The sequence below is a fragment of the Dryas octopetala genome, chromosome 2 (genome assembly GCF_963921425.1).
Source record: "Dryas octopetala chromosome 2, drDryOcto1.1, whole genome shotgun sequence".
NCBI classification, from domain to species: domain Eukaryota; kingdom Viridiplantae; phylum Streptophyta; class Magnoliopsida; order Rosales; family Rosaceae; genus Dryas; species Dryas octopetala.
The window spans coordinates 16,843,650-16,966,518 of NC_141367.1; the positions used below are offsets into that span (position 1 = coordinate 16,843,650).

At 35.6% G+C, this 122,869-nt stretch overlaps 13 protein-coding genes and 1 pseudogene across 16 annotated transcripts; 10 read left to right on the forward strand and 4 right to left on the reverse strand.

Moving 5' to 3' along the window:
* Window positions 1-2,119: 2,119 nt before the first annotated feature.
* LOC147293538 (uncharacterized) lies at window positions 2,120-8,163 on the forward strand (annotated as a pseudogene).
* On the reverse strand, window positions 4,613-7,259 carry LOC147293539 (small ribosomal subunit protein eS7-like). Of its 3 annotated transcripts, none has more exons than XM_086231319.1 (6): window positions 7,162-7,259; window positions 6,173-6,257; window positions 6,014-6,087; window positions 5,803-5,926; window positions 5,248-5,430; window positions 4,613-4,935 (listed from the first exon to the last, which is right to left on the reverse strand). In XM_086231319.1, the coding sequence occupies exons 2-6, from the start codon at window positions 6,245-6,247 to the stop codon at window positions 4,816-4,818; spliced, it is 576 nt and encodes a 191-aa protein (XP_086087445.1). In that variant the 5' UTR covers window positions 6,248-6,257; window positions 7,162-7,259; the 3' UTR covers window positions 4,613-4,815. The 3 variants fall into 3 exon arrangements, with proteins under 3 accessions (XP_086087445.1, XP_086087444.1, XP_086087446.1); XM_086231318.1 differs by having other exon boundaries at window positions 6,173-6,261; XM_086231320.1 differs by having other exon boundaries at window positions 6,173-6,297; window positions 7,162-7,246.
* A 1,449-nt stretch (window positions 8,164-9,612) lies between the features above and the next one.
* LOC147293540 (small ribosomal subunit protein eS7-like) lies at window positions 9,613-12,266 on the reverse strand. The gene is made up of 6 exons (XM_086231552.1): window positions 12,144-12,266; window positions 11,152-11,240; window positions 10,993-11,066; window positions 10,782-10,905; window positions 10,227-10,409; window positions 9,613-9,914 (listed from the first exon to the last, which is right to left on the reverse strand). Exons 2-6 carry the CDS (start codon window positions 11,224-11,226, stop codon window positions 9,795-9,797), a joined length of 576 nt encoding a protein of 191 aa, XP_086087678.1. The 5' UTR covers window positions 11,227-11,240; window positions 12,144-12,266; the 3' UTR covers window positions 9,613-9,794.
* A 2,439-nt stretch (window positions 12,267-14,705) lies between these two features.
* On the forward strand, window positions 14,706-20,457 carry VDAC4 (voltage dependent anion channel 4). Its single transcript, XM_086232141.1, has 7 exons — window positions 14,706-14,854; window positions 15,921-15,981; window positions 16,312-16,379; window positions 17,807-17,917; window positions 18,107-18,193; window positions 18,976-19,184; window positions 19,964-20,457. The coding sequence occupies exons 2-7, from the start codon at window positions 15,933-15,935 to the stop codon at window positions 20,268-20,270; spliced, it is 831 nt and encodes a 276-aa protein (XP_086088267.1). The 5' UTR covers window positions 14,706-14,854; window positions 15,921-15,932; the 3' UTR covers window positions 20,271-20,457.
* Window positions 20,458-22,393: 1,936 nt separating this feature from the next.
* Window positions 22,394-24,094, forward strand: LOC147293542 (protein YIP4b-like). The gene is made up of 3 exons (XM_086232861.1): window positions 22,394-23,015; window positions 23,119-23,193; window positions 23,681-24,094. The coding sequence occupies exons 1-3, from the start codon at window positions 22,500-22,502 to the stop codon at window positions 23,939-23,941; spliced, it is 852 nt and encodes a 283-aa protein (XP_086088987.1). The 5' UTR covers window positions 22,394-22,499; the 3' UTR covers window positions 23,942-24,094.
* Window positions 24,095-31,840: 7,746 nt separating this feature from the next.
* Window positions 31,841-33,910, forward strand: LOC147293543 (P-loop containing nucleoside triphosphate hydrolases superfamily protein). The gene has a single exon (XM_086232976.1). It carries the CDS (start codon window positions 32,174-32,176, stop codon window positions 33,743-33,745), a length of 1,572 nt encoding a protein of 523 aa, XP_086089102.1. The 5' UTR covers window positions 31,841-32,173; the 3' UTR covers window positions 33,746-33,910.
* Window positions 33,911-44,286: 10,376 nt separating this feature from the next.
* LOC147293544 (uncharacterized) lies at window positions 44,287-47,801 on the forward strand. Its single transcript, XM_086232825.1, has 6 exons — window positions 44,287-44,957; window positions 45,104-45,470; window positions 46,637-46,721; window positions 46,916-47,002; window positions 47,112-47,354; window positions 47,442-47,801. Exons 1-6 carry the CDS (start codon window positions 44,809-44,811, stop codon window positions 47,516-47,518), a joined length of 1,008 nt encoding a protein of 335 aa, XP_086088951.1. The 5' UTR covers window positions 44,287-44,808; the 3' UTR covers window positions 47,519-47,801.
* A 1,745-nt stretch (window positions 47,802-49,546) lies between these two features.
* Window positions 49,547-57,175, forward strand: LOC147293545 (SET domain-containing protein). Its single transcript, XM_086233470.1, has 12 exons — window positions 49,547-49,634; window positions 50,453-50,545; window positions 51,023-51,151; window positions 51,457-51,748; window positions 51,882-52,000; window positions 52,914-53,046; window positions 53,401-53,477; window positions 54,718-54,915; window positions 55,424-55,613; window positions 55,778-55,959; window positions 56,237-56,337; window positions 56,445-57,175. Exons 1-12 carry the CDS (start codon window positions 49,620-49,622, stop codon window positions 56,593-56,595), a joined length of 1,680 nt encoding a protein of 559 aa, XP_086089596.1. The 5' UTR covers window positions 49,547-49,619; the 3' UTR covers window positions 56,596-57,175.
* Window positions 57,176-60,087: 2,912 nt separating this feature from the next.
* On the forward strand, window positions 60,088-64,697 carry LOC147293546 (Syntaxin/t-SNARE family protein). Its single transcript, XM_086234333.1, has 6 exons — window positions 60,088-60,474; window positions 61,469-61,583; window positions 61,983-62,654; window positions 62,866-62,998; window positions 63,662-63,734; window positions 64,258-64,697. Exons 1-5 carry the CDS (start codon window positions 60,392-60,394, stop codon window positions 63,685-63,687), a joined length of 1,029 nt encoding a protein of 342 aa, XP_086090459.1. The 5' UTR covers window positions 60,088-60,391; the 3' UTR covers window positions 63,688-63,734; window positions 64,258-64,697.
* Window positions 64,698-68,268: 3,571 nt separating this feature from the next.
* On the forward strand, window positions 68,269-71,854 carry XRCC3 (homolog of X-ray repair cross complementing 3 (XRCC3)). 2 transcript variants are annotated; one of them, XM_086234061.1, is made up of 4 exons: window positions 68,269-69,471; window positions 70,717-70,921; window positions 71,136-71,364; window positions 71,761-71,854. In XM_086234061.1, the coding sequence occupies exon 1, from the start codon at window positions 68,378-68,380 to the stop codon at window positions 69,266-69,268; it is 891 nt and encodes a 296-aa protein (XP_086090187.1). In that variant the 5' UTR covers window positions 68,269-68,377; the 3' UTR covers window positions 69,269-69,471; window positions 70,717-70,921; window positions 71,136-71,364; window positions 71,761-71,854. The 2 variants fall into 2 exon arrangements, with proteins under 2 accessions (XP_086090187.1, XP_086090188.1); XM_086234062.1 differs by lacking the exons at window positions 70,717-70,921; window positions 71,136-71,364; window positions 71,761-71,854 and adding an exon at window positions 70,478-70,514.
* An 8,853-nt stretch (window positions 71,855-80,707) lies between these two features.
* Window positions 80,708-83,044, forward strand: LOC147293548 (muniscin carboxy-terminal mu-like domain protein). Its single transcript, XM_086232499.1, has one exon. It carries the CDS (start codon window positions 80,875-80,877, stop codon window positions 82,843-82,845), a length of 1,971 nt encoding a protein of 656 aa, XP_086088625.1. The 5' UTR covers window positions 80,708-80,874; the 3' UTR covers window positions 82,846-83,044.
* A 10,081-nt stretch (window positions 83,045-93,125) lies between these two features.
* Window positions 93,126-94,666, reverse strand: LOC147293549 (uncharacterized). Its single transcript, XM_086234055.1, has one exon. It carries the CDS (start codon window positions 94,585-94,587, stop codon window positions 93,676-93,678), a length of 912 nt encoding a protein of 303 aa, XP_086090181.1. The 5' UTR covers window positions 94,588-94,666; the 3' UTR covers window positions 93,126-93,675.
* Window positions 94,667-102,163: 7,497 nt separating this feature from the next.
* On the forward strand, window positions 102,164-107,168 carry GS1 (Haloacid dehalogenase-like hydrolase (HAD) superfamily protein). Its single transcript, XM_086232995.1, has 6 exons — window positions 102,164-102,576; window positions 103,108-103,332; window positions 103,713-103,773; window positions 103,983-104,130; window positions 105,487-105,566; window positions 106,733-107,168. Exons 1-6 carry the CDS (start codon window positions 102,372-102,374, stop codon window positions 106,863-106,865), a joined length of 852 nt encoding a protein of 283 aa, XP_086089121.1. The 5' UTR covers window positions 102,164-102,371; the 3' UTR covers window positions 106,866-107,168.
* Window positions 107,169-113,178: 6,010 nt separating this feature from the next.
* IAA33 (indole-3-acetic acid inducible 33) lies at window positions 113,179-114,513 on the reverse strand. Its single transcript, XM_086234117.1, has 2 exons — window positions 113,872-114,513; window positions 113,179-113,513 (listed from the first exon to the last, which is right to left on the reverse strand). The coding sequence occupies exons 1-2, from the start codon at window positions 114,327-114,329 to the stop codon at window positions 113,432-113,434; spliced, it is 540 nt and encodes a 179-aa protein (XP_086090243.1). The 5' UTR covers window positions 114,330-114,513; the 3' UTR covers window positions 113,179-113,431.
* Between the last annotated feature and the right edge of the window lie 8,356 nt (window positions 114,514-122,869).

Consider the following 122,869-nt stretch of genomic DNA (forward strand, 5'->3'; position numbering starts at 1 on the left):
AGCTTCCAACCCACCACTGTCCGCTCGGATCGGAAGCTGGGGGACTCCTGTTTGTGGGTAAACCCACACCGATCCAACAGCCAATCCTGGCTGGACACGTGGCTGGTCAGACTTTGACCTCCACATCATCACTGCCCAGCACTTCCTCCGCCAGCTCGGACCGGATCTCCATGTCGGGTCCACCATGTTCGGCCCGGTCCGAACCGATGATCTTCCAGGGGATTGAGTGCCCATCTTTCCACGGTCATTCCAGTTCGGCTCGGCTCGGCACCGAAGTGACCTCCTTTCGAGTTCTAACGTCGGCCAGTTAGGGCTCGGAAGGACCCTTATCTCTCGGATCGGCTCGACTTGGAATCCCATGACCGATCCGATCGCACATAGACTTCATGTATACGCATAAGGATATATGTTCGGCTCGGCTCGGCTCTCCACCGCCATTCCCAGGATGAGCACGTTGGGATGAACCGCCACACTTGAATGCACCTGACACAAATCTTCTGACATATAGAATATCCAGTCTGCATTCATGACTACTGGGGTAGTTTGCCTGAACCTTCCAACTTTGCATTTAATGGAGCATTCATTGCAGCATTGAATGCTGAGGAGGTGAGCAGCTGAACATGCAACTAGTTCTGACCAGGCGCGTGGGTCACTGGCAACCATTCATTCACATGCAGGTATCTTACCCATCAGGTTTTCCTTTGCTTATATATATCAACTCATATGTGCAAAAACAAAAAATTATTATCAACCTACCCACAAGCACTTACACAAAAATTTCCACTCACCAAAGAGTTTACCCAACTTGCTGAGAATAACCCAGAACATTTGCCTTGTTCTTCCTATTCTCCCAAGTTCATCCTCTGTTCTTCCTCATCCACCATCAAACACCATCACTGATTTCATCATCGGAGCGTGTTTGGCTGGTACCACACCGGTCCATCTCCTTTGATCTTGTTTCTTTTGCAGGAAGATCTCAATCAACATCCACTTCATCATCCAGCAAAGCATCTGATCAGCCAGATCAGCATTTCTAAGTTGTTGCATCTACCTCACGAGAATTTGCATCAACAGGCCTAATTCCAAATTTCGCCCGAGACCTCCCAAAACCAGGGCCGGCCTTGCTCATTCTACAACAAGAAAGTCAATTTCATTGATCATTTGGCCCCTTGGTTGTTAACCTGATAAGCTAATAGGATGAAAATACGGAAGAAAATCATACTACCATGCTTGAATAAGCGTGTTTATTTCAATTCTTCATTCTTGATATCAATAATAACTAAATAAATATGAAAATGATTATACTGTTTCACAAATAACATACATAATAATTAAGTGACGATTTTCACATTCCAATTTTATACATTTGCACTCCTTTTGTTTTTATGGGTTAATAATTGAACAAATAAATGAAGAAAGATAAGGGAAATGAGTACAAGTGTACAAAATAAGAGTGTGAAAATTGCTCCTTTATGATTTTGTTAATTTCTTCCAATATCTTAATTGAAGTTTTTTTCTACTTTTTTTTTTACCTTTTGTGAGAAAAGAGGATTAGAACTTAGTATATCTCTATTAAAATAAAGAGAATATCACTAGATTAATAATTAATTGTTACATATATGCATCTAGTATGTTACCATTGATTTTTCTATCCATTCTTCATCAGTTATCTATTTAATTAAGAAATATTCTCCTCACAAGTTAACTACATGTTTCAAGCAGTTAGCCGTCACAAGAATAATACTAAAAATGATCATGCTCTTAGCATGAAAAGTCTGATTAGTCATGCTACTCTTTCATTTTTGTAGTTAAAGTGGGGGCCTTAAGGCCTAAAAAACAAGAAAAGACAAGCAGGCCACAAAACAGTTTAGCATTACCGATGGATGAAACAAATGTAGCTAAAAGTGTCTTTTTACTACCTCATATGTCACTTTGACATAAAAATTTATTACTTTAAAAATTTGTCACTCCAATAATAAATAATAAGACAAATAGTTAAAACAAATATTATTTTATCAATTCAGTAAAAGCTACTTTATTGGAATTGATGAAATAATAAAATTGTTAAATTTTTTTATTAATTAAATAGTAAGTGAGTCCCAATTTACTCTAATTTGACATGAGAGGGACTTATATGTCCCAAGATACCAACTGTGGTATCCATCTCTCTCTATCTCTCTCTTTCTCTCTCTTCCCTCCTTCTTCTCTCTTTCTCTCTTTACCGTTATATAAGTCTGCCCCTATCACAGGCAAGTAAGTTATTATCATTTGACATTGGGTCAAATATACTATAATTTTTTCTTGAGTCAAATTTGATAATGAATTTGCCTCATTTATTGAAAGCCTAAAATTTGACATGACACTACAAATAAAGTTTGTCACATCATTTGCTCCATTCATTAGTGATGCTCTTGACTATTGGCTAAGTATAGTACTCATTGAGCTCTAAGGAATGGGTCAACCATTTAATCTAATAAATGATATTCAGTTTTTTTTTATTTTTTGGGAAAATGGGCGATTCCATCTGCCACACAATTCTCATTCCACTCCATAGCATAAAGCACGATCATTAATTGGGGTTCATTATGAAACACGAATTTAGGAACCAAGACACTCTGATAGTCTGATTTCCCCACTTCCTTATATACCAGTATCCAAAACCAAATATTTCTATGAAGCTATATAAAAATACCTTATGAACAATTGTTTTATTAATTTAAACAAATTAATTACACTAAAATCACTACACATCTCTGGTTTATTTCGTTTCTTTCAATAGCTCCAGTCGGTTGGCAGTGTTGTCTTTTACTTCAATAATTGTTTGGTACAATTAATCAAATTATAAGAGGAATAAGAATAATATTGTACTTCTTGGAATTAATTTGAAACTAATTATATGAGACTTGGACTCATACAATTATCAACAATATTTTTAGATTAGATTAAGCTCCAGTCCCTTTCACTCATCTACCAGATATTCATATGGATATAAAATCAAAACAAGGAAACAAACTTAAACACATAGCTAGCCCACCTTGAAATTTTTAGATTCTCTGCCAAGCTCTAGCTCAGATAATGAAACTAAAATTTATAGTTTCAGCTTCCTTCTTTATTTGCTTCCTTTGTGCCTTATTTGCCTCTATAAGGCCTTCTACTATGGTTGAGAGTTAAAATTTGTGAACCAAACCCATTTTAGGCCTTAAATATTGTCAAAATTTTAAGTTTCACATTTTTCAACACCAACGGTGCTAAGACTCAAATTTGGATATTAGACTTCTACACCCACTTAAAATATGTCTAAAATTGATTAAGTGATTGTTAATTTATAATTTATAAACTATAATGTTTATGCAAATTATATCATTGATTAAGTGACATATATTTCTAGATTGCAAAGAGAATATGAACAAGGGTAAGACCTACACCTACTTTTCAAGCTTGCCAGAGATATTCAATGACACAAATTATGGGGTTTATCCACCATACCATTATGTGATGAAAGCATCTGGTGGACTCTTTGAAGGGTTTGCCTAGAGAAGACTTGTAATATGGGTATGTGATTCAATGCTCAAGCATAGACCCTTTTGGGCACTACATGTCTGGCATGGGGTACTTGATTTCTTGGGACATAGTGAAGTGGATTAGAGAGTCGGATACACCCAAAAACCATTTGGAAGGGCCTGAAGATAAGACATTTGGTGAGTGGATTAAAATTGGGGGTCGATGTAAGAATAGGTTCAATGGTCTAATTACAACTTTCCTGAGCCACCTACAAGTTGTACGCATGAGCATTGCAGTTCATTTGTTTAAGAATCAAGAAAAGTGGATTCGGACATTCAAGTATTTCAATGTCACTGATAATCTCAAGCCATCCAAATTGTATCATATACCTAGATAAGGTTTTTTTTTTTTTTTTGGTTCTTTTCATTATTGCTGAATTTACATAATTCAATCTGATTTTGATGATTCATTCTTGCTATAGCTCTTTCCTCTATACTATGTAATTTTTTTTAATGTGCTTTCTACTAAATTTGTATAACTGATTTGAGGTTCAAATAGGCGATGGACCTCCCATTGGGATGAATGTCTATTGCGTTCAATTGTTGGTGTTCAATTTGAGTTATTCACTTAATCTTAGACTTCACAAATAAAACACATGCATGCTAAAAAAATCTAGACTTCATTTACTAATTCCTATACCAATTGTTAATGACTGTAGAAGCCAATGTATCTATGTCAAGCTTTGAAAACATTTGAGAAGTACGCTCGTGGCTTGGATGTGTCGGTTTATAATTCTAGTGGTAGAGCACTTACTCCACAAGTGCAAGTTGGGTGCTATTGGGTCAGTGATTCAAACTGAGGTTTACTAAAACCAAAACCAAAAATTTTGGTTTTTAATTTCGGTAATTTTCAGATTCAATAATCAAAATGCCTTTATTCAATTTATGACCGCCTATGACTTAAGAATACTCTAGTCGAGATATGCAACTACCTGTCCTCTTCAATATTGCACATTAGAATTATAAGGAGTAGGAACTAATTTTGGCCAAAAGTCATCCAACCTTCTTTAGCATAATGAAATACATAGGGCACACAAACATTCCCAACACAATTTTGAAAGAATGCGCAACTCTGGAAGATTAATAATCCCGCACTAAACCCTTTCAGCAGAACATAAATATGCTAATAATGAAGAGAACAAAATCCTTCGAAAGGCATACTCGATTATGTCCTTGACATCAAAACTTAAAATTGTTGAGAGAATAAAATGGAAGGAGCAAGGGTATTGAAACGTCCCATAAGCAGAAAATATTTCTATGCATCAGTGATTGGGTACTCGAACACAACATCCTTTCCTGAAAGCTTCCGATAAACTGCAGAAAAGCTCTCCAGCTTGTATTCAGTGTTGTTTCTTTCCTTGGGGTCCAGGAAAACCTGCCCAACATAACAATCAAGGATAAATAAATATGGTAGTTTATCAAACAAAAAACTTCATAGAGCAACCCACAACAACCCATACATGAACTTCTATTAGAAATCTCTTACAGTACATATCCCACTAAACGTACTATATTCTCAATTTGTGTATGCCTGTGTCTGTCTTTTGACATCTTCGCAAGGCAAACATCTCTTGGGTAAAAGGCAATGATCAACCGCAAATGTTTCCCATTTCCAAGTGTTTATGAGTGTGTACATTTATATCAGACTAAATATTTCTTTTTCCTTCAGAAAGTCATGACAGTTTACCTTCATTATCTTGGACCCATCGAGACGATATCTGGTGCGCTTCCCAACAATCTCACCAGGCAAAACAACATCCTCCAACATTGCCTCGTGCACTGCAGTTAGAGTACGAGTGCGAGGCCGTTGAGCAGCAGAACCTTTCTTTGGAGGCCTCACTATCCTACGTGTGGCAATCAGGATCACATCCTACCACATGACAAACAAACAAAAAGGACACTATAAGCATCATCAAACACAATCAAAATATTACAAATAAATATAAAAGTGTGTATGAGAGCTTTGAATCACTTTAATTAAAATAATCAATTCAGAGAAGAAAAAAATTTAAAAAGAAATGGACTCACAGAAAAGACAAGCAAATCAAAAAGAAAAGCTAGCTAAGCAGATCAAAACTAGTAACTAAGAGAATAAAGAGATGAAAATAAAATATCCCTAATTGTAAGGCGCAAAATGTAGTGCCTAGAAACAAGTACACTAATAAATTACAATGAAAAAAAAGTCTTAGTTTATACTAGATTTTATAAAAGAGAGAACCAAAGAACATAAACCGTTAATCACCTTTCCACTGAACTTCTTCTCAAGCTCCCTCACAAGCCGAACATGGATCTTGCGATAAGCCTTCCTCAGTCTATAGGGGATATGGATAACAACAGCCTTCCGGTTCCCAGAGACATCAATTTGACTGCAGCAGAAAGGAAAAATACTACTCATACAGAAATACAATTGAAAACGGTTTATAATACATATGTATCCAGTAAAGCATTCTTACACTGCTGAATTTATATATAAATCCTTCAGGTCACTTTTGAGCTCCTGGTTTGTATTTTCCAAATCAAATATTGCCTGCAGAGGTAACAACTCACATTAATAACTAAAAGTTACAAAAATTACATGACTAAAAAGCACAATAAAAAGCTACACCGCTTACTTGTGCAACCAACTCTTCAAATTCAGTGGGTTCAGCATCCTTATCCTTGGAAATCTTCTTCCTTGACGTATACATCTTGACAAATCTGGCTAAACAGTAGCATGAAACAAAATTCGCGTTTCTGACTGACAGAGATAAAATAATTGATAAAATTTATGTTTTTGGTGAACTTGGAATAAACTTACTCCCAACAAATCTAACTGTGGCACAAAACTCAAAATATATATCAATGCATAAAGCTTTACTTGATTATTGATAGATCACAAAAATTAAAAACAAAGAGGGTGAAAAGGTGGGGATCTTTTTCTTGAACAGAAACTCGAATGTACAGGCATCAAATAAAGCATGCATTGAAATGGGAAACAATCTCCCCGATTTCAAAGTCACCCAAAAAAAAAAAAGTAGAAAACAAAGATTTTCCTTTCAAATACATTCATTATACTAATTAATGGAAAATTAGAGCAAACTAAGAAATAGCTTTCACAATTCAAACGTTATTGGAGCAAATAGTTCTGTTAGCTTGGGCATAAATTGCCGTTTGAAAACTAAAGTAAAAAAAAAAAAAAAAAAAAAGTCATTTTTAAAACTTATCGTAGCAGGCTGGCAGCCAAAGTATAGCAAATGAATTAGCTTCTTCAAAATCTAAATCACCAAAAATAAAAGCAATCTATTTTACAGAAAGAAAATTGGCTCTTATTTTTCCAGAAAGAAAATAAAGCAATTAGTACAATTTACAGAGACAATACTAAAAACCCTAAACTAAAACATCATCTATATCGAATTTAAGAAAGAAAAAAAAAAAACCGACCCACATATATATTAAAATCATGGGTTTTGAGCATTATAGCATTCGGAACGATTGCAAAAGAAGTCATGCTTATTACGGAGGAAAAAAATTAACAAAAATTTTCCTACACTTTCTCGGGAAACAGTAATGATTTGAAGGTAATAAAATGTATAGAAGAAAACGAATTGGGAAATCGATTTACCTGAAGGAGAATCGAGAGTCAGGAAGAGAAAGCTGCTTGGAGAGGCTAAAAACCCTACACTTTTGGTTCGGCAGCTCAGACAAACCCTAACGTTTGGAATAAAAATGGTTAAATGGGATAGAAAGGACGACCGGGATGACCTATTTGAACACGTGAACGGTTGGGATTAACTGGGAGCACTGTATCGAATCTTGACCGTTCGTTTTAACACATCAGATGGTGAGTATTAGTCATAAAACAGTTTCACTTTAGACCCTATATTTTTTAAGAACAATATTTGGGTCATTCTTAGGACACCTTAAGGTCACCTCACTCTCTCAAATTTTAATTGTGGCAATGTTGGTGTATGATCAAAACCGTTTATTTTTTAGATAACATATTAAAGATCATTTCTGTAAAAAATCAAATCAATCGAAAATCGGTTTGATTATATAATTGTTGTTAATTAAATAGAAAAAATAGATGATTTTTAATTAAAGAGTGATTTTTTTACCAAATCGTTAATTTTTTTTTTTATTCAATCGACAACAGTTATATAACCAAATGATTTCTGATTGAGTTAATTTTTTGTAGAGAAGATCTATAATAAGGTGATCTAAAAAATAAACGGTTCCGATTATACACCAGTATTGCCGAAATCAGAATTTAAAAAGGAGATGGGGTGACCCAAGTATTGTTCATTTTTTAAATTAACACAAACGCCCTCACACTTCCAGACCAATACCAAGTTACCAACGCCGGCACTTCCAGACCAGAGTCGGATACACCCAAAAACCATTTGGAATAAGACATTTGGTGAGGGGATTAAAATTGGGGGTCGATGTAAGAATAGGTTCAATGCTAAGTGGTCTAATTACAACTTTCCTGAGCCACCTACAAGTTGTACGCATGAGCATTGCCGTTCATTTGTTGAAGAATCAAGAAAAGTGGATTCGGACATTCAAGTATTTCAATGTCACTGATAATCTCAAGCCATCCAAATTGAATCATATACCTAGATAAGATTTTTTTTTTTTTTTCCTTTTCATTATTCCTGAATTTAGATCATTCAATGTGATTTTGATGATTCATACTTGCTATAGCTCTTTCCTCTATACTAGGTAATTTTTAGAATTAATTACTATAGGGTGCATGTTATGCATCATATTTAATCTCTAGTGCACCAATTAATTTTATTTAACAACAAGGTAACTATTAGTTGTATTGCAAGAGATAATGTCAGCTGGCTTATTTTGAAATATAGTCAATTGCCATTTTATTTCTTATTTTTTGTCTTTCTCTTTTCTCTTCTCTCTCTCTACCCGCTATGTCTCTCTTCATCATCTTCTTGTTCTTCTTCTTCCCAGATCTGGAACTTTTTTTTTTTTTGTCAAAAGATCTGGAACTCAGATCTAGAAAAATATTGAAATTATGAACTGAAACTGTGAACTGAAATTGCAAAATGAAAATGCAAACTGCAACTTTAAACTGAAACTGAGATTTTTTGAGTTTGTTAACTGTATCAGACAACTAAAACTGCGACTTTATAAGAGTGTTATCCATAACTAAAACTGAGAGTAAAAACTGAAACTATGGTGAAAATTAAAACTACACGTAAAAATCGAAAGTTTTTACGATTAAATTTATTTGCATAGTGCTGAAGCTGTTTTGGGTTGTGGATGAGTTTATGTTACCTGTAAATTAAATTTGTGGTTCTAAGTGGGTTGATGTTACCTGAATTTATGGTTATTGGTGAGTTGATGTTACCTTAAAATTAAATTTGTGAGATTTGGTACTTTTGGTTAACTTTTTGGGTGGTACATTACCTTAAAGTTAATGCACTCTTTTTTTTATGTGCTTTCTACTAAATTTGTATAACTGATTTGAGGTTCAAATAGGCGATGGACCTCCCATTAGGATGAATGTCTATTGCGTTCAATTGTTGGTGTTCAATTTGAGTTATTCACTTAATCTTAGACTTAACAAATAAAACACATGCATGCTAAAAGAATCTAGACTTCATTTACTAATTCCTATACCAATTGTTAATGACTGTAGAAGCCAATGTATCTATGTCAAGCTTTGAAAACATTTGAGAAGTACACTCGTGGCTTGGATGTGTCGGTTTATAATTCTAGTGGTAGAGCACTTACTCCACAAGTGCAAGTTGGGTGCTATTGGGTCAGTGATTCAAACTGAGGTTTACTAAAATCAAAACCAAAAATTTTGGTTTTTAATTTCGGTAATTTTCAGATTCAATAATCAAAATGCCTTTATTCAATTTATGACCGCCTATGACTTAAGAATACTCTAGTCGAGATATGCAACTACCTGTCCTCTTCAATATTGCACATTAGAATTATAAGGAGTAGGAACTAATTTTGGCCAAAAGTCATCCAACCTTCTTTAGCATAATGAAATACATAGGGCACACAAACATTCCCAACACAATTTTGAAAGAATGCGCAACTCTGGAAGATTAATAATCCCGCACTAAACCCTTTCAGCAGAACATAAATATGCTAATAATGAAGAGAACAAAATCCTTCGAAAGGCATACTCGATTATGTCCTTGACATCAAAACTTAAAATTGTTGAGAGAATAAAATGGAAGGAGCAAGGGTATTGAAACGTCCCATAAGCAGAAAATATTTCTATGCATCAGTGATTGGGTACTCGAACACAACATCCTTTCCTGAAAGCTTCCGATAAACTGCAGAAAAGCTCTCCAGCTTGTATTCAGTGTTGTTTCTTTCCTTGGGGTCCAGGAAAACCTGCCCAACATAACAATCAAAGATAAATAAATATGGTAGTTTATCAAACAAAAAACTTCATAGAGCAACCCACAACAACCCATACATGAACTTCTATTAGAAATCTCTTACAATACATATCCCACTAAACGTACTATATTCTCAATTTGTGTATGCCTGTGTCTGTCTTTTGACATCTTCGCAAGGCAAACATCTCTTGGGTAAAAGGCAATGATCAACCGCAAATGTTTCCCATTTCCAAGTGTTTATGAGTGTGTACATTTATATCAGACTAAATATTTCTTTTTCCTTCAGAAAGTCATGACAGTTTACCTTCATTATCTTGGACCCATCGAGACGATATCTGGTGCGCTTCCCAACAATCTCACCAGGCAAAACAACATCCTCCAACATTGCCTCGTGCACTGCAGTTAGAGTACGAGTGCGAGGCCGTTGAGCAGCAGAACCTTTCTTTGGAGGCCTCACTATCCTACGTGTGGCAATCAGGATCACATCCTACCACATGACAAACAAACAAAAAGGACACTATAAGCATCATCAAACACAATCAAAATATTACAAATAAATATAAAAGTGTGTATGGGAGCTTTGAATCACTTTAATTAAAATAATCAATTCAGAGAAGAAAAAAATTTAAAAAGAAATGGACTCAAAGAAAAGACAAGCAAATCAAAAAGAAAAGCTAGCTAAGCAGATCAAAACTAGTAACTAAGAGAATAAAGAGATGAAAATAAAATATCCCTAATTGTAAGGCGCAAAATGTAGTGCCTAGAAACAAGTACACTAATAAATTACAATGAAAAAAAAGTCTTAGTTTATACTAGATTTTATAAAAGAGAGAACCAAAGAACATAAACCGTTAATCACCTTTCCACTGAACTTCTTCTCAAGCTCCCTCACAAGCCGAACATGGATCTTGCGATAAGCCTTCCTCAGTCTATAGGGGATATGGATAACAACAGCCTTCCGGTTCCCAGAGACATCAATTTGACTGCAGCAGAAAGGAAAAATACTACTCATGCAGAAATACAATTGAAAACGGTTTATAATACATATGTATCCAGTAAAGCATTCTTACACTGCTGAATTTATATATAAATCCTTCAGGTCACTTTTGAGCTCCTGGTTTGTATTTTCCAAATCAAATATTGCCTGCAGAGATAACAACTCACATTAATAACTAAAAGTTACAAAAATTACATGACTAAAAAGCACAATAAAAAGCTACACCGCTTACTTGTGCAACCGACTCTTCAAATTCAGTGGGTTCAGCATCCTTATCCTTGGAAATCTTCTTCCTTGACGTATACATCTTGACAAATATGGCTAAACAGTAGCATGAAACAGAATTAGCATTTCTGGCCGACAGAGATAAAATAATTGATAAAATTTATGTTTTTGGTGGACTTGGAATAAACTGACTCCCAACAAATCTAACTGTGGCACAAAACTCAAAATATTATATATCAATCCATAAAGCTTTATTTGATTGTTGGTAAATCACAAAAATGAAAAACAAAGGGAGTGAAAAGGTGGGGATCTTTTTCTTGGACAGAAACTCGAATGTACAGGCATCAAATAAGGCATGCATTGAAATGGGAAACAATCTCCCCGATTTCAAAGTCACCCAAAAAAAAAGTAGAAAACAAAGATTTTTCCTTTCAAATACAATCATTATACTAATGAATGGAAAATCAGAGCAAACTAAGAAAAAGCTTTGAAAACGTTAATGGAGCAAATAGTTCTGTTAGCTTGGGCATAACTTGCCGTTTGAAAACTAGAGTAAAAAAAAAAAAGGTCATTTTTAAAACTTATCGTAGCAGCCAAGGCCCAAAGTATAGCAAAGGAATTAGCTTCTTCAAAATCTAAATCACCAAAAATAAAAGCAATCTAAGATGCATATATCAACTCCAGTTAGTTTATCTTTTTTTTCCAGAAAGAAAATAAAACAATCAGTACAATTTACAGAGTCAATACTAAAAACCCTCAACTAAAACATCATCTATATCGAATTTAAAAATAAAATTTTAAAAAAAAAAAACGACCCACATATATATATTAAAATCATGGGTGTTTTAGCATTATAGCATTCGGAACGATTGCAAAAGAAGTCATGCTTATTACGGAGGAAAAAAATTAACAAAAATTTTCCTACATTTTCTCGGGAAACAGTAATGATTTGAAGGTAATAAAATGTGTAGAAGAAAACGAATTGGGAAATCGATTTACCTGAAGGAGAATCGAGAGTCAGGAAGAGACAGCTGCTTGGAGAGGCTAAAAACCCTACACTTTTGGTTTCGGCAGCTCAGAGAAACCCTAACGTTTGGAATAAAAATGGTTAAATGGGATAGAAAGGACGACCGGGATGACCTATTTGAACACGTGAACGGTTGGGATTAACTGGGAGCACTGTATTGTGAATGTAATCTTGACCGTTCGTTTTAACACATCAGATGGTGAGTATACTAATCAAACAGTTTCAGTTTAGACCCTATATTTTTAAAATTCAGACAAACGCCTCTGATGTCTTATTATATTATAAGGTTGGTTGGGGTGTGTTTGGATCTGGAATTGGAAGATGAAATTTGGGGTCAACTTGAGATTTCAAATTCCTTTTTCTAAAGTACCTTATTTGGGAACCAAATTTAGAGATTTGTCAAATTCTAGTGGAATTTGATAATGAAATTTGAGAGTCCAAAATCTCATATCAAAATTTCTTTGTTTCCTTTTACGAAGGTTATATTTACTAAAACAATTAGTTTTTTTATCAATAATTGTCGTCTATAAGTTTGAATTCATAACATACTCAAAACGAAAAAATTGTGTATCATCCATTAGGTCAAATGGTTATTGAAAAAAAAAAAATATTTCAAAGAGAGATATGGAGAAATTAAATTTATTTTTTCAAATATTTTATTTTACTTTTTCAAAATATTAATTTTCACACAAATTAAAGAATAAGGACCACAAAGTGTAGTTTCTTTTTCTAATTGTGCAATAAACAAAGAACAATATTTCCTCTAATCCCTTCTCATAAGAGCATGTATGTTTTTGTCTTTTTTATTTTAAATAAATAAAAAATTAATTTATAAATTAAATGAAAATACAAAAAAGCATGTGCTTTTGTGAGAGGGTATTAGAGGAAGTATTCTTCATAAGCAAAAGAGTGATACTATTTGCACACTTTTTTTTTTTTTTTCTTTTTGCTTACCATTTTCTCACATTTTCTCACTTCACACCCTCAAACTCCTCGTACAATTGAATTTTCTCATACACACCTCATCTCAATTACCATAATATCCATCAACTCCAAAAAGAAAAAAACACACTCAGCCCCTCCCCTCCCTCACCCCAATCACCTCCATCCCTCCCTCCCTCACCGAACCACCTCCCCCCTTTCACCCGACCCACCCAGCAGTCTCTCTGTCTCTTTCTCTCTCTTTTTCCCTTTCTATCTCTTTCTCCTCCATACCGACAACCAACTCGCAGCTCACGCCAATATTAATCCCAGTAGCTAGTTTGTCTTCTTTGCTTTATTGCATTTGATCCCATGCTTTTCTTCTTCTCTTCGCTAAATTCCATCCTGCTTTTTTGTCTTGTGTTCAGATCGATCGAACCAAACAAACTCAACTTTTTCTTTATCTTCTTGTTATAGATTGAGATAGGGAAATACAACTTTTTAGCCTTTTGGGTGTTGAACTGAAAGATGGGTACTGGTTGAAACAAGCCTTTTGCACTACAATCTCTCGAGATACAGAGCAATGCAGAGTATCAGAGAAGCAACAACAACAGAGAAGTGGAAGCTCAAGCCCAATGAGCTATACCCGACTGGGATTTTTCTCTAGTGGTGGTGACAGCAGAGCTAGTAACCCCTCCACTCCGCGGTTGCAATCTCAAGCGGTGTCAAGCCCAAGTTTACGGTGCCGAACAACTTTAGAACAAGCACTAGTACTAGTGTTAGTGAGAGTCCAAGAGTGGTTAAATGCAAAAGCACTAGTACTCCCAAGATAATAGTCCCCAAAAGCCCTAGAACGTCCTTACTGGGTGGCTCTAACCCAACTTCTCCTCGAACCCTCTTAAGCTCTCCCTCTTCAAGAATAGCTTCAAATTTCGAGTAAGTCTTAATTAATTAGTACCCAATGATGCGTGAGTTGCGAGCTTCAATGATGGGTGGGTCAGTTGAAAGGGGGGAGGGAGGAAGACAGAGAGCTTCAATGTTGGCCGAGATGAGAGTTTCTGATCGGGCCAGACATACTGAGAAAATAAGAGAGGAGAATCGGAATGAGAGAGAGGAAAATAGAGAGATTGGGTGTGTGAATTGGTCTTTTCACATTAGGGTGTAATTTTGTAAATTTATTAATTAAAAAATAGAAGTGTGTGAAAAGAAAATGAATGACATGCAAATAACAGCACTCTAAACAAAATCCACACCATTATTGGATAGCCTAATTAAAATGGCTGTAATCCAGCACCCAAGTACGATTCTCATTTCCCTACTAAAAAAACAAAATCTGCACCGATGCTAACAAGTCACGCAACGAAATGAAGCGGCAATCGAATCTCAGCCACCGAATCTCTCGCGAAAACGTCATTTCACGGTCTACTCCCGTCTTTCTGGTAAATCCAGTCCACGGCGTAGTCAAAATCCCTCTTTCACACCTACCCCTCCATCTCACCAACCAATAAAAACCCGCCACGCAATCCCACCCTCCAATCAAATTCCAAATTCGACCCCTCTACTCTGCGCTCTGCCGCAGGTAATCACATCAAACCCGGTACAGTGGCTGGCTCTTCGAGTCTTTTGACCCAAGGCCTCACTCTTTTCTTGCGCACCACACTCCCTAAAAACCCACAATTTATATTCACTCTCTATTCACTCTTTCTTCACCATTCAGCAGTGAACCGGCGATTTCAGGGTTTGTCGGCGATCCTCCGTCTCTGTAAGATTGACTCTCTCTCTCTGAATCTTGCTTTAGCTCTCAGCGTATATGTATTTGAGCTTCATTTCAAAGTCATAATAATCAAATCTAATTTATTTTCGCTTATGCGATTGATTTTTTTTATTTGTTAGAAAGACCAATGTGGGTGTTTCGGTTTTTGGATCGTTTCTGTTAATCTGTGAGTTGGGTAGTCTGTTTGTGAGCAAATATTGAAGGACCCTTGAAAGGCGCTCTCTGATTTGGTTGGGATGGTGTTAGAGGGTGATTTTACTTGTGTTTTTGACTTTGGTGTGAGTTTGAATGGACCCAGTTACCCTTTTCACACTTTGAAGCCTATGCTGGTTTGCTGCGTTAGTATGGGTCAGATTTGGTTTTGAATTTTATTTGGGTTACTGGGTTTATAAGAAGTTTAGGCTCCGTGGCATTGTGGGAGCTAATTTGAAGTGATCTTATAGGCACTGGAATGACCAAAGGTTAGTGGTGTTGTATGAAAGAACAATTGGGTGCTGAGATCTCAGAGTTTTGGTTAAAATTATGTAGACTAAGGTCTGTGGAAAACTAGTATCCATTATATCCTTTATGCGCTTCAGTGAGATATTAATCTTATCTTACTCCTGTAAAATAGGTTATCAACTAGGAATTTATTGGTTTCTTTATGCTGAGGCATCAAAAGTTTAATATATCGTCGATTTGAAAAAGTCCTTATGTTTCCATTAGAATCATTTTAAGTGCTCTGATATTGTAAAAATGTGTTTTTTTTCCTTCTTTGCTGATGACCAATATACCCTGCTAAAAACTGTTAACTTTTGCTCCAATGTCCCATGCACAAAGATAAGTTAGAACACAAATATTTGTACATCTAATATGTTGGTGCATTGCATTATTATTATTTTTTCTGGTGGGTAGTGCATTGCATTTATTATTGCGTTTTCATGCTTTTGCTTCTTTAATATAAATTTTCCCATCAGTACCAGTATCCTTCTTGCATAATTCAAACTTTATTTGTATTAGCTACTCATGTTTTCTCACTTTTGACCTTAGGGTTTAACACCTATTTTTTTTCCAGTTCTTAGTAACAATGGGCAGCAGTCCAGCACCATTTTCAGATATCGGCAAAAAAGCAAAAGGTACCAAGTTTCAGATTTTCTGCGTGAAAATTAACAAGCAAAAGTTTATGTAGATATTTTTTTTCGTTGGCTTAAATGCATGGACCATAGTTTGTGCCAAAACAGCTTTAAATATAATGTTGTAATAGCCAAAAGTGGAAGCCACATATTGGCAGAGACAAATTTTTAATGTAGCTTGTTGTTCTCTTTACTTGCTTTGTGTTCTCATAGAATTTTTTATTTCTCGTCTCATGTTTGATGATTAAATGTTGTTTTTTTCTTTTTGAGCTGCAGTATTTTTCTTTCAAGTAGTAATTTAAGATGTTCATAATGTTCCTTGCCTTTTTGCAGACCTCTTGACCAAAGATTACAACTTTGACCAAAAGTTTACCTTGTCAGTCGTGGGCTCTACTGGGCTGGTATTATCTAATTCCACTTTCTAAATTTTAGGTTCTTTCTTCCAGTTTTTAACTTCTTTTTTTCATTTTAGCTGTTTGATTTGTTTACTGGAGAGTTAAACATTTATGCTTATGTTGTTATATTCGACTCTTCCATGGCATGGCAGAGTTCTGTAGTTGATCTTTAGTTATTTAATTATAAAATACAAATAATTGTTACTAGCCTCAGCAAAAAGAAGAGTAATGGTTGTTTATTACATTCCTTTCCTTTTCCTCGAATATTTATTTGTCAAAATTCAACAAGAATGTTGGATATTATCAAAACAGTTAATCAGTGTAAGCCTTTCTGTAAACAAACTCTCAGAGATTCTACATTCAAGTTCTAATAACCAACAGTTTACTTCTGTTGATCTGTGTGGCAGTGGCAAAGGTACTTTGTACAGATAAGTACATCTGGCATTAAGACAAGTTTGAGTGCATGGCTAGAGCTGAGAATTTTATTAGTGTCAGATGCATGCCTCAATATGTAGTTCTTCAGTCAATTTTAATTTTTGTCGTTCCCAGAATCTGTTTGCCAAGATTCCTGTAATAATGTCTTAAATTGACACGAAAGTTTAGATATGTTATTGCCCACATTTTATTCCACCCACTTATTCTTACCGGCCTGCAAAAAGAGCTTCAGTTTTCACTATATTTGTAATGTTGTTTTCCACGGTTTGTTATTACTTTCTAGAGCTTGTATTTGTATTTACCTTTCCCAACATTTTTTTTTCTTGTGGTTGGGACTCCTTTTCATAAGCCATATAAATTGTATGGCAATGAATTTCAAATTTTATTCTATGCATCCCTCCTTCCGTAACTCTCTCATCATTGTCTTACTTCTAGGCTATGTATCTTGACTAAACTTTTCTACTTTTTTTCACAGCCCTTTAGTAACTTGTAACCTGTAATGCTCATCTAAGCGAATTAAAATGAGAGACAAGTGAGGGACATTTCATTTAATGGTTGGCTTTAACACAATTGTGAAATCAATACTTCATTGAAGAAAATCCAACCCTTGAATGTGTTGTCCCTCATTTTAAGTCACTTAGGTGAGCATCGCTCATTTTAAGTCGCTTAGCTAATTATTCTTCTCTTTGGGTGTTTATGTGCATGCAGTTCTTTGTTGTCATTCATCATATTCGTTTATGTTTTCTTTTTATTTTTCATTTTGATATGGTAATGATGCCGAGTATTTCTCTCTGCTATGTATTCTACAAGTACTTTTCCATCTTAAGTGGTTAGCAAAAGAATTTGTGTATTTGGGCGTTGAAGAAATGTGAGAAACTAATGGAGGCATAGACTAAGAAATATATCTGCTATATATTTTTGTTTGCTCTTAGAAATTGATTTATTTTTCTCCATTCAGTTATGATGACTAATCTGGCTTTTTATCTTCAATATGGCAGGGACTTACAGCTAATGGTTTGAAGAGGGATCAAATTTTTGTTGGTGATATAAATACCCTGTACAAGAGTGGTAGCACTACTGTGGATGTGAAAGTTGATACTTATTCTAATGTAATAATTTTATTTTTGAAAAACTCTTTTGAATTTTCCATGTATCTATTTAGAGTATAATGCATATTCTCACTGTAATTGTGAGTATATTTGGCTAATGGTCCACTTTTTGCGTTTATGGCATTTCTGGATGTATTTCATATATGACCTCAACTGTATCTTTAATTTTATGCTTTTAATTCTTTCCAGGTGTCTACAAAAGTGACTGTTAGTGATGTCTTGCCAAGCATGAAAGCCGCTTTTAGCTTCAGAATACCCGATCACAAATCTGGCAAGGTCAGTGAAATTCAGCTTATAGAACAGGGAAAAAAATTGAATAACGCAGAAAAAAAATCATGGTCGTAGAGCTGTAGGATATGTGGTTTCCTCTGTGTCCGTATTTTGGGTCCTTGCAAACAGTAACTGTGTTTCCAGAATTCTCTTTTCTTTTTTTTTACTATATATATTTTGTTTGGACTCCAAACAGTTGTTAATCTCATTACAGCTCCCTGTAGCCCAAACTTGCTTCTTTTATTGTCAACGCCTGCTTTAATTTATGTCAATTTCAGATTCATGGAATTGTCATTAGAATTCTTTTCTTTTTTCTGGGGGGTGGGCATCCCAATTGTGGTTGTGGGATCCACCCCAGTATGGCTGCTCAGCTCCCCCCCCCCCCCCCCCCCAAAAAAAAAAGAGGGTATAAAAAGTTTTTTTTTTAATTATCAAGTCATGTATTCTTATAGATTATGTACACCTAGCTCACGCATCTAGCTCATTTCTTGATGCTGGCTATAAATAATCTCATTTCTGTGTAAATTTATGTTTAGAGAGACATTTCATTTTTAGATGTGAAGTCGTATTTTATAACAGGATGATGTATCCTAGCTCACACATCGAGCTATCAATAAACTAGTTTCTCCCGCAAATTTAGCTTTTAGAGACATGTTTGTGTGTGCAATTATTAAATTCAGGATTATATTATTTTAAAGATGGTGGCTCCTAATGGTATAATGCGAAAATCAATGTCAAATTCAGGATTGCTGGCAAATTCTTGACTCTATTTCTTCATGTAATTGCAGCTGGGCGTGCAGTACCTTCATCCTCATGCAGCCATTGAGTCCAGCATTGGCCTGAACCCAACCCCTCTTCTAGAACTATCAGCAACAATTGGAAGTAAGGATTTTAGTGTGGGTGGTGAAATTGGATTTGACACAGCATCCTCTTTGTTGACCAAATACAATTATGGGATTAGCTTGAACAAGCCAGATTTCTCCGCAGCACTTTTGTTGTAAGTCTTGATCAAACCTCAGTTTCCTTGTTTGAAAAAGTAATTATGCCTGTTTCTTTCTTCCTGTTCTAAATTTTATGTTTCTGTGGATCCATGACCTCCCTGGAATTCCTGTCGCACCCCTCATTTACTTATAAAAAATTTACTTTACATGTGAATTTGTTTCTTCATGTCTGTATTTCTCGAATATGTCTGTTATAATAAATTCACAGCATGTTATCATAAGTTAACATGAGAGTTTTGATGTGTCTGATATGGGCGTGGTGAGTCATTTTTCCCAAGTCATTATTATGCTACTTATCTTGGTGCTAGTTAGGAATCCATTGGTTGGATCCCTCATTCTCTTGCAATTATAGAGTGCAAGGTCTTACAAAAATACTCTTGTTTCAAATTATGGCATAGATTGCAGTTCCTATAGGCCAAATGATTAAAGAATCCCAAGCCCCACAAACTCCCACCTATAGTTGACTGAACCTCAGATCCCACTTCCAATAAAGGATGCATGGTTTTTGGACCTTGGATTTTATGTCTTACAATTTAAAAAATCACGATTTTAGAAGATTCTATTGCTTAGTTCTCTTAACCAAGTTTTCAGGCAATTATCAATGTTTTCCTCTGCATGGATATCTATGATTGGACTAACTCCTTCCCTGTGCCATTGATAGTTTAAATGTCCCGGTGGCGAGGATACATATGTAGTAGTTACACTAAGTTTATTTAACTGTGTTAATTGCTTAATGCTTTGGCATTGAAACTGGAGCGCATGTTTGTTGATGCAGGACGGACAAAGGACAAGTGTTGAAGGCATCGTACATTCATGCCATTGACTCATGCAATGGAACTGCAGTTGCAGCCGAACTGACCCATAGATTTTCCACCTTGGAGAACAGTTTTACCCTGGGAAGCTCTCATGTACTTGATCCATTCAATGTGGTAAAAACACGATTCTCCGACAATGGGAAAGCTGCCATGCTATGGCAGCGTGAATGGAGACCAAAATCACTAATCACTTTCTCGGCTGAGTATGACTCAAAGGTGGTTAACGCTTCCCCAAAGTTAGGTCTTGCCCTTGCACTCAAGCATTGATGTGTGCACTTTGGTCTTTGCTCTGCAAATTGGAAAACCTTTGATCTTGTTAAATTTTTTTCCCCTGTAGTCAAGGAGTATATTGGAAAACTAAAAGATTCGGTGTACTGATAAATGTTTTACAGCATTGTTTGGGAGTTGGACCCAGTTTTGGAAAAATCTATATGGATAACAGTTGGTCTTTGAATTTCCTCAATTGCCGAAGCTGTGTGTATTTCTGTTTCCGGTTCAAAATTTTTTATGTTAATGATGAATGCCTAAGCCTACTGCGTATTTGCTTTGTCATGTCTAGTAGAGTTCTCTTTAATTTATTTGATTCCCTAGTGCTGAACTTGGAGAAACTCCATTTTGAGCTTCTTGCATTTTTAACTCTTAAGATTACTCTTTCATATGTACGGATGTACTTGATCCACTTTAGTACATGCCCTTAAAAAACCAATTTTAACATAAATGAAAATAGAATAGCCGGAATGGATTAAAGTGAGAAAATTAGAAAAGTTTAAAGACTTTTCGATTTAAAAAACCAGTTGGAGGACTAAAGTGATTATCAAAGAAAAGTTTAAAGACTACTGCTCCAATTAAGCCTACATATGGTATAAAGTATTTGTCATAAATATAGAAAAAATGTTATATGCTATATTAAATTAGATCAAATTATTATTATTTGGATCTATTAACATTTATATGGACAATGCTTAGGTTCTCATGTTTAAGGATGAACATTGTCTTCATGGCCAAATCAAATGAGCCTCATTATGAGAGAGAAAAGAGAGTTGAGATGATGGATCTCATGCTCATTTGATTGGCCATGAGGACTCAAGCATTGCTCCATCTATATTGATTTTGTTAACTTAACCGGTCATTTAATAAGTGGGGCTACCTAATTAACACCTAAGCAGTAAGAGTATCTCTAAGACTCTAACATACTTTTCAAATGATTTTGGATGCTTTATTTGGTTTGACACGTAGGAAAAATTTATTCTAACAAACCCTTCAAAGTAAAGACTCAAGATCAACTAATCAAATTTGAAAAGTGAATTAGGCTCTTCAAATTAATTTATTATTAATTTAAAAGTTGTTTAAACGTTTAAAATTTAATATAATCATAATAAAAATCAAATTTTGTTTAAATTTAAAAAGTCTATTATAGTGAATAATTTTATAAAAAATTAGGATTAAATACCAAATCTCAATAATTTTTTGGTATAGCATGAACACTATATAATATTTCAATTGAACTACCAAATTTAAATGTAGTTTTTTAGATTAGGTCACAAATATGTTGACCCCTTTGATTTGAGCCTTTTCCATTTGACATTTTTGTCTTTTGGCCCACATATGATGGGTGTTAGTTAAAATTTATAAGATTTTGACAAAATTATTATTGAGACTTTTATATTATCTTGAAAATTTGCTAATGTAGTCTCAACTTTATATTTAGTTGTGACTGTACGACACTCACAACTTCAAATTTAGTTGTGATTGAACGACAATCACATCTAAGTTGTGAGACAGTCACAGTTAAGTTGTAACTTAATTAAATTTTTTTTAGAGAAATTATACTACAATATAGTATAAATAGAGGTTAAAATAATATTTTTACTCAAAATAATACATAGTATAGTGGTGTGAGTTGTCTCTTTCAATTTACTAAGACAGTCACAGTTAAGTTGTGACTAGATTGATTTTTTTTTAATACAATATAGTATAAATTAATGTAATATTTGTAATGTAATATTTTTTTTATTTTTTTATTGTAGTGGCATGTGATGTAATATTTATAAATTCTAATACCTTTTACTTTATTATTTTGTTTGACTTTTCAACTAGTATCTAATCTAAAATACTATTTAATTTTGATACCTAAACTAAAAAATTATTAAAATTTAGTAGTTAACATCAATAAGCTTATAATTTTAACTCATTAAATTGTCATATAGGTCAGCAAAATGAGATTTAAAGAATTTTTAGAGAAGCTTTTAAGCCCGATGGTCGAGCCTAGTAACTAGTAAGGTCACATTTTTGGTAAAAAGTAAGGTGACATTTTCCCTCACGCACGTTTATTAATTTATTAAATATTTCGTCAATCCCCAAACGGCGACGTTTAATCGAAATTCCCATTTCCTTCACGAAAACCTCTTTGTTGCTCAGATCAGTAGATCTACTACCCCCTTGTTCTTCTTCTTCTTCTTCTTCAGCTCTGCACTTTCTTCACCACCAGATCCAAAAATGTCGCATTCCCACAGCGACACCGTTCCACTCCACCCGTCGTCCCAATCGGACATCGACGAGATCGAGAACCTGATCAACGCCAGCGTCCAATCTGTGGGTCCCTCTGCCGTCCTCCCCGCTAAACCCCCTAGTCCCCCACGCGCCTCCATCCCCGTCTCCTCCTCCCCCTTCATCCAATCCAACCTCCCCCTGCCCTCCGCCCCCGCCTCCTCCGCCAATAAGAAGCCGCCATCTGTCCCCGCCCCTCCCCCAATTCCCTCCGCCAACAACGGCCCCAACCCCAACATCTCCGCTTCCGGGTTCGGGTCCCCGCCCAACACCTTAACGGAGCCCGTTTGGGACACCGTCAAAAGAGACTTGTCAAGGATTGTTAGTAATTTGAAGCTGGTGGTGTTTCCCAACCCGTATCGTGAGGACCCCGGAAAGGCTCTCAGAGATTGGGATCTTTGGGGTCCCTTCTTCTTCATTGTGTTCCTGGGTCTCACGCTTTCATGGTCTGCTTCCGTCAAGAAGGTGATCATCTTTCATGGGCTTTTTTTTTTTTTTTTGTTTCATTTGATTTCAATATTAGCTTGTGTTTTACTTGATCGAATGACGAATTGGAAATTGTTTTCAGTCTGAGGTTTTTGCTGTTGCATTTGCTGTGCTTGCTGCTGGTGCTGTCATTTTGACATTGAATGTACTCCTACTGGTACTTACCCATCTCTGTCTCTATACTTATGTTGATTTGTTTCTGTTGGGTTTTAGAACTCAAAAATTTTCATGTGAATGGGAAATCCGTAAAACTAAGATGCCTCCATTAGAATGTATTATCTATAGTGAAAAAAATAGAGTATTTTTCTCATGCGGTGTTAGCATGGAATGTTGTCAGACTCTGAATCGTAGATTGGGTAGAGTTCCGGACGAATGTGTAAATCCATAAAACTAAGATGCCTTCATTAGAAATCTTCTTACTTGCATGTAGTATCTATAGAAGAAGAAGAAAAAATAAACTCGTGTGGTGTGAAGCAATATAGTATGTTAGCATGTTATGTTGTAGACTCTAAATCAAATCATGACCGTTGATTAGGTAGAATTTGTTGTCCTGATTTATAGTCTGAAAATGTAGAATGCTAGTTATTTTGGCATGAGATGATTCTACTAAAAAAGTAAGAAGCTTAAAAATGTTGTCTTTTCAGGGTGGACACATAATTTTCTTCCAGAGCCTAAGTCTGCTGGGTTATTGCTTATTCCCTCTGGACATTGGAGCCCTAATCTGTATGGTGAAGGACAATGTGATATTGAAGGTTGTTGTGGTGAGCGTAACATTGGCATGGAGTTCTTGGTCTGCCTATCCTTTCATGAGTTCAGCTGTCAACCCCAGGAGAAAAGCCCTCGCGCTTTACCCTGTTTTCCTACTGTATGTATCTGTTGGTTTTCTCATCATTGCCATTGATTAAAACATCAGAACTAAGCATTGCTGTTACATAGGAATTTTGTGGGGTGCTTCATTTTCTGACTTGTTGCTTGCGATTTGGGAGCTCCTTCTGTCTCTGCCTATATCATATTTGTTGTATGAAACTTCTTACATAATTTTTAATGCTATCACGTCTCATACTTGCAACTGCTGTGATAAGATGAGTACTTCATTCATGTTCAATGTGACGTGTGATGCAATTTATACCAAAACAAATGTGATTATGGTTAGAAACTTAGAAGCACTAAATCTTTTTTTGAATGAAATTTCTGAATTGCATTGTAAATGCGTGTGTTTAAAGCCGTGCATGCATGTGAACTTTTACTATGATTTTTTTAGGAAAACAGAGGTTGTAACCAGAACATTGAACCCTGTCATGCCTGTGGTATTGGGGGCATGTTATCACACCTAGGTCAGTTGCTGTCATTAGGGCTAGAAATTTTTGTACAACGTTGCATATAATTGGTCATGTGACGAGCACATGAAGGGTTGAATGTGAGAGACCCGCATACAAGATTTTTTCCTTGAGGACATGCTGGTGGGCTTTAGTTATTATATGATTCAGCCATAGATGTGCTCTTAAAGGTATCCTATTATATCATGTCAAGCATATCAAGTAATTTAGCTCACCACTGAGCCTCATAAAGGAAAAAAGAGGAGAAAAGAAAAAGACATGCCACATCCTGAAGACTTTGCCCCTGCTACTATAAACATTGAAGCTCTCCCAATCCCTAAGTGTTTGCATCACTAATTTTACATCATAGATCTTGATGTCCTGCACTGTAAGTAAAGTTATTTGCATGCAGAAGTGAGATTTTAAGCACTGTATTAGGGGTTGCCTGCAAATATTCCCAGTATTTTGTTAATTAGCACACGGGTATTCTTCAGGAAAATGTGAAAGATGAGAATAGTTTCCTCCTCTCATGTTCTTTAGAACTTGAGAGTCCTTTTTTTTTTTTTTTTTCCTCGAAATGATTTTTTATTTTTCTTTGATTTTCTGAACAATCTATATAAAGGTCTCCAATCTCAGAAATTCTCAATGGATGTGAAAGAGTTGTAACAGTTGCAACCATCTGTAGTTCAGGTTGTCAGTGCGTGGTCTGATTCCTCAACACTTGGAAAGAAGAAATGAAAAGAAATCAAGTTCTCGATTTAGTAAAGCTGTGTAATACCCAAAAAAAAAAGTACTAAACCCTTTACACATTGGTAATTGTTTTTGACAATCCAGTCGTATCATTTTGAGTTCGTATCTAGTATTGAGCAATCCTAGGGCTACTCCAAATGTAGGGTCGTTGACCTTTTAAGCATTGATCAACCTTAGATGTTCATAAAGAACTGTTGTTTGTCCAAAGAATCTCTCAAGAGTCAAGACTATAATATAACCTTAAACTAAACCCCACTATTAGGAGGTCACCCAGCCCAGCCCAGCCCACCAGATTGGGTCAAAGTTCAATGAACCACTAGATCGCTTAGTACTGACAAAAAGCCTACAAATTAAGCCCACAGGGGTTGAGACAAATATCGCAACTAGTTGAATCAACCAGTACCGCTGGCACAAGAAAGGCTTCTATGTAACGGATTTATACATTTATTTTGGGGTCAATTATAATTTATCCTTCTAAATTATTGGGGAATTCGCACTTTGCCCCTCAAATTAATTTTTTGACAGTTAATCCTCCATATTATATTCCGTCATACAAAAGACCTTCAATCCGTAAAAAAAAAATAGTATTCTTTGTTAGTTTTGCACACGTGGCGCTCAGAAAGGTAAAAAAAATGGCTCATTTGACTTTTTTTTATGGAAGAGGGTTAAATGTAAGGCTGGGTTTTTAACCGCAAATATCGAATAACTGACGACCGGTCGGCTTGGTATCGGCGTCGAAAACGGCATGCGATATCACGAACCATCGGAATACCGACACCGAAAAATACACCGCCCATATCTGCAATCTCTCTTCTTCTTCAGTATGTTATTCTTCTTCTCCTGGTTTTGCAGGTTACCCAATGTGTTCTTCTTCTTCTTCTTCTTTGGGTTAGAGGCTGGGCGCGGGCTTGGCAGTGCGTGGAGGCCTTAAAGAAGAAGAAGAGGTGTTGTAGGCGAGGGAGCCGGAGAAGAAGAAGAGAATTGGCAATGTGGCCGGAGAAGAAGAGAGAGGAGAGAGAAGGTGACCGACCACCATCGAGAAGCTGGCAAACCACCACCGATACCGAAGTTGTCAGAAACTGAACTTGTCGGTGGCGGTAACAGTTGCGTTCCTCCCCTTTTCACTGATGTCGAGACAGTTTTCAATTTAGGTGAATCGGTTCGGTAACCGAACTGATTCCACTCCTAGTTAAATGTTTGATAAAACATAGTTTTGAGGTGAAGTGTAAAAATATTTAATTTGGGAAACAAAGTGCAAATCCCCCGATAGTTAGGGAAGATAAATTGTAATTAACCCTTTATTGTGTTTATGTCTCTTATGAGAAAAATAGACATAGAGAATGTGTAAAATGTGATAGGTACGCTTTTTTCCTATGGGCACACATGCAATGAATTGGCTCTGTTGGTTTAGATTTTAAAATGTGTGGACTACTCTCATATGCTCCATTGGTTTAAACCGTCAATCATCCAATTATCCCAAGGTCAAGAAGCCAAAAGCCAGCAGCTTCCAAGTACAGGATCTATAGGGCTTCCATGTTAGTGAGATGACTAGACACTGCACACACAGTGATAAAATCCATGTTTATTGCTCTTTGGGACACTATAAAATATGATTCATTTCATCACTAATGGGCACTTTATAAAATGATTCATTTCAACAAGACGTTTATAATTTTGACCCGTGTTTTGAAAAGTTAATTCTTTTGAATAATGAATTTATTTAGAAATCAAATTACTCAAAAGATCAAGAAGGTCAAAATTGGAGTCGAATTGATCGAATATACATAAAAGCTTAAAAATGTTGATTTTAGAATCGAGTTAGTCTAGTGGATATATTTGTGTCGTAAATATGATTGAAAACAGGTCCAAAGAGAAAATAAAAACAAAACATAAATCAAGATTATAAATGTCTCATTAAAATGGATCATTTACGAGTTTTTCCTAAAATAATCAAATCAAGGAAGCCTCTCCAATATTTGGAAAAGGAATTTTCTATAATAAAATGGGTTTAATAAATTACCCAAACCTGACCCATCACGATTCATAATTACCCACAAAAACAGCTTTCCAGGAAAGAAGTAATGAATAGTGGCATTTATAGATAGGTAAGATTGTGGTGCAGTTTTGACCAGATTTTGAGTTAAAAAGTCAAAGCCCAAGATTTTGAGTGAACATAGAAGAGTAAAAAACATTTGCTTTCATCTTCAGAATTCTGAGGAAGATAGGAAAGCAAGAAAAGAGCATTTGCTGCATTTTCTCCTTTAGAATTCAGATTCTGATATGACTTGACAGTAGGCCCTTGTATTGTAACTTTTAAGATACTAGGTAATGGGTTCGATGAGTTATAATTAAATAAATATTTTATTAACAAATTGCCAGATTGTTGAATTTTCATTTTATATATAATACTAAACATGTGTTGTTTTTTTTTTTTTTTTTTTTTGGGTCATGATACTAAACATGTGTTCAAGCATGAACTCTCTTTTCACATTTGAGGCTTAATTGGTTAAAGATAAGAACGAAATTGTCAAAATATATGGCTGGACTTTTATAAACTAGCAATGGAAATCAGCTAATTGGCAGAACTACTGAGACAAACTCATATTGTATGCATATATGGAGATAAATTTCCTCTTCTCTTTCTTTTTTCTTTTTTCCTTTTGTGAATCTCTTATCTTTCTTTGTCAACTTTCTCTAGCTGCGCATAATATAATTACTGAGTGCATATAAGAGGCAATGATGTGTAGTTTTGGTTGATCACTAAAACCCCATATATAGTAACAAAGAGAATATGACTACAAATATATAGTCTGTCTCTAAAATTGTTCACTGCAATGTGAATATGGGCGATGGATTAATGAATACAAATTTTGTGTAGTTTCTCAAAAACTCAAGAGTTAATCTTAAAGCAAGTTTTAACTTTTAAGCATTGTAAGATATACTCTACATTGTAGTTTAATAATCCAAATAGTCTAGGACCATCCTGCAAATTAAAATTAGACAAATAAAAAATCATCTGTTTGTTTAAATTGTGATCATTTTAGTATTATTCCATTTATTCGATGACAATTATATATCTTAATGATTTCAAATTTATCTAATTTTTTTAAGGTTGATTTTTAAATAAAAAATTAAAAAATAAATAGTTCGGATCATTAAATTACAATGTAAAGTATGTCCTACAATATATTCATTTATTTGCCCAAAAAAACAATATATTCATTTAAAAACCTTATTTAATAATTTTAATGGATCCTTCATTAGAAAACGATTATGTATATATGAATGCAAGTTACACTTTTGTTTTGGTGGTCAAGTTACACTATATATTGTTTTTGCAGTTTGGATAATTTTCAATTTTTCTTACTCTAGTTCGTATGCTTCAAAAAGTTTTAGTCAAATTCTCTTAATTTATTTTAGTTTGCAATCGAATTCGACCTCAAATACAAATTAAAGTAAATCATATAGATTTAATTGAAACTTCTTTGAACAATATGGATTAAATTGAAAAATAAACTAAATTGCATGGAATAAAATGTAATTTGGCATTTCGAATTTCACTAAAAAGATTAGCACTATTACGTATGGGTGTGGTGTATAGTTGTATACACGCAGTCCATCCGTCTATAATTCTATATGTATGGAGCATCATCATCAACTGATGCTGCTACTGTGGAAAACAGTGAAGAAAACAGTGAAGATGGTACAGTTTTATCATAACTGCTGTTTGGTTTTGGTTTACGTGGGCATGAAATGAAAAACTCACAACTGTACGGTCCGACCTACTCGTCTTCTGAGTTCTGAGATGCTCACTGAGTCACTGTAATTGTGACAGTCCATTTGTAACTATCATTTTGATCCAGAGATTACGTGTTTGTGAATTGTGCTGTGTGTGACAGTCTGTGTTTGTGGTGAGCTCGTACGGCCATTAATACTGAGACCAAAAAACACAGGTTGCTTTACGTGGTGGCCGAGCTTTACTTGCAAGTCTGGTCATCTATGCTCTCTGTTTTGTGGGGTCGAGTTTTTTTTTTTGGTGACGAAATGATGGAAATGGGAGTCAGAGGAACGAAGCCCAAAACGATTCTCCAAGCGATTTTGCAAGCAATGAGGCTGCTTTGGACAAAGAGCCAACCCAACCTTTCAGAATATTTCTTTCTTTCTATCTCACACACATATCATCAAACAGTTGGTGATCACTTCTCATTTATCAAAAAATGGAAAAACAAAAAGCAACAAAACAAAAGTTATGATAGAATAGAGATTGATTCTTATCCCACCTGGTATCTTTTAACTGGGTTTTTGTATCTAAATTTATTCTGATTAATCTTTTCACATTTATGTGTATATGTTTATAGATGTAGGTTATGTAGCTGGCTCAAGCTGTTGTCATGGTTGAGAGACAACACCCACGCTCTGATTTCCCACGCACTTATCAATAAGCTGGCTCAAGCAGTCAAGCTGGTTCTCATTTATCAATAATAATACACACAAATATGACAATGATTATTTGCTACATTGATTTGTAATGTAATAGTAATACAAAGTTGTTTTTGTTATCCTCACACCCTTAATAATAGATAAGGTCCCACCCTCATTTGAGAGTAATTTGCATCAAATTCTAGATGTCCCTTTAATTATTATGTATCAATTATGTCAACTACATAGTCTACATGGCAAATTAGAAGTGTAGAGGCATTTATATTTGAAAAAAGAAAAAGAAAAGTGGTCCAACATAGATCAAATATAGTTTGAATTAGTCTTTCTAATAATTTTATGTTTCCCACATTTTTAAGGTTAGTTTGAAATTTGTCTACAAGCTTAACATAAGCATAACTCAAATAGAGATAATGAGTAGAGTAATGAATTAGAATTATAATGAGTATTAAGTTAAATATTATATAAATAAAAAACAAGAATTATTTTGAATTTCATGTTGATTTTGATTTTATTCATACCCATAAACTTTGGTGGAAACAAAATGTTTTGTTTGGGAAATTGATTTGCAATTACTCATATATTACTAGCTGATAATGACAACCATTTGAAATTGTTTTGCACACATAAACAATGTCACCAACTTTAAAACTTTTGTTCTTATCATATTACACGTAACAACTAATTTTGTTCTTCTTCTAAAAGAAAAAAAATATTTTCTATTTCTCCCTCCTCCCCATCTTCTTCCACCCTCTTTTTCCTTTTGCTCCATTATTCATATACTTGAATTTGAAATTGATATGGAGAGTCCCATTCACGCGAATTTAGAGGATGTGGTTATGGACTTGTGGCTACTTGGTTATCAATACTGGAGCTGCTGTACCCTTTTTATTAATCATCATCATTCATCACACATAGATACCTACCATTATAAAACCATTTAATGGGTGAAATAGGCTTTGAAAATCCAATAAATATAAGGCATAAAAAAGGGTGTGTCTCAGACCTCTAGGACAGGCTAAGAACACAGATCCTTGTGCACAGAACCCATCATAACAACCCTACACATGCATTAACCCCATAGTGTTGTGTATACAGGATGGGCTCAGCACCCTTCACCCTTTAAGAGTTAGACACTTGTTATGGGGATACTGCCACATTGGTTTAGCTTAAGATAAGAGTAAGACCCTACTAAACCACATTAATAAGAGCCCCAGAAAATGGCCTCAAAGTCTCAAACCAAGGATTATTTGCTGATTTCAAAATTAAAAAACACTCAAAATCCGAAAAAGAGAATCACCACCATATCCAAATCCAATCCATTTTATTGTGAACTGCATTCTCAATCTTTCAAGATTTCCTTGACTACTTCAAGCAACTTTGGGCAGAAAATCTGTTGCAATTAGTGACAAACCATTGGAGGTAGTATAAACCTCTCATCTCCAAACATAGACTACATAGTTACATGTGACCCAAAAGCTGAATGGGGTCCAATATTACCTTCTATCAATGCCTGCTTATATTTTTTCTGCTTTCCTTTCTTATCTCATATAAATTTGTTAAGTTGTTATTTGTTAAACCCATTAATGATCTGTTATATGATATTAACTTATTCCATATAATGCTCGCAAACCCACATGCACATGTGTATTTTACCTTTCTGGGATTCAATAGGGAGCCGGTTTTATTACAGGCTTTCCAACCAATTCACATTTTTACCCACTCGTATTATTGTATGGTAAATTTCCGCACTTACAGACATTAATGGGTGTTCGAACGCCAACTAAAATGCAAACGCTTGCTAATGTTCTCACTTAAAATTTTTCGTAAATTCTCAATATACTGAAATGATTCAAACTTTCGCTAATATATGCGTTATTTCACTCAAGTGGTGAACTTGTGTATTGATTAGGGGGTGAATGTAGCAGTACATCCCATTAATCTCATTCTTAATTTGTCCCATTCCAAGATCTTGAAACATCACCCCTCTCTCATTTCACAATCCTTGGTCCTTCATGGCAGAGAGCAACAAGGGAGCAACTCATTCAAATTCTCCATAATAGCATACAGGGCAAAAGTCCAACAAAAACCCCTGTAAATCACTCAATCCCCAAAACCCAATAGGCCCCATCTCTGATTCTTCCCAACCCCAAATTCCAGAAACCCTTTTTGTTTTTTCCTACCCCCCTGCTGTTCTCTTTGTACTTATATCCGACCCCTCTTGGCCAGCCACTTCCTCCCATCTCATAAGCCATCCCTTTTCCCTTTTCAACCATTTTTTTCTTTTCTTTTCACCTCTGCTTTATTCTCCCTCCCTCTCTCTCAGACTCTCAGTCCACTAACTTCTCAGTTTCCACAGTCCCTTCAAATAAACAAAATAATTCCAAAATCCCCGAACTCCTATAAATTGAGAGAAACCCATTTCTAAATTCTCACTTCCTCATTCTCTATAAATTGAGCCAAACCCATTTCTTAGAAACTCAAGAATTCTCACCCCCTCTTCTCAAATCCTCACTTACCCAAACCCATCTCTTCAAACCATACACACTCATCACTCACCAGTCATCTCTCTCTCTCTCTCTCTCCACAATTTACACCACCCAATACCAAAACAACCACACACATATCAAAACAATGAAAGAGTATTGGACCTCCTTGGCCTCCTTACTAGGCGTGTTGGCCTTCTGCCAGAGCCTCCTCCAAGCAGTGTTCCCACCTGAGCTTCGCTTCGCCATTGTCAAGCTGTTCAACAAGCTCTTCCACTGGTTCTCCTCCTACTACTACTTCGACATCACTGAGATCGACGGCGTCAACACCAACGAGCTCTACAACGCCGTCCAGCTCTACCTGAGCTCCACCGTCTCCATCTCTGGCACGCGCCTCAGCCTCACGCGCGCCCTCAACTCCAGCGCCATCACCTTCGGCCTCTCCAACAACGACTGCATGGTCGACACCTTCAACGGCGTCACCGTCCTCTGGGAACACGTGGTCACCCAGCGGCAGTCCCAGACCTTCTCCTGGCGGCCATTGCCGGAAGAGAAAAGGGGTTTCACTCTGCGAGTCAAGAAGAGAGACAAGTACCTCATTCTCAATACATACTTGGATTTCATAATGGACAAGGCTAATGAGATTCGGAGAAAGAATCAAGATCGGCTACTATACACGAATTCGCGAGGTGGGTCGTTGGATTCGAGAGGCCATCCATGGGAATCAGTGCCTTTCAAGCATCCAAGCACGTTTGACACATTGGCTATGGACCCGAAATTGAAGAAGGAGATCATGGACGACCTTAACGACTTTGCCAATGGACAAAGCTTTTATCAGAAAACAGGGAGGGCCTGGAAGAGGGGTTACCTTCTTTATGGTCCCCCGGGAACTGGGAAATCGAGCATGATTGCTGCCATGGCCAATTTTCTTGGGTACGATATATATGATCTTGAGCTCACTGAGGTGCATACTAATTCTGAGCTGAGGAAGTTGCTGATGAAGACTAGTTCTAAGTCTATTATTGTGATTGAGGACATTGATTGTTCAATCAATCTGACTAATAGGAAGAAGAAGAATAGTGCTGGTACTAATTTGACCAGTCCTGGTAGGACCAATTACTATGATTCAGCTGGAGGTGGGGTTGGTGGTGAAGAGAGTGGTGGGAATTCGATTACGCTTTCAGGGTTATTGAATTTCACTGATGGGTTGTGGTCTTGTTGTGGGAGTGAGAGGATTTTTGTGTTCACAACCAACCACATTGAGAAGCTTGACCCTGCATTGTTGAGGAGTGGTAGGATGGATATGCATATATTTATGAGTCATTGTTCATTGCCGTCATTGAAGATTCTGCTGAGGAATTACTTGGGGTTTGAGGAGGGGGATTTGGGTTGTGGGGTTGTGGAGGAATTGGAAGGGGTTTTGGAGAAGGCTGGGATGACCCCAGCTGATGTGAGTGAGGTGTTGATCAAGAACAGGAGGGATAAGGACAAGGCTGTGAGGGAGTTGGTGGAGGCTTTGAAGGTGAGGGCAGAGAGGAACCAGAAGAAGATTAAAGGTGATGATCATGATTTGGTGGAAGATGAAGAAGAGGAGCAGGAGAAGAGGGCATTGGAGAGTCCTAATAAACAAGGGTGTGACCTAAACTTTGAGGACAGCTGCAAGAAAGGTGATGATGATCATCAAAAAGAAGGCGATGATGATGACATGAAGGAAAAATGAAGATTATTATTGGGTTTCTTTTATCACTTTTATCTCTTTTTTTTTTTTTTTTTGGCTTTTTTGTGTTTTGGTGCAGAGAGAAATTAAAATGGGGGTTGGAAAATGGAAAAGGCTGAATATTGAATATTGATCTTCAAATTTTTTGTTTTGGGGGCTTGGGAAGAACCGAAGAACATGAGAAAATGAAAAGCTTTCTATCCAATTCTAACATGTTATAAAACCAAAAAAAAAATATCTGTGTTGGTAGTTTTTTGAATGATGAAATCAAAATCTATTAATTTAGTTGCAGCAGCCAAAAGAATAATGAAATTAATACTATTATATGTGATCCATAGATAAGGCTAGTTTCATGTGGTTTGGTTGGCCATATGATTATGATACGAGTTCTTTTCTACATTGCTTTATTTTATGTATTAAAAAATTGGTGCAGATGTTTCCATTCATATCTTGTTAAGTTGTTATATTTAGGAGGGTCTTTTGGGGGTTTGTCATTGGAATTTACAGATTTACCCATTAGGCCATTACACTTGCTATGTGCTAGCTAGCTGAGGCTGAGCTGTTTGTGAGAGAGCAGCTGGGGGGGCTGGAGTGCACATGGGCAGCTTTGCCTCTTGATGGAGATGTTGGGATTTGGGAATTTATTTACATTATATGATTATAACTTATAAGCCCCCCACCAGTTCTTATGCCTCTTTTAGTAACCATTGGATAAAATCTAATGGTTGGCATTAATTCAAAGCAAAATATTTTATTGGAGTTGGAATAAAGTTTGGATGTCGATCAGTATATTGCGATGCAACAGTTACTGACTGTATTTTCATGGTTAACCAAGACTGTGTTTTCATGGTTACCAAGTGATTTAAAACGTTGCCACAAAATGAATACCAATGGTTATGACAGTTATGTTGTGACTACAACTATCCGAAGGTATTTGGCCATATCATGTGTGGTGGCTTGAATTACTACTAAGTAACTAGTTTGATATATATTGTAACTATTGTTGATTTATTTTGTAAAAATTTAAGTTTTTGAGGTTTCATAATTGTCTAAACTATCAGAGTTTTCAGAAGGTTCTAAATTCAAAATCTACAACAACAATCTTTTATCATTTATCATGTTAACTAAGAGGGAGTTGCTTCGATACTGTTTACATTTTAGAGAGAAGAGTGATTTACATCTTGTGGTTTAGTGATTGTCTACCAATAATATAGCATGAGAAGTGAGTAGGTTAAGAAAATAGGTTTGCCTTTTCCCAAGAAAAATCTTAAGCAAAGTGGTTTCAAAGTGGATGTTTTTAAGGGTTATGCTACACGTACCCTTCATTCATGTTCTTTTTATGCAGAATTTAAAAGTTCTTTGAAGAAAAAAAAAAGTTCACTTTTTTTTTTTTTTTTTTTTTTTCTGGAAATCGGTGTCATTTTAACTCAGAAAAACAAAATTCTTCAGGGAATTGATTAAAGGGAAAAAAAATGTATTTCATTATTGATCTCAGCTTGCATTTGAAAAACAGAGAAAGGGTTTGGTAACCCAATTGAGTTTTTCTCACAAAATTTTGAGTTTGCTTTGTCTGCTTGCACTCAAGTTTGACTCCAATGATATTCCACTCCTAGGGAGAGAGTTTTCTACTAATTATGCCATGTTTGAAACAGCTGTGTTAATGGATAGGAACACAGAGGGTACTTTGGGAATAAGACGCATGGAAAGGTGAAACAGCCAAACAAGCCCCAGATTTTGTGTTTGGAAAAGGAGGATTGAGTTTGCAAAAGCAGCGAGAAAAGTCTTTGCTTCTAATGAGGAAAAAGTTGACATTTTTTTGGTGTTGATTTTGATATTGAGTTGGAAAGGCAATGGATTGTCAAGCCCAGAGTAGATCTTGGCCTGCGTGGTGACATGTGACAAACAACCTCTAAATTTTTGTCATGAAAAACATGCCTTGTGACTTTGTGAGTAGCATCAAGGCCATAAAATTAAAGGTGCACCTTTTGAGTGTATTCAACAAAGTTTTATTTTTCTTTTCTTGTTTCCTTTTCTCTTTTCCTCTTTCTTTTGGTAGGAAAAGAATAAGATAGACACGTGCTTCTCATATTCAATTTATGTTAGTTTTAGACGTAAATATAAAATCAATACAATAATACCAAAATAATTAGTAGAGGATTCAAATTCCTAATTAGTGCTAGGCATCAATGCCGTTTTGCTAATTTTCTCATCATTTTTTTAATAGGAATCAGTTTGGATAAATTACTTTTATAATTCAAATCTTTTGTTACATTCAAGATGCATATTTGGTGAATAAATATAGTCATCCAAACATTACTATCTACCAATACACAATATGTACGAATTTTGTGTTAAATTGATTTTTGTGAAAAAAAGCCGTACAAGTTATAAAGATGAATAGACTATAAAGAAGTTCCAGAGGTTGAAAGAAAGTTGTATATCTTTACTATTAGAAAGTTATGAGAAAAGTTTAGTGTTATAGGCTTTACCAAAACAGTATTGCCTAAAATACGTTTTATTCAACAAATCAATCATTTTAAAACAACATAATAAATAAGGGTATAGTTGTAAAATATAATGATTAAAATAAAATTTAAAAATACAAAACATATCTCATTATCTTAAAAAGTGAAGAGAGGGGTAGAAATAACAAATAAGAACAAAAAAAAAAACAAAAAACAAAGTAAAAATAAAATTGACACTTGCGGAGGGGGCGTACCAAGATGCTAGTATTTATAATTGCAAAGAATTTTGACCATTCTTCTTATTTTTTTTTTTTTTGGGCCACTGTTCTTCTTCTTTTAACTATAGCCAACATGTCATTTCATTTTTCCTTTCCTGGCCTAATACAAATAAAGAAGAAGAAGCAAAATGCACCATCCATGCCTATTTCAATTTGGGAAAGCAGGCATCCATTCCTAAACATCACCATCCATGTTAAGCATATAACATCATTGCCTCCTATTAATTTCAGTATTTCTCTTCCATGGAAATCAACACAAAGATTTTGATTCTTATTGTTCCCCATTGAGGCATGTTACTTGTCCCACAACAAAAGAAAGTACGGTTTGCATTTTGTCCCAACAATTAGTCCAATGATGCCCATTGGCATATCCAAAAATGAGAATAAGTTCAATGGTGTGCAGCTTAATCAAAAGTAAAATATACCTTTCAACCGTACCTGATGATGTTAGACCTATTAATAAAACAAGAGATTAATATTATTTTACTCCTCAAATTATTATACTTGTACCAGTTTGCTCCTTAAACTTTTAATTTGAAAAATAAGGACCTTGACTTTTTCAATTTTGCCAATTGAGGTTCTCCTGATAATTTACACATTTTTCATCCAAATCTTTGTGGGCAAAATGGTCTCTTTCATTTAGATCTTACCATTTTTTCTTCATGCATCATTTTTCCTTTCTTCATTTCACGCTAAATTTTGGTTGATCATCCCTACATTTTGAATGAAAAATATGAAAATTGACGAAAAAACCTCAATTGGAAATTGAAAAAGTGAGGGTCCTTAATTTTCCAAATTAAAAATCTGGGGAGCAAATTGATATAAGTGTAATAGTCTGAAGAATAAAATGACATTAATCCCATAAAACAATTAGAGCTGATGAATTTGTTGACTGAACTGGTTGTCCAAACTAGGGATGACCGAATGAGGTCGGGTTGAGTAGCCATCGGCCTTATTCTATTAGGGGTAAATCTGGGATACAAAATTGGTTTTAGGGATATAAAAAATAAAGCCCACGTTCAGCAGGGCGGGTTTGAGTAATACCCACAAGTCTCGCCAAGTATATACATATGTATGATATGTATTATTATACATAGAGGACTCTTTGCTTGAAGTATATCACATTTTTAGGAATAATGAGATATGACTTATAGAAATTACTCTATATTGTAGTTCGATAATTGAAACCTTTTATTTTCTAAGTTTTAATTCAAAAATCGTCTTTGCAAAAAATTAGACAAATTAGAAACCGTTAAGACATCTTATTGTGATCAAATAAATAGATAAACATAATAATTTTGGTAAATACTTGAAATGATGACTATTTAATCAAATAGTTAAATGATTTCTTATTTTTCTAATTTTTTGCATGAATAATCTTTAAATTGAGACTTAAAATATAGACGACCTCGATTATCAAACTACGATATGAAGTGGGTCCTTCAAACTATACCTCATTATGCTTACAATGAGATATATCTTAACTGAATGGCTCTGATTAAACATATATATAAATATATATATACATTGATTTTGATATCGAGTTGGAAAGGCAAATCTGGCATGGGCTATATTGGTTATGCCTTTGGGCTGGGATTTAGGGTAAGTGGGTTGGTTTATCGGCGTTGTACTGTTGTGTTTAGGTGGTTAAAGGAATTGATGTGGAAATGTCTAGATATTACAGTCTATGTGGGTTCTTGACTAGTTGGCAATGAAATGTGAATGCAATGCCCAACCCATATAATAACCAGTAGGCCATGCCAGAATCTCAATGAGCCCAATAGCATATAGCCTAATATCCTAACAGTTCTCCGGGTCTCCATAATTCTAATGATTTTCTCTTAGCAATGACTTGTCCTAGGTTGAAAATTGAGGATTAAAAAAAAAATTTGTAATTTTAAGCCCTCTAGTCATTTCAAAACTCTCCTAAAAACTGAGTTACGAATCGAACTAAATTGACCGGATCGAATTTAGTTTATTTTACTATCAAATCAAATCAAACCAAAATGAGCGGTTTGTAGTTTTCAATGGTAAAATTTTTGATTTTAACCAAATCAAATTAGCACTTATAATATATTAATTGATTTATATGGTTACATCTAAGAATAATCTGCTCTAAAAAAATATGACATAATTACCAAATAAGTAAAACAAGACTGTATATCTTAAATCGTTGGATTAAATATCGTCAAAATTTAATCCACACTTTACTTGCTAGAGGAAATCCCATACTGTGTATTGATCTGTTCTCTTTCTCTCTCTCTGGCCGTCGCCCCAGTATATATTCCGGGAAAATAAGAGCGATAAAGTATCAAAGAAGAGTTTTTTTTTTTTTTTTTTTTTTTTATGGTTCTGGTTTGAGGGTGTTTGTGGGTTGGGATTAGTTTTTGCTTTAGAGGGTGCAACAATGGCGGGAATAGCTATAGTTTTAGATCTATTGAGAAAAAACCCAAGTCTTTATACAGCCCAAGCTGTACACTCTTCTGGGTTTTTCTCAGCCAAAGCTGCTGCTTCTGTAGTTGCTTATAAATCATTATTCGAGTATTCTCTCTCTCTCTCTCTCTCTCTCTCTCTCTCTCTCTCTCTCTCTATTATATTTTACTTGAAATTAATTGCTTACTTTTCTATATTTGTTTTATTTTACCATTACTTTGAAGATTGTCGTTGGCTGAAATTTGATCGTTTACTAACTATTTGAGTGCTATATATGCAAACAGTAATTTTAGAGCCCCAGTTGTTAAAGATTATTATTATTTACTTATTAATTATTGAATAAGTTGGTGTAGGATGTCCTATTCTTATGGGACTTAGTTGTCTGGTTGTTTCCTAGTCTGTAGGGATATCCCAGTAGTGGTGAAAGTCTGTTAGTCAGGGAACCTGTTGTTCCAAGCTATGTGCTAAGTCAGTTTTGTTTATTCTATTTTAAATGGTTTCACTCAATCAATTAATGATCAATCAAGTTGAATCAATTTCAGTCTACTGTCTTCTATTTTCTTTGAGTTTACATTTGGTATCAGAGTTACAGACAGAAAAAAAAAAAACAGAGTTCGTGTAGAAAGTCTTCACTGAGCAGCAGCTCTCTTCTACTCACTCTTGTATTGCAGCAACAACTCTCATCAGAAACTTTTGTGCAACCTGCAATTCCTTGCTTTGATGGCCATGAGCCTGAAAAAAGTTCCATGATTGTTACATGAAAATGCATATATTTAGTGCAATTGTAGGGTTTGCAATCCTAATTAAATGTTATGGGCCAATAATGAAAGGAACAAAGTTTTAACTTGACGATGCGCGCCTAAGAATTAATATGCATTACATGCAAAAACTCTGTTGGAACCCGTTCCATGAAATTTTTTTTGGGCATATACAAAAATATATCATATGAACTTGAAGTTCATGTTCTCTCAAGAACTCATTGATCTAGTCGTACATGTACAAAGATTTTGAAGAACCAAATGTTCAAAAGTGTACAATTAAAATCTACTATTCCCATAAATTTCAATCAAGAACATGAAGTTAATTTCTTGAATTTCCATTGGAATCAAAAGTGTCACAATTCAACAAATTCAATGATTTATTAGAACCTACAGTTCTACATATATAAAGAAATTATCAAGAACCTATTGTTCTATGATCTTATAGCCCACATTTTAAGGCTCATTGAATTGATCAAAATCTGACATGAACTTAAAGTTCTATTTATATTGAATCCTATGGGATTATTTCGGATTTTCAAAAGTCGAATATTGTCAAGCTTAAATTTCATGACAATTATCTTTTATGGATCATTAATATTGAGCTTCACCTTCATGGTGTGGATTTTGGATGAACATTTAATGATAGAGCAAGTAAATGGCTCAAAGATCATTTGAACCTATGAAATTTTTCAAAGGAAATATGATATCATGAACCCATAAAGGGTGATAATTTTCCCGCCATTAGGGGGAGAAAAGCCGATTCCTGTAGAACGACGTGAAATTTATGGAATGCATTAGCATTAACTTTACTTGATCCTTGTTTAAATAAATGTGAACTTAAGGTTCAAATGAACATACACTTGCCTAAATTGCAAATAAATTGAAATATAAATTGATACAAATAAAGTGACAAAGTCACATGCTACGATTGCAAAAGCCTTTGTTCAAATTGATGTCTTTATAGGACAACTGGTAGTCAAATGAATATATGACACGCCTTTAGCGTTGTAAATCTATAGACTCCAAAATGTAAAGATTATATTGAAAGGTACATACAAGCCCAATTGATTTATCCACATTCTCTAAATGATCATCCAAATGAGATGACAGTCTTAAAAAATACACAAGTCTATGAGATGAGAATTAAAGCCCTTGAAGAGGCTTGAGTACCTAATAGCTTGAAATATCTATTATGCATGCATAAGAGAATTGTGGGATACAAACAAGGTGATCATCAATGATATATTGATTCACAGTATGTACTGAATTGATTAAGGGCTATATATGATGATGTGAAACCACGTTTATGATAATGTCGACAAATAAAATGATTGGCCAAACTAGAAAGAGGCAATTCCAGTAAAATTGATTATGATTGAGAAGTGTGGATTGGTTAGACCTATAGTTCAAACACCAAATTAGAGATAATAAACCATAAAGGTTGCAAATGAGTGTTTGTTGTAAAGCGAAATTAAATCGCTAATATGGCACACGATTTCTCAATGAGACATGAGATTTGAGATTCTCCTACTATAAATGCAGCCACGAAACGTGTTCACTGCATATGAAGATTAACATTTATGAAATGCTTGAGGCACATTACCAAGCGATTTCTTAAGGATTTAAAGCCCACTTTATATTGAAATAAACATAGTGCAATGAAATACATGAGTTGCTTAAAGCAAATCCTTGAAGGATTCAAAGAGCCTGAAACTCAAATTATGTAGTCAAGTTTTTTACTATAAATATGGTTTAAATTGCCTTAATGAGTACTTTGGTGATAGATAAATCGAATTCGAATTCAATGTTGTTGCAACGTATTCAAAACTCTTGGATAAATCAATTGGAGCTCCTGAAGAGCCTTTGAAAACATACGAAAATTTGTATATATTAATGGCTGGTTATACCACGTAATTCCTCCAATGATCCAAGTATTGATTTCTTTCTTTTAATTGTTCGATTTCTTATCTATAATAGGGAGTACATGAGATTTGAGAATTATATCTAACCGGCCACTTGATTTAGTGGAACTATATTTTGTTGGCATTGTTTAAATCTCAACAGGAATTCAATGGATGATCCTCTACTGATATTCTTAAAAGCATATGTATACTAGCACTGCCAAACTTCATTGTCTAGAAGTTGACATTTGAGATGAATTATCAACCAGTTAGATTAAAGCTTTGTTATCAGAGGGAGTAATTCATAAGGAGCATTCAACCATTTTACGTGCTCTCTTTTTCCTTTGACAAGGTTTTTTCCCACTAGGTTTTTTTCTAGCAAGGTTTTAATTAAGCGCATCCAAAATTGTATCAATGATCTTGCAAATTGTTGCACTCTTTTTCCTTCGCTTTGGTTTTATCCTACTGGGTTTTCCAAGTAGGGTTTTAACGAGACAACTGTCATTGATTGAAGAACTCATATCAGCATCAGGGGGAGCGTGTCATCACAATGTACTTTTTTCCCTTCGTCCAAGGTTTTTGTCTCATTGGGTTTTCCTGGCAAGGTTTTAATGAGGCAGTGTTGCACATCTGCCACAGTTATGAGAAACACATGAAGATTGTACTCTTTTCCTTAGCTAGTCTTTTTCCCATAGAGTTTTGGCTTGTAAGGTTTTTAATTAGGCATATTTGATATGTAATGGACATCCAAGGGAGAGTTATGAATATTATTATTTATGTGACTGTTCATATTTACCTAACATATTTATCAGATGCGTTTATTATTTATCTGATGTATTACATAATCAATAAGAGTCTTATTTCATGTAAAACAAGGAGACTTGGGTGTTCATCCCAAGACATCCCTGAAGCCTATAAATAAAGGACTTATGTGAGTGAAAAGATGATCCCTCAATTCTTGATCACTTCTCTTTCTATTCTATTATTTTTATAACATTAATTGATTTATACCCAAGGAGTAAAATTTTGTTTCGCCGAAAATTTCATTTTTTTGGGATATGAAAATTTTAACACCATACCAAATTAATTTTGTTCAAATTTCGCCGAAATTTTCGGAGGTAGAGACCGGAAGAAGAGAGGGGAGGCAGAGGCAGAGCTGCCCGTCGCCGGAAGGAGAGAAGAGATCTGGGAGGGAGAGGAAGAAGAGATCAGCAGAAAGAAGAGATCCGGGGAGGGAGATGAGGAAGAGAGAGAGATCGGGGAGGAGAGAGAAGAGATCAGAGAGGGATGAGGGAGAGAGAAAGAGAAGGTTTCACGTACTGTTTCAGAGAAACTGAGAAATGAGAGGAAGACTGGAGAGTCACGGGGGAAGAAACAGAAGGAAAGAAAAAAAAAAAAAAAAGAGAAAAAAAGGAAAAAAGAAAAAGAAAAGAAAAGAAAAGAACAAAAAAATAAAGGTTTAGGGTTGATTGAGGTTTGGGGCTTTTGGGCAATTGGAAAAAAAAAAAAGGTTTGAGGTTTCGTTTGACCGTTTTGGTGTTTCGTTTAATTGTTTTTAAACCTTAATACATTTTTATATAAAAAATAATTTAAAATACCCTAAAAGGCCTAAACTCTAATATCCTAAACAATATAAAGTATAAATTATAAAAGTATATAAGGTTTAGTGTATAAATTATAGAGTATAAAGAGTATTAAAGTATATATAGAAGAATTATTAATTAGTGACTCATTTTTTTAACAGTATTTGCCTCCGGCGCGCATTATATTCACCTTATATCATATGAAACCTACTATATAATTTGGTTTCTTCAATATTTTTTATTAATGTAGTAAATAATATGTTAAATAAACATATGGTCAAGTTTCATTTAAAATTTTCGTATTTTGATAGCAATTTTCGTCGTTTTTGTCTAATTTTGTCAAAATCAAAATTGCCGCGAAAATTTACATTGAAAATTTTCTCGAAACCGAAATTTTACTCTTTGTTTATACCTACTTATAATTTGTTCTAAAAAAATATAAAACTTAATTACAAAGAAGAAAAACAAGACTGTGTATCTTAAACCATTGGATTAAATATGGTCAAAATTTAATCCACACTTAGCAACAAGGGCGGATCTACAATGGGGTTAATGAGGTTAATTGAACCCATGAACTCTGAAAACTTAGCCTATGCGAACAATCTTGACCCCATGAATCCATGGTTGGTGCTTGAAGATGGAGGGGCAAAGACGAGTTGCAAGTGTTTGTGAAAATGCCACAAAGAGAAAAACTAAATTGAAGAAAAAGAAGAAAGGCTGAATCACGTGACAAAGATGTGGGGTTTAGGATTTCACTTGTTAAATGGCCAAAACGGTGGTTTGTTCCCAACTTCCCACCACTCTCGTAGCCACTCTCCACCCTCCCACCTCTTCCTCTGACATTTCCTTCCACACTCACTTTTGGGTAAATTTATGCAATTTTTTGTTTTGTATTTCCTTGATATTGATATTTGATCAATAATGTTGCATGTATTTTCTATTTTTATTTTATTTAAGACTTAAGAGTTTACTTAAAAAAATCCATCCAAGGGATGTAGAGAACAACTTAATGCAAATATGTGTTCACATTTCTATGGCATGCCCCCTTTAAATATCTTTCTCTTTCTCTATTTTTGAATATAGTTGTGGGTTTTCTTCATGCAAATATTTAGGTTCTTTTTATTTTTCCATTTGTTCTTCAAATGAATTTGTTGGCTTCATTATTATGATCTTGCTTAGTAAAAAACTTACATTTTCTTTCTCATTCACACTTTTTTATTATGATTTTTTTGTTGTATAATTGATGACTTTAAGTAACAGAGTACAACACTTGTAATAATTTTTTTTATTTTTTCTGTTTTGTTTGTTGATGGCTGCTTGGTTGTAATAAATTTTATTTCTTAGTTGATGTAAGGAATATACCTCAATTTTTATTCTATTTTCGTGATTAATGTATTTGTATTTGTTCAAAACAAAGTGAGCTAGATGCAGACTTCGACCTTAACCCATACCAAATCATTCCTGCATACGCCACAGTTAGCAAGTACATGATCTGTTCTCTTTCTCTCTCTCTCTGGCCGTCGCCCCAGTATATATTCCGGGAAAATAAGAGCGATAAAGTATCAAAGAAGAGTTTTTTTTTTTTTTTTGGTTCTGGTTTGAGGGTGTTTGTGGGTTTGGATTAGTTTTTGCTGAGGGTGCAACAATGGCGGGAATAGCTATAGTTTTAGATCTATTGAGAAAAAACCCAAGTCTTTATACAGCCCAAAGTGTACACTCTTCTGGGTTTTTCTCAGCGAAAGCCGCTGCTTCTGCTGCAGCTGCCTCTGTAGTTGCTTATAAATCATTATTCGGGTACTCTCTCTCTCTCTCTCTTGTATTCTACTTGAAATTAATTGCTTACTTTTCTATATTTGTTTTATTTTACCATTACTTTGAAGATTGTTGTTGGCTGAAATTTGATCGTTTACTAACTATTTGAGTGCTATATATGCAAACAGTAATTTTAGAGCCCCAGTTGCCTATTGTGATGCTGGAGCAGCAGCATGGTCTGAAGATTATGTAGTTTCGAATTTACTAAGTGCATCTCAAAAATTTTTTGAGAACGAGTCTCTGAATAAAATCTTTCAAGATTACAGTACCAAGGAGTACAAAATTGAGTTGAGGCCTCTATTATCGGCTTTCGAATTGAGGGCTCTAACTATGACAACCTTGAGGTCTTTTTTAAAGTTCTTTTTACCCCTTTTGGAGCCTCATTCAAACTTGGAAGAGGATGATGATGATTTCCTGCAGGACCCTCAAGAAGAGCAGCAGCATGTGGATTATGTTGTTCCATTCACAAAATCAATAGTACAAATTGTTGGTGAGGTGAGTTGTTTTCCCTCTTGTCATTCTTATTTCTAGGTTGAATTTGGTTTAACCAAATCAATAACCATTGAGTTCTTGATAGCATTAGTTTTTTGGATGCTTTATCGAAATTATGATACTTGTAAATCAGTATGCAGTGCTTGTATGCCCTACGCATCATAAGTAGTGAAGAAAGACATTAGAAATTTATGGATGGTTAAGGATTAAACCTTGACAGAATTATGTTGGATTTTCAGCCTTTTTTTGTTCTTGTCAATGTTATGCTGGTTTATAGATGAGATGAAAGTGTATTTACCACAAGTCACATTTATTTTGAAAATCAATTTCATCATGGAACAAGCCAGTTTCTGGGATGTCATGGACATGTTTGTTACTTGTCGAATTAGCACCCAGTTGATTTGCCTTTTTGCATTCGCCTTTTGAGTCTTTCTTTCTTCTGTATTTACTTTTGGGTACTTTACCTAGCTGGCCAAAATGAGAAAGAAACCTAACCCACAGTTCACTCGGCCCATAACTTACCTCCCATAACAAAATTAGCGCCATTTTTGCCGAGTGCTCGGTAGCTGCAAATGCAGCCTGCATTTGCACCTACACCCTAAACACTGCATATGCAACTTGAAAATTAGCTCAAAATGCCTTAAATACTGCAAATGCAACTTCAAATTTAGCTCAAAATGCAGATGCATCTGCATCTGCCGATCCCTAAGAAACTTGCATTTTTTGTCCTTGGGAGTAATTTATCCTTTACTTTTTGGCACATGATAATTCCTGCCTTGTACAAAATCTAAACATCATGAACTTTGGTCCTTCAAGTGAACTTTACTGATAATCAAATAGTTAGCTGCAATTAAATTGCAAAATCCATTCCCAGCTTCCATCTATAAAAGTGTCCCTAAATGTATTAAAACGTCCCTTTCTCCAATATGATCTTCACCTGAAACAGTGCTAGGGGAATTCTTTTATTTTTTATAGGAAAAATTGTAATTACTTAAATAAACATTATACCAAGTTTTTTCATTTCTCAGGCTTGGATCTAATTCTTGTATACAACAAATCAGTGTGTTGCATTTTTCTCAAATGGATGTGTTTTCTATCAATGAATGTAAGTCAACCAGTAACTATGGAAGTCAAAGCTAATTGAATTGTTGTTTTTTATACCATTGCAGACTACTGTGGTAACTACTAGACGGATTCTAGAAAGAATTTCTGTACATTATGTTTCACAGAGAATGGCATGGAAACTTCTCAAAGGTACCTTTCCATAATTATTAAAATCTCTTTCATTTTAATAGAATAGGTATTTTGTTTTAAAAAAAAAAACCTTCACAGATGGTAGAGATGAGCTTATTTGTAATTAGAAGATAAGATTTAATTTAATCAACTATCTGTTTTGCTTTCTCAAAAATATTGTGCAAGCGAGTGACACATGCAATCAATATGTACAGATGTTCCAAAATCGGCCACAAGGAAAGCTGGAAGAAGAATGCCTACTTTAGTTTTCTTCTTCAGTGTTACCAGAACAACTTTCAGAGGTGAAATTTTAACTTATGTATCCTATAGGAAAAAAATTGTGGTTTCAATTTTGTTGGTTGCTTGAGCTTTCAATCTCACTGTGCTGTCCATGCTTATATGTTTGAGCAGGACACTTTCTAGGTGTTGCAGCGTCATGGCTCATCCAAGTTGCCATTGAAATCTACCGATCTTTTTCTCGTTTTATAAACTCTAAAGAAGAGGTTGATGAAACTGATGCACGAGAACAAGTTAAACTTCTTGGGAAGAAGGTTTCAGGTGCTACTATCAGGTGTGGTGCATCACTAGTTTTTGCTTCAATTGGTGCAGGTATTGGTGCCACCCTTTACCGCCCTTCAGCGGGTCAGTGGATTGGTAAGTGCATTACCTAATTGGTCTGTATCTGTTGGTGTCCATTACATATGTACGACCTTATCCAAATGTGCATGTTTCTTTTTGCAGGCTGTGCTGTGGGGGATATGGCAGGGTCTGTTATTGTATCATCTTGCCTTGAGAAAATTTTCCATGCAGAACTATGAGCACTGGGGATTTTTGGCCTGACGTATTCTGCGCACTTGCTTCAAATTTGAATGGTGTACAGTAGACAATTTTTTTAGTACGTGATAATAAATTCTTAACAGCAAGACTACTTTTGTGGAATTAAATTAAAGCATGTGTTTAAATAACTTGACATAATAGGAGTTTTTCCTTTCTGGAATCATGTCATTCCCTTTGTTTACGATGAATTTTTCAAATAAACTATGTTAAAAAATCATGATTGTCATTAGTTGAAAGAATGCACTTATATGCCAATTCCTTTTATTGGGGTTGTCAAGCTAAGTTATATGGCATCTGTACAGCTTCTTTGTTGGCCACATGGCAAATGCTCAAACTTGTTGAATTTGTATTATCTCTTGCTTGTTTTTCTTCTTTTGCTAAAGTATATCTTTGGTCTCAGTAGTTCAAGTCTGATTTCACTGTAGTTCTAATTTAAAGTTGAACAATTTATATTTGCAAGGCCGTATATGATATGGCATTAGATTCACAAAAAATTATAAGCTAGCGTATAGTTTGATGTCACTTTATTTTTTTTCTTTTCATTTTATAATTGGGGGTATATTTTGAATATTTAGGAAAAATTGTATGTGGGTTTTGAAAGAAAAAATTGAGGGTTTTTTTTTTTTGTTGACATTGCCACTTCCAACAATCTTTATGTTATATAAATATGTGAAAACCAATAAATTCAACATAAAACAAATAATTCAAGTTTATGAAGCTACATTAGCGGAAAAAAAAAAAAAGTTTATGGAGCCACATCTGTCTGCGTTTTATTGTTACTAATGAGAAACTTTTATGTAATGGGTGTATATATGATATATCTACGCTCTCAAAATATTTTCTCACATACTAGTCGTGTGATCACTTATTGTGAGAATGAATTTATACACCCATTACATATAAGTTTTTCTCGTTACTAATTGTCACTATCAAACAGTCTAAATGTTGTTATTATTCGATAGCGGCAATATTTCAAAATGATAGTAGCAATGAATCTGACACTATTCTCAAGGTTAGCATGCAACCAATTGATTGGTAAATGCATGCCACTCAACCTATGGTTTATTGGCACTGGCTTATCGTTTATGACATATGATTTAACTTTTAGATTTTGGGTGGATGCTCAACAAGCAAAAATTTACACATTACAATGCACAACTCACCATGTTGGAGAATGGACCAAAACAAACAAAAGTTTAAAAATAAAAAATAAACAGTAGATCGAGCGTTTGGCAAGGAGGCTGAGCGCTTGACGCTAAAGAAAACAATGTCTTCTTTTAAAATGTGGGCTTTTTTTTATCGAGTGAACATTTTTAACATTGACAAATATTAGATGGGTTGATTTAACATTAGGGTATGTATAGTGGATTTATTTATCTTTTTCAAAATTGGATTAGCATGCTTCATTCGACTTAGGCCGTTTTGTCTAGGTGTGCTGTGATTTGGCCTTACGAAAAAAAAAAAAAATCTATATTTTGGACAAAAGAAAAGAAAAAGGAAAGTGTTTAGGGTTAATTACAATTTGTCTGCCAAACTATTGGGGGTTCCCACTTTGTTCCCCAAATTAATATTTTTAACAATTAATCCTCATACTATATTTTGTCAAACATAAGACCTCCAATCCTTAAAAAAATGGTATTTTCTATTAATTTTGCACACATGATACTCAGAGAGAATGATACTTGTGCAAAATAATAGTTAATTTGAATTTTTTTTAACCGGAAGAGGACTATGTGTTCAATGAAATATAGGCTGGGGATGAAGTGTCAAAAAATTTAGTTTGGGAGGTAAAATACGAACCACCACCGAATAGTTTGGAGGATAAATTATAAATTTATAATTAACCCGAGCGTTTATATTAAAACAGAATAACAAAAAAACAACAGAATAAACAGAAAAAACGTTTTCTGCCTCGCTCTTCCAAGTTTCAACAACTCACTCTTGCCGCCCAAACTCTCGTTCTCGTTCTCGCTCTCTCTCTCTCTCTCTCTCTCTCTCTCTCTCTCTCTCTCTCTCTCTCTCTCTCTCTCTCTCTCTCGCTCTCCGTTCTTACGGTCTGATTCTGCTTCAATCTGGGCTTCAATGGCGGCTGATAAGGTAAACCCTTACTGTTCAACTACTCTTTTCTTTGTTGCTTTTCTTCAAAATTTCATTTCCATAATTGCATTCTCAACTCCCAACTCTGTTGTTTTCTTTCGTGCTCTCTCAGTTGCTTGCTTAGAAATTGTAAGAACGCGTAAAAACTTTCAATCTTTATAAGATTTTGTTCAATTTCAACTCGCTTTCTCTAAGATTCTTGAATTCGTTTTCTTTTCTGACAATTTTCCAAGCAACCAAACAGACCCTTTATTGCCTCCATTCTCTATAATAAGCTTGCATTTTGTTTTATCCTAATTTTTCTGTCATAATTCATATCTCTGTACGTTTAGACTGCTTTCTTGGCCTTTCTCGTCTTTGAAACACTTTTCCTCAATAAGCTTCGATTCTTGATAATAATATTCTTCTGCAGGGTTTAGGGTTTTGATATATAAGCAAACACAGACCCACATCGCTACAGAGAAGAAACCAATGGTCTTTGACTCTTTGTGTTCTTTTCTGTCGTTTATGACATGGGCTTTACAACATTATATGTAAAATATGTGAAATGCGTGCTTTGCTTTCCAGTTAGGATGAGAAATACTTTGTTTCTTAAATTTATTTTATCAGTTTTCTTTGTAGTCATTTCTACAATATGTTAAATATAATTGAACTGGTATACTTATAATGTGTAGCGCAAGTGAAATGTGTGTGTTTGTGTGAACTTCCCTTAGGAGTTAGGTCCTGCACTCACAGATTTATGCATTTTACTTTTATCATTGACTTTTATATTATCTAATTGGATAAACGGTTTTTGATGCATTATTTGTTAATTGCAGCCATTGTCATCTTCTGAAGGCATGCAATTGGATGAGGACTGCTCATTTGTTCTTGAGCTATCTGAAAGTGACCCTCTCTTTGATAAAAAGAAGGTGATATAGCAACAAATATGAGATCTTTTGCTTTTTTATTTATTTATGAAATATTGTTGATTTATAGGATTTCATAATAAGTCTGAATGATAGTCAATAATAAAAATGGGAGAACGTAAGGGTATGTACAGTGGAGAAACTGTGCAAGTGACCCTTTTTGTCAACGAGCTTCTTTGTGAACTGTTGAAGGCATACTGTACAGTAAGAAATGTGAAATTAATTACTGTATGTGCTTTCATGTCAGATTCTTGTTAATTAAGCAGTATAACTAAAAGAATGTGAAAACCACCCGAGGAACAATTGTTAATACTTCCAATTTACTGTGTACAATTTTCATACATGTTGCTGGTTTTTCTATTTCTTGTAGATATTATTATTCTTTTTAATTAGTTTCTGGTGATTAGCATATGCTTCTGATGCAGTTGAGTTGTTGCTACCATCATTCTTTTAATTTTTTTTTTTCTCATTTTCTGGCAGAAATTGCTACAAGATAATGGATTTAAGACCAAGGAACAAATACAAGTTAAAAGGTCTTCAGATCCTGATTGGGCCAGTGCCTCCTTGAAAGTAATGCTTCATATAGCAAGAATCATAAAATTAGATGAGGTAATCTGTCACTGCCTCACTGTACTCTTTAAATTAAATATAAAGAATGTCCAAAGCCAAAGTTAGGAATCCATAGTAGAACAAGCAGAATTAACATTATTTTGAGAAATATGAGGCCAAAATTTTGGTCATATTCCTGCCTAATGAATCCCTCTTTAGCTCCGTTAAACTCATAATTCTGGGAATTTATTGGACTGTTTGGGCACAAAAGGGGAGACAAATGGCATTAGAGATGCCTAATAGTACCTTGATTGCACTGTATGATTAGCAGACTAATGATGAATAATGGGCTCAATGGGGTGCAGGTAGAGCTTTATTTTGCGGTAGATGAACCAATGGACTCATATGGCCCCAGGAATGAGCTAGAGGCTCTCAATTCAGTCCTTCAGCTCATTGAAAGATCACTCTCTGGTGCTTGTCAAATGCAAAATAATGTCCTGCAAGAATTACGCAATGTTATTGTTGATATGATTTGTCAGTTTGCGGAAAAGAACAGTTTGAAGACTACAATTGTAGAAGGCTACAACTCTGAAAAAGAAAAGCAGTTGTTACAATGGGGTGAAAACAATGGCGTCAAGACAATGTTGCAGATAGCTTGTAAGTCTTAACTCTTGACTACTTTGGTTTCTGCTGTTGTAACTTCCTTGTTTTATCAGGCATCAGAGATATTATTTTTGTACCAGGAGAATTTTTAATATATAATGTGTTCTGTGCATCATTCATCTAATAGATGTCGAAGGGGCTGGCAGAGGAGTCACAGCTCGAGAAGACCTGAAAGTTGGAGATACTGCTTTGGAGATCCCGACATCTTTGATAATTTCTGAGGAGCTTGTACAAAAAGCTGATATGGTATGTTTTATTACTTGAAGAACCCAAACAATTACTTTTAACTTTTTTAAAGTATTAACTCTCTGTTTCGTTGAGAAGTTGTATAAATATATTGGGAGAAACTGAAAAGAATTATAGTTAGCCTACATAGATTCCACCCTCTAGCAAGGGGGCAAATTGTTTCAAGCTGAAAGTGATAGCATATTATGAACTTTCCCGTCTTCCAATCAACAAAGCTGGCTCTAGATTTTGTTGGATGTAGAAACAATTAATGGACGATAATCAACTTTTACGAACATCTGTTTACCTGACATATAAGCACATGGTTTTCAAGGATAAGTTCTACCCATGGACTTAACAATATGGAATTTGAGTTGTCATTCTTCTCAGATTTCCATGAAAGACATGGTTATTAGGCATTTAATTCTAATTCAGCGGTATTCAGAAACTAATATGCAGTGTAGCATAGGAGTTGGTCAGGCAAAAGTTTGGTGGATACAGTTCCAAGGAGAAATCTTCCATCTAGACTAGTCTCTTGATGTTCTTTATGCATCTCTCTCTCTCTCTCTCTCTCTCTCTCTCTCTCAATGGTTGGAATTCTTAGATGTTTGTAGGTTAGCAATGGAGAACAAGCATTTGATGCCTTGAGTATGAGGCTTACCATCACACAATGTTCAGTTTTATGCCTATCTCGTATGTATGTTTTGGTATTTAATCATATTGAATCGTGATGCATATGTATTTTTCCCCTTGGTCTTGCTGATGCTGAGGTGGGATAAGGATGGACTAAGAGCAAGAGTAGGTTTTAAGTCTGTATCTTTCATGTGCATATAGTCTGTTTGGTGAAAGACATTTGGAAGAAGGGGAAATATTAAATGCATAGCCTATGAACAAGAAAAGTGGTCCAATATATTACTTTTCTTTTCTATTGCAGTATCATGTATTAGAGAAGTTGGAAGGGATTTCTTCTGAGACGATGTTGTTGTTGTGGAGCATGAAGGAGAGGCACAATTGTAATTCACAATACAAGATCTACTTTGACACACTGCCAGAAGAATTTCATACTGGTACTCAGATTTCTGGTTGCATGCTTTACCTATGAAATTTATTTTGTAATTTTGTGCAACTACAAAGTTCATCTTATGTGAAATTGCATTTGGATTTTAGTTTTCTTTTCGCGAATTTAAATTTCCTTGAAGTAGATAGTAATAAAGAATTATTTGGGGGAGATTCCACAGTAATATTTTCTTGTCTATTTTAATTTGTAAATAAAGAGGTATTTAGTGTTAGACCATATAAAATAATTGTGTATTTGGTGTATCGGGGGACTAATGATTTGTATAGTCTGATATGATTACAATGATTTATTTGTTTTAATTTGTCTCTTTTTTCTTAATCTGTCTTCCCCTTATATGCTGCAGGGTTGAGTTTTGGAGTTGATGCGATAATGGCTTTGGATGGAACCTTGCTGTTGGAGGAGATAATGCAAGCAAAAGAGGTTATTAGACCTTCCAATATACTGTTTATAGATTAACTTGTTTGACATTTAGGCTCACTTTCTTTCACATGCATATATGGGTGGTTATTTGGCCCGTGTCGCCCTGCCCCTATAAGAATGGGTTTAGACACTCCTAAATGGGATTGGGGAAGAAATAGGGAAGAGGTTATACAACCCACGGGCTAAGGCAAGTTCAGGGTGAGGATGATATTATGGGCGCTCCAATGAGCCCTTCCCCAATAAAAATCACCTTATTTATTATACAATTTTAAAATGCCATTACATATAATCTACTCATCTCCCATCCAACCTCATACACTCTGCACTGAAATTTGGTAATCTAGTGATTGTACTCCTAATACACTCTCCTTCTGTAAGATTGTTGTCTGTTAGCATCTTGGGGAATGTTGAAGTTCACATTCTTGTGGATTGTTGTCTGATAATGTTTCTTGTCTGTTGGCTTTCCAATTTATAAAGTAGGACTTGATTTATTTGTACCTGATATTGAATTATTCTCTATGTCACTTTTACCAATTCTCTTTAAGATAGAATGCTCCCCAATAACAAACCTACAACGAGAAAAAGATCTGACCCAATCTGATTGCTCTCACCCCAACCTTATGAGGGTTAAATGGGTTTTGTGAGGAACAAGGCTGACATGTCATTTCCAATTAGGTGAGCGGAACATGGAGATGCCCAAATCAGGTATAGGGGCTAACTTTGGGAGGGATTCTTGAAAGATGGGAAGGGATGGCATTATGGAGCCTCCAGCCAATACCTTTCCAATTGCCATTTCCACATAATTCTATTGGTGTCTGATGGTAGGTCCACATAACTGCAATGTGTGAAATTGATTGAAAGAAATGTGGACAAACCAAGCCAACCCCTTTTGAGGAAACTAACATTTAGAAATGAAAAGGATGTTTCTGTTTATGTAATATCAAAGTTATAATCTCTTTGCCACCAAGCATCAATTTCCTTGTGCTCTTTTAGTTGTTATTTGATCCTAATTAAATCTGTAATGGGGAAGCCTACAGTCCTTGAGAAGAAATTGATGATGTATAAACATTGAAATATTTGATCTCTCACTTTCGTGTACATTAAAAATGGAATCCTGTATCTGCATCCCTTATGTTTCTTTTTTCAAGTTTCTGATCTCATTCCTCTATATTGACTTTATTTAAAGGAAAAGATCCCCGCTGATTAAAAATTAAGCATCTAAGTTGTTTTCTTGTCACAGCATTTGCGTACTCAATATGATGAACTTTTCCCTGCACTGTGCAATGAGCATCCTGATATCTTTCCACCTTATTTTTACACATGGGAGCAATACTTGTGGGCATGTGAACTGTGGTACTCAAATAGCATGAAAATCTTGTTTGCTGATGGAAAGCTAAGGACATGCTTGATTCCTATTGCTGGCTTTTTGAACCATTCGGTATGTCATCCTTTCTTTTTCCCCCCTACATTTTATGTCCTGAACTCCTGATGGTTAATTAACTCAAGTTTTAAAATATAGGTACATTCACTGCTTAGTAACTTAAGGTATTTGAAGTTGGAAACTAAAGTCTAAATCACATGGACATGCACCCTCAGCTACACTGCAGCTTTTTCCGATATATATCTTATCCTAGGGCTCACCATTTACCCGCTCCCAGTTGGTTGATATCCTTAGCAAGAATCACTACCAACAATTGATCATAACTATCTGCTCAATATACTTTTATGAATTGGTTGCCACATCCCAAAACAGATAGTTTAATATTTAAAACACTAAAATGTCATCAGGACAATAATAACTTTGTGTTATCTACTTTCGTGACTGCCATTTTTTGGTTGAAATAAAAAGTGTTTGTAATGGTTCATATGTCTTATTCAACAAATATTTGGAATTGTTCTTGTCAACGTGATATCCCATCATGCTTCTGTTTTAATTCTTATCACAGCTATACCCCCACATAGTGCACTATGGCAGAGTGGATTCTGAAACAAATACCTTGAAATTCCGTCTATCAAGACCATGCAATGCAGGACAAGAATGCTGCCTTAGTTATGGAAACTTCTCTAGTTCCCATCTAGTTACCTTCTATGGCTTTTTACCACAAGGACACAACCCATATGATGTCCTTCCACTAGGTGAGTTTATTGTCTGTCACATTCCAGTTATGGATATTTTTACAAATGATGAAGCAGTACTCAAACATGACAGAGTCCTGATATATCGTCAGCCCATTATATCATAGTTGAAAATTTTCTGAAGACTTGTGCTCTCAGATATTAACTAATATTCTCTCATTCAGATATTGATGCTGCCCAAGATGATTCTACTGAAGGCAGCCCCATATCTGAATGGACCACTCACATGGTGCGGGGTACTTGGCTCTCAAAAAACCGCGAAAAGATTTTCTATTACGGCCTGCCATCCCCATTATTGGACTGCCTAAGGAGAGCTCAGAACCCCACGCTGCATACTAAGAAACTTGTAATTTTCTTTGCTATTATTCTTATTATAGTGGTTGACATAATCTTCATCTTCTTTCATTAGGAAGTGGTTTTAGTATAATTGTGTATGATGTTTAATTCCTCCCCTTTTCATTTGGAATTCCTATTATTATTTTTAATTAGGCTTTTGTGTTAAAAAATATTTTATTAAAATTGCAGTTGCTTTCCAGTTTGGGTAGGTTAGTTTGAAATTACCTTCATGCTTTGATTTTTTATGTTGATCTAGTGTTCTCATGTATGAAATTTTGATTTCACAGCGGCAGGAAAACTTGGAGAATGAAATTAAAATTCTTGAAAATCTTCAAGGAATGTTTAATGAGTTGATGGATAATCTTGGTGATGCAGACCTTGATGACAGGTAAAGAAGTCTCCAAACATTTATCACACAATTTCTGATTGAAGCAGAAGAAACTTTCCTTTTGTTGAAATGAGGATGTATCTTCCTTTCCTTCCACTTTTTTGCAGGAAAAGCAGCAGGTGGGATGTAAAGCTGGCAGTGAAGCACAAAGATATAGAAAGAAGCATTGTCTCTTCAGTCTTAACTTCATGCCATATTGGTATCAAAGCGGTGGTGTTTGAATTGTCTACATACATGGCTGAGGACACTCGTGGATAGATGAGAGGCTCAAGGTGAATATATGTTTCAAAATTAGGAAGCCTTCTAGTTTAGACCCCTGATTAGAGGTGAGAACTTTCATACATACAGAACAATTAAGTTTCAGTGGAGTATATACCAAACTAAAGATCATAAAGCTTTGTTGGTTGCAAATTTAGGCCAGTCAATATGTCTCACAAATTGACAAAGTTTTGTCTGTCCTCATTGTATGGTTGTGAGCCGCTTAAGCATAGAATAATATTACTTTGGTGATGACACATTTGATTTGATTCTTTAAGCAGCAATTATACTCCCTATTCTTCTGTTATTAGATAATTTCCCACCTCAACTAAATCTATATCTTGTGTTTTTTTCTTTAATCATAAGAAAAAAATTGTCTTTTGGTTGGCTAGAAAAAAAGGTATGCACTCTGGTTAATGTGGTCATTGTATTTCTAGTCAATTTTTATTTATTGGAAGAGAAATGTTTTATCTGTTTTTGGATGAGATAATGATGCCAGCATTTGACTTTAATCCATCAATTTGTTTAATCTGTCAAGGGCCTCAAAGCCATTTGTGATTGTAGCCAACGAATTATTATTTTTGTCTTTTTTGTCTTTTGTCTTTTTTCTTTTTTCTGCAGATTATAGACTTTGACTCTAACACCTATGTGTTTTATTGGTTGTATTGGGATCTGTTCATTAATTCATTCATTAGCTTATTTGTGCCGACGGAGACTATATGTTTATGAGAAATGCTATTCACCTTATTCCATTCACATTTTCTACCGATTTTTTCATTTATTGTTCTCATTCAAGATTGTAAATTTATGATCGGAATCGTTTATTTTTTAGATTTATCTATGAAGATCATTTCTGCAAAAAATCAACCAAATCGAAAATCGTTTGTTTATGTAACTGTGATCAAATAAATAGACGGTTTTTGTAATAATTTGATTCACCGTTTGTTTATATGATAACGATTATATGATTAAACAATTTCCGATTTAGTTTATTTTTTGTAGAGATAATCTTCAAATAATTATCTAAAAAATAAATAATTCCGATCATGAAAATATAATGTAGAATGAGAATAATAAAAAAGAAGGTCGGTGAAGAAGGTGGATAGCATTCCTATATTATTACCAAATTCAGCCATTCATGATATATCTAAAAGGCCAAAACAAAAAAGAAGATATATCTCACATGCAACCAGTTTCGTATGAAAAAAACTTACTTATGTCCATATTGTAGTGATATGACATTCATTGAAGAGAGAGATAGAGACAAGAGATGAAAAAAAAAAAAAAAAGAGAAAAAAAAAAAGTGGGAGAATGATATCACATGGGGGGATATATAAGTTGTTCTCGTTTCGTATAAAGAATAAGCATATATTTGGTCTAAGTTTCACTATGTAATTTTGGTCATACACAATAAAAACCCTCACTTTCTTCCGGAACCAACTCTAGGATAATAGTTGCACTCAACGATTATTTTAATAATTCTACATATCATTTGATATTGAATTATAAGAATATTTGGCCGTGCCATAATAATCTATAGAGTGGGTGTGGCAGGTCATGCGAATAATCAACTAAACATATAATTGCCCAATTGTCACATATAGATTGGTAGCAATTAATCAACTAAACTTAGAATTTCTCCAACACTGTGAAGAGAAATTCCACTAGAAAGTAGAAACAATAATTAATAGACTAGTAGCTACACTTAATATGACTTTGTTTACATGTTACTGCAACTAATCATATTATAGTGATATTATAGATTTATAGGGCCATTGATCTTTACCATGTTAACTAAATAATGGCTTATACATTTGAGTGGTTTCAGATTTGAATAAACAAATTACTAGTACATTATTTGGTTAGTAAAATTGAATGAGTGTAGTAGTATTCTAATTAAAAATGGTAATAGCATTACTCTATAATAAAGACAATTGAGGCAAGAGAGAAATAAAAAGAATGGTAGTTAAACCGGTGGTTAAGGAGGTTGTGATATGCGAGTAGACGAAGGATGCTGTTACATGTTTCTTTCCTAGTCATCAATTCCTTCATTTATTCAACATGAAGATGATGATGATTATGATTCCCTTTATAATTGCGCCGAAAATAATCAAGTCTTTTAATAATTATATCCTTCATCCGTCCACCATTCCACTTTAACACCCCCAATATCTTATTTTATAAATTGTGACAAGACATCTTTATTGCACCCATGCATTCAAAGATGATTCTTCCTCCTGTCTTTTCATGAAAAGTTTGGTTATTATTATTTTAATCTTATATAAAATTATTTTTTATGAAAATTAAAATTTATTTGATGGACGGTGAAGTGAGGGAAAGGTGAAGTTGAATGTCAAACATTTGGCTGGGGAGGAAAATCAAGAAAGTAATGGAAAATTAGTAAATTGCACTTCATCATGGAACATTTAACGACCAATACCCAAATTTAACCAAAAAAAGCTTTTTAAGAGGGGTGAGAGCAATTTGGGGTGTGTGAGGGTTGTAACTTGTAAGACAATTTAATCTGAATTGTTATTGCTCAAGATCAATTTTTTCATTTAAGAATTGTTTTTTTTTTTTTTTTTTTTTGAGTTGGAGGAGGGAAGATCGAATTTGAGTGCATTGTGGATAATTCTACTACCCTTTCAACTGGACTACCCAACAACTATCATTTAAGAATTGTTTTAAGTTAATGTCAACATATTTCTATTGAATTTTCAAAAAGAGTTACTAAGTACAACCATAATCAAATATTAAGTAGTCAAATACAATCCTTATTAACTATAATTGTTTTTGTTTTTTTCTTAAGTTTGATAGTTGTAATCAATAACCATTAGTCTATTGGATGATATACGATCTATTTTTTTTATAAAAAAATGTCTTGATTTCAAATCTCATAAATGAGAGTTGTTCAAATTATAAAATTTACATTAACAATCAGGTACAAAAATTTATCGTGTTAATTGTTTTTCTTTTCTTCTAAGATTTAATTAAGAGCATTCCTCAAAAAGTCAAAAATGTGTCAAAATATGAAAATATCAAATAATGATCCAAAGGATGGGAGATAATGTGACTCATCACCCATTTCATTTGTTGGATGTCTAGCTGGCAAGGTCCCAATAAGAAGCACATTGGCTGTGCCTGCCCAAGTGGGCTGCCCGGCTGCCCGCCACCTTACTTTCTCCAATTGACATTGACCTCTCTCCAACCGCCGACGCCTTCTTTTACCATCTTCCTAACTTTTCTTGTCTGAATCACAGAAACCAACCTTATCTCCTGTCAACCAATAGCAAATCCAGATACTTTAAAAAAGGAGCTCCTAGTCTTTTGGGCAATGCAACTGTTCCAGTTGTCCAAATTCTCATTGGTTATTTACTTCATACTATTTTCAGTGTTGCCGCAGCTGATTGTATCTCTTATTTTCTTTTTTCTTTTAAAAAAAAAAAGGAAAAAAAGAAAACAAAAACAAAAACACATACAGAGTAACAGTCTAACAGAGCATAGAATTGGAGTGAGATAAAAGAGAGAAGAGAAAGAGAATTGCTTTTACGTCTCCTTCTCTCTCTCTCTGAGCTTTGTTTATTTCTTTCTCTTCCTTCTATGCTTCTTCTTAGCAAAGAAGAGAGGGAAGGGCAGGAGTGAAACAACCAACAACCACCCGTCCGAGCAACGAATATATACATTTTTCTGATAAATTTTGAAGCCTTTGTTGGCTTTAACTGCTATTAAGGCTCGGACGGGAACTGGGTTTCGTTGCTTTTGATTTTTTGTTTGTGGGTTTTTGGTGTTGGTCAAGATGATGGTGGCAAACACTTTTGATCTTTGGAAAAAAGACGTCTTCTTTCCTGCAGCTGAGGAGGTGCAAGAATCAGCTGATATGTATGTTCCCTTTTGCTTTTGGTTGGGTTTGATCATGTGGGCTTCATCTGTTTTAATTGGTTCTGTGTTTTTTTTTTTTTGGCCCTAATTGGTTTATGTGTTTCTTTGGACTTTGTTATTGGAATTTGGAGTTGGGTGTGTTGAATCTTGTGTTTTTATGGGATTTGCTGAAGTGAATATGGATTTGTTTTGAGTTGTATCTCAGATAGTGTTTTCAGAGTGTATAATTGCTGGAGATGTTTCAATTGCGTGGTTGTGCTGCTGGTTTTGAGTATTAATTCATTGGGGGATTATTGGGTTCTGATCTTTTCCAAGTTTTGATTATATGGCTGATGTTTAATTTGGGTTGAATTTTCAATTTCTAGATATGTTTATGATAAGTGTGTCCTCATGGGGCTCTAAATGATCATTTGTTTACAATATACAAGGTTTTGCCTTGTTTACGATATTCAAAATTTGTGCGTTGGTGATACTTTAGCCTTTGTTTTGGATGCTAAGGAGAAATTTCCCAACTGTCTGGGATTGAAAAAGATAATAAGTGGACCCTAATCTTGTTTTTGGCTCCAATGATGGAAGGGAAGTGCACTCATGATGTTGGATGACTTTGTGAGTCAGTCATGTTTGGTATTGGTAAGGTGTCACTAACTGCACAATTAAGATGATGATAGACCAACCTATATCCCAGGAGTAGGTGAATGAAAATTAAAAGGTCAGAGGCCAAAAGAAAAGGGCCACTTTCTTCCACTTTCACAAAAAATTGAGTTGTTATTTGACAGATTGTCAACTCCTATTGCTCAGCAATCAATGATCATAGGGATTAGGTGGTACTTTTCCCTCTGTAATTTTGCAAACATTGGAGGGAGCCTATTGTCATTTTTATTTTCTTGGAAAGTATTATTTCAGTGATATTCATTTCTGTCTAGAATGTTCAACAAAATTGGAACTAGATTTAATTTTTCCTTTGTTCCTTTTTTATTTATTTTTGGTTTTTCAGAATGGAATCCACATACAGGGCATGGGTTCAACAGAGGAGAGAAAGGCTAGCACCAGAAGATTTGGATGAGCTCTGTAGGGAGCTGCAAACTGCTTTAGGTACTGCCAAATGGCAGGTAGGTTTCTTGTCTCTGATTAGCTATCTATTCCTTTTTCACTCCCGTTCAGTCACTGTATAAAATTATTATGAGAATTTGTGAGTGATCAATACTATCCAGTTGATTGCTGAGAAAGTTGAACAAAGAAGGAAAATGTGGACTTAGATAAGTTTTCTGTCAAAAATGCATCTCAGCTTTAAACATTGTTTAATCTTTTTTTTTTTTTCCTTCTAAGATGGGGATATATTTGCTTTCTCATGTCAATCTCTTTTGGAATTCAATTTCCTGATTTGTGTTTTCTTACTATAGATATTGTCACTAATTAAAAATCACAGAAACTCGGTTTATGTTTTTGTCTGTAAGTGGTTTAACTGGCATTATTCTTTTGCTTATAGTAATTCTGTGCTTTTGATTTAGTTGGAAGAGTTTGAGAAAGCTGTGAGGTTGAGCTATGGACAACGTGGCAATGACCATACAGCAGCAAGACATAGACAATTTATTGCTGCCATTGAAAACCAAATTTTCCATGTTGAAAAAGCATTAAGGGAATCGTTTAGTGTGGAAGGAAAGCAACCCCTTCGATGGGTACACCTGGATGAAGAAGAAAGTGATGATTTCGCTGCATTTCTCTCTGGGACATCCCAAAGTATGCAAAGTGCCAAAAATGAAGTAGAACTTGCATCTTCTGTGAAATGCTCAGAGGAAAATTATATTAGAAGAAAAGATGTGGACCTTAAGTCTAATGTTGCCTGCAATAGAAACATTCCTGATGAAATAAAGGGTGTTAAAGATGTTATTACTATATGTAAGGATCCGAATTTTGTCATGGAACTAAAAGGGAAAGAAATCCCAGGAATGAGGGATGATATAATTTATGATGCAGATAGAACAACTAATACAAGGAAGATATGGAATTCACCAAATTTTGGTGATTTGAGGATTGTAATAGCTGATGAAGCTGACCAGAGAAAAAAACTAATTCCGGGCTTTGAGGACACACCCAAAGAAAAAGGTTCCAAGCTTGTCTTCTGGAAGCAAAGGTGTGGGGAATTGCATCAGGCAAAGGGAGCAGTTACTTTGTTCAACCAGGTCAGATTATTACATATATGAAAGGCAAGAGTTGATTATAACATTTGATGAAAAGGAAGTATATCTGACATTATTACATGTGCAAAGAGAGAAAAGAATAAGCATGGATTCTGATATTTTATTCATTCTATGTCCTCTTCTTTCATTCAGTTGATAGATTACAATCTTTTATTCATTTCCTAGCAGATCTTATAAATTGTGTCTTCTGCAGCTCTTTGGTCGGGCTGGTGCATCTCAGAAGCAATTGCAAAGTCCACAGAAGCAATGGCAAAGTCCACTACGCTTAAATTATGGTTGTTCTGTCCAAGTGACCCTCGCTTTAATGCTCACTGTTTTTCTGCTTGGTAAGCTGTTGATTCACTTGAACTTCAAACATTCAGTCACCAAGGAGTCATATACCGTATACTAAACTGAAAATGGTCTTCAATATTTCAAAATCTCTTTGATCAATTGCTCCAAAATATAACCCTCTCGGGCAGTAGAGGATATTAGCTGTAGACTATCTGTCAGTAAACAATTTTAGAAATTTTAATTTGTTACATGTATGTACGACTTAGCTGGTTGTTTTCACGTTTTAAATACATGAAACTTCTTTACTAAAAAAAAAAATATGTAGCTTTAAGTTCCAAACAGACTGCATCCTTTGTATTTATGATATGATTGCAGTATAACTGTTTGGGGATTAATGTATCTGCTGGCAGCATTTGTAGGAAAGCTTTTTAACAGCCACCAAAATATTACTTCTGGTCTTACGGCTTATGCTGAGCACATAATAAGATTTTATTGGATGACCTCTAATGTGTCTGGCTGCTTTTGCAATTAACAATCACATCATGCTGCTTTGCTTCACTTCCACTCATCCATTTTTGTATTATGTATTACCACTATTGTTTGATTATTGAGTCATAGAGGATCTGGGCTAAAAATTATTTAGACATAATTAATTGGAAGTGTTAAATAGTTTTGGTTCTATAATACTATGCTTATGAAGGATTTTCTCTGTGCAGTGCCGTTTGTATTTTATTCAAGTTGAGATAAAGTGGTATATACACCGCACCTGATTAGGATGAAAATTGAAAGGTAAATCTATTGCTTTCACACATATTTTCTTAAAGTGAAGTGAATGCCAGAATTCAGTTGTATGTCAAAAGAAAACATTTTGGGGGAGTGATGCTTTCAACTGAATTCACAGTCAAGAAAACAATGTCTACTCTTGTTTTTCTTTTCTTTCCCCCCCCCTTGTTCTGTGAATATATGCCTTATGCTCAATTGAGTAAAAGCAGAGATTTTCATGCACTTACAATGGCTGTGACAAAGTGAGCATTATGAAGAGTTTTCTTTCCTTTGAAGGCAATGGTTTGTGAAGTTGTTCACAAGAATAAAGTGTATCCTAATTTAACCAGTACTTTATTTCATGTGGGTGCATAACCTTGGTCCCATTTAGCCTTTGCTAACAAGTAATTGGTAAATTATCTAACTAAAGAGGTCTTATCTCATAATTCAAATGCCTCATCCCACAAATGTTGTAACTAATAAAAAACCTTAGTTGGAATGATGTGGAACTCAAGTTAGTTAAGTAATATTTGCATGTGTTTATCTTCAGGTATTGGAGCTGTTTCTAAGGTGACAAGAAGTCTGAAAAGGGAATGCTTGTGATTAACGTATCCCCGGTTGTTTTCAGGGCTTTGTAATAGGCCAAGCTACCGGCAACAGGAACAAGGTAGAGATCGTTTTAGATTTCCTGATGCCATTAAATGTAAATGCATTCGGGTAGTTTCTATACATCAGAAGAATATTGAAAGTGTAGACAATCCACAATCCCATTAAGCTTTAAACTTCAATTATGATATGACATTTTAGTGTATGATGTCAATCATGACATGGTTGGGGGCCAACATTCATGTCCAAGATTTGTACTATGCATTGTTTTAACTTGTAAAGTCCTTTTTTGGGGGTGCCTTTGTTGACCAAATGCAAGGAATGAGCACAATAAACAAAACAAATTCAAAGTCACGCTATTCACGCGAATGACGATTGGATTCATTCATTTTCTAATTGTGGATTATTGGTGAGAGAGGAATAGTGGAATATTCGTGCATGACTTGAAAGTTGAAACAAGATTATTGATTAACTTATGGAAAACAATTTAAATTCAACTCTTTTTCTAATTTTCTTCTCAACTCACGCATGAGATCTCATGATATTAAGATATTCATGTGAAACTTATAGTTAAAAAAATCATTAAAAGAGGGGGGACGTTTTATAAAATAATCAATTTTAATGACGCGCCCATTATTTTGATATATGTTTTAAAAAGTTAAGTTTTTAACTCTTTAGAATTTTTAGACCGAATTACCCCTCATATAAATGCATACACTTACCAGGTCGACTCTAATACCGACTTTTTTCAACCTTAAACTATCTTTTTGACTTATTAAGTTGGTTGGTCGGCTGTCATTCACCAAAAAGAAATTGTAAACTTTTTAAAATAAGGATCTAATTTTAAACGATTCCTTGATCATTTTAATGAATTGTTCCAATGGAGTTCCATAGTATCTTTATGAACTTGTACTTGTCCCAAACGAAAAAAAACCCTCAAACTGTGACAAAAGTTATGAAAAAAATAAGGCTCAAGTTCAAAATAAACACTCAAAACTATGAGGTGAATTTTATTTGGGTTCACGAATTAAAAATCTTTAAAAAACAATTACAAATTAATATTTAAATTGAACTGTTAGTGTTGGAGTTAAATGCTAGTGTGGTTAACCACGATGCAGTTGTGGCATGCTTAATGACCTATTAGTGGGCTGGATCATCTTCTAGGCCTAGTGTTGATAATATTTTTGAGGTAGGAAGTACCAGTGATTTAGTTTAAGAATGATGAAAGAGACATATGCTCTGATGAGGATGATGATGGAGATAATGTTATTAAACCTGCCACGTCATGATTGATCATGTTGGCATTTAACCCTAATACTAACAGCTCACTAGGGGTGGGTTCGGTATGGTTACCGAACCGGCAACCCCAAACCGTGTACCGACCGGACCCCCCTCAGTTGGAGACTTTGGTTACTGAGACCGGTATCGGAATATCGGTAAACCTGAACTCGGTTGGACCGGCATTCTCGGTCGGCTCGGCTCGGAATGGGCTCTAACCGAAAACAAAGAAAGAGAGATGGGAGAGGGAGGGAGGGAGGGAGAGAGAGAGAGAGAGAGAGAGAGAGAGAGAGAGAGAGAGAGAGAGAGAGAGAGAGAGAGAACAGCAGAGAGAGAACACAGCAGAGAGAGGGATGAGAGAGAGAGAGAGCCCAACCCAGCCCAGTGTACCACCCTCCTTTTCCCTTTTCTTTCTCTATCCCAGCATGACGTTGGTGTAAGCGGAGCCCCTAGGTCTAAAAACCACTTCTTCCATACTCATTACTCAACCTCTTGAATCACAAAATCAGACGATGATGTTGGAAAATATTAGAAACCAAAATAAAAATATTATTGATTAGTGCCTCATCACCAGCTCCCTGCAATAGAATTGAATGAATTGTCAGAGGGGCAAAAGTTGTAGGCAGGGGCGGGCGCACGTTATAGGTTGGGGGGTCGGGCGACCCCCCGAACGGCGGAGCACGAAGCACTTGACCTCTGGACAGCGACACCGGCGACTCCCTGAAGAGAAGAACAGTGACCCCACCACGCCAAACAACTGCTCAATGAAAGTCCTGACTGAGCTGCAGCTTCTGCTCATCTTCTTGTTCTAGCTTTCCTGGTCCATGAAAGTCAAAAGAAATAAGCACCAGGGTTTATCCTCTAGTAAATCCATTTGTTCTTCCTCTTCGCTGTAGCCTGTAGGAGCTTCGAGATGTTTGCAGTGATTTTAGTCTTCACTTTTAGTTTTACTGTTGTTCTCTATTTAATTGGTTAAGACTTGGTTATGGGCCCTTGTATCTTCAATAGTTCTACTTGTGATGAATCTGTCTTTGGGCCTCTAAAATACCCTTTATGAAATCTCTTCTTCAAAGAAAAATGCTATATACTTCAAATAGTTTATAATACTTAATCAAAATAATCGGTTGAAAATAATTTTTACAATAATTACTTATTAACATAATTTTGATTTCCCAAAACACAAAAAAATAAATAGCATTACTTATACAATAATACAACGGTGCACTAGAGCTAAGTGTAATAAGATAATACTGCTCTAACTACTTTTTGAGCTTATTACACAATAAAATATTATAATCTGAATCGTTCATTTTTTAGATTTTCATTCAAATATCATTCTTAAGAAAAATCAACCAAATTAAAAATTGTTTAGCCATTTGATTATCATCACAATCATTTCAATGTTTTATTGAAAAAAATTGTGTTTGTCTATCTATTTGAACACTATTAGAATTTATAATTTGATTAATTTTTTGCAAAACTGATATTTGAATGGAGACTTTAAAAAATGAACGATTCAAATTATAAATTCACGTTGTATAATGAGGGAGAGAAAAAAAGAGAGAAAGAGGAAGAGCCACCCGGACTCGCCGGCGTCAGATCTCCTCCTCCTTCTCCCTCTCTTCCTCTCTCTCTTTGAATGAGCCGGCCACCTCCAACGATGAATTCGGCCACCTTTGGCGAGTTTGGGTGGCTGTGTGCAAGGATGGATTGGGTTTGGTGGTTGTTAGGATTTTTTTTTTTTTTTGTCTGTTGGTGAGGTTATGTGATAATATTGAGAGTGTGTAGAGAGAAATTCAAAAATATAAAAAGTGGTATAGACTATAGGATATAATAAGCCTTATAAGGTATATGATTTAAAAATTTTAAAATACACAATAAGGTTTAGGGTATGGGATATAGGAATAGGATAGAGAGTTTAGTATTTAGTTTATAGTTATATGGTATAAATTGTTTAGAATATAGTATAATATTAGTTTAAGGTATTTTTAATTAGTTTTTATATAGAAATTTATTATATAAATTATTAATTATATGGTTTAGGGTATAGAAAGGGTTTAGGGTTTATAAATTTATATATTTTTTATATAAATTATAGAAATGTATATAAATGTATTATAGAAAGGTATTTTAGGGTATAAAAATGTATAAAATTTAATATTTAAATTAAATGTTATATATACTCAGTTCGGTTCGGTAAACTGGCAGTTCTAGGATCTGAGAACCGGAACTGAAACCGAACATACCGGTTCCGTTGGTAAACCGATATTTCGGTACGGTTTCTCTCCAATACGGTTATTTTCGACATCAGTTGGAACCGTTTCGAGTACGTTCTCAATTTTTCTGTCAAACCAACCCTTCACCACATGGAAATGAGTTTTTTAATTTAGATGTTAATTTGTAGATGTTCTTAAAATATTTTTTAATTTATGAACCCAAATGAAATTCACCTCATAGTTGAGTGTTTATTTTGAACTTGAGCCAAAAAAATAAGAAACAAAATACATAACTCTCATTTGCTATCTTCTCCAAAAACTATTTTTTGTTTTGCTCTTAGAAATTTATGGATGAAATATGAGAAGTTTGAAAAATTAATCTAAATTAAAGTCAATTTTTAAATGAAATACCAAAGTCTGTTTCCCGCCCTTTTCCACACTTCAGCAGCTTTGATCGCACACATACCACCCAGTAATCACACATGCCAAGCCAGCAATCACACACTCGCATTCGAGTGTTCACGAAAAAAAGGCAGTCCCAAATTCGCAATCGACGAATCGAAGCAATCAATGCCACTGAGCCCAGAAAAGCTCCTCGAGCATCCTCTCACCACCCAGAAACTAACGCTGGGCTGCCCAGTCCTCGACCGCTGCCTCCACGGCGGCATCCCCTGCAACTCCGTGACGGAACTCGTCGCCGAGAGCAGTTGCGGCAAGACCCAATTCTGCCTCCAACTCACCCTCTCCGCCCAGCTCCCGCCCTCCCTCGGCGGCCTCTCCGCCTCCTCCCTCTACCTCCACACCGAATTCCCTTTCCCCATTCGCCGCCTCCACCAACTCTCCCTCTCCTTCCGCGCATCACACCCTCACCACCTTATAACCATTGACCCCATTCAAGACATATACGTTCAGGCTGTACACGATGCACGCCAACTGTTCGATATAATGCCCAAGATAGAGTCCTTTGTTGCCAGCTCGAGGACCCGGTTGCCTGTTAAGTTAATTGTGATTGATTCCATTGCGGCGCTGTTTCGGTCTGAATTTGACAACACCCCTTTGGATCTTAAGCGGAGGTCGTCGCTGTTTTTCAAGATTTCCGGGAAATTGAAGGCGTTGGCGAAGAGGTTTGGGTTGGCGGTGGTGGTGACGAACCAGGTGGTTGATGTTATGGGGGCGAGTGAGGGGATAAATGGGCTGAGAGTTGGCAACTTGGGCTCCATGCATTCGTCGGGAAGACGGGTTTGTCCCGCTTTGGGACTGGCTTGGGCGAATTGTGTCAATTCGAGGTTGTTCTTGTCGAGAAATGAGGAGGTTGTTGGGGAAGAGAATGGCTTGGAAGATAATCTGCGTAGTAGTAGGCGAACAAAGAGGCGACTTGATGTTGTTTTTGCGCCTCATTTGCCTCAATCATCATGTGAGTTCGTTATCACAAAACAAGGGGTGTTTGGAGTTGACAGATAACAAATAACAAAATGTGTAACAAATTATGAAGCTTTTGTTCGCTTTATGGCTCGGATGGGAACTCGGTTTCGTTGCTTTTGATTTTTTTTTTTTGTGGGTTTTTGGTGTTGGTCAAGATGATGGTGGCAAACAGTTTTGATCTTTGGAAAGAGACTTCTTTCCTGCTGCTGAGGAGGTGGCGAGGTGCAAGAATCAGCTAATATGTATGTTCCCTTTTGCTTTTCATTGGGTTTGATCATGTGGGTTTCAGCTGGCTTTAATTGGTTTCTTTGTTTATTTGGACTTTATTATTGGAATTTGGAGTTGGGTATGTTGAATTGTGTATTTATGGGATTTGCTGAAGTATGTATGGATTGTTTTCGGTGTGTCTCAGATAGTGCTTCTAAAGTATATAATTTGATCGAGATTTTTTCAATTGCTTGGTTATGCTGCTGGTTTTGAGCATTAATTCATTGGGGGGATTGTTGAGTTCTGGTCTTTTTAGGTTCTATCTCATCCCCATTTTACCTCTTTTAAAATTTTTAATTTATACGGCTGATGTTTATAGCAGAATCGTGCTATGTAGCGTGTTGTTAAGACTTTATCCTTCGTTTTGGATGCTAAGGTAAAATTCCCCAACTGTCTGGGATGGAAAAGATAATAATTGGTAATCTCATTTTGGCTTGAAAGATGGAAGAGAAGTACACTTGAAAAAATGGATGACTTTGTGAGTGAGTCATTTTTAGTATTGGTAAGGTGTCTCTAATTGCAAAATTAAGATGATAGACAGCCCTCTATCCCAGGAGTAGGTGGATGAAAATTGATCACTTTCTTCTTGTTTTTCTTGGTGGACACCTTTCAATTTTGAATACCTACTCCTGGGATAGAGGGCGGTCTATCATCATCTTAATTTTGAAATTAGAGACACCTTACCAATACTAAACATAAAGGTCACTTTCTTCCAGGCCAAAAGAAAAAGGCCGCTTTCTTCCACTATCACAGAAATTTGAGTTGTTATTTGACAGATTGTCAGCTCTTTATGTTCAGCAATCAATGATCATAGAGATTAGGTGGTACTTTTCCCTCTAAGTTTTTGCAAAGATTGGGAGCCTATTCTCATCTTCCAGTTACTTAGAAAGTATCATTCAGTGATATATATTGCTGTCTAGAATGTTCAATAAAATTGGAACTAGATATAATTTTTCCTTTTTTTCACGTACGGTTTTTCAGAACGGAATCCACATACAGGGAACGAGTTAGAGAGAAGAGAGAAAATCTAGCACCAGAAGATTTGAATGAGCTCAGTAGAGAACTGCAAACTGCTTTAGGTACTGCCAAAGCTTAGAGGAAAATCATATTAGAAGAAAATGTTAAAGATGTTATTACTGTATGTAAGGATCCGAATTTTGTCATAGAAGTTAAAGGGAAAGAAATCCCAGGAATGAGAGATGATATAATTTCTCATGCAGATAGAACAACTAATACATGGAAGACATGGAGTTCACCAGATTTTGGTGATTTGAGGATTGTAATAGCTGATGAAGCTGACCAGAGAAAAACACTAATTTCGGGTTTTGAGGACACACCCAAAGAAAAAGGTCCAAACTTGTCTTCTGGAAGCAAAGGTGTGGGGAGTTGCAACAGGCAAAGGGAGCAGTTACTTTGTTCAACCAGGTCAGATTATTACATATTTGAAAGGCAAGAGTTTATTTTAACGTTTGATGAAAAGGCAGTATATCTGGCATTATTACATATGCAAGGAGAAAGAAAAGAACAAGCATGGATTCCGAGATTCTATGCTTTCTCTCTCCCCTGCTTTCATTCAATTGATAGATTACGATCATTTGTTAATTTCCAAGCAAAAATTTATAAATTGTCTCTTCTGCAGCTGTTTGGTCGGGCTGGTGCATCTCAGAAGCAATGGAAATGTCCACTATGCTTACATTGTGGTTGTTCTCTTCAATCACCAAGGAGTCGTATATTTTATGCTGAACTGAACTGCTCTGGGACTGGCTTGGGCGGATTGTGTGAATTCGAGGTTGTTCTTGTCGAGAAGAGGAGGTTGTTGGCAAAGACGATGGCTTGGAAGATCATCTGTGTAGTAGGCAAACAAAGAGGTGACTTGATGTTGTTTTTCAAGAAATTCTGTATTAATTAGTGTTTGGCTTGAGGTGACATTGATACTTCGAACTAACTTTAAGGGTGACATTGAAACTTTGAATTAACTTTGAGGGTGACAATGAAAGGTTTTGAACAATAGGTACCAAAAATTTGGTGTATATTTGAGGAGTGCAAAATGAAATTAACCTTTATGATTAATGTCTTTATATATTATCTTTCTGTGTGTATTCGGCCCGTATATATGGCCGATTCAAGAGTGGATGTTTGAACAGCGCATATTGTGATATAACACATTTTGGTTGATAGACATTATGCTTCATCGATCGGCATGTGTTAATTTGTTATATAGAAAGGGATCGCACGGATCTTATTTTGTTATTTACGTCTCCTAGGACCTATGAATTCACCTCGAGGGAATGTGACGTTTTGCACAATACAAACCAACGCGCCTAGGAGGAGCTCTGAGGGTTGGTAAGGGTCAAGAGACCATCTTCATCACAACTAGGAGATCTACCCCAGCGTCTGCATAACCAAACCAAACCAAACAGTCAAGATCTCATCAGCCCATCTGCTCTGTCCTCCTGTGGCAGTACTCATTTTCTCCCTCTGTTGCTCTACCCTCACTGTGGTAGCAAAAAGCATTTATTTGCTCTGTCCTTCTGTGGCTGTTTTCCCCATTTATTGCTCCTGCTGTTTGTGTGTCAAACTTATTATTTACAAGAACAGAAATTACTATGTCTCAAAGACACCCCAAATTGACCCCTTCCACTTGTCTGGCTGACAGCTTGGAAGACTCTCTACTCCTTGATGGTGTTGATGAGGGGGTATGTTTGGTCGGAGCCATTATTGCAGATGTGATACCAAATATTGGAGGCATTAAAGGTGCTCTCCGAGCAGCCTGGAAAGATTATGGAAGTTTCAACATTACACACTGCAAATATAATCTGTTCTCTATATCTGCCAGCAGAGCTACTGCCAAAAAGATCCTAGATGATGGCCCATGGAGTGTCAGCAATTTTTATTTCAATGTCCTTCCCTGGGCTCCTGAGCTAACACTCGATGAGGTTCCCTATCAAATGATTTCTTTCTGGATACAGATATATGGTTTACCATTACAGAAGATGAACATGGCAAATGCTAGAAAGATAGGTGCTGATATTGGTCAAGTGCTAGAAGTTGAAGATATTACGGAAAGCCAAGTTGGTGCTAGGGGCTACCTCCGCGTGAAAGTCATGGTCGACTCCCGCAACCCCCTCCCCACCGGTTTCTGGCTACCAAGATCTGATCACTACTCAATCAGAGTAGAATACAAATATGAAGGACTAAAGAACTTCTGCTATAAATGTGGAAGACTGGGTCACGACGAAGATGTTTGTGCTCGAAAAGATCGTACCGCTGACAGGGAGAATGAATGGTTGGGCCCTTGGATGCGCCGGGAGATCACAAAACGATTTCAGCCACCGTCTGATGGCTGGATATCAAATGCTCGCCGTCGACGACCGCGGCCGATGCAACACTTCGCCCACGTGCCACAGGACCCACCTCCCAATGAACTGACGGGCTGTCAGTCATCAGTTCAGGCGGCTACTCAGACTTCGGCGATGGGATTCCCTAGGTCTGCTCCTAGGATGGAAGCCCTGGGGCAGAAATCGACTTTGGCAGGTCCTTTGACGGTGGATGGGACTTATACCTGCTCAAAGATCCTAGCAAAAGGATCTGCTGTTAGTACGGGGAAGGGTTCAAATTATGGAGTTTCTCACCAATTCCCAAGTAGCAATGGCTTCCATGGAGTTTTAACTATTGCTCTTACTCATCGTGATTGGGCCACAAGGCATGAGCATCTACAAAGCCCAATGAATATCTCAGATATCGGCCCAGCTAAACTTACCCTTGTCAGCCCCCCTCTGAACCCCAAAACCAAACAAATCCAACAAAAGCAAAAAATCCACCCATCCCAACAAGAACAAGAAAACCACCCTTATCCACCTCAAAAACAGCCCACACCAAATTACCTACACTTCCCCCCACTGATCAGAGACCCAGCAAGAGGAAAAGCTCCAGCCACTTCAGAAACTACCTTCACCATACCTACCACTGCTTTTCATGGAAACAAAACACTCACCACCAACAAATTCTCTCACTCACAAAATATCATCCTAATAAACAATGCCTCCCTCACCACCAACTCAGAGCCCAACGAACCACCAAAATCATCCACCCCCAAAAGAGTAGCGGCCGACTCCCCCAACAGAAACCACAATCGGAAAAAGCCTCGCCTTTCTGAGCTTAAGGAAGATACTCTCTACGATACTCCTGTCCAATACAATGTTGGGCCTCGTCAATCCGATAACTTGGCTCCAAGAGGCAGAGGAAGAGGTCGTGGGAGAGGTGGTAGAGGCAGACGCGGGAGATTATCTAGCAGGTATGAACCGAAAAAACCCATTGGTATCCTGGGTAGTGATGAGAATATGAGAAATCTACATGAGATTACTGTTGAGCTTCTTGACGATTGTAATGATCTACATGTGCCCTCTATGGTTGAGGATGAACAAGTGGAGGGGCACCCCCACCTCCAGGGCCGTGGTGGCTGGCCTAAAACAGCCACACGCCATCAATGATCCACATCTCATGGAATTGTCAGGGTCTGGGGCAGCCCCTGACAATCCAAAGGTTGGGAGCCTTAATTCAATCCCATGCCCCCTCCATTGTATTCCTAATGGAGACTAGACAGAACTCCTTCAGAATTAACCAAATTAGAAGGAAGATGGGCTATTATAAAGGTATCATGGTGGATCCGATTGGGTTATCGGGAGGATTGGCTCTCTGGTGGAAGCCGACTGTGGAGGTTACTTGTCTCTATGCCACCAAAAACTTAATTGACTCTCACATCAGAATTAAATCTGATGGAAGTCAATACAGAGCATCTTGGGTGTACGGGCCACCACACCAACGAGAAAAAGAGGTTTTTTGGTCATCTATAAACAATTTGGCTCTTGATGATGGCATCCCATGGGTGTGAATTGGGGATTTTAACGAGTTTCTTGGTAATCATGAGAAAGATGGCGGACGTCCTTGGTCCTGGAGCCGTCGCCGTCTATTAAGAGAATTTATGGACAATAATGGGCTAATTGATATTGGTTATAGTGGCCAAAAGTTTACTTGGCACAACAATCATGCTGATGGGTCTCTGATCAAGGAAAGACTGGACAGGGGATTAGTTAATGATGAATGGCTCTCCAAATGGCCGGACTCCCATATCATACATGAGGCTCGACTTGGGTCGAACCACTACCCTATCACTCTCACGATCTCACCACCTTCGAAAAAGGGCAAGAAAACTTTTAAATTTGAGGCTGCCTGGGCTGATGACCAAGATTGTGCAAACATTATTCTGAATGGGTGGAGGCAGCATAATGATCAAAATGCTTTCAACTCATGGGAGAAGAACCTCAGAGATTGTAAAAAACGTCTCCTACACTGGAGTAAGGAGAAATTCCCTCACAATCGAAAATTGATCGATTCCCTCACCTCAGAACTGAATCGCCTGCAGTCACTTCCAATTGCCAACTCCAATCATGATCGTGAACATCAGATCAAGTCTGAAATCAGTACTCTTTGGTCCCTGGAAGAAAAATTTTGGAAACAAAGATCGCGGATCCAATGGTTGAATGCGGGTAATGCCAACTCTAAATTCTTCCATCTATCTACTATACAGCGTCGCAACCATAATCGAATTCAACGGCTGGAAGTAACAGATGGGGTATGGATTAGTGATGAGATTGGTATCAGGATAGAATTTGAGAAGTATTATGGGGACATCTTTTGTTCTTCTGGTAATCGGAATTGGGGCTCTTCTCTCAACAATATTCATGCTAATGTCACACAGAGCATGAACTCCCAGCTAATTTGTCCTTTCACGGTTGAGGAAGTTCACTTGGCAGTAAAACAATTGGGGTCACTTAAAGCCCCTGGTCCTGACGGTTTCCCAGGCTTTTTTTATCACAAATATTGGGAAACGGTTTGCTCCACGATCAATGCAGCTGTGAATTGTTTCTACCTGCGTGAGGCCCCCATCCACCAGTTAAACAAGACGAATATTGTCTTAGTTCCCAAGATTCCAAATCCTTCTTCTGTCAACCACTTCCGGCCGATAAGCCTCTGCAACAATTCCTACAAAATCCTCTCAAAGCTCCTAGCAAATCGACTAAAGAGTTTATTACCAACTTTGATTTCTGAGCATCAAAATGCTTTTGTTCCTGGTCGCCTCATACAAGACAACTTGCTTCTAGCTCATGAGGCGTTCCATTACATGCGGCTAAAGAAATCCACCAATCACTTTGAGATGGGGCTGAAGCTCGACATGAAAAAGGCGTATGACCTTGTTGAATGGGATTTCCTTGAAGCTGCCTTACTGAAATTCGGGTTTGACCGTGGGTGGACTAGCCTTGTCCTTGACTGTGTCAAAATAGTATCATTCTCTGTTGTGCTTAATGGTAAGGCTGGTAGCTATTTTACTCCCTCACGTGGGTTGAGACAGGGAGACCCACTTTCTCCCTACCTCTTCATTCTGGTTAGTGAGGTATTATCTAGAAATATAATTGCTGCCTGTGATGAGGGAAAACTACTGGGTATCAAATTGACGAGAAGCTGCCCCGTCCTCAGCCACTTGTTATTTGCGGATGACTCACTGTTTTTCTTGAGGGCTTCCACTGAGAATTGCAGATCACTCTTATCCATCATTGATGAATACTGTACGGCATCGGGACAACGAATAAACTTACAAAAATCCAGCTTGTATTTCTCCCCAAACACTCCACTTGAACTACAGAGCTCTATTGCCTCCCTCTTCAACATTCCAAGAACTGAGAACCCAGGGAATTACTTGGGTTTACCTATTTTATGGGGTCGCTCAAAGCGAGAAGCCCTGTCGTACATAAAAGATCGTGTGCTTAAAAAGATTGAAGGATGGAAGCAATGCTCTCTCTCACAAGCAGGGCGTGAAGTGTTAATCAAAGCAGTGGCTACGGCTGTCCCTACGTACCCTATGTCATGTTTCTTACTCCCTTCCTCCTTATGCAGAGATGTCAACTCGGCTTTGGCCAAGTTCTGGTGGGGTCATAATGATACTGGCGGTAAGATTCATTGGCTGTCATGGACAAAACTTTGCACTGCCAAAAATGTTGGAGGTATGGGCTTTCGAGACTTGGAAAGCTTTAATAAAGCTTTACTGGCAAAACAATGTTGGAGAGTGATCAAGAACCCAAATGCCCTATGGGCTCGTATCCTTAAAGCCCGTTATTTCCCAGATATGGATTTTCTAATGGCTAAGATAGGGTCCAGAGCTTCTTGGGCATGGAGTAGCCTCATGGCCGGTAGAGATATCATTGATAAAGGGGCTCGTTGGCAGGTGCATAATGGTAGATCGATCCAGGTATGGTCGGACAAGTGGCTTACTACTTCCCCTGATGGTTTATTGAAGCCAACTGATACTAGAAACCGCTTCACTCCCCTGAGTCTTTGTAGAATCATCGATCAAGATACCAGACAATGGGATTTATCCTCCATTCTCCCTTTTATTTCCCCCCGAGATGTTAAGGCTATCCTTGCTACCCCCATTGGAGACCACTCTAGGGATGACCGAATGATTTGGCCAACGACCAAAACGGGGAAGTATAGCGTCAAATCTGGTTACCATTGGCTAAACTCCTCTCTACATGCTCCCTCCCACAACAGACCTAGTGGCTCTCACTCCCTTGACTTGAGAATCTGGAAGCTGCTATGGGGTACAAATGCTCCCCCAAAAATTCTTCATTTCTTGTGGAAAGTTTTAACTAATGCTGTGCCTTGTATGCGGAACCTCTGCAAACGCAAGATCACAACTTCCCCAATCTGTAAGTTCTGTAATGATGCTGAGGAAACGGTGGAACACCTTCTGATCTTATGTCCATGGACTAGGCCAGTTTGGCACTGTGGCCAACTGGGGTTAGCTTTACTTGTTGGGAATTATGGAAGGAAAGATGCTTTGCTTTCTACCGTGGCTCTCTTCCTTCTCCTCACAAAGTCATTTTCAATATCAAGAGGGCTGTTGCTGAATTCTTGAATGCTAGAGCCATCTTATCCCCAATCTTGCAGCAAGTTCCTACACCAGCCCCCTCACATAGTGGACATTGGTCTCCGCCCACCTCCCCCTTTATCAAACTGAATGTTGATGGAGCATGGGACAAATCTAGCTCCATTGCCGGGTGTGGAGCTATTTTGCGCGACCATACAGGTTCTTTCTTGGCTGGCCTTGCTAAGCATCGCTGTCTCCTTTCGGCGATTGAGGCCGAGGCTTATGCAGTGGTGGAAGGCCTATTGCTGGCAAAATCTAAAGGCTTTCGTTATATCAAATTGGAGAGTGATTCTTTTAATCTGATTCAGAATATTAAGGGAGGTCTCCACAACTGTGAATGGAAAATTTACCCTTTTCTCACAGAGATTTACAAGCTTAGACACTTTTTCACTGAGATTCACTGGGGTTGGATCCCCCGAATTGCTAACAGTGTGGCTGACTGCGCTGCTAGGCATGGTTTAAGGAGTATGTGCATGGAGTCATGGTCACACCATCCCCCATCCTCTCTTGTGTCGGTTCTTCGCAACGATGGACTCCCCTGCCCCCCCCACTAATTACTTTGACTGGGCAGCCACTTCTGATGGGCATTCATCCACTTGATGAGGTCCTGTCTTCCATCAGTCCGGATTAATTCCAAGCAGCAGTGGCAGGCCGCAGCAATCTACCTATAGCTACAGACTTATCTATCTTCCACTGTTTTCATTTTGTTGTTTCTTAGCTTCCTCGTATATTTGCTTTGTGTTGTAATGTTTAACTTTTTCTTGGGTTTTAAGAGCCTGGGTTCCATCCCCTCTTACTACCTTCCCTCCTATGTATTGTTTGCTGATTGTCTATGAAGATCACAATTCGACCAAAAAAAAGGTATGCTCGTGTATTCCTTCCACACATTCAAAAGAGTATGGATAACATTAGTTTTGTAGTTGTTCACATTCCATGGTATTCCGTCATGCTTCTAATGAGGTATGCAAGAGTCTACCTTATCGACAATGGACATACATTCCAAAGCATACACCTTAAAACCAACTCACTTAGCAATTGTATTTATATCTTCTATTGTTTACTTGAACTTTGCCTTTTTTGTGCTAAATAGATTAGACCTTCAACAATCTATAAATTGAGTCAATCTATTGACTGAAATCGATCTATAATTGAGTCAATTTTTTGACCGAAATCTCAAATTTCTCTGTTTAATGGCCTAAATATTGAAAACACCGTATTAAGTAATACAGTAAGTCACCATAATTCAAGGCCATGCACATGCTATTCTTGGTTATGACCTATGCCTCTCCTTAAGTGTACATAAACATTCGGATGCATTTTGTCCCACTTATTAATTGTTTTCTTTCCAACTAGAAGTCCTGCAATCACAGAGATTATGTGACATGCATAACCTTGAGGCATTGACAATGATTATGTGACATGCATTATGACATCCATACCAACAATACCAATTTAATTTAAAGCATATAAACACATTTACAACAATTTGCAAATATTTAGTTGTCTACTAATCTGTCAGAAAAGTAGATGTAAGCAGTACCTATATGAACACATACACAAAATTAAAGATAAAAGGAAAAGAAAAAGAAAGATGGAAAGGCCAAAAAGAGAAGGCCTCTGCTTTTACCTAAAAGCAATTCCATGAGGACCAAGACAATCAAATATTCAACAACATCCACACTCAATTTCATATTTTAGCCCCTGCAAAGTAAAAATCCTAGCTCCGCTCCTGTGGAGGAGGGAGAAGCTGGTCACCTCTCTCTAGCTAGCACACAGACCCTCTCCTTCCTCGCTGGAGCCACTGGCACACCATTCTAGCACTGGCCATCATCTCTCTCTCTCTCTCTCTCTCTCTCTGACACTTTTCTCTTTGACTTGAAGCCACCACAAAGCGTGAGGTGCCAACAGGGCCTTCCCTAAGGGGAGGCAAGTACGCGGTTATCATGGCCCCCAAAATTTTATAGGCCGCTTATATAATATGTTAGGCTGATAAACTCAACTAATATAAAAATAATTTTCAAACTCTAATTTTTGAGTACTGAACAAAAAAATAACATAAATGTACATAAAGAACGATGACTTCATTTTTATGGTTTGGCTCGAATGCCCTAAATTTCATGATCCGTGACAACGATTCAACAGGGAAGGGAGGGTTGGTGCTCGTGAGGGTGGCCTCCTTGGCTCCTGAGGCCTTGTACTATACAGCCGGAAAGTGTGACCCAAAACCCAATTTGGGCACCAAATGGGTCACAACACGCCACTATGGGCGAGAAAGTGTAACCAAAAGCCCCTAAGACCCAAAGTGTGATCTAGATAGGGGTCACACTGAAACCTATTTGTGGTGAAACCCAAAATGTGTTGGCACACCACGTGAAGAGAAAAGGAGGAGAGAGAAGTCGGCTGACACCACTGCATGGTCGGGCCCCGCATGTCGGCTGAAGTTGACCACTCCCTGGCGCGCGCGTGTGAGGCACGAACGACTTTTCTTATTTGACCGTTGGTGGATCAATGACTCTGGTTGATCTAAAATGGCTCTTGATTGTTTTTTTTTTTTTTTTAAATGAGGCGCTCAGATGATTGGACCGTTGGAAATCAACGGCCCAGATCGCTCTCAAAATTTTTTTTAAAACAAAAACTCGTAAAAATAGTAGAAAAATCTTAAAAAATTCTAGAAAATTTTTAAAAAATCCACATCCTCTTCGATGGCCATATTCCCCAAAATTATATATATATATATATATATCTCATACACCATTCATAGTTTTTCTCACAAATTTCAATCTTCATAATATATTTAATATTGACCTTATTTTAAAGATCTTATTAAAATAAAATCAACAATGTAATTTTTATAAATATTTGAGTTATAAATTATATATTAAATATCACTTAATAAATATTAACCATATTTTAAATAAGTATAAAATACTAAGACCCAAAATGAGTTTCTGCACCATGATAGAGAAAAAATAAGTCTCAAGCACTATTTGAGACTCAAAATGGGTTTTGATGTCACTCTCACACTCTCAATTCTCACCATGGTAGAAGGCCTAAATTAGTCACTTAGTAATGGGCAAGTGTTGTCAAAAACCAAAAAAATGTTAAAATGTTGGGTGTTTATAGTATGAGTGCCCTAAGAAAACCAAAAAGAGTAGTGATGGGCCAACCCCTTCCTCATTCTGATCCATGTGAGGCTTGTTACATTCATTTTGGCCCATATATAACCACCTTCCCCCACTCATCCATTCCGAGTCTTCCACCGGAGTCTCACCGAGTCATCTCTCTCAGTCTCTCTCTCTGTCTTCCTGCAACGAGGCCTTCAACCATTTCTAACCCAAACCCTGAATCCGATCCTTTACGATCCGATCCAATCCGAATTTGATCCAATTCCACCATGTCGTGCTTAGCCCTCTCTCTCCAACCCGCCAACGGATCCGACATCCTGCTCCAAACCCGGGAATGGTTCCCACCCGCCCGAGCCCTCGTCGCCGTCTCCTCCTTCCGCCAAACCCGCCTCGCCTTCGCCGCCACCAAACACCAACAACAACAACAACAACTCCACCAAAACAACAACAAAGACCACGCTGACGTCACCGCTGACGCCACCGCCGACTCCATCGCCTCCCTCGGCGACGACCCCCTCGCCGCCTCGAGCGGCCAGCTTATCGTTGGCGTGGAGAGCAAGTACCGAGTGGTGTACCGCCTCGTGAACTCCATCTACGTCCTCGGCGTCACCACCGCCGACCACGACAACTCCGTCAACGTCTTCGAGTGCATCCACATCGTCAACCAGGCCGTCAGCGTCGTCGTCACGGCCTGCCGCGGTGTCGACGTCACCCCCGAGAAGCTCGCTCGCAAGTACGCCGAGATCTACATGGCCCTCGACATCGTCCTCCGCGGCGTGAGCAACATCCGCCTCGCCGCCATGCTCTCCTCCATGCACGCCGACGGCATTGCCAAGATGGTGCACTCGGCGCTCGACACCGAGAACAAGATCCGCGGCGCCGACGGCTGGAAGGGGATCGAGGTGCATTCCCTCGAGCATGAGGCGGGCATCGAGGCCTTCAACAATGTGCAGTTCGAAATGCCGCCTGAGACCATTGCCGCGGGGGACGAGGTGGCGGCGAGCTTGGCTCCGGTGGTGCAGAGCGAGGAGAAGGACCAGAAGCAAGACAATGTGGAAGAGAATCAAGCGGAGAGAGACCCATTTGCGGCGAGCGAGAAGATTAACCAACCCGAAGAATTGGTGGGTGGGTTCAAGAAGAATAAGGATCCTTCGGCGACGGATTTGACATTGGCATTGGCGACACTTGAAGTGACCACATTGCCCCCAGCGGAGGCGACCCAGTCCACCCATATTGCTGTGGAAGGGTTTGAAGGGGAGTATGGTGGAATTGAGTTTGGGAATGAGCAGGCTTCTCTAGGTGAGACTTTTGAAGGGGTTAGTGGGGCTAGTGTAGCTTGGGGTGGTGGGTTGGATGCTTCTGAGTTTATTGGCACAAAGAAGGTTGCCAAGCAGCAAGGGCTTGGTGGGCTTGAATTGTTGCAGACTGGCCCGGATGCCCCGAAAACTGCTGAGGCAGCTGCGAGTGGTGCAGCAGCAGGTACTCCTCTTGACAACCTTGTAGGAAAAACTGAAATGAAGGGTCCTGAGATGCACATTGTGGAAGAGATCAGTGCTGAGTTTAGAGAATCATTGCTTGCTAGAGTAGGATTAAAGGGTGTTGTTTATCTGAAAACTTTGCCAACCAAAACTAGTGGTGAGAAAGAAACTGAGTTTTCGTTCCGTGTTGAGGGAACTAGCCTGGTTAAGAGGTTTATTATGCAGAATTCTCGAGTTAGTAGTCTAGGCAATGGGATGTTTCACGTGAGGACCGCAGCCTCTGATGAGCCTTTACCCATTTTGAAGTACAGTGTGCTGCCTAGGTTGACGCCATTGCCCTTGAGGGTTCGTCTTGTACAACGTCATACAGGGAGCTTACTTTCTGTGATGATACAATATGTGTCAAACCCTGAGTTGCCAGCACCTTTGAAGGATGTAACATTTGTTGTAAAACTCCCCACTGATCCTACATTGTTGAAGGTGTCACCAAAAGCTGTATTAAATAGGTCTGAGAGAGAACTGAAATGGCATGTCCCTGAGATTCCATTGAAGGGAACTCCTGGTCGGTTGAGGGCGAGGATGCCTGTGGATTCTAATGAAGGAGATGGTGGTGAGGATATTGAGGCTGTTGCTTATGTGAAATTTTCTTGGCAAGGAACTAGTTCATTGTCTGGGGTTTGTCTGCGGCCAGCTTCTGACAGTAAGACGGACTTTTATGAGGTTAATCACAGGTATGAGAGTGGGGTATATATGTGCAATTGACCCATGATGAAATCACTGTTGCATTGTAGAGGGTTGTGTCTCCTTTTTCTTTGTTTATTTTGAGAGATGTATGTCGATTGTACGTGTTTGTAGCATTCTTTGATAATGAGCTTGTAGCCTAGATTCTTGGTCATGTGAAAGCTTTGTGCCTTTGTGTATTTGCTATTGATTTTCATGAATGGATACATAAGTTTATCTATATATGCTTCTATTTCTTCTTTTTTAGTTTATTATCTTTATTATCATATGGACTTGTAGGATTTGAAACATATCAATCAAACGAACTGTGCATGGGACAATACTTAATTAGAAGCAAAATGTTATCATGAACCTTAACAAAGATATTCTGACTAGTGGAGCAACTTAATCAGTGCTAGTAGCAAAGTTGGTGGCACATATGGTAAATAAGTTGAGAACCATATAAAGTTTGAGTCTGCAGAAATACTGTTTACTTGTTATGGATGTTTTTAATGGATTTTACCTCTTTTAGTGCAATTGTGTTTATTAATTACTTTATAGCAAGGCATGTATGCCTGATGCTTTCACAAAACAATTGGCTTCCTCTTGTATTGTAATTCAAGTGACATATGGGAACTGGATGACAAAATCATATATACCTCTTTCCAAGTTCAACTAAAGTACAGGACTTGTTGATTTGTTTTAATTTTAATAAATTTTGAGCTTTCAAAGAGGAAAAGGTTAGGATGGCTCTTATGCATTTGTATGTCTTGTGTTTTCTCATATATGACAGGTGGTTCAGTAATTTCATGATCAGGAATGAAAAGAAAAAAGAGTCGGACTTAATAGAAGTAATAATGAGATCTACAGTGAGAACTACTCAAAAACATTTCCGTTCCTTTTAAATTGACATATCACTTGTACATTTGCCTGTCTCATTCGTTGTCATACTGTTTCTTTCAAATTAATGTGGTATTCACATTGCTACCCAGTGTTCTTTCATTCTTCTTCATAGGGCAAAATTAGGTCCTTTATATGATTTTCATATGTTCTGTTTCTTAGCTTTAAGGTTTTATCCTTAACACATATTCCAAATCCACCTAACCCCTAAGGCCCAGTCTTTGCCTTTTCTTTATAGTGGGGACTTTGCATACAAGTTAGATGCAGATGTGTAACGTTCAAATACCAGCAAATTGGGTGACCGCCTTTCCATAGGATGGAATGTCACAAAGTTTATATCAAATGGAATGCTTAATTACGTCACCCAATTGAAATGTTCATTCAAACTTAATTTCAACTTTACAGCACCCAAAATTCACAAAGTTTGACGTTGAAGTATTGTGTTTTGAACTGTGATAGTTCATTAGCTCTAATGTGGAAGTTTTTACGTTTCAGCAATGAAAATAGGCATTTATAAAACTATTGTTTTCCATAGCTATTCTGCTTCCTAACATATGATTTAGCTCTGATATGGATGTTAGATGAGGACCATTTAGGCTACCATTTATGCTAAATCTTCTCAAGCATCATATGTTGCAGTGAATCTCTGCTTACCATATGGTGGATAAGTCATTGGGGTTTTTCTGATCATGACCACCTGTGCAATCTGGAGTTAAGGTTAGTTTCTGTAGAGTCTGATTCTACTGAAAGTGTGTTTTCTAAATCCTACAAATGTATATTGACAGAGGATAAGAATCTTTAAATTCTTAAGAAGCCAAGATCCAAGACTATTGGAAAATATATTTGATGTCTCTTCTGTGGTTTAAATTCACATGTTGGAAGTGAACTTTGGTCACGATGGTGGTGTTATCTTTAGTATGTAGGAGAAGCTTCATTTTGCACTTCTTGGGATGGGAAGAGCATACTGTTGAGGTAAGAAGGCAATTCAGTGGATCTGTCTTTACACTTTTTGTTGATGTGCAAATCATATATCATAGAAAGTTGATAATGCTGATGGAGATGCATTAAATTTGATTTTTGTTCCTCTATAGAAGGAGCATTCTGTTATTTGAAAAAAGTCATGTGCATCCCAGGTGAACCTCCACTGGTCATCTTTTAGGATTGAGGTTTGGTCCATGGTTTTTGACTAAATGCCGGTGTGTTAACTTTTGGAATGTTTGAATAGAATGATTCTAGATGCTACATATAGATCTTTGGGACTTAGTAGATAAGAAAGGATTAGAAGATGATTTAAAGAGGCATCTTTTCTTTTGAGAACTAACAGGTGCATAAGCACTTCTCCCATGATTGAAACTGATGAGTCAAGTACCTTCACTGTGCTGTATGTTACAGGTTGTATTCTTATGAAGTTGACTTGCTTTGTTATGCTATTTCTTTTTCTGGCTGTATTGTTATGTTGCATTCGATGATTAAGTATGTTAAGAACATACTGGGAATTCGGTAGGTAAGCTCCATTTCAATTTCCAAAAATGGATTGTATTTGTCAAAACCTGGGACTGTTGGCCATATTACAATTGGAAAATTACCTATTGACTGATTCTGGAATCATCTATTTCTTCCTGTTTCCTTTTTTTTATTTGATGGAAGCATGAAAAGGTACCAATCAATGCCTTGCCTAGTTCTGTAGTGTATATCTTTGCCCTATCTGTTGCACCCTCTTCTCCAATGTTTCTGTTTGATGTCATACACATGTTGGATGATACTGGTTTTTATCTCCCAAGCTTGTATTGTGTCATGATCTTTTGTAAGAGGAATCAATTCTAGGGCCATGAGGTGCTTGCAATTACCAGACTGGGAGGGCATGAACTACCTACTGACAAGTGGTGGGGAATTTTTGGGATCCTAGGACCATTGCTATGAGGATTTTACATGTTCAAGGGATAGTGACATTGCATACAACTTCTCTCTCACATTCAACTCCTCACATGGTGGTCATGTAATTGGTTTTGTAAGAGGAAGGGGTTGTACCCAAGAATTTTTCGACAATAATTTGATGTGATCGGGGTTGCAGTTCAGATGGTGCCTGTCAAGTCTTGGGGTTGCTTTCAGTGATGCAGATGTAGAGTGAGGGCCAACCGACCATGCATTGATTATTTTCCTAATATATACTGCAACCAGTTACAGCCATTTCTTTTCAAGCAATGTGCCCATTTTCAAAAGGTCTTTGAAATGAGCACACTAACCACTCACTCTGAAGTAGCCCCATCCAGTCCAAGTTGAAGAAAAATGAGTTCAAGTGTATAAAAATGTGTAAAATGGTCTCAAACTACCCTTCTATGTTTGCTGACAGCAAAAGTACATGCCTTCACCTACTGACAAAATATGAGATTCTTTTTCTTCTTTATCTCAATAAGGAGAAATACTAGCTACCTTATTATCTTCTCTCTTATTATTTTTCATTTTATGTAGTGTATAACAACTACATCAAATAACTTTTCAATTTTGTTGATTTTTTACAAAAATAATCATTAAAGAGCGACCTAAAAAATGAACGATTTTAATCGTAAAATTATATTGCAAAACAAAAATAATAAATAAAAAAAAGATCGGAGGAGAAGTTAGCATTCCTCTCTCATCAGTGGCAAACCCCTCAAAGTGAGTGGTTCCAATTCTTATAGAACTTCTCAAGCAAGACAAAATTTGTGAACACCATGGACCGACATGCATCAGAAATAACTTGAAATTGAACCAATAGGCCAATGATGTAGAAAATGATTATTGCATTATGTATATGTATGGGCAAATTACATTCATAACAAGTGGAGTTCCATCTTGTCCTGTCTTGACAACAATCCCACACGGATAGCTCCTGCTTTAAGAATACTGCATTCATATCACTCAGCAATCCAATACGAATATCTCTCCAACTGTATAGTCTCTTTTGGTTTATCATCATACTTTTAAAAAAAATTGAAAATAGATTTATATGAATAAAGTTCTCTCGGTCGATATAACTGTAAATTTAGACTACACATTCAGTTATTAGTTAATTGAATCAAAATTCAGATTCATAATTTAAAATCTTATATTATAAACTTTCAGGCGAGAAAACACTTTTGATTAATACAAATTATTTGGTATGCATAATCGTTTACATGACATAAATTATTCATGTTCCCTTGAACAGATAGTCAACTCAATATGTTGAATGATCATAATCTGAACTAAGATCAACAGGCCTTAAAATTCACAACAAGTCCACATGCCCCTTGAGGGCCCTAGACAAAATTTTCAGAATGTTGGACAAAGAATTTAGACATATGATAAGGCTTTAATGGCGAAGAAAATTGTGTACTGTATGGGGGACTTGAGACAACAGATTTTCAATGAACAAGTAGAGCAGTAGTCATTTTAACTTCAGTCCCAACTCCCACCCAATACATTGGAAAAGATGTGGTCGGTGAAATATATATTCATCTAGAAACTGGCTATCAATTTTTTTGTTTGTCTTTCGAAACTTCGAAAATCATTCATACATTAATGGCTGCTTACAAAAATCTCTACAACAGGTGAAGAATTTGACAAATGTAAAAATAATTAACATTAATTCAGGGAGGAAGAGAAACAGCTGGGAAGGAATTTAGACTCGGGAATTTGGAAACCATGCTCTACATAATTGTTTAATTAAGCCCACTTCGCATGAGTTGAGTTAAACTCATTTTTGAACTGTTTAGCTTTAGCTAATTAATTAAGCAGATTTTTATCGAGCTTAATTAGCCATTAGAAAATTAAGAAGCTTGACCAGCATGTAAACAAACCTTTAAAACATTAATTGAAAAATGAATACATATGTGGGAGTAAAAGTGGGTTGTGAAAGTTCAACATCAAGTTACATATTATTTACTTTGCCAATGTAACATGAGGAATTTGAGGAACTTATGGGAAATTTGTCCATATTTGCTCAACTTAGTTAAATTGTATAAATTATGGTATCTTGAACCTGCGGGAAAACTTCACATGCGATCAAGTGCCGATCAATCGGCCAATTACGTTGATCAATTGACATTGGGGGTTTTTGTGCATTTTTTGTTTTAGGTTTCTTATCTCATTCTCGACACAATTAATTACTTTGAGTTGCAGAATTGGTGTTTTAGAGCTTAGAGTTTACCTCTTAAGTTTTGAGCGATTAATCGACAATCAAAAGTTAAAGTATTAAAAAAATCACATTAGCTGACAGATGGACATGAATGGCTTCTTTAGAAAATAAAGAACAAATAAATATGGATACAAATCCAATTGTGATTGGTTTCTTCCCTTTTTGGCCGGTTGAGGACGAGGAGGGATTCGAAAACCCGATACCGTACTTTGTAGCCACGTGCTCTAATCCTTTGAGCTACAGGCCCCACCCCGTCATCACTGGATCTGTTTTCGAGAGTACCCTAAAATAAAGGAACATTTTCTCTCCCCAGCCGTTTTTGGTTAATTAAGAAGATGTGAAAGCAACTATTTCTATATAAGAACAGTGTGTTCCAAGGTGTGAAGTGAGAGAGAAGGGATCTCATAATTGGAATGGGGTTTTGAATAAGACGACCTTTTAGGACCTGTTTCGTATCCTATTCAAAAACTTTCTTTTTTTTCAAAAACAAGAAAACGTGTTTTAGTCAAGAAAACATGTTTGCCAAATCATTTTAAAAAACAGACCTCTTTTTAAAAATGATAAAACATCATTTTTTTTTTTAGACTTTCTTCTTTCTTAGCTACCGTGCATCATTTATAAAATTTAAAAATTATTTTTAAATTTCATACCAAACAAGTTATCAAATTTTAAAAATTGATTTTGAAAACTCACATTAAAAAAAAAATAGAATTTTTGAAAAAAAAAAAAAATTTGAGTAGGATACCTGTAACACCCGGGATTTTTGCAATCTTATTATGTTTTGACACGTGTTTTGCAAATTTCTTTTGTACTAGAAACTTAAGATTTCTTAAAGGAAAAAGGTTTCTTTTGTCTTTTGAGTAACTAACTTGTACCAATAGAGGTTTAGAGTTGAGCTCTAGTACTCTTGAGTGTGATTTTTGTGGTTATCAAGTTGGAATTAATTTTTGAGAATTAAATTTATTGAAGTTGAATTTTCTTTAATTTTTCTAGAGATCAATTTGCTATTTTGAGGTTATAGGAAATTAGGATTAATCACTACGAGTCAGTAGGATTTTTCGGGGAATTATTTGAAATTCCGAGCTATTTTTGGTGATTTTACGAAGTTTGGAGAAATTAGAAAATAGGAAAAACAAAAGAATTTGTTTTGGGAGCTGACTGGACTGACACAAGGCGACGTGTCACACGCAGTAGCTGCGTGCGCTAATGCGGACACTGAGTGGGTGAGCTCACGCTTAGCTCCGTGAGGCGCGTCACATCAGATCGCCATCCCACGTTTTAATCTCGTGCATTAAGCTTCATTTAAGTGGTTTGATCTCAGCCGTTGGTTCGAGAAGAAAGAACCGGTCAGCCAAGCGGGTCACACTGACCTGCGTGTCCTCTATTGGGCCGACCCGTGGGTCTTTTGTGGCTGTAAATGGGTATTTCGATGGGTTTTGTTGACCCAGTTTGAATTTCAGTCTTATTTTGAGCATTTCTAGTACAATTTGTCTCACATTGGAGATTTACAACTTCTTCTAACCCTCTAGTGCCTATAAATAAAGACCATTGTCCCTCATTTTCACTTGCACCACCAAGTGAAGTTAGAGTTACTCACTACTTGGTTCTTTGGGAGTCTCTACAATCGGGTAAGTATTTTATTATTTATGCTTTATTTATTTATTTTTTTAGACTTTAATTTTAGAATGCATGTTTAGATTAATTAAATAGGATTTATTTATTAATTAAGCATGTCTGGCCTTATTTTTGGAGACTTATTTATTTATTTAAGAGTAATTAGCATGTTAGGATTAGCAAGTTTCAATTGTAGAGATGAAGTTGGATTAATCTAATTTATTTTGAGGATTTGCTTTGAGCTTAAGCAAATAATCAATTGGTTTGACTTTAAGATAAAAGTTGAAATTTGTGAACCCTTAAGTAAATTCTAAAGAGAAGAGTTTAATCTACTTAAGACTAGAAATGAGCGACGTGTGACTAAAGGAAATGTCATATCGTCTTCCCTTATTGTTAATCATCCCTAACTTAGAATTTGTTTTCTTTTGTCAATTTTGTTTCTATCGGTTTACCCAGTTACCCAATTGTCGAGTTGTTAAGAGGTTAAGGTTGCCGTATTGTCTAGTTACGATGGATTTGCCAAGATACGACCGTGCGCGAACGTGGAAGGCTTATGGAAAAGAATACTTGAAGAGCATTGGATTCTAGGTAGGGGGATTTATCCTACATTCCTAACTATGAACTTTGTGTGTGTATATGTAGTTTTTAAACTGTGATAACATGCTATTATGATTATTGTGTTTGGTCTGAGAGTTTGGGTAACGCAGTACGTGACCTTGGGTTCAAATTCCTAAACCTTCTAAAAGAATTGATCTGTACATTATGGGGAGTTTAGCCAGGCTAACATGTGGCTACGTGTGCTTATGCGAAACAGGGACCCATGATTGATTAGGTAGCAGTGATACAGTTTCTCAATTGCGAGTTCCTATTTCTGTTTACAAGGGTACTCTCGCTATGAATGTTATTTTCTTTGATTATAGCTGGTCATAGTCGTACCTAATGTGTATCGAGCATCTAAGTTATTATTATTTATGGTTTTTATGCATGTTTACTATATACTACTGCAGCTGAGGTGTTAAATCGATTTTGTAGAAATGTTTTGAGATTTTAGAAATCAATCTTTCACATAGAAATATTTTTAAAGGTTTTTCAAACCTAGCAGGATCCCCTACTCTCTTTGTTTTGTTTTGTTTCTTCTCTATTGCTTATGCAGATTTGCCTATTGGAACAGATCTTGACTGAAAGGGTGCGCAGCTTGGATTCTCTTGTCGGGTGTCTCAAGGTCTCTGTTATCATGTCTTTTGTTATCACAGTGGTTCTTACTTTCCCATATGCATTTTACATTGGGAACCCATTTTGAACAATGTTATTTTGCTTAAATTATTTTGTAACTTATGTGTGTTTTACTTATACTTTGGTAATTCCCTTCTAGGGTATTGGTTTAACTATTCCACCTTAGCGGGTTGGTTATTTTATATTTACTATTCATTTTGATCTTATTATTTCCTTAAAGATCATGTTGTATAATGAGTACTTTGATCCAACCCGATCAATTTAAATACAAAATGCTCAACCCTTCCTGGACGTCTTGGGAGATTAATGCTGGTGTTTTGGTATTAATATCTTAGGGTACCCAGGGAGGGTGCCTCTGTCGCATACCCGGAGTTCGGGGTGTGACAATACCAAACAGAGCCTAATTTTTCATTTTTTTTTTTTCCAAATGATTAATTCCTTCTTATATATTAATATATGCTAAATTTTAATTGCTTTATAAGAAAGAATGTTACATGATATTATGGTTACACACAATAATTTCTCTTACAGAATATTTTTAATGCGCTAAAAAAAATAGAGTGCATGTTATATTAAATTTTTAATTTAATGATAATATAAATGGATCAAGTATGATCATAACAATATATGGTGCATATGGACCATACAAATGGGTTTCATTTTTGGTTCTTTTCCATTAACCTGACATTATATATATATGTTCAACATTATGATGGTGACAATATAATGTTGGTGTAATGATTTATAGCATATAATTAAGTGCACTACTAATACTTAAATTGCTTCGCACGCTAAATATATATAATTATTTTGCATTCATTGTAAATAAGTGGATATATGCAATGAAACTTATGATTAATGCTTAAAACATTTTTAATTTGGATTCTCCCATATTCAAGAGGCCTTTCCAAAATGGTAAGAAAACATATTTATTCTAATTAATAATAAAAATTTAATAATGGTTATTTTATTATAATTTAGTAAGCTCGCGCGTTTGACCATTAATGTTGATAGACTACAATAAATTGGTGTTTGATTATTATACTTGACCATTGTTGGATTGATTGCTTGTAAATACAGAAAAGGGTCACAGTCAAAACGGCAATAGCCCCTTCATCATTATTGATTATTGGAATTGGCTAAAGGATTAGAACAAGTTTACTGAGCAATAGCCAATACCTCATACCTCTTTGAAGGACATAATTGTGTTGAATACTATAACATTTCTCAAAGTTTGTGAGAAATTAATATTGGTACCTCCAATGCTCACTGCCCACCTTTTGATTTTGATTTTGATTTTTTAATTCACGGGCTAATTATAAATATCATCCTTAAACTATGTCATGTTTGACACTTTATCTCCTAGGTGATATTTTCCCAAATTCAATTCAATTCAATTAAACACTTTACCCCAAAATTGCTAAAAAACCAAAATTTTAATTAGTTATACACACGTGGCATCACGTAGTCTATTACCACAATTTTCAGACATGATCAATATATATGATTTCTTATTGATGAATGAGATATGATAATATTATATGAGATCATTTTATTGTACGTTTGTTCTTTCATTTTATTGTACAGAATTCTCTTAGTTTAGGATTTATTTCTTGCTAGCAAAGTCTTGTAATTCCTATTTAATTGTATAGCCTAACCATTAATTGTTGGTACACGTACATAATATAATTAAAAGAAAACCGGCCAGTTTCCATAACCTAGCTTCTACCTGATGCCATTTTCGATTTCAATTAATGATTAACACGACTGTCAGTATTTTCTCATAATCCAATTAACTTGGGTTTAAATAGGTGGTACAATATTTTACAACCAATTAATGCCATATTTTTCTTGCTAATTAGTAAGGTCTTATATATACCCATACTGTGGGCATAGTTAGTAGTGCTCACAGCAAGTAGCCATAAAGAAAATATTTGTTATGGCTGACATTAATTAGGTGATATATATAGTTAATACCGTATAGACTTGGATTTAATTAATTCCCTTTTAATTTATTAATTTAAATGTCATTGTCATTACATCATTGGCAACATATATGCCAGCTTCCTCCACTAAACACTAAACTCCAACAATGTAGATAACAACCACATAAAAGAACATTTAAAAAATTAAAGTGCTTTGCTTTTAGCTTCACGCAGTTGTTGTGCTAATACAAGATTCACTAATTCAAACGTTTTCATTTAACATTAATAATTAATTACAAAGGGTTGAGATAATTACAAAGTAAGACCCTTAATTAATTAATTTCTCTTGTTTTTATATATGAATTGTAAGATAAAGTATATTTATCATGATATCACCCCACCACCTTCCACAAATATTGACAAAAAAAAAAACAATATCAATAGAAACCAAAATTACTTTCGAAATTGATATTTCTGAGCATTACATATTCAAATACAATAAAAAAATTTAATTAATTAATAAATAAGACAAAAACATGAGAATTTAATGACATAATCGGGATTCTCGTGATTTTCATTCATTTAACTTCCATGGCCACCTAACAAACAAAACCTGCAGCTTCTTCATCGATCGCGATCCTCAATTACTAAGAGTGAGAGAGGGGCAAAATCGTCAACCCCGGTTGTGCTACTGTACACAGTCCTTGCTTCTACGGAAAGTCATACCCATAATAATTATACTAATTTATCCTCACGTCCAAGCAAGACAAGACTTTTCTGTGACCATTTTGCCCCTCATGCAAATCAAATCACCATCAATCCTTAAGCAAAACAAAAACCCATTTGAACGAGCATATTGAAAATAATGTTCACTTGTTTTAAATTGTTAATCTGAACCATTAATCATATGAATTTTGGGTTCAGATTAACAATTTAATAAGACAGAGGACAAATATTATATGATCGTATTCAAATGGGTTAAGGGGCCTAGGTTAATTATACTAACAAATTAAGCGCATGCATGACAGGTGATCACAGATTGCCTCATACTTGTGGCACATAATGCGGTGTCGTTACAGCAACACTTGCATGATCCTTGCAGCTCAATGCCTTGAGCAGTCTCCAAGACCCCTTGCCGGAGCTCCGGTTGACTGAAAGCTTCCCCTCCGAATCAACAGCCGGGAAAAGTCCGGTCGACTGGTTTCGGCGGAGCTGCCGGCTCTTAATGTCGGTGAGGTCCATCTCGGCCGGAAACTTCACAATCCCAAACATGAAAAAAGACCACCTCGGCTTACTAGTACTCTTGATCTTATCGGATGGTTTTCCGACACTCTTTACCGACGAATTCCGCTCCATAGAATCGGGGCCCGGTGAGACCATCGAGCTCTGCCGGTGAAGCTCCCGGTAATCCAACGATCGGCTGTTCCTCATCATGATCTGCTGGGTCTTTTTTGTGCTGCTTGATCTTGTCATCACTGAGCTGCTATGTAACTCGGACAGTGACTCAGACCGTCGTCGATAGGCGGTTTGTTTCTTGTGATAATCGTTGTTGTTGTTGTTGGGAGTGGGAGTCGAAGTTGTCTTTGGACGTTGTTGATGATAATGACGAGGAGTGATGTCTTTGAAGGGTATGAGCTTGCCACAGACGATAATGTCCTCGGCCGAACACATGTTGAAGCTTTCGTGGAAGCTGAGGTCGCTGAAGAACTCGAATAAGTGGTCGGAGGAGGAACGGCGAGCGTGGTGGACGTGCTTGGACGACATGTCGTTGAAGTATTGATCATGAGGATCATTAGCCTCTTCATTGTTATAATTGTCTAGTGGAAGGTCGCAGAGGGAGAGTGCCTCCTCTGCTTCTTGATCTTCTTCTTCTTGATCTTCATCTCTTGTTGGGTCTTGATGATGGTGATACGGATGATGATGAAGAAGAAGATCGATGTTGTTCTCATCAAACATTGTTCAAGAGTAGTGAAGGAAATGAAGAGATATTGGGTATTGTGTGTGGAGAGGGAATGGTTTTAAGAATGCCTTGTACTACTAGATTTTGGAGAAGGGACCAAAGGGACTATATATATATATATATATATATTGCAACCACTAGGGAGAGAGAGAGGTGTTGTGTCGATGATTTCTTGGAATATTAATTCTAGATCTTTTTTTGGTTTGGAGTTTTTATAAAGCGACATAATTTTTTGGGGGTGTTGTAATCTTCTAGAAAGAGAGAAGAGAAAGAAGATAGACAAGGGCATTTCGATCTGTAGAATTTGAGAGAGAGAGAGAGAGAGAGAGAGAGAGAGAGAGAGAGAGAGAGAGAGAGAGAGAGAGAGAGAGAGAGAGAGAGAGAGTCCAAAAGAGAAAAAAGAAAAAAGAGTCCAAAAGAGCAAAAAGAAAAAAGAGAGACCTAAGTGGCTTAGACCTAGTAAATGGTATAGTTGAATTTCCTATCAGATTAATTAATTAATTAAAGAGTTGCCGGAAGTTTTTGGGTACCTATTGCAGCCATCGTTGGGTCATATAGGGGGTGGTTATTGGTTGAAGTCATCTTTTAATTTGCACTTGACATATTTGTTGGGCGGCTACAAAATACCTGAATCTAGTACCCATGGAATGACAATTTTTAACTAGACATGATAACATATTTTAATTAGTTCAACATATATAGAAGTTGCGTGTTACTTAGAATATATACATATATTGATCATTACTTGATACAAATTTATGAATGACATCATTTACTAGCTAGCATGCATGAAAAATATATATATAGTTCAGCTTACATTCAAAATGAGTAATCTCATTTTGACATAACAAACATATTTAATTAATATCGTATAAATTAAGGAAAATGATTGATTTTTCGATCTTTCCTAGAATGACATTGTATGAATCCTCTTGTAAAACCGTAAGAATATTTTGTTTATGGTTTTATTAGTATGAAGATCTACTAGCTAGATTTTTATTTTAGAAGAGTACAACAGTGATAGATTTTGTTTAGAAATAATAATTTGGTCTTATTTTGAAGGGAATGTCCCTCTCCACATTGGGGAATTTTTAAGGCCGGGTAATTATTTTTTAGCATTAACATATAATGTGAGTCAACTCAAGCATAATACATTGATTATTAAACAAATCGAGTTAAGATTAACTACTTATATGATACGATTAATTAAACATACATGTTGATTAAATTCATATTATAAAATTAATTAAACCAGTTAAGTTAAAATTTACTAGACTAGCAATGGACACAAATACAAAATGACATGACATATAACATGACTCAATTGCCACTCCTACAACCATTGCATATATCTAAACGCTCTAATGGGTAATAATAGTGTATTTTTTTGGATCTAGCTACCACCTAGAACATCTGAATATGACTTGTAGGGTGAGAGGTAACTATCGCTTCCCCATGGCCAGATGATTCTCAAGAAGTAAAACATGCATGCACTTGTTTTATCCTTATGGATCAAAATATTGGGGTAGGGAAATTAATCCTTTCTAATATACTCTGAAAGGGGAAATTAATTAATTAATTAATTAATTGATCCTAATCCTACCTACTTATGTTTAGGCCTGTTATATACAAAATGTGGGATATTATACCAGATGAGACAAAATCTAAAATAGAATCCATGTACATAACCTAAGCTCAAATTGCGGCCAACCTATAATAATTAAATGTGATTAATTTCCAATATTCCGAATAAAAGAAGAATGGAATAGTTATTAGATGCAATGAGTAAAATTTCGGTTTTGAGGAAATTTTTGCGGAATTTCGATTAAAATTTTGATTTCGACAAAAACGACGAAAGTTAATATCAAAATACGGAAATTTTGAATGAAACTTGACCATATGTTTATTTAACATATTATTTACTACATTGATAAAAAACATTGAAGAAACCAAATTATATAGTAGATTTGATGTGATACAAGGTGAATATAATGCGCGCTGGAAGCAAATACTGTTAAAAAAATAGGTCACTAATTAATAATTAATCTCTATATACCTTAATACTCTTTATACTCTATAATCTATACACTAAACCATATATACTTTATAATCTATACTCTAAATTGTTTAAGATATGATATAGGATATTAGGGTTTAGGCCCTTTAGTTAATTATTTTTTATATAGAAATGTATTAAAGTTTAAAAACAACTAAATGAAACTCCAAAACGGCCAAATGAAACCCCAAACCTTTTTTTTTCTTTTTTCTTTTTTTTTTCTTTTCTTTCCTTCCTTTTCTTCCCCTATGACTCTCCAGTAGACCAGTAGTCTTCCTCTCATTTCTCTTCTCTGTGAAACAAAACCTTCTCTTTCTCTCTCCCAGTCCTTCACTCCCTCCTCCCTCCCTGATCTCTTCCTCCCCCGATCTCCCTCTCTTCCTCCTCTCTCTCCCCGAATCTCTTCTCTCCCCGATCTCTTCTCTCCCTTCGGCGACGACGGCTCTGCCTTCGCCTCCCTTCTCTCCCTCCAGTCTCTACCTTCGAAAATTTCCCCAAAATTTCTAGAAATGAATTTGGTATGGTGTTAAAATTTTCATACCTCCAAAAAACGAAATTTTACACCTTGATTAGATGTATCCACACTACTATTCTGAAATTTTAAACTTTCTTATCTACATTTTTCAGCATGCTAACAATCATATTAAGAGTACACTCACCAACTTTGTTAATTAATCAAATTTTGTTCACTGAAAAATATGATAGTATCTTATTTATTCAAATTTGAGTCTGCTTTAAATTTCATTTATTATTAGAGCATCCGCAGTGGTTGTTCAATAGTTCAATTTTGTGAACTGTTTTGGACTGATTTGCAGTTTTAATTGCAGTGATTATTCAAATATAATATAGTTTATGTGTCGACATGAGAGAGGCTGTAAATATATACTTTTTTACATGGTGAGCCAGCTTATTGAAATGAATTTCACTTCAAAGTTTATATTTTTTTTATCTTTGAAATGAACTATTGATCCCTAATTTAATTGAAATGAACTCTACCATTGCAAGTCATTCATTTACCTTTAGTTTAATTTATTGTAATAAAATTGAAATGAACCTCACCATTGCAGATGCTCTTAGTAAGATATACTACATGTTCATTTACACATCATTTGGTGACTCTAGCATTACTGTTTTACAATACATTATAAATAAATTAAAGAGATAATTAGGTTTAAGTCCTTTAGAAAAACAGTTTTTAGATGGAGACCGATGGTGTTTTAAAATATATAAGAAAATCCTTTTAATTCATAATAATTTATAAAAAAAATCCTTTTAATTTATAATAAAGTCCTTTTAATTTATAAAAAAAAATTATTTTAATTCATAATAAAGTCCTTCCCTGATTTGAAGGGTATTTCCCCCTATTTGAAGGGTATTTCCCTTTCTAGGGTGTAGAGTGCAGCCGTCAAAGAAGAAAAATAAAATGACTTAATTAAAATTAAAAATCCTAAATCACTATCGGTCTTAGTCTAAGAAAAACTCATAAAATAGACTGGACTCTAAATCTCCCTAAATTAAATTCAAAGTAAATCGAAATATTAATAAATGAAATACTACTACATCAATTGGGATTTAAAAAAAATTTTATTTTTGTTATTAATCAACTGTCGTTTATGAGATTTGAACCCAAGAGTTAGGACCTCATTCAACAACAAAAAATTAAATATCATCCACTAAATCAAATAATCATTGACAAAAAATTACATTTAAATCTTTCCGTGTTTCCAATTTTTTTTTTATATATATATTAATGTTGCTTACGTCTAGCCGTCTAGGGGATACATGGTTGCTCCTTTTTTTTTTTTTTTTTTGCTTTTTCTTCTTGGTTGGGGGCAGGGGGGCCGGAGCCGGATAGACTTTAAGAATATGCATCTATTTTTGTTTTCTCTTATTATTTTTTCTGCATTCTAAACAGATCGAGATTTGTGTCATGGACAAGGATTGGTATTTTAATTACTAACAAAATTTCGAACCAACTTTTGTATTATTCTTTAATTATCGCTTTATGCGAAAGGTACGTAAGAGGTATATTGGATAATGTGAAAAATGTTAATTGTTGGGATTTACGAAGAAAAGGCATGAGATATAAAATCATCTATCAAAAGAAAAAGAAATGGTAATATATTGGGCAGGTACAATTGCGAAACACGAAAGGGACATATATACGTAACCTATTAATATTAAAATATCATCCAAACTTTATTCTTACAAATTTTATTTTCAGCTGTAAATGTTTCCAAATTCAACTCCTTTATGAATGGGCCATGACCATTCAATGGCTAATTGGGTAGCATATTAATTAGTAGGTATAGGTCAACAACAAAGATTATTAGCCTAAAGCATAGAGAACTTTTGTTTTCTTATCAAAGAATATTGGGAGAGGAAAATTCAAACTCATAACCTCAGGTGTAATAATAAATGCTCATAACTATTAGAGTTACAAGCTCTCCTATAAAGCAAATGAAAACAACTACCCACAAGTGAATGAATTAGAAAGAACCAAGAAGTGGGAAATAAACCAACATTTATTTCTTAAACACTACAGAAATATAGGTTAGAATGAGAAATGAATCCTCAGAATACCATCCCATCTTAGGTTCTTAAGGTGTGCTTTAAGGGATATCAAAGGTTTCTGGAGTGGCATGAAAGAGTACAGGAAACATTAGAGAAGGTTTTTTTTTTTTTTTTTTTTTTTTTTTTTTTTTTTTTTTTCAGACCCCCAAAAAAAAAAAAAGAGTAGATTTTTTCTCCCTTCTGGATGGAGTAGATTAATGCAAATATTTGCTTGATCTCCGGTCTTTATTAAGTAAGGTGTTAAAAGTACAATCAAATACCAATACCATCAAAGGTTCATTGATTTTAACTACTAAATTTCAATAATTTTTTAGTTTAGGTACCAAAATTAAATAGCTTTAGATTAGGTACCACCGTACTAGTTGAAAAGTCAAATAAAATAATAAAATAAAAGGTATTAAAATTTACAAATATTACATCACATGCCACTACAATAAAAAATAAAAATAATATTACATTAATTTATACTATATTGTATTTTAAAAAAAAAATCAATCCAGTCACAACTTAATTGTGACTGTCTTGGTAAATTGAAAGAGACAACTCACACTACTATACTATATATTCTTTTGAGTAAAAGTATTGTCTTGACCTCTATTTATACTATATTATAGTATAATTTCTCTAAAAAAAAAATTCAATTAAGTCATAACTTAATTGTGACTGTCTCACAACTTAGATGTGACTGTCGTTCAGTCACAACTAAATTTGAAGTTGTGAGTGTTGTACAGTCACAACTAAATGTGAAATTAAGACTACATTAGCAAATTTTCAAGATAATATAAAAGCCTCAAGGGCAATTTTGTCAAAACTTTATAAATTTTAACTAACATCCATCATATGTGGGGCAAATGACAAAAATGTCAAATGGAAAAGGCTCAAATCAAAGGGCCAACATGTTTGTGACCTAATCTAAAAAGTATATTTAAATTTAGTAGTTCAATTGAAATATTATATGGTCTTCATGCTATACCAAAAAATTATTAGAATTTGGTATTTAATCCTAATTTTCTATACCATCAATTTGATTTGTTTCTACGATATTAACACATTGAATCAATTTATTATTATTATTAATATTTTATTTATTGGAGGGTATCCAAGTGTACAATGGGCCAGATCGGGTCGGTTCGGATTTGACAGGGCATAACTTGTTTAAAGTCGACCCGGCCCATTATTAAGTGATATGGGCCGAGTTGGGCCAAAGTTTTCTATATATCATGTTGGGCTGCTTGTTTACATTAATTTTTCTCAAATTTTTAAAACTAATATGTGTCTCCATAAATAAACATTTGTATTTAAATTCAAAGATTTCCCAAAAATTAAATATTTTATTCCAAAGTTATTCATTATCAATTGCCAATTTTTTAAAAACATTTTATAATAATGTTTGCTTATAAAACATTGTAAAAAACTAGATTTAAATTTAGTAGTTCAATTGAAATATTATATGGTCTTCATGCTATACCAAAAAATTATTAGAATTTGGTATTTAATCCTAATTTTCTATACCATCAATTTGATTTGTTTCTACGATATTAACACATTGAATCCATTTATTATTATTATTAATATTTTATTTATTGGAGGGTATCCAAGTGTACAATGGGCCAGATCGGGTCGGTTCGGATTTGACAGGGCATAACCTGTTTAAAGTCGACCCGGCCCATTATTAAGTGATATGGGCCGAGTTGGGCCAAAGTTTTCTATATATCATGTTGGGCTGCTTGTTTACATTAATTTTTCTCAAATTTTTAAAACTAATATGTGTCTCCATAAATAAACATTTGTATTTAAATTCAAAGATTTCCCAAAAATTAAATATTTTATTTCAAAGTTATTCATTATCAATTGCCAATTTTTTAAAAACATTTTATAATAATGTTTGCTTATATAATTGTTTTTTTAATGGGCATTATTTCAATTGTACAACTAATCGTTATAAGTGAAATATTAATTTCCCTATAATTTTATTGAAATGATGTAACAACTTAAAAAAATTAATTAATAATTTCAAATAATGATTCTAAAGTCCACTTTCAGACTCTTAATGTTAAAAATAACCAAACTCACTTAAAAAATTGCAATGTTAAATAAATCCACGTTATAATTTCTTCCGTATTTTTTAGACCGAATGCTCGGTAGATTTTAAAAAAATAAAATTGGGCAAACAACCATCTTAAGCTCCTAACCCCTTATCCACCCAACATTCACCTTTAATCGTGTAAGCCCATGGACCAACTTTACATTCTTTCTGGATCGCTTTATTATAATTTTTAGGGTATCGTTATTTGGACTTAATTTTTTTATAGCCTCAATAATTTAATAAAATATTAATTTTTAATTTTATCTTAATGTAAATTGATTATTAAGGACAAACATTTAATTTAAAATTTTAAAAATAATTAACAACTATACCCAACAGCTCTGTATACCCAACATTTTCACTCATCTCTTCAACATTTATACGCACCTCTCCTCTATAACAAAACCCTAAACTCTACTACACTAATATGCAGAAACAAAACAGAAACACAAAGTTATCATGAAATTTTGGAAATAGTGAGAGTAGATAGGCCGGAAGACATTGAACCTTTCAGCTCTGAATTAATAGAACCCTTAATTAAACCTCCAAGCAATTTAATTAATTACCAGCCATCTTTTCTGTAACTTTAGCCAAAGACCCGAGATTGCAACCCGTAATAGTATTAGACTATTAGCAAACAAACAAGTATCCTCCTTGCTACTCCCAGCAGGCACATCCACCACATACGACTGGGTCACAACAGTCTTTCTACCATTCTCATCATCATCATCTTCTCCTAATTCTTTTCAAACATCTCTGCACTTCTTTTTGTTGGGTGTGTTTATTGAGTATAGTAAGTAAAATTATTGGGTGTGACGATGGTTTTAATTATTGAGTTTTAATAAAGGTAATTTATAAAAATATGTTGGATATATTAATCAATTTTAATATTTTTTAAAATAAATATGAGTGTAAAAAATATGTTCGCGCCACTAATAAAAAATTGGATTCGAATAGCAGCATTTTATTTTTACTACCTTACGGGTGCAATATGTTGCACAGATTAAAGTAAAGAACCACCCGATCCAGCCCATCTGGATTGTTTGGAATTCGGATCCAAGTCCATGTCAAGACTCTGGCGACGACTAGCTTTCCCAAATCCCATAATTTGCCCATCAAATTATTCCTGCATTTCTCCAATAAAATCATATCCATACTTCCGTACCTACTCAGAAAACCCAAGACCCCATTTTGCAATGGCAAAACCTGTCTCAGGCAGAAGAGGACCAATCACTCATGTCATCTTCGATATGGACGGCCTCTTACTCGGTAATTTCATCAAACACTTCCCCTGCATTGTCTCTCTTTTCATTCTGTTTTTCTGCACCTTTGTCTTCGTTTCACTGAAGTTGGGATGTTACATGTTGTCATTTATTCTTCTAAGCCAAATTATATCTGCACCAACTGCCATAGATTTCAAATTTTCACTTGGGTTTTGTTTTGATAATCCTGGCCACCAATTTTACTTATTTTAGTAATTCTCTCTTTTGTATTTTAAGCATAGGCTGTGATAGTTTTGGACCCATTACGCTGCTGGAAGAGCCATAGAGACCAAATTGTTTGAAAAAAATATTCTGGTGAAACTCCAAATATATGTTATATATATTAGCTGTTTTTACATATGAACTTTTATTTCAATGGTTGCTAATAATCTCCATAACATCTTTCCTATTATTGTTGCTGTTGACTAATGCATAATGAGTTCCCAAATAGCTTGGTTGTTAAGTTGGGGGCTTATAGTTTATGCCCCATATTGTAGGAAAAAAAACTGATGGTCTGATATGGTTTTTGCTGATTCAGACACAGAGAAGTTCTATACTGAAGTCCAGGAAATTATACTTGCTAGGTACAATAAAACTTTTGATTGGTCTCTCAAAGCCAAAATGATGGGAAAGAAAGCAATAGAAGCTGCTCGAGTCTTTGTCGAAGAGACTGGAATTAGTGACTCTCTTACTGCTGAGGACTTTCTAGTTGAAAGAGAGGCAATGCTGAAGGAAATGTTTCCAACAAGCGAGCTCATGCCAGGTTACCATTTAATTGAGTACATACAAACACAGATGTATTTACAAACTGCAGAAAATGCCCAGTTAGATTTGTACTTTTATTCAACCAAAAAAAAAAGATTTGTACTTTTTGCTTTCCATCAAATTTCTATATTAAACTTTATGGTATCTGGTTTAGCTGTCTATACCTTGTATAGTGGCTCGATTTGTATTGTTCTACCGTGTGTGCAAATTGAATGCTTACCAACTGAAGAAGCACTGATTGGACAGTTTGTGATTTAAGTTGTCCATTTCTGAGATCATATGCTAATTATGAGGTTTTCACTTTCTTTGAACTGGGGATATTAATATTATACAAAAGGCTTCTGGTGGTTTTGATCTAATATTTTTCTGTAATTGTAGGGGCCAGCCGCTTGATCAGACATCTTCATGCAAAAGGAGTACCATTTTGCCTGGCAACAGGGTACGGATCCTTTATTTAGTTTTTCATTTTGTACTTATAACCATTTCACCAAATAGACATCTGGAGCAGTTCTCTTACAGATGATCATTAACTTCCAACCTTCTCTAACCTGTTTGTGTTATCTTAAATTCATTTATGGTTGGAGTTATATAATGATAAAACCAAAAAGATGGTCACCAGCATCACTTGTTTGTAACTATATCTTGCAGTTCTCATAGGCGACACTTTGAATTGAAAACACAAAGCCATGGTGAACTTTTTTCATTGATGCATCATGTTGTCCTTGGTGATGATCCAGAAGTTAAACAAGGCAAACCCTCTCCAGATATATTCCTTGCAGCAGCAAATAGGTTTGAGGTATAACCATCTTATATGTGTTCCTTTTTTACATTAATTTTTTTTTTTTGGGTCATATCCTTTATTACATTAGTTTTCACGATCCTGAAAATGATTGCCACATCAATGCAATGTCCCGAAATGACTAGTCGCTGATGGGGTATTTAATAATCACTTATACAGCCCATATTGACTAAACACACAACCCATGTTGGACTCAGATCACACTTGTACAACCCACACAATTAGTGTATCACTATGTCATGACTCAGGGACGTGCTACCACATACCCACAATGCCTCAAAAGGACCCTTCACTAGTGGAGTTCCCCGGGATCACTTATATAAGTTAGAATCAACCTAGCATACAAGCAATGTACTCAACAAATGCTCACACAACCCAAATGCAAACACAACTGAGGTACTACAATCTTGCTACTCAAATTCATGACATACTCATCGAGGTCACGATCAGATGTGCGACATCTTGTTAGTGCCCATACTATAGTAACTTTGAACCACATAGTGACACTTATCAAAAAAAAAAAAAAAACAGGAAAGAAAGAAAGAACCCACATAGTGATACAGGGGTGGCTCTAATAATATTTGTCACGACCCAGGAAAACCCTCACCACATTGATGCGATACCTTTAAAAGTTTAATCACTGATGAGGCTTTTCATAATCACTTATAGTTCAGAAATTGACCCAGCACACTTGATGTAGTGATTTACACATTCGCACAACTCATATACAAATAAATTAGGATACCAAAATATTTGGTACGACCCAGGGACACATTTGCCACATTGATTCATTACTCCAAAAGACTGGGCACTAATAAAGTTCCCTGTATTGCTTACACAGCCCAATTGACCTAACATACAACAAATGTGAGACCCAACACATGCTCATACAACCAATGCCAACAAAACTAAGATACCACAATCTTCCTACTCAAATACCTGACCCCCTTTTCAAAACCTACAATCAAATCCCTGACAACCCTGTTAGTGTTCAAACTTGTGCTATAATACCTTCAAGTCATATGGTGATACTAAGCTTGACTTTGATACTATTTCTCTCGACTAAGGAAAGCACTTTCCACATCAGCATCATACCCCAAAAAGATTGGTTACTAACAGAGTTATTTATAATCCCTTATATAACCCAGACCGACCAAACACATAACTGATGTGAGACTCATCACACGCTTGTACAACCACACAAATAAAATTGGGTTATCACATTAGTTGATGATAATTTTTTTTCTTGGGATATTTTTGCACTCACATGGTTTGTTTATTTATTACCTCCTTTCCTCATTATCAAGAGAGTGATGTTGTAAAAGTGACTAATGACAAGACTTGTGTAAACAGGGTGGCCCAATAGATCCACAGAAAATCCTTGTGTTTGAAGATGCACCTTCTGGGGTTCTTGCAGCTAAGAATGCTGGGATGTAAGTGCTTTAATTTGAAACTTTTTCACGTGTAATTATTGGTTTTCATATCAGAATAGTTTACTGTCATTATGTGCCAAAGTTTTTTAAAATTCGCCAAATTTGATTTAAAAAAATTGAAAAAGTGGTATTATTGCTACAGACTAATGATGCATTTGCTCCTTTGGTTGCCAGCCATCATAAGGACAAATATAACCTACATGGTTAGTAAGGGTTTGGTGACATTCTTATCTATCTTCAATTTAAAAAAAAAAAAAAAAAAATTAACTTCACAAATCAAAAGATAGATACATGTTTATCTTTTATACTTATAACAGTAAATATATAAAGAATTCTTTACGGAGACAGTGGGGGATATGTTTTGAAGTATTACAAAATGGACTTGTCTACTTGAGAGAAAACTAATCATTTTAGGTTGGATTCATGTTATCCTGAGAATTGTTATAATAGAGTACAATAGTTAAAGGAGGAAGAAGTTATTTACGAACTAAATGTTAAAATATAGAAGATCTATATATCAAGAGATTAGCCTGAAGGTTTTATTATTCCACTCCAATATCCTCTTTGAACCAAAGGGGGGTGAGCCTACATACTTGTCATATTCCTGTGAAACAAAAGCACTTGTGCTGTTGACATAACTAAATTGCAGTATGTAGGCTCAACCACTAATGGAAGGGCTTTAAGGACTTTAGGAAAGTATACCTATTAGAAGGGCATGATGTGTCTTTATCACTGAAATGAAGGCCATAAAGGCAGAGGAGTTCTGCTTGCAAGTTGCAAATACATTTAGATTACCTGACCCACAAACAAAATTAAATATGTATTGGTGGCTCGATTTTGACCGAAACAAGGAAGACCCCTACGCCAAATAGGTCACTTGTCTTCTGTGTTAGTGTCCTACGTACCTTGATTCCCCCTTCTTTAAAATCTATGATTCTTTATGACTTGTTCTTGGTGGCATCTCAAATTAGTAAACCACAAATAGAAGTCATCTGACCTTTACGTTGGTTGAAATATCTATTCTCTGCTTTTGTGCTGTTACATGAACTTTGTCTACAGTATCTGCATGACAATATTATATTTTTAATAGCAAGAAAACACAGCCTTTGGTGCAATTGAACATTTTGTTCCTGGGTTCCAATATTTTAATCCCATATGCTATGCAGGTCTGTTGTAATGGTCCCAGATCCAAGGCTGGACAGCTCTTTTCATGATGCTGCTGACCAAGTCCTGAAATCTCTGTTGGACTTAAACCCAAATGATTGGGGTTTGCCTCCATTTGAAAATACAGCGAGCTAAACTGCATATGCTTTGTGGCACATTTGTGTTGCAACAAGGAAACAGCAATCAATTATTATTGATTAGAATTGAAGGCACAGCTTGAAGGTTTTTGCTGGAACAGCTAGAAAGAACAACCTTCAAGCTGTTTGATCAGCCACTTTAAACAGGGATTATTTGATTTTTGTTTCAGAATTCTAGCTGTTTCCTTAGCTGATTAGTAGCTTTATATATTAGAGCTTTTGACAGATGATGCATAACTAGATCTGCATCAACTGCATTTTGGTCAGAAATTTATTATTTAAAATGCATCATTGCAGAAAAGGAATTGTTGGATAGAGGTAGAGGAATTGCAGGAATAAAATATGCATATCGATATTTAGGAATCAAACCTAGCTAGAAGTGGCTTTTCAAATAGGATTCACTTGGATGCCCTACCACCCTCATCTGGGAGTCATGATGTCCAAAGTGGCTATTCAGTCCTTGCAAGTTCTAAACCATTCTAGCCTAGGTGGAAGGAAGTAGGGAGGGAGGGAAGAGCCTCCTTCCCCTTAACACCACACCATGACTACTGGTCTCTTTCAGCGAAGGGAGACAGGAAAAATTTATATTCTTATATTCTCATAAAATTAAATAATTAAGGATAAGATGAATTTATAAAATTTGGAGGTAATGAGCCAAAAAAGTGGATGTAATTATTCATAGAATTAATGACTATTTGAACATACAAATTTACCAAACTAGATGACTATGTGAACAGTAATCCAAAAATGGCTTTAACTAATGGCATTTTTACCCAAATACCACCTGAATTATAGGGGGTGTGCTCAAATACCACCCAAACTTTTTTTCTTGCCAATTTACTACCTGAAATTATCAAAATGTGCTAATTTGCCACCTAACATCCATTTTTCTGTTAAATCATCAAAAAATTTTCCAAACTTCCCATTTTGTCCTTGAAAACAATAAAAAAAATATTATTATTTTAAAAACTTTTTTTAAAATATAATTATAAAAAAACTTAAAAACTAAAAAATAAAAAATGGAAATACCCTTTTTTTAAGGGGGTTTACTTAGATTTTTTTTTTTAAATATTTAAAAAGCTTTTTTTATATAAATGACGAAAATACCCTTGAAATAAACAGAAAATTTAACTAAAGTGACGGTAGGTGGTAGATTGGCCAATATGTGAAAGTTCAGCTGGCAAATTGGCAAGAAAAAAAGTTTGGGTGGTATTTGAGCACACCCTCTATAGTTCAGGTGGTATTTGAATAAAAAAGCCTTAATTAATAATGGTTAGAATCACTAGTTTTTAAATAAATAAAATACTGCAACATCATTTGATAATTAAAAATGGTTCCCATATGACTCCATGCCCTTAGACAAACAATAAAAGAAAAAATCGCATGCATATACCACTAAAACCAACTCATAAGTCCAAATATAATAGATATGACCCAAGAACTCAAGAAGTGCTCCACCTTCCATGTGATTTGATTTGTTATTGTCTAATATTGGGATATAAATATCCCAAAAAAAAGTGAAATATATACATACAGTTCTTCTCTAGAGAGGAATCACGTCATCTTATATGAACCTGCAAAAAATTAAGTGCCCGTTTGGTTCACGGAATTGATTTCTTGGGAAATCAATTCCTTTGCATTTTTCAGTGAGAAGGGAATGTGAAATTCTCTTTCCTGTGTTTGGTAAGCTTGGGAAAGTATTAGGAATTAAGTCAGTTTTCCAATTATACACTCATCTATTATTTATTTTAAAATAATAACTAGATTAATTTTGTCCAAAAAGAAGCAATAAATGTTTTCCCAAGAGAGGGAAAAACAAAACACAAGTTGGAGCAAGGGTCTCATTTTTCTCCCAATATGGGCATCAGATTTTCTTGGATGAGGAATTGATTTCTCTTCCTTGTACTTACCAAACGTGGGAATGAAATTGATTTCTCATTCACAGACCTCCAAAATTTAAACCAAACGGGTCCTAAGTACAGATGATCCGCACTTGAGAAAAATTATATATATATATATATAGAATTTTCACATATGCGGATGATCTGATTTTTTTTTTTTTTTTTTGCAAATGTGTATAAGATCGATGATGTGCTTCTTGTTTATGTCATTCTATACGCCTTCCAAAAAACAATTGCGGACATCCTCTCTTAAGGACTGTATACAAGTATTTGAAGCGATAGTTTGGCTCGACAATCATAATAGTGCACCATTTTTGTGAAATTAGAAATCACCCTTATATATATATATATAAGGAGTGCTCTAAAATTAACTGGTTAGTAAATTAATACGAAACTAACCATGCTTTTGGGACCACCACATAATTAATCTCATAATCCGAACCGTCAATTATTTAGGTCATATTTCAAAGATCATCATTGCAAAAAATCAACTAAATCGGAAATCATGTACTTATCTAATTCAGATCAAATAAATAGACGATCAGTGTTTTGGATAAAAGCATAGAAATAGTTGTTGTTATAATCAAATGACTAAATGACTTCTGATTTTGAAGATTTTTTACAGGAATAATCTTTGAAGTATGGTCTAAAAAATATACGGTTCGGATTTTGAGATTACATTATGCAATGGTCTCAACAGGATAGTTAGTTTTGTATTAATTTACTAACAAGTTAATTTTAGAGCATTCTTGTATATATGAATATGAGGCAGAAGGAGTAGCATGCATGTTGTGCGACTGTGACTCAGTTATTAAGTAAACTTTGAATCTAGGGAACAAGTCAAGACTTATGGTGATCAATTGGTAATATCATGAAGGACATGATTATAGATTATGGACGATCAGGATTTGAACTAGTTGTGGGGATCAATTATGGATCAAATAATTAGTATGATCGATCATATAAAATATATCACTTATTCACATTGAGATCCAGTATCAAGCTGTACTAAGACTTTTTTAAATAAAACTTCAGACTGAACTCCAAAAGTAATTACATTGGAGATAATATCGATGCATGGTGAACCGCAATCCTTGTAAGTGTCCAACAACTATTTAGCTGTGTGACAATTGTTTCATGCATGTATGCATGTGTCCCATATTGATTTTAGATTAAACATGGAGGTTGAGCCTTAAATTCACAACATTAAAATATATACTTGGCTTTTAATTAGGACCTAGCTAGGTTGGGCCAAGACATTGAAATGCAATAGTGGTTGCTACCAGCAATGGACTGGTTGTATGTATCCTTTGTCCAATCTTAAAATGTGGATTAAATGGCGAATTCTGCTGCTGCAAAACTGTAAAGTCAAAGACATTAAAACTTTTGTATGGGTTTAATTTGGCCCTTTTTGGGAGGTTGGTTAGCATGTCATTAGGCTGAGGACCATAATTGTCAAACCCATGTGGGGGCACAATTAATTAAACCCGTTATGGATGCTTTTTAATTAACTCTATAGCTAGAGAACATTATGCTTGTGCATCAACAAAAATTTATGTTTTAGGGTCTAGATTAATGCAAGTTGTGGCAACTTTTGAAGAATTTAGCACAAGTTGATTAATGCACGTACGTAAGTGGTTAAGGTCCAGTAATTATTAACTTAAGCCCTCTTTCTCTTAGAAAATTACAAATGTTTTTTGAGACTTCTAGAGAAATTTAAACAATGGGTATATAACTATATACAAGTGCTTCAGAATTATAGTTGCCAACGTACATACAATTATATTATATAAGATGCGTGTATACATTTTCTTTTTCACAATAAATAATCATATATGTAACTAATATATGAAGAGATGTTGTTAAAGGAATGTTGTATATACACTAGTTACACTTAGGCTAAGTTTGTTTCACTGTGCTAGTCAGCGCTAGCTAGGATTGTGTTAAATAACAAAGTAAACCCACGTTTGGTAAGACCCGGTATTATTTTAAATGAGATTATTTAGCACCGCTCCATCTAATAAAAATCATATATTTTTTTAATAAAATACATAAATCAATCAATATTTTTAGGCATTGAAATTAATAAAATTTATTTTAATAATTAATATATTTTATTTATTTACAAATTAATATAATTATAACTCAGTCCGACCATGCACCAAATTAACACAGGATAATGTTATTTAGTTTATCCAGCTTCATAGTCCGACACAACACAAAAACACGGATAACACTTAGTCATGCTTACTCCAGTCCAACACTATCCAGCATAATCCATAAGAATAGTCCAATCCATAAGAATAGTCCAATCCAACACAGTCCGGCGTGCCAAACGTAGCCTTAGGGATTTCTCCCATCAATGTGGGATTGTTAAGGAAGATCCCTCTTTAAGTTCATACATTTTGAAATATCCAATTGAAGAGTTTAAATTGTTATGTGAAGAGATGCTATATATGCAGTTAGCCCAATTAATATATATATTTGACTAGTGTTCATCAAAACTAACCACTTAATTACCATGAAACAAAATAAGCAAAACTCAATCCATTTCTCCGGATTAATTAGATATGCTAGCTATATATTTTACTTAGATCTGATTCATTATATATATAGGATAACCAAAGTCAGAAAGTCACGCTCTAGGTTTTAATGCATGTGAATGTTTTTTAATGCAAAATATGAAAACTTAAGTATAATATAACAAGCCCTTTTTGTTTGGTTTTCTAAAGTAATCTGTCCCTATTTAATATAACCAACTTTTTCTCTTTAGCATTTTCAATTGTTTTATTAATTTTGTTTCTCACCAACGGAACCATTGATGGTGATAATGCTACAACAGCTGTTTTTCTTGTTCGAGTTGATTGAGAACTTAAGACCATTTATGAAAATTTAGTGCTTAGTATATAATGCTATTTAGGACCAGATACAAGTGGGCAAATTACATATATAGAGTACAATCTAGGGGTGCTTCTACCGACTATAATTTACTGTTGTTTTAAATGATGTTACCTTATTTATTAACAAGGTGATCAGTTCTAGATGAACCATGCATCCAACTAATTACAGAACATGAATTAATGTTTCTGTGTTGGGACCAAAAGAGAAATGTCCAAGGCATGCATAAATCATTCTGATAAGAAAAAAAAGGCTATAAACGTGTCCCAATTGATTGACACTGCAAAATTTTGCATATATGATTGGTGCAGGGCGATGTTTGCACAATTCTAAGTGTCAATGTTTGCACCTCAAGTCGTCTCTTAATATTGTTGGTGTCGAGTTTGATACCAAAAGGCATTATAATTAGTACAACTTTGAGAAATATTCCACTTAATACATCTAGTGATAGACAATTACATATCCATTGTATGATAATTGCATTTGATTCGCACAATTCTTAACAACCTAGCTCCATCTTAAATCAAATCAAAATTCTTGAAAAATTCCTCTCTAAACTCACCTTGAATCAATCTTAATTGTCCATCGTTCTAACGGAAATCATCCAATTTGTTGGAAAATCACCTGCGCAACTCCACCTTGAGCATTAAATGGTCCTTTGCAAATTCCTCTTTTATCCCATTCAAGATTTCTCGAGTCTATTCCACCCTTGAGTTCTTAGAATTTTTTCAAAACTGCTCCACCTATTGGGCAATTGATGTGTGATTGACCATGTGACTCCTCCATCTCCAATGATGATGATCACGTGCAAGTGGCTCCACTTGTTGGAGGCTCACGTCTTTCTCGGCCTCCGGTTGCACTGATATTGTCTTTAATATTTAATGTTTAAGAGTGCTTACGTAGGAAATATATAAAAGTTTTTATTAAAAATCAAAGCGTTTTATGTGAATATACTAAAAAGTGTTTTAATTATAATCCCAAAGCACTTTCAAATTTATTTGCCAAACGCAACTTTAAAAGGGCTTTTAAACTTTTTTTTAGAACTAGTAAACAGGCATCTCAGAGCAATTAAATATTCAAATTATGTAAAAAATTGACATGTCATCCACATCCGTTTATCACTAAAAATTTGGATAATAGGTGGTGCCTTAAATATTATTGTTTCTTATTTGATGAGGAGGGATTGGTTTTCATCTACCCTCCTTAATTTTATTAGATAAATTAATTTAGTTCATTCAAATTTATCCACACAAAAATGCATGCAAATTAAGGAGATTACTTTATTTTCCCTTGGTAAATGTGCGTGCCTGCAATAATATTATGAATCCTCTAACTTGCTCCTTAATTTTTTAAGCTAGCTAATTATTCTATCAAATTCTAGAATCTTGGAAAAGCATGAATCTCTTACTTGCGTAGCTGAGAGGTAAAAGGTCTATATATATATATATATATATCTATCCTGAAAGAAGAAAATTCAAACTAGGATGAGAAAATTAATATCAAGGTGGGAAAAGGTCTTTTATTCATATAAGGAAATTGAACATGGTAGTGACCCTTTACATGATCATTGGGAAAAGTACATATGATTCCAAGAAGTGGTAGCTAGCTAGCTCGATCTCTCATCTCTATATATGACATGAATCCATGTTTTTATGAGACACAAGTTTCTCGTTTATGACTTGTATATATAACTTCCTTGACTTAATTCCTTGCCAACACCATCCACAAAATGCCAAATTCTCCAGCATATGCATACGTTACCTAGCTATGTACTACTCTTTCTTCCCCTCCTTGAATTTCCCTTGGCTGGCAGTATTCTAATTCTCTTTGCAACTCGTACAAAATCCCTGTACAACACACACAGACACACACAAAAACAAATCAGAGATTATTCAAGTTTAACATGAAGTAGTAGAAAGATTACACCACTAGATATCATAAGAAGGTAATCTAACATGTAAAAAAATCTGACATGTTATATTATTAAACTAACAACATTAAGATCATCAGAAATTTTTCTCTTTCTAAATAGCGTGAGACGATGTTGCATATTATCTTCTTAAACAATCAATTTATTTAAGTATTTTATCTGAATTGGCAGTTTAATAACATAACTTTCTAAGAAGAAAAAATTAGCCATCAGAGATACCTTAAATACATACACACACACACATATATATATATATATATATATATATAACTCACTTCCAATTAAGGTCACCGGCAAGAAGAAGGTCATTCTCCATGTCTTCATAAGCAATAACATGGCCAGGAACAGCATTTGAAAGATCAAGATCCTTGTCAATGACAGCTCCCCCATCCCCGCCATCGACGAACATTTGGCGGAGGGCCTTGGCAAGGCTCTGGTAGCTTGTATGGTTGTGGAGACTGATGCGCTGGCAGATCGACCGGCCTTCGAGCACGACGGTGACCGGAGGGACCAACGTGGAAACAAGTTCGTCATCAAGAAGTCCCGGGAAGCCATGGAGACCAGTGCCATTATGATTAGGGTTTCTAATCATCATATGATGATGATGATGATGATGTTGATGATGAGAAGAAGGTGGAGTGCTAATTGCACCACCACCACCACCAAGCTGCTGTCTCCTCTCTTGCCACCTCCTTTTCAAGGACTCTTGTCTCTGCAAATCAAAAGCGTTCATACTTTTTTTTCCCTCTTTAATTTACTCTCTCTCTCTCTACTCTATATATTAAGTGTAGAAATGGATATATATATATATATAGCTAAGGAAGTGAAATGGGTTTGGTGTTTTGGTGGGATTTAAGTTAAGGAGAGAATTAGGAATGGAGTAAGGAACTGATGAGAAGGGTTTGGTATTTGGTGGATTTGAGAAGAGGGAGAGAGATGGAGTAAAACTTGGTGGGGGTGTTGCGTCTTGGTAAAAATGTATAAATAGGAGAGAGTTAGGGAGGGAGGAGAGAGAGACGACAGAGCACAAATGTCGGGACTGGTCTCAGCTTTCTCTCTTTCTCTGTTAATTAGGTGCTGAAACCGCCTCAGTGCTTTAATTCCTCTTTACTTTTGATAAGTCATTTAATATATACCATCTTATCAAAACAAAATAAAAGTCATTTAATACCCAAAGAAAATTGGAAAAAAACATTAATTATAAAAAAAGAAAAACCATTTATGGCATGGGTGAATATATAGCTCACATACGTCATTATTTATAGGTTTTGGAATTAGTTAAAGTGACCAGAGTAAGGAACTAGCAGTTGTTGGGTAAGGGAGTAAATTTACTTACAATGCATCTAAATTTTATCACACCTCCCTTAATTACAAAAAGTGACAAGAGTAAGTAGAGTAATAACTTAGGATTAACATTAAGATACTCATATATAAGCTCTTTTGAATTTTCCTTCATTCGCTTCGCGGGAACCGCACAGCCATAATTTGATTCTTTTTAGTGCAGCAAAAAAAAAATTATGACCACATTTACTAGTTATACTAATTATATTATCGATTATATCCCTTTTTTATCACATAATTAAGATTCATGGGACAGACCTGTTTGCATGGCCGGTTCCATTTTCTAGGACCATTTTTAAGATCTATGAGTCTTGTAGGAGAAGTGAAACTTGGGTTCTTTTCCACACATAAACACAAGAAGAAAAAAAACAACGGATATGTTTTCTTATTTAGAACTCAAAATAGGGAGGGAAAAAGATTTTTATTTTTGTATAACAAGAGAACAAACATGACTGAGTTAGTTGTGATAGAGCATTTTTTAAAAGTTAATTTTCATGTTAATATAATTTTTTAAGTGCACATAAAATTTTTTTTTTCTTAAAAGATTGTGGGGTTTTTTTTAGAGGGTGTACAATGTTTTTATGTGAGAGTACGTCTTGTGTCATAAAAGAGTCAGACAGAACAAGGACCAATGAAAAATGTGATAGTAATATGAGATGTGTGATCAATTGTAGCACCACTAATTGTGTCATATAAGAGTCGACGTACAACTCACTTACCCTATTAATTTTCATTAAATCTACTCAGTACTAATTACCATGACCTCTCTCTCTCTTTAATCTGAGTCGTAAGGAACATGTAAAACTTAGATAAATGGCTATGTGTCTGTGTGAGAGAGAGAGAGAGTAGGACATGTGGGTACTAACCAATACTATACGTAGGGTGAGAAAGAGTGAGGGATGTTTGCTTGTGAGTGCAAAAGAGGGTGTGTGCGTGTGTGTCTCCATTCTTGTACTTTTCTTTAATATTTTTTTTCTTTTGGGTTTTTGCATTGTATATTAATCTAGGGTAGGTGCTGTCATGAAAATAATTTTTAAAAATTAATAAATAGTATGTATGGGGATGGTGTTAATTTAATAATTAAAAATGCGTGAAGGAAAAGCAAGCTGAAGCTGTAAAGACAATAATTTAATAATTATTAAATAATTAAAATACAAATAAACTATGGAAAATAAATAAACAAAGAATCTTGTAAATTGAAATGCATGGGCTTTGGAGACGACCGCGCTGCGGTCGCCGAACGGCTCGCTACTTTGACTCTCAGATGGTCGGAAGGAAGCCATGTCATTCCATCCTCTCTATAAAATGAAAAATAAAAATAAAAAGAATCAAAGTGGTGTTTAATTACTAGTTTCTACTTTCTACCATTTTTTCTTCCAAAGACCACTATGTCCCTTGTCAACTCATCTTAATTAGCACTTGCCAAGTTGCCATGCTTATAAAGTTAATTACAAATGAAACCTCAGTAGAACTGTAGAAGTACCCAAGGCAAGTCATAGTTCTTGATAGAAACAAAACTTGAAGCTGACATGAATTTGAAAATGAAAAACACATAATAATAAAGAAGTCGAGTTAATATTAAATATGAACAATTTAATTAGGATTAATTATGAAGAAAGTCAAGTGAAACCACCGTTTCAGACTTTCTTCAAATTTTATAGAGCCTTTATATATTGTGTAATTAGGCCCATGTAATATATCTAATATTTTGAGTAGTTATAATAATATTTGCAGAGTACTTATCAAAAGAAAATCATGTGAATGTATATGGAAGGTCAAGAATCTCATTTTTATTGTTCGTCTCAATTCCAGAATTTTAGAATCAGCCATTTGTCTAATTTGAACCGACAAGTAAAACTCAACAGGTATTATAAGAAGATATTGTTATTTTTCTTACTTTTTTTTTTTTTTTCATTTATTGACTTTGTATTTTATGAAATCTTATAAAATTATAGATAAGAGGATTTTTTTTTATCTAGAGCTAGGGAAGGGGAATTCAAACTTGTGATCTCTCGCAATATATATTGATAAGAGAAACACTGCTAGACTAGCTAATAGCTAGCTGAGTATATATATATATATACTAGCCGGGTATGCCAAGTGCCATAGGAGAGAAAGTTCATGCATGGGGGAGATCGACCAAGCTGAAGCATCAAGCAGCGTGCATGCGAGGATGACTGACATTGACTGAATTGCTGATGGTTTCACCTACCAGACCAGTAAGATGATTATTTAAGTTATCTTGGGTAGTTATTTCAGCTTTAGAAACCCTTTCTTGGAATTAAAGGTTAACTTTGCTATGGTATATTTTGGTTGAGGCCTTCATATATGGTATCAAGTTATGATAATGTTGTCACACTACAAGAAAAATATATTTGGGCGACAAAATTTTGAGAGACGAATCAGAAACTTTGTCGCCTAATCCCATCCAGGTTTATTCGTCGCCCAAGATAAATTTGGGCGACGAATATAATTTTCCTCGCCTAAAGGTACTTTGGGCGACGACAATATTTCGTCGCTTCAAATCACGCGCCAAAACAATAGTTGATCCATACGTTGGGCGACGAACATGCATATTCCTCGCCCAAAGTCTCATTGACTTTTTTTTTTTGTACAATTTTATGTAGGTTATATTCATATAATGCGATCATGTTTCCATTAATTCAAACCGTTCAATTTTTAATTCATCACTCAATAATCATCATTGCAAAAAATTAGCTCAATCGAAGATGTAAAAGTTACGTAACGGTGCTCGAATTTATGAACGATCATGAATTTTCTAATACTAATCGATCGAGTAGATGAATTCCGATTTGGCCGATTTTTTGCAGGGATGATCTTTTTTGTGCGATCATTTCATGAGCCCATCGTTTTTGGTACATTTTATCATTTTAAGACTTCAAAAAATCGATTATTGTTTTGTTATTCTATTATTGTATACATACACTAACACATTTATAATTTGCTTAATATTTAACAGAAGAAGTTGGTCGCCAACGCCAGAAACCGGAAAGGGAAGCCGTTTAACCATCATAGTGGTCCGACGCCCATCTCATATCGAGTGGAGTCGCAACGTCGGGTACATTATTATTTAATTTAATACATATATATTCTTTAATATTGTTTGGGTCTTTGACAAAATTATTTTCTTTTTCAGCGTGAGTCGCAATTTCCGGAGATAGACACTTTCGGGGATATCTATGTTCATCTCGGTTATGATGCAGCCAAGGCAAAACATGTTAGTTTTTTATATTTTAATTTTTTTCACAATTTTTTATATTTATTTTTCTAATTGGTTACTTGTATATATAACATTTTGAAGGATGAGATGGTGGCCAACTCGAGAATATATTTGGAGAGCTTGGCAGAGCAGCACCCTCCAGGTACTCCGTTGGAGTCAATTCCAGTACCCGATCCCGATGTCGGATTTCGTATTATGATAGACTCATTAGGTGTTAGGCCCGGTAAGGAACTACGCGGCATGGGATATGGGCGGATTCGTGATGTTCGATCCTCGTCTTCGTCTTCATTTTCTTCTCAGCCATCTGCAGCCGTCGCAAGGTTGTCCGCTCAAGTGAAGAAGTTGCAGGAGGACTTACGAGCTGATAGAGCGAAGAAGGAGGCGTTGTATGCTACATTGACCAAGGCGATACTTGGGTTTGTCCCGCCACCATCTTCTCATCAACCTCCGTCAAATATGAATGATGATGATGCTACTGGTTTAGAATAGATTGACCATTAGGGTTATTACTACTTTGTATGAAATTATAATTTTGCTACTGACCTAGGGGGCCATTAGTGATTGTATGTACCGATTATATTTGCATACAGTATTAAATTGTTCCTACTTTGTATGGATATTTAGATATATAAATTTATTAATTTTGTTTTATATAGTTTTTGAATAAAGATTTTTTTTTAAATATTAAATTCAAATATATAATCTAAATTAAAAAAATTAAAAAAATGTATATATGTTTAGACGACAGAATTGTTCGTGTTTGGGCGACAAACTTAATTATTCCTCGCCTAAAGCGTGTTTGAGCGACGAAATTGTCCATCGCCTAACATGCTTTGGGAGATGAATAATTAAGTTCGTCGCCCAAAGCATGTTTGGGCGACGAAATTAATTATTCCTCTCCCAAAGCATGTTTAGGTGACGGACAATTTCGTCGCCCAAACATGCTTTAGGCGACGAACCTAATTTTTCCTCGCTCAAAACATGCTTTGGGCGAGGAAAAATATGCTTTAGGAGACAAACTAAATCCATCGCCCCAGGTATCCTTGGGCGACGAAATGTCCTGGTTCGTCGCCCAAAATCTTGGGTGTCATGGCTTGGGCGACTAAACTGTCAACGAACTCAGTTCGTCGCCCAAACGTTTGGGCGACAAAATTCGACTTTGGGAAAGGAACTAGGTTCGTCGCCCAAACCTTTTTTTCTTGTAGTGTCAGCTTAGGAAGTATTTTGCTGTGAAAACTGACAAGGTATACACCATGAATGAGATCGATTTGGTTTTTTTGTGACTTAAGTGAATAGGTTTACATGCCTGTAATTGTAATTGATAGTAGGCTGTTGCAACCAAGAGAAATGCTATGTAATGACTGTTTGTGTATGATGATACAAATGCAAGTCGCTAGCTTTTGATAAATGTAAGAAATTGCCAAGTTTTATTCAAATTTTAATGGATTTGTCCATGATGTTCATGACGCCAGGTTCATTAGTTTCTTTCGGTTCTTACTTTAGCTTGCAAATATAGTAAGAGCAGAATTATTGTCAAACAAATTAACAAGGAATTAGTTGTAAATTAGCCCTTTATATATATATGTATATACATGTTCTTTCTATTGAGGTATATCTCAACTTATTTATGTTGTGGTATGACCTTATTAGGGCCCACACGAGTCGTTTTGTGTCGATCTGAACCGTTCGCAAGGATCATCTTCATTGATAGATCATCCTTGCAAAAAATTAGTCAAATCGGAAATCATTTGTCTATCTAACTTTGATAAAACAAATGAACGGTTTCAACGAAAATATTTGGTTCGTCCATTTATTTGATCAAAGTTAGATAGGCAAATGATTTCCAATTTGGCTAATTTTTTGCAAGGATGATCTATCAATGGAGATGTAAAAAATGAACGGTTCGGATCGACGCAAAACGGCTAGTGTGGGCCCTAACAGGGTATACCTCAACTTATTTATGTTGAAGTATGACCTTGTTGGAGCCCACACGAGTCGTTTTGTGTCGATCCGAACCGTTCGTAAGGATCATCTTCATTGATAAATCATCCTAGCAAAAAAAAAAAAGTCAAATCAGAAATCATTTGCCTATCTAACTTTGATCAAACAAATTGACGGTTTCATCGAAAATATTTGGTTCGTCTATTTATTTGATCAAAGTTAGATAGGCAAATGATTTACAATTTGGCTAATTTTTTGCAAGGATGATCTATCAATGGAGATGTAAAAAATGAACGGTTCGGATCGACGCAAAACGGCTAGTGTGGACCCTAACAGGGTATACCTCAACATAAATAAGTTGAGATATACCTCAATAGAAGGAGCCTTAACATATATATATTTGCATGAAGCATATAATATAACCTTAAAGATGACTTTTTGGTATTACTTAATTAATTATGGTGTGATGGTAGCCGTAGAGCCATAGAAGATGACTTATTTTTATTGGTACTTGATCTCTCATTCTCTCATGGCCGAAGAAATTAGGGAGGGACCAAAGAAATTTATTGAATCAAACAATGTTTGGTACATAGCATTTTCCGTTATATATGCGTGTAATATGTGTAAATCGATCATGTTCTCTTTAGCTGACCAATTAATTAATCTGCTTTCTACCACACCATTATATATTTGCATGGTTTCACGAGAACACATCAGTTTCGAAATCATTTGACTCGTAACACTCTAAACTTTAGTCTTGATAGTCAAAAATCTCGGCACGGTTATATAAACATAATACCCATTATATATTTTTAACACGAATTCCTGTCTTTTTTATGTACAGCTAAGAATCTTAGATTTGTATACTAAATTTCAAATTTCTAACAATTGCATACGAATTAAACACTATTAGATATATTCGCATCACATGCGAATTCTTACTATAAACTAACTCTAATATCTACATCACCACAAAAATTTATATGATAAAAATCAAATTTTTGTCATAATGTGTACGTAAGAGTCCTTTAGTCGTTGTACCAAATAAATTAGTGTGGAAACTTCAAAGTGTTGGAGGAATTGGTTCGGAGGTGTAGCTGTAAACCCAGACACCCAAGTTCGAGTCTCCAGTTCCATCCTTGGAGCCAGCCAATAAGGGAAGTAAAATCTCTTGTGAATTCCCTACGCTCGGTATGAATTGTCTGTCTTTAACCGGCCCAAGGAATTACTCTAGTGCACGAAAACTGGCCTAGGACACCTTCAGTTACCAAAAAAATACAAAATAAATTAATGTGGATCAGAGAACAACTCGAAACCTTCTTGCCTTCTTGAATTACAACTTCTGTAACATCATTAATTATGCTCTTTAATTTCCAATTTCATGTTAGGCTGCTTGTTTAGGCAATTCGAACACCCAACATTAATTAAGCCATTTATATCAGTTGAAATCGGAAAAAGAATGAGCAATATGCAGGCCAGGACATCTGTGCTCTCTTAAACCTTGTGTATGAAAATGAAATGAGCAAGACAAGCATAGAGACTTCATGAACTAAACAAGTCATCTTTAATAATAGTCAATCGAGGAAACGATGGAAAATTTACATGAGATGTCATTAATAATTATTGGTCTAGTCGTATATACTACTTGGTTAAAGCAGATTTCACAAAACTCAGACATAAGAGATTCTGATACCTATTTAGTGATTCAGTTGTGGTACAATACAATATTCATATTACAAAGAAGGAAGAACATACTCTATTGTGTAACTCATAAATGTGATGGCAATATTGAGATAGGAAGGAGATTGGTAGGCTTTCAACGTTTCCTCGTGATTAAGCTTTTATCACTTGTATTGTGTATGATTTTTTGTAATATATATATATATTGAAGAGAATGAAACTCTAAATCATTATATAATTCTAATTCATTCATTCTCATCAATTCAACTAATTTTAAAAGATTTTTGTACTTTTTCTTTATTGTTATTAAGCTCGTTAATATCTTTGGATAAAAAAAATAAACCTAGGCACCGACTCACACGGATGGATCAACATGTGGTCTAAATAACAAGTAACTAATTAAAACAAGGTGAGCAAAGGCATGGCCCGTGTTTGATGTAAATATGTACGTACAAAGGAACCATTGACATGTTCACAACATTAAAATGCATGCTCCTGCATGTCCACCTAGGGATTTAAGTCTGTCTTAAAAGCTCCCACCTTGGGATTAGATGGTTTTTGGAGTTCTGTGTCAGTTATTACAAGTACAAAGCCTTAATTATTGGTTATTTTCACTAACTGTGTTGAAGTTAATATATACCACCAATGTATTAAACAAAGAGATATTGAATTCTATCATGTTAGATTCTTTTAGAAAAAACAAGTATTTTTTTTACCTTCCAAGAAAAAATAAATAGAGAAGAGAGAGAAAAAATTAGCCCAGGCCTAATAGATTGGTCCGGCCCTTTAAGGGCCATGGGGCCAGCCTTGTAGCAATGTTATGAACAGGTTGGATCGGCTCGTTTATATAATTGGGTAAGGCCTGAGGCTCTGAGCCTTATATTTTGTGACTCATTTAGCATTTAATTTCTTCTGCAAATTAAAGTGGTAACAGGTGGCAGGATCAACTCTTAAAGATTTGGGCTCGGAGCATTTTGAAATGCTTTGATTTGGGCTAGGAGCATTTTGAAATGCTTTGATTTAGGCCCATTTGGGATTGAGGTGGAGGACGCAAAAGCTATTAATTACTT

Excerpts from the sequence above, each read along its gene's own strand:
- LOC147293539 (XM_086231319.1), bottom strand. The coding sequence starts at position 6,247 with ATGTATACGTCAAGGAAGAAGATTTCCAAGGATAAGGATGCTGAACCC. Across the intron at positions 6,088-6,172 it reads TTGAAGAGTTGGTTGCACAA|GCAATATTTGATTTGGAAAA; the intron begins GTAAGCGGTGTA and ends TTACCTCTGCAG. Across the intron at positions 5,927-6,013 it reads TTATATATAAATTCAGCAGT|TCAAATTGATGTCTCTGGGA; the intron begins GTAAGAATGCTT and ends TTTCTGCTGCAG.
- LOC147293540 (XM_086231552.1), bottom strand. The coding sequence starts at position 11,226 with ATGTATACGTCAAGGAAGAAGATTTCCAAGGATAAGGATGCTGAACCC. Across the intron at positions 10,906-10,992 it reads TTATATATAAATTCAGCAGT|TCAAATTGATGTCTCTGGGA; the intron begins GTAAGAATGCTT and ends TTTCTGCTGCAG. Across the intron at positions 9,915-10,226 it reads ATGGGTCCAAGATAATGAAG|GTTTTCCTGGACCCCAAGGA; the intron begins GTAAACTGTCAT and ends TATGTTGGGCAG.
- VDAC4 (XM_086232141.1), top strand. The coding sequence starts at position 15,933 with ATGGGCAGCAGTCCAGCACCATTTTCAGATATCGGCAAAAAAGCAAAA. Across the intron at positions 15,982-16,311 it reads TATCGGCAAAAAAGCAAAAG|ACCTCTTGACCAAAGATTAC; the intron begins GTACCAAGTTTC and ends GCCTTTTTGCAG. Across the intron at positions 19,185-19,963 it reads TTCTCCGCAGCACTTTTGTT|GACGGACAAAGGACAAGTGT; the intron begins GTAAGTCTTGAT and ends TTGTTGATGCAG.
- LOC147293542 (XM_086232861.1), top strand. The coding sequence starts at position 22,500 with ATGTCGCATTCCCACAGCGACACCGTTCCACTCCACCCGTCGTCCCAA. Across the intron at positions 23,016-23,118 it reads GGTCTGCTTCCGTCAAGAAG|TCTGAGGTTTTTGCTGTTGC; the intron begins GTGATCATCTTT and ends AATTGTTTTCAG. Across the intron at positions 23,194-23,680 it reads CATTGAATGTACTCCTACTG|GGTGGACACATAATTTTCTT; the intron begins GTACTTACCCAT and ends TTGTCTTTTCAG.
- LOC147293543 (XM_086232976.1), top strand. The coding sequence starts at position 32,174 with ATGAAAGAGTATTGGACCTCCTTGGCCTCCTTACTAGGCGTGTTGGCC.
- LOC147293544 (XM_086232825.1), top strand. The coding sequence starts at position 44,809 with ATGGCGGGAATAGCTATAGTTTTAGATCTATTGAGAAAAAACCCAAGT. Across the intron at positions 44,958-45,103 it reads GCTTATAAATCATTATTCGG|TAATTTTAGAGCCCCAGTTG; the intron begins GTACTCTCTCTC and ends ATATGCAAACAG. Across the intron at positions 45,471-46,636 it reads TAGTACAAATTGTTGGTGAG|ACTACTGTGGTAACTACTAG; the intron begins GTGAGTTGTTTT and ends ATACCATTGCAG.
- LOC147293545 (XM_086233470.1), top strand. Across the intron at positions 50,546-51,022 it reads CTCTCTTTGATAAAAAGAAG|AAATTGCTACAAGATAATGG; the intron begins GTGATATAGCAA and ends ATTTTCTGGCAG. Across the intron at positions 56,338-56,444 it reads GATGCAGACCTTGATGACAG|GAAAAGCAGCAGGTGGGATG; the intron begins GTAAAGAAGTCT and ends ACTTTTTTGCAG.
- LOC147293546 (XM_086234333.1), top strand. The coding sequence starts at position 60,392 with ATGATGGTGGCAAACACTTTTGATCTTTGGAAAAAAGACGTCTTCTTT. Across the intron at positions 61,584-61,982 it reads TAGGTACTGCCAAATGGCAG|TTGGAAGAGTTTGAGAAAGC; the intron begins GTAGGTTTCTTG and ends CTTTTGATTTAG. Across the intron at positions 62,999-63,661 it reads GCTCACTGTTTTTCTGCTTG|TGCCGTTTGTATTTTATTCA; the intron begins GTAAGCTGTTGA and ends TTCTCTGTGCAG.
- XRCC3 (XM_086234061.1), top strand. The coding sequence starts at position 68,378 with ATGCCACTGAGCCCAGAAAAGCTCCTCGAGCATCCTCTCACCACCCAG.
- LOC147293548 (XM_086232499.1), top strand. The coding sequence starts at position 80,875 with ATGTCGTGCTTAGCCCTCTCTCTCCAACCCGCCAACGGATCCGACATC.
- LOC147293549 (XM_086234055.1), bottom strand. The coding sequence starts at position 94,587 with ATGTTTGATGAGAACAACATCGATCTTCTTCTTCATCATCATCCGTAT.
- GS1 (XM_086232995.1), top strand. The coding sequence starts at position 102,372 with ATGTCAAGACTCTGGCGACGACTAGCTTTCCCAAATCCCATAATTTGC. Across the intron at positions 103,333-103,712 it reads AACAAGCGAGCTCATGCCAG|GGGCCAGCCGCTTGATCAGA; the intron begins GTTACCATTTAA and ends CTGTAATTGTAG. Across the intron at positions 104,131-105,486 it reads CAGCAGCAAATAGGTTTGAG|GGTGGCCCAATAGATCCACA; the intron begins GTATAACCATCT and ends TTGTGTAAACAG.
- IAA33 (XM_086234117.1), bottom strand. The coding sequence starts at position 114,329 with ATGAACGCTTTTGATTTGCAGAGACAAGAGTCCTTGAAAAGGAGGTGG. Across the intron at positions 113,514-113,871 it reads GCCGGTGACCTTAATTGGAA|GGATTTTGTACGAGTTGCAA; the intron begins GTGAGTTATATA and ends TGTGTTGTACAG.